This window comes from Pituophis catenifer, unplaced genomic scaffold (assembly GCF_029215685.1).
Source record: "Pituophis catenifer annectens isolate HBS135680 unplaced genomic scaffold, rPitCat1.0.hap2 SCAF_2, whole genome shotgun sequence".
Classification (NCBI taxonomy): Eukaryota; Metazoa; Chordata; class Lepidosauria; order Squamata; family Colubridae; genus Pituophis; species Pituophis catenifer.
In genome coordinates, this window is record NW_027256882.1 from 144,911,514 (window position 1) to 145,055,692 (window position 144,179).

The 144,179-nt window shown below is 38.2% G+C and overlaps 2 protein-coding genes across 4 annotated transcripts in view; both read right to left on the minus strand.

Annotated features, from left to right (window-relative positions):
* Positions 1-354: 354 nt before the first annotated feature.
* Positions 355-75,077, minus strand: LOC139312705 (ABC-type organic anion transporter ABCA8-like). 3 transcript variants are annotated; one of them, XM_070937717.1, is made up of 37 exons: positions 74,905-75,077; positions 73,822-73,998; positions 70,279-70,379; positions 69,556-69,782; positions 67,013-67,151; positions 65,537-65,722; positions 65,087-65,219; positions 62,596-62,767; positions 61,727-61,785; positions 61,154-61,264; positions 51,953-52,128; positions 50,791-50,910; positions 49,881-50,019; positions 49,013-49,103; positions 47,203-47,342; positions 45,842-45,961; positions 45,385-45,568; positions 38,019-38,182; positions 36,761-36,888; positions 35,378-35,515; positions 32,813-32,926; positions 30,826-31,002; positions 28,657-28,770; positions 27,878-28,003; positions 26,491-26,562; positions 19,270-19,361; positions 17,926-18,049; positions 16,205-16,337; positions 14,509-14,600; positions 13,431-13,597; positions 13,083-13,158; positions 9,221-9,315; positions 8,452-8,571; positions 7,310-7,450; positions 5,773-5,852; positions 5,330-5,385; positions 355-4,250 (listed from the first exon to the last, which is right to left on the minus strand). In XM_070937717.1, the coding sequence occupies exons 1-37, from the start codon at positions 75,071-75,073 to the stop codon at positions 4,173-4,175; spliced, it is 4,731 nt and encodes a 1,576-aa protein (XP_070793818.1). In that variant the 5' UTR covers positions 75,074-75,077; the 3' UTR covers positions 355-4,172. The 3 variants fall into 3 exon arrangements, with proteins under 3 accessions (XP_070793818.1, XP_070793819.1, XP_070793820.1); XM_070937718.1 differs by lacking the exons at positions 73,822-73,998; positions 74,905-75,077 and having other exon boundaries at positions 69,556-69,780; positions 70,279-70,315; XM_070937719.1 differs by lacking the exons at positions 355-4,250; positions 5,330-5,385; positions 5,773-5,852; positions 9,221-9,315 and having other exon boundaries at positions 7,364-7,450.
* A 12,857-nt stretch (positions 75,078-87,934) lies between these two features.
* LOC139310559 (ABC-type organic anion transporter ABCA8-like) overlaps positions 87,935-144,179 on the minus strand; it is a 62,213-nt gene continuing 5,968 nt past the window's right edge. The window contains exons 4-38 of the mRNA XM_070934738.1: positions 142,065-142,165; positions 139,739-139,965; positions 139,126-139,264; positions 138,745-138,930; positions 137,905-138,037; positions 136,243-136,414; positions 135,838-135,896; positions 134,518-134,628; positions 133,738-133,916; positions 133,307-133,426; positions 127,092-127,230; positions 124,137-124,227; positions 120,697-120,836; positions 120,086-120,202; positions 119,514-119,703; positions 118,568-118,731; positions 117,210-117,337; positions 115,998-116,135; positions 115,645-115,761; positions 114,648-114,824; positions 112,455-112,568; positions 110,227-110,340; positions 107,963-108,019; positions 103,232-103,323; positions 101,436-101,559; positions 99,953-100,076; positions 99,680-99,771; positions 99,019-99,185; positions 98,454-98,529; positions 97,195-97,289; positions 96,282-96,401; positions 92,823-92,963; positions 91,679-91,758; positions 89,012-89,067; positions 87,935-88,283 (exon numbers count right to left, since the gene is read on the minus strand). Coding sequence (XP_070790839.1) covers positions 88,185-88,283; positions 89,012-89,067; positions 91,679-91,758; positions 92,823-92,963; positions 96,282-96,401; positions 97,195-97,289; positions 98,454-98,529; positions 99,019-99,185; positions 99,680-99,771; positions 99,953-100,076; positions 101,436-101,559; positions 103,232-103,323; positions 107,963-108,019; positions 110,227-110,340; positions 112,455-112,568; positions 114,648-114,824; positions 115,645-115,761; positions 115,998-116,135; positions 117,210-117,337; positions 118,568-118,731; positions 119,514-119,703; positions 120,086-120,202; positions 120,697-120,836; positions 124,137-124,227; positions 127,092-127,230; positions 133,307-133,426; positions 133,738-133,916; positions 134,518-134,628; positions 135,838-135,896; positions 136,243-136,414; positions 137,905-138,037; positions 138,745-138,930; positions 139,126-139,264; positions 139,739-139,965; positions 142,065-142,165 — 4,379 coding nt within the window. The 3' untranslated portion in view covers positions 87,935-88,184. The remainder of the gene's footprint in view (positions 88,284-89,011; positions 89,068-91,678; positions 91,759-92,822; positions 92,964-96,281; positions 96,402-97,194; positions 97,290-98,453; positions 98,530-99,018; positions 99,186-99,679; positions 99,772-99,952; positions 100,077-101,435; positions 101,560-103,231; positions 103,324-107,962; positions 108,020-110,226; positions 110,341-112,454; positions 112,569-114,647; positions 114,825-115,644; positions 115,762-115,997; positions 116,136-117,209; positions 117,338-118,567; positions 118,732-119,513; positions 119,704-120,085; positions 120,203-120,696; positions 120,837-124,136; positions 124,228-127,091; positions 127,231-133,306; positions 133,427-133,737; positions 133,917-134,517; positions 134,629-135,837; positions 135,897-136,242; positions 136,415-137,904; positions 138,038-138,744; positions 138,931-139,125; positions 139,265-139,738; positions 139,966-142,064; positions 142,166-144,179) is intronic.

The following is a 144,179-nucleotide window of genomic DNA, read 5'->3' on the forward strand; positions in this document are numbered from 1 at the left end:
CACAGGTTAACTTCCATTGATATGATCATCTCTAGTCTGGGCTTCCAGAAAATGAGGCAAGATGACAATGATATCATCTATTTGCAAAATGAGGAAAAGAGACTATTAGAAAGCTTACTTGAGGCAAGTAAGTTGGGCTGGAATTTCAACAAAAGACTTAAAAGCAACTATTTCTATTTTTCTGTATCTTATTTCATCGATACAGCTTCCCAAAAGCCACAGGCTCTTCCAACCTTCCTGTTTTCCAGCATTTCCTTCTGAATCACCAAATTCAACCTATTTCTTTGTTCCGTATGTTTCATACAGCTGGATTGTTGGAAGAAACCACATGTCACAATTTGGCACTCAAACAATTTTTATTTCCTGAAGTATGATGGAGTAGCATAGGGCAACAACTTTAGAAATGAATTATTGACTACAGTATCTTCTTAGAAGCCGAAAAATAATATACATTGATTTTTTAAAACATAAACATTTTTAACCATGGAAGTAATTTTGCACAATTCTCCATACTTACATATAAACATGTACGTCATGACCAGTAATGCCCCCAAACTATAAGAAGTGTATTAATAAACAATTATATTGAAACATTCTAAAATACAATTGTTTTACAACATTTTACTTGTTATTTTGCCAGTATGTAAACTGCTTAAAAAACCATTCATACGGATCATTCCAATATTAATCAGTAAGCACCCAAGTATTTGTGTATTTTTGTGATGTTTCATCTGGCAAATTTCCTAAGAAAACTGCACAATTTTGGGCATTGGTCTACTGTCTGAATATTTTGTAATATTTTATTTTTCATATAGGTTTTCCTTGCCATGTCGAGTTTATGTTCATTCCATCAGGTCTTGATATCATTTCCACCTTCTTCCAGTGCTTATTTGTTCAGTCATGCAAACATACTTTCTCTCACTCCTGCACTCTTCTTCTATGTAGCAAGCACCTTGAAAATTCATGGTTGGACCTAAAATCCATGTACTCCAACACTCATCCACTTATACTGCTTTCTCCTACTCCATCCAGGGCTTCTGCTTACAGTCCATGGTCTGGTCTCCATTCAATTATTCTGCTAATTTTCTGACCTGGGATGGGCAACCTCTGGTCCCGAGGAATATTTTCCTATCATTCATGTCCTCCTTTTACTATGATGGTTGAAACTCAGTGCAAATATTCTTGCCACTTTGAACTCAAAAACAGACATTGTAATAAGCACTACAATTGGCATATCATAGTTACAACAATCTCTCTCAAATCTACCCTTACTCACATCTGTCAACATTAATCTGAGTAATTATCATCTAAGGTTCCTTGAATTCACTATCATGCATTTCTAATAGCCAGGAAATCTCAGGAACTCTTGAACTGCTGCTGGGAATTTGGCAGCCTGCATTTATCTAACCATCAAATTGCCTTCTTAAATACGTCTGAATATGGACTTTAATCTCTGGTGATGCATCCAACAACCTTTGGATTAGGAAACAAATTGGCATATAAATCAAATGCATGAAATGTTGTAATTAAATGGATAGGATAATATAAGATAGGATAGAACGGGATAGGAACTAGTGTAAAGTATCTATGAAGTTAAATCTTTTAATGACTATTTTTGACTAAATCTAAACTTTTTTATTTTTTAATTTGATTTATATGCCGCCCTTCTCCGGAGACTCAGGGCGGCTTACAATGCGTTAAGCAATAGCCTTCATACTTTTGTATATTTTATACAAAGTCAGCTTATTGCCCCCACAAACTGGGTCCTCATTTCACCTACCTTAGAAAGGATGGAAGGCTGAGTCAACCTTGAGCCTTGGAGAGATTCGAACCAGCAGAAATTGCAGGCAGCTGTGTTAATAACAGGGTGCGTATACCACTGTACCATCAAAGCTTTCTAAGACAATTCTTCTAATTCCAGGGCACCAAAATTAAAGTTCAGTTTGAAACAAATGGTACATAAATTGTGTTTAAAGAAACAATCCTGTAGTATTTCAATGACGTACAAGGTATTTATTGCTTAAATGAGTTATTTTCTATATAATGTTCAGTAATGATACATCATTAAGAGTTCAATATTATTATAAACTTTTTTCGTCATCCAATAAAACCTTTCATGATGATCTGTATTTAAGTCTTTCTGATTTAGTAGGGAACGTGTATTTGTTTGCAATCAAAGTGGTTTTTTTTTTTTTTTGATTGTATGGATCACAACAAATTGTGGCAAGTTCTCAAAGAGATGGGAGTACCAAACCATCTTATTTGTCTCTTGAGAAACCTATATGTGAGTCAAGAAGCAACAGTGAGAAATGGACACGGAACCACTGATTGGTTCAAAATTGGGAAAGGAGTCCGGCAAGGCTGTATACTGTTGCCCTGCCTATTTAACTTATATGCAGAGTGCATCATGAGAAAGGCGGGGCTAGATGAATCAAAAGTTGGAATTAAGATTGCCGGGAGAAATATCAACAACCTCAGATATGCAGATGATACCACTCTAATGGCAGAAAGTGAAAAGGAAGTAAAGAGCTTTTTGATGTGGGTGAAGATGGAGAGTGCAAAAGTTGGCTTGAAACTCAACATTAAGAAAACTAAGATCATGGAATACGGCCCTCTCAATTCCTGGCAAATAGATGGGGAAGAAATGGAGGTAGTAACAGATTTTATTTTCCTGGGCTCCAAAATCACCGTAGATGGGGACTGCAGCCAAGAAATTAAAAGACCCTTGCTCCTGGGGAGGAAAGCTATGGCAAATCTAGACAGCATATTAAAAAGCAGAGGTTGAGGTTAGAATATATGAACTGGATATGTAGAAAAGGTTTCTTTGTGCCCAGTAATAATGAAAACATTAGCAAATAAATTAAATCCTTTCAAAACTTTTTATTGCTTTCTCTTTGTTTTGGGTCTTTTCAGCTATCTCTATCCACATAAAAATTACAAATTATAACCACACTCATCAAAATTTGTATTTTAAAATTTGTTTCTTGAGTTACTGTGTTTTTATAAATGCACTCATTTTTTACAGGAATATTGTACCTATTTAGTTACCAATTTTGTGTGTGCTTAGTAGTTTGAAACCAGTACCTACCTTTGTCTTCTGTAATTTATCCACAGACTGTTCCTCTTACAAAAGAGATAAAACCCATAATATACTCTTTAGCCCAATTGGTGCTAATAAATATATCTATATGTGACAAAACCGCTTTTCACTGACCCACCACATTAAGTCAGTGGTGCTCTTTTTTGATAATTTAAAATATAAAAAATAGACAAAGTCTATGTAAATATACAGCCTTACCTAATCCCTTCCTGCCATAGGATGGAGAAGAAAATTGTCCCTGTTATTCTAATCTGAAGAGGAACATCTACTAGTTGACTAAACAACTGGAATCACCAATAATCTTTTGAGATCTTTTCAGATTTCTTCCAAGTCATATCACAGAGAATGGAATCAAAGGTTGGTTTTAAATCTACAGGGCTACATAAAATAGTCCCTTAGATAGAACAGTATATTTTTTTTCTGTCAAATTAATGGTTTAACAATGGCACATGGGGATTTCTCTTATTAAAAAGCTTGCTTATCTCTTGTTCTAGTAATTTCACAAGAAGCAGATAGGCAAACAATTTGTGATGATATACAGTAGTACAATAGTTAATTGGATCAGCTATATTACTATTTATTAAAATGGAAGATGAGGATGGCAACAATACATAGTTATTTAGAGAATAGGTGTTTATTTATCCACCCAATAAACAATGGGTATACATTGAATTGTTATCTGAATTAAAAATATTAACACATTCTGCGAAAAATATACCATCTATGCATGTTTGTGTGCTAGGCTATAAACAATATATATATTAAAAATATATATTTCCATTTCCAGTTTTTCTCATGAAAAACAAAATAGTGCAAAAACATTTGTTTTGCTGTTAGTTGTGAAATGTTAAAAATATTTTATCTCTAGACATGATAAATATGGAGGTTAATCTAACAGACAACTAGGCATACTTGTTAAACATAGAGAAAACTACAGAATATCTTTGTCCCATGGGACGTCCAGATGAAACATTCCTCAGAGTGCTCAACCTATTTGTCCTCCATTTTTGCTGGATGAAGAAACTGGGGTTTCTCTCGGTTGTTGATTAGACTTTCAGCTATCTTATTGGTGCTACAGTTCTCTCCATTCAGAAGTTGGAGCCAATTCAAAATAATCTCGCTCATGTTCTTTGCACAGTTCCAGGAATACCTGAACAATACAATAAATCAATAGCTACAAAGGAATTCCACACACAATACATTAGTTTTATAAACTGCTAGCATTGATTCTGACTTCTATCTAGGCACATCTGAGAATATAAAATAATTGCATAATGGATTATAGCAATTTAAGTCTGTGTTTTGCTTGAGGTGGAAACACAAAGGTAAATTTATCTATGCAAGGTTAAAGCATTAAAATGTTTTGCATCTGATGTTCTTTTTTATTATTATTATTTGATTTATATGCCGCCCTTCTCTGGAGACTCAGGGTGGCTTACAATGCATTAAGCAAAAGCCTTCATACTTTTGTATATTTTATACAAAGTCAGCTTATTGCCCCCACAAACCGGGTCCTCCTTTTACCTACCTTAGAAAGGATGGAAGGCTGAGTCAACCTTGAGCCTGGTGAGATTTGAACTTGCAGTAATTGCAGACAGCTGATGTTAATAACAGTGCTTTAGTCTGCTGCACTACCAGGGCTCTTTCTATAACTATAGAAAGTTTCTATAACTCCCTTTACCAGCGCTACGAAGATAGCATAGTTCTTAAGGCTGAAGAACGTTTTTTATCCATGGGCTGTCAGACTTCTGAATGGAAAATAACTTTACAACAAGGTAGTAAGATTCAATTGCAGCACTGGCACGATGTGCAATAAGTTCACATGGTGCAGTAGGATTGTGCGTAGTAGGATTCACTGGGTTAGGGATTTTTTTTTTTTTGGTCTTCACTGTGAGTTGTATTGGATTGGGGGGTGCATGAAGGGAAGCTCGGCCAATCTCATTGTACACATGTTGTACTCTGACAATAAAGGATTGAATTGAATTGAATTGAATTGAATTAAGATCCTCCCTTAGCCTAGAGAAGGTTGCTAGTTTAAAATGTTTTTTGAGTAGCTACTTTTTCCCCTGGCCTTTTTAAAATTTAAAATAAATCTTATAATTGTTCCAATCATCCTCTGCTCCCAAATAATCAAAATATCTTATAGACCAGCTTTTTTTATTCTGGCATGTAAGAGAGTACCTTGTCACTATAAGTACCACTATATTATTTGAATATCTAAGCCATTACCTGTTCCAAAGTGTTCAGAGAAAAGCTGTACTCTTCAAGACTGAAGTGTTGTTTAGCTGTGTAAATAAAATATTAAGTCAGTTATAGCTGGTTGATTTACATCTGACTTGGGTAGTAATTTGCTTCTTTCCTCTTTGCACAATTATTTTTTCTATCCAACATATCCAACATATATCTCTTTACTCCCTGATAGCATCTACAGAGATTTTTAAGAGTTAACTTAGTGCCTTATCTAAAGAATGCTTTTGACATGGAAGATACTCTTTTTGATTACCCTTTTTGAGAAACTCATACTCGAAGCTGGGGGCAGAGGTTCATAGTACTGCATGAACCTGTTCATTGTCGGTGGCTGAAATTGAGGTGGCCAACAAATTTGCCCCTGATCTAGCTGCCAGACAGTCTGCAGGCCTTTACAAATCACTGCAAAATTTATTCCAACCTACCATCTTCTAGCATGGCAAAGGCTCTAGAGAGAGGCAGGGCATCTTCCATTGGGATCTTATAGGCCAACAAAGTGGGTATCCTAAGAGGAAGGGAAACCAATCATTAGTTATTAAACTAACACAAAATGCTTACATAGAGTAACCAAGTTTACTTGTACAGAAAAAGAAAAGTTGGCAGGGAAGGGAATAATTCCTAAAGGGAATAAGGAATAAATCCATAGCAATATTTTTGGGGCACAGTTATGACTGTTTATTTGGGAAAGAATCTTCATGCAAGATGCCTTATCTGGCAAGGAAAATACACATGACATCCCTTTGTAACTGTCATGGCCCCATTGGAGCCAGGGCCCCAGCTGGAGGAGGAGTGGGAGCCTGGGCCGATGGAGAGAGTTGGAGTAGTCCCTATGGCCCATGAGGAATGACCTGGGGATGAGAATAAGGCAGTCCTGGGTCCCTCAGGCCTCAGAAGAGTAGGCAGGGAGGAAGAGAGGGTGCAGGCTGACCAAGGAAGTGGGGAGGAGATGGAAAGGGCAGGCAGCGGAGCAGGGGAGTGGCGGAGCTCCGGAGATGAGCAAATGCCTCCCCCGCTCAATCCCCGAGCATGGAGAATGGAGAGGAGGCAGAGTCAGCACAGGGCAAACCGACTATTCGGGCCTCTCCTCACAAAGTTCACCTGGAGAGTAGAATTTAAAGAGATGCTGTAAGGAGGGGCTTTTGCCAGGAACAAGTGTTTGTTTTTTGATTACACTCCCCTGGCTTTGACTCTGACCTTTGGCCTTGCTTCAAGGATTGTTTTTGCCTTGCTTTGAGAACTGTTCTTGTCTTGCCTGAGCCTTGAAGACTTTGCCTTTGGAACTGCTTTTGCATTGGACACCCTCTTGTTTTATGGCCTGCTGTTTGTCTTGCCCTAGCCCTCAAGACTTTGCCTTTGAAACTGCCTTTGTTTTATTCCTGGACTTTTGCCTTGTGGACTTGCCAGGTAATCTAGGGGCTGTTGCTTGGGGGATTGAGGGTGGAGCCTTGCTGGTCGGTGGAGGGCCATTTGTTTAACCACTCCCAAGAGAAATAGAGAACTCTCTGGAGGCCTGCCTAACTGTGACCATCTGGGTCATAACAGTACCCAGGTATGTAAGTTTTCCACAATATTAAAACTTCCTGTTTAATGTGAGGTTGACAGAAAGGAACATTTACACTTCCATTTACTTGAAACTCTTCAGCTATACTGTAGTTGATAGTAATTTCGGAAAACAGCTTCATGTGAGAGCCTTAGTTCAGCTTAGAAAATACATACTAAAGCCAAATAAATCAGGCTGTATTGGCTCCTTAATCAAAGGCAGAAGGCAATGAACAGAGGCAACAGATGAAAGCCATATTCAGCTGGTTATTTTTACACATCCCATAAGCAAAAAAAAAAAAAAAATTAAGAAATGCACAGAATAATATGGAATGTACTAATTAATACGGAATTAATATGAAAGAATAATATGGAATGTACTAATGAAACATTTTTTTAAAAAAAACTGTGCAAAGAAATTACCTTTCTTGACGTGCTGCTTGTGGGAAAATCTTTAGAATCTGAGTATTCACAAGATCTCCTTCTTCTACTCCCTTTACTTTTATTTGTAACAAGTAATTTTTCCCAAATTTGCTTTTCAAATACTGAATTGAACCAAGGCACCTGCAGAAAGAAAGGATTATCATATACCATTCAGTCATAGATAGTCCTCGCTTAACAACAGAAATTGGGACTGGAATTTCCATTGCTAAGAAATATGATTGTAAAGCATGATGTCATCTGACCTTATTGCTTAGTACAACAATTCCTGCACTCCCTGTTGCCATTGTTAAGTAACAATTGTGGGTTGTTCAGCAATTAGCTCTTTCCCACTTCCTGTTGACTTCCAATAGGCAAAGTAGTAGGGAAGCCCTCAGGGAAGTTGCAAGTCCCAGGCAGTTCACAGGTAGACCAGTGGGCAGGTAAATGGCTGCTGGCAGGGTGGGATGTGACACCGATGGTATCTGTGAATTCTATTTTGAAATATAGTTTATTTCCACTAGTATTTCATGCAGCTTCCCTTTCCCATGCATTCAGAGAATACCTATGTGAAGTCATCTGATGTTGTGTGTTATCTCAATTCTCATCAATTGTGAATTTTGCCCATATGGGAAGTGGCTTTACTTAGGTAATTATCCAAGGTGAATGCGCACTTTGGCCCAGTTTGGGCATTTGTTCATGTGGAAGGTCTTTTCCCATTAAAAAAAAAAACCCTTCAACTCAGAGCACCTGCTATCTGTATCAAACACACACAGGACATCTGTTACCATTACCCATATATGTTTTTGCTCTATGTGATGTGATATTTTTGTAATATCTATGATATCTTTTCTAGACTATTGTGGAATCATCTGAACTTCCATGTAACTCATTCAGCTTCAGCATTTGTCTTTGTGTCCTCACAATCCACTTAGAAATAGAAAATTGCTACTTAAGCAATTACTAGAAAACATTGATATCATCAACTGAAGAAAGCAAGCAGAACAAGCAGAACAATAGAAGCAGAACAAGAACTATCCTTTACCTCATTCACTTTGCTTCAAGCAATTCTCTATTTGGGTTTTATCTATACTTTCTCTATTTGGGTAGCCTGTTATATAGGTAAAATATTTAAAGAAACCCACCTGAGCTGTCCAGACACCATGATAGCTACTCGGTCACACAACACCTCTGCTTCCTCCATGTGGTGAGTTGTCAGAATGACTCCTTGATCCTTCTCCTGCAGCATAGTGTGAATTGCTCTCCTGTTGACAACAAATGACTGAGGAAGTTTAAGCAACCTTGAAGCAGCTCCAAAGGCCTATTTCAGCCATTGCCATTCTATTCTGATTCTGCATAACTGATGGGCACATCTTCCATGGCAGAAGAAAAAATACCCCTATCTAGTCCCAAATTAATTTGCATGAAGGAATTGTAAAGAGGGACAAGAAAACCTGCATCTTTTTCTCCTTACCTCTCTCACTCTCCCCTCATGGAAAATGACTAAAATCTCCTCAAGGGGGACTCAAGAGTTTTCTCTTTTAACTTTTGGGATCATGAGGAGAAGATGGATGAGAATCTGCCATTTAGGAGGAAACCAGTTTTCCTCGGCATGAGTCAAATTCTTTATCTGCACAGATAGGAACATAACCACATTTTCCAACAGTGACTGAGATATTCTAGAGGTATGAATTGGAAGTATTTCCACTTGCAATATTGTCAGATGCTTTCTCTGTATTCAGGTGTAAGAAGTAATGTTTAGTCAGTGGCTTTAGATATTATTTGTAAAACGGTTCCCCACCCTACACAGTAGAACTAAAGGAGAAAGGAAGGAAGGAAATGGGGAGCCTGGAATTTGTCATTTTTATAAGAATGCAACTCTTATTCTAAAGGGTGAATCCCTGAGTCACTTACCACACCTGGCGCTTGCCTTTTGGATCCAGGCCTGTGGTTGGTTCATCCAAAAGCATCACAGTGGGATTACCCAACATGCTCATAGCAAAGCACAGCTAAATTGTAGAGAATGAATCTTACCTTAGAAATCACAATATTTCATGGAAACACAGAACAGAAATATTAAGACATAATTTTAAAAGGTATTTGTAAAGTGCGCAGCAACTACATATTTTTAAAGGCCAAAATATTTGAGTTTCATCTTCAGGATCTGATCTTCTAAAGAGCAGTCAGGGTTGATCTCTTTTAGGACCGATTGGTTTGATTGCCTTGCAGTCCAAGGGACTCTCAAGAGTCTTCTCCAGCACCATAGTTCAAAGGCCTCAATTCTTTGGCACTCAGTTTTTCTTATGGTCCAACTTTCAAAGCCATACATTGCAATTGGGAAAACCATAGCCTTGATTATACACACTTTTGTTGGCAGGGTGATGTATCTGCTTTTTAATATGCTGTCTAGATTTGCCATAGCTTTCCTCCCCAGGAGCAAGCGTCTTTTAATTTCTTGGCTTCAGTCCCCATCTACAGTGATCTTGGAGCCCAGGAAAATAAAATCTGTCACTACCTCCATTTCTTCCCCATCTATTTGCCAGGAATTGAGAGAGCCGTATGCCATGATCTTAGTTTTTTTAATGTTGAGTTTCAAGCCAACTTGGGCACTTTCTTTCTTCACCCGCATCAAGAAGCTCTTTACTTCCTTTTTGCTTTCTGCCATTAGAGTGTATCATCTGCATATCTGAGGTTGTTGATATTTCTCCCAGCAATCTTAATTCCAACTTTTGATTCATCTAGCCTCGCTTTTCTCATGATGTGTTCTGCATATAAGTTAAATAGGTAGGGCTACAGTATACAGCCTTGCTGCACTCCTTTCCCAATTTTGAACCAATCAGTAGTTCCATGCCCAGTTCTCACTGTTGGTTCTTGACCCGCATGTAGGTTTCTCAAGAGACAAATAAGATGGTCTAGTACTCCCATCTCTTTAAGAACCTGCCACAACTTATTGTGATCCACACAATCAAAGGCTTTGGCATAGTCAATGAAGCAGAAGTAGATGTTTTTCTGGAACTCCCTAGCTTTCTCCATGATCCAGCGTATGTTGGCAATTTGATCTCTAGTTCCTCTGCCTCTTCGAAATCATGCCTGTACTTCTGGTAGTTCTCAATCCACATACTACTGGAGCCTAGATTGTAGGATTTTAAGCATAACCTTACTAGCATGTGAAATGCTGCAATGGTGTGATAGTTTGAACATTCTTTGGCATTGCCTTTCTTTGGAATTGGAATGTAAACTGACCTTTTCCAATACCGTGGTCACTGTTGAGTTTTTCAAATTTGCTGGTAAATTGAGTGTAGCACTTTTATTGCATAGTCTTTTAAGATTTTGAATAGCTCAGCTGGAATACTGTCTCCTCCACTAGCTTTGTTGTTGTTCCGATTTCCTAAGGCCCATTTGACTTTACATTCTAGGATGTCTGGCTCGAGGTCAGTGACCACCCCATTGTGGTTGTCAGGGATGTTAAGCTTGTTCTTGTATAGTTCTTCTATGTAATTTTGCAACCTCTTCTTAATCTCTTCTGCTTCTGTTTGGTTCCTGCCATTTTGGTCCTTTATCATACCCATCTTTGCATGAAACATTCCCTTCATATCTTCAATTTTCTTGAAGAGATCTCTGGTCCTCCCTATTCTATTGTTTTCTTCTATTTCTTTGCACTGTTCATTTAAGAAAGCATTCTTATCTCTTCTAGCTATTCTCTGGAATTCTGCATTCAATTGGGTGTATCTTTCTCTTTCTTCCTTGCCTTTCGCTTCCCTTCTTCAGCTATTTGCAAAGCTTCCTCAGACAGCCATTTTGCTTTCTTGCCTTTCTTTTTCTTTGGGATGGTTTTAGTTGCTACCTCTTGTACAATGTTGCAAACCTCCATCCATAGTTCTTCAGGCACTCTATCAGATCTAATTCCTTAAATCTATTTGTCACCTCTACTGTATATTCATCAGGGATATGATTTAGTTCATACCTGAGTAGCAGTGGTGGGTTGCCCCCAGTTCGCACCGGTTCTATAGAACCGGTAGTAAAACCGGCAGGAGGCTCTGCCCACTGACCCTGATGTCATGAAAATGCTTCTGTGAAAATGCCTCTGTGCTTGCGCAGAAGAGTGCCCCTTTGCAAACCGGTAGTAAAGGTAAGTAAAACCCACCCCTGCTGAGTGGCCTAGTGCTTTTCCCTACTTTCTTCAATTTAAGTCTAAATTTTGCAACGAGCTCATGATCTGAGCCACAGTCAGTTCCTGGTCTTGTTTTTACTGACTGTATAGAGCTTCTCCATCTTTGGCTGCAGAGCACATAGTCAATCTGATTTCTGTGTTGACCGTCTGGGGATGTCCATGTGTCGAGTCGTCTCTTGGGTTGTTCGAAAAGAGTGTTTGCTATGACCATTGTATTCTCTTGACAAAATTCTATCAGCCTGTGCCCTGCTTCATTTTGTACTCCAAGGCCAAACTTGCCTGTTATTCTGGTTATCTTTTGGCTTCCTACTTTAGCATTCCAATCCCCCATGATGATAAGGACATCATTTTCTGGTGTTAATTCTATAAGGTGCTGTAGGGCTTCATAGAACTGGTCAATTTCATCCTCTTCAGCACCAGTGATTGGGGCATAGACTTGGATTACTGTGATATTGAATGGTTTGCCTTGGATTCGAACTGAGATCATTCTGTCATTTTGGGGATTGTATCCCAGTTTGCTTTTCCTACTCTTTTATTGATTATGAAGGCTACTCCATTTCTTCTGAAGGATTCTTGCCCACAGTAGTATACCTGATGGTCATCTGAATTAAATTCACCCTTTCCTTTCACCTCCAGATGCATCCACAGCTGAGTGTCTTTCAGCTTTGGCCCAGTTGCTTCACTCTTTCTGGTGCTACTAGTACTAGCCCTCTGCTCTTTCCCAGTAGCATATTGGACACCTTTCGACCTGAGAGGCTCATCTTCCGGTGTCATATCTTTTTTCCTTTTGGTACTGTCCATGGGGTTTTCATGGAAAAGATACTGGAGTGGGTTGCCATTTCCTTCTCCAATGGATCATGTTTTGTCAGAACTCACTGCTATGACTTGTCTGTCTTGGGTGGCCCTGCACTGCATAGCTCCTAGCTTCATTGAGCTACACAAGGCAGTAATCCATGAAGGGGATGTATTATTTAGGATCACACTAATACTTCTATGATGCTCTTATAGAAATATACCAGAGTTTGGAATATTTTACAGCATGCCTGAATCAAGTTAAACCTTAATACATGAGAATGAATTTTTGAACTTACTAGAGGGTAATTTCCCAATCCATAATTTTTAATTGCATGCTACGCAGAACAGAACATGTGTTACGCAAAGTAAATGTTTAATATGTCAGTATTGTTTGACTGGATGCTCTGTGGTTCAGCAGCTCATCTCATTATTCCCACTGTCCAACAGATTTAAAAAATGTAATATTTCCAAGCAAAACATAAGCCAATCATATGCTATGTAAGGGTTGGTGCTTAACAAAGACTGAATCCAGGTTTCCAGGGCTCCAAGTATTGCTGTCCATGCCATTAGAGCTGCCATACTGTATTAGGCATTCTCTTCTTGCCATCATCTTATGGAAATTTGCTTTCAAACAGCACCAACATGGCCTGGACTTTCACATACACAAAAAGAGATCACATAAGGCAAAAGATAAAGCTGTAGAATGGCTGAGAGAAATAAGGGGAAAATAACAAAGAGCAGCAACCCAATTGTTCTTGATGCTGCTAATAAATGTTTACTAAACCTTTAATAACAAAGTATTGAACTTACTTTTCTGGTTAATCCAGCTGCTAAAGTCTTTATTGTTTTTTTTAAATGCCCTCGGAGTTCTAGAGCTTGAGATATTCTAAAAACAAAGCAGAATTTATAATGTCTGATCTATTCTGCAATTGCAAATGTATTAAGAAAATAAAAGACATTCCATTGTAATATTGGATGATATGTAGAAATTTCAATTCTGATGTTCAATAGCCAAAAAAGAAAAATCAAAACTGAAAATAACTACTTAATAACTTATAACAACTAATATGTTTCAGTTTTGAATGCAGAAACTGACTTCTATTAATAACAAATCTTGTGGCAGGGATCTAATTATTAAAAAGGATTCTTTGTCCATACCGATTAATGGCTATTGTAGCATCATCTTTCCTGATCCCTTTTATGGCTGCAAAAATCTCCAAATGTTCTTTCATGGTCAAGTTGGACCAGAGCGCATTCTCCTGAGGACAGTAGCCAAGAGCAGCATTTTCCTCTGTCACAGCTCCATCAGCTCCTTTAATCTGTACCTGTTCCAAATAGACAGCTTAAGAATCTCATTTGTTTTCATCCAATATAAGAATATATTTTGAAATATCAGTAAGGTGACAAGGAATGTTATATGAAATGCAAGTATTCCATACCAAAATAGTGCGTTCAGAACCAAGTCCAGGAAAGATGAAGAGAGATAGCATAGAGCTACACCTAATATCTAACTGAAGCTATTAACTAGAGCACAGATTTGATGGACAACAACATATGCAACTTCACAAGTTTTGTGTCTCCAGTCACTACTTCCATTGATGCTACTTTGAATGCTGCCATCTGCTTCTTCTTAACCACATACTTCATCCTTCCTCCTGATCATATGACCCAGACAGAAATATATCAATGTATAAGAATTCATGAGCTGGAATAGCCATAGCAACAAGTCAGCCAATGGGGATTGTTTGGTGACTGAGGCACAAGATTTGTTGTCTGAGCCATGCCAGATGGCTTGAAGCCTGGGCATGGCTTAACTGTTAGGTATATAAGAGAGCATGTGGGTGTTTGTATTTGCTAATACTTCTTCCACGTTGCAAGAGCTGCATGGGTATCGTATACATGCATCATGTTTTATATCATTGTATATAAAGAAGTTTCTTCTATATAATAAATCTTGCTGAATTATTTGTTTGTGTGCTGGTTGGATCGCTACAAACTCTATCAAAATATATGAAGCCTACCCACTCCTCTCCCCTATATAGGCACATTCACATACAAAGATACCACATCAAGGGAAATGAAAAAATTAGAAGACAGACAAAATGCATTACTTTGTTATACAGAAAAAAAAATCCAGATGCTCCCTGCAGCATCAGCTGGGAAAAGGGCTGGGAAGAATTCTAGAAGCTATGCTTTGCAAGTTCTTTCTTGTTAAAATGGCTAAAGTTACATTTACCTGTCCTGCACTTGGCTCTGTGTCTCCTATTATCAAGTTAAGTGTTGTACTTTTACCAGCTCCATTGGGTCCCAGAAGGCCTAAAACTTCTCCTGCAAAGTAAAATATTTCCATTAAAATAGAGCCAAGTGAACTGATAAGAAATGAATTAATAAGAACTCAGTAGAAACTCATAAGAATACAAACTAGTTTATTACATTATCAATTTAATGAGTACCGGAGTACCTTGGTCTAACACTTTGAGTTGTATTCAAAATATCAATCAATAAAATCTTAAGGCAAAGAGATACAGTACACATGTCACTGGAAAAGAACTGTTCAAGAATGAATTTGTTCTCTTCTGAGAGTTGTAGCCTCCCATGTCCCACCACATCCCCAATTTATACAATTCATTCAACTTCCTGTTGTAAAGATTGAGGAAAACATCCAGGAGGAGGAAGGAAAAAGAAAATTCCATTGCTTCCATGGGGTTTCACTTACATACCACATCGATGTACACCTTTAACAAAACAAGTCTTGCTTCCAACTACGTGCACACTACTATATTATAAGAGAGAAAATGAAAGATAGTCTATTTTGCCCTGGTTAATTCTTTTTATTTTAAGTTATTATCTTTAATATATCAGTTAGATATGATAAATCAATTAGGATTATTGAGAAGGTAATAGCAAAAAAATCAGAATCTCACCATCCCAGCTCCGTTCTAAAATAGATAAAAATATGTATATGGTGGGAATCTAGATTGAAGGCTTAGAAATGAGAAATTGGTGTGTGTTATCAAAGCGTGCTACTCTAATTGCTATAAAGTGCATCCTTTTCTTGTTTTCCTTTTTGGAGTACTTATTACAGGTGTCCTCGACTTACAACCATTCATTTATTACGGTTTAAAGTTATAATGGCACTGGAAAAAAAAGTGACTTATGGCTGTTTTTCACACTTTTCACACACACACTGTTGCAGCATTCCCACGGTCATGTGATCAAAATTTGAATGCTTGGCAATTGTATCATATTTATGATGATTATTGTTCCCCAGGGTCATGTGATCACCTTTTGCAACAAGCAAATCAAAGGGGTTTCACTTTACAACCATGATACTAACTTAACAACTGCAGTGATTCAATTACCAACTATGGCAGGAAATGGTCATAAATTGGGACAAAACTTATTTAACTGTCTCGTTTAGCAACAGAAATTTTGGGCAGAATTGTGGTCATAAGTCAAAGATTAACTGTATTCTTTTTGTTAAGTTTGCATTAAAAAATAAGTAAACTTCTTTCTTCTTTCCAATGAATTTTATGTATTCTTGGTAAGGATGGGCATTAACTATCTTCATACACTGAAGCAAAAGAAAACCAAAGTTCAGCCTTATTGTCTGCTGTGTGCTATATTCACAGAATATACCCTGGACGTCAATCATCACTCCAAAGTGGGGACTGAGAAAAGATGTATTGTTTGACCTTGATCTGATAACAGTTTAATTGAATTCTGTGATTCAATAATAGAATCTGATGGGAAATATATCACATTTAATTTACTGATCATTTACTTGGTGAAATTCTGAGCATTGCTATCCCTAATTTGACATTAGCGTTTGAAACCCCACAATGCTTCTTTTACTTAATTTTTGCTGATCAATGACTATAATAGATTTATAATAGAGACTGAGTTAAGAATATTGTACATTCCAATCAAACCTTTTTTAACACAAAAGGAGACGTTTCTGGTAGCCACTTTTTTTTCTTCCTTCTTCTTCTTGAAACAAAAAGAGGAACAAGTCTTTCCATGTTTGTATTCCTTGCGCAAGTCATGGACAATGATAATTGGTTTCTAAGCAGAGAGAAGATATTGCTTACACTATATACACATGGCCATTTTGTACTCTTAGTTGATCTAGATATGAGACAATCTCTTTTGGTAAATCACAGAAACAAGTAGAAGTGGCTACTTCTTACCAAGAGTATGCCATTGTAGCTCAACTTATCTCTACCTGGAAGCAGATTTCCACTGTGTTCAGATAGATCTTTCCCGTTGTCTGCTTGCCACATTATCTAACTATGTGAACTGTTATCTAAACAATAATTCCTTAAACTGGTTTGGACAACAGAACAACAATGACTGTGTCAGTGCCTCAGCCATGATGGTTTACAATAGAAAAGACAATACCTAGATCCCACTTGTTTTAAACCTTCCATCAATGTCTTAATTTTTATTAAATGGTTTTGGACATTATGGCATGACATCTACTTCGCTATCTCTTTCAAATGTTCTCCCTGCATGTTGTTCCTCTTATGGCATTTGGTTTCGTTAAATAGCTGTTTGTTCTTTCTTGATGCTGGTTTCCTGGAAGATTGTGCTATACATTAATTATGTAAAAAGATTTTTGGCCTCTGCCAACACCTCTCCATTTTAAGAATTGGAATCTTTCATTATTAAACACCAACGCAAGTTAAAAACATCATCAAAACCATATCTTATGGGGAGATTCAGTTTATGCCCATACCCTTCTCAGTACCTAATCCTTCCTGCTCCTAATACTTTGTCTGCTCTGTACACAAAGCTTTACCTATCCAGATGACCCAAAACCAGGGGTGGGTTCTAAAATTTTTTACTACCGGTTCTGTGGGTGTGGCTTATTTTATGGGCGTGGCTTGATGGTCATGTGACAACTATTTAGGATTTAGCACTGGTCTACCAGGCTTTTAACTGCTTGCAGAGCTGTACCGATCTATCCATTTATTTTTGCAGGCACTGGTCTACCCATTTATTTTTGCAGGCACTGATCTATTCATGTATTTTTGCAGGCACTGGTCTACTCATGTATTTTTGCAGGCACTGGTCTACTCACGTATTTTTGCAGGCACCGGTCTACCCATTTATTTTTGCAGGCACGGGTCTACTCATTTGTTTTCTTTTAACACTGATTAACTGTAGGGCGGCCCTTTGAAGTCCCACTGCAAGAATTTAAACAGTTTTTTTCCCTCTAGCCATCAGCTGGGACTCAGGAGGCAGCAACAGATTGGAGATGGGGCCAAATAAAAGGTAAGAATAATGCGGGGGGTGGGTGGGGGGAGCGGGGGGGCAGAACTGGTTTGGTGACATCATATTGTCACCGCTACCGGCTCGGCGGAACCGGGTGGAACCAGGAGGAACCCACCACTGCCCAAAACATATGACATAGTAATTTCTTTCCAAATACTGTCTGGGTATTTTTGAACTGTGGTGTTTTCTTACTTCAATAGTGCCTCAATATCCTTGAGTCATTCAAAGTAAATATATATTTGCAGTGTAAAGGTGTTAGGTAGGATGCTATGCAGGATTGTGCATTTAGCTATATTTCATAAGGAAATTAAATATATTCTTGGAACATGTTATACATCTTTTTCAAAATAAGAAAAGCCCAATAGTTATGCTATACCTCTCCTTCATTGACAGAAGCCAGTGCACTCTGAGCTCTGGTCCTTTCATCTAGGACATCTTTGTCATCTGCTTGGCTGAGCTCTTCAGGATTCTGATGGGTTCTTTTTCTTTGTGGAGAAATCCTAGGGACCAAAGATATAACAAGTGATTTGATATCAAAGTATAAATGGTAATTTCAGTTAGGAAGGTTTTGGTATGGTCAACTGACTAATCAATGAAATATACTATTACTATCACAATTAGGAAGGTAGCAGAAGGTTCAGAGCTTGTGAACCATGTTGAGATTAAATAAGAAATGATTGGAAAAATCCCTCAACAAAATGACTATGGGGAAGACCTTAGAAAGGAAAGAAACCTTACACATTAAGTGATTTCTGGTGTAGAAAGTCTGTGTCTGCAAGAAGTAGGGGACTTTTTGTCACCTGCTTCATCCCATATTGTAACTGGCCTTCCACCCACCTCTCCCCACGGTCAGAATCACATTTTGTAGACCTTTTTGCTTTCTCCCTCATTGAGCTACCATAAATGGGTAGCCTACATCCAAATGACCACTTGATAGTGGCAACAAGTTGGCATTTATTGCCATAAAAGGTGATCCACCAACCAGGATGGACCTACTACAGGTAGTCTTCAACATACAAGCACAATTGAGCCCAAACTTTATGTTGCTAAGTGAGAAATTTGTTAAGTGAGTTTTGCCCCAGTTTATGACTTTTCTTGCCACATTTGTTAAGTGAATCACTGCAGTTGTTAAATTAGTAACATGGTTGTTAAGTGAATCTGGTTTCCCCATTGACTTTGCTTGTCAGAAGGTTGCAAAAGGTAATCACATAATCCTGGGACACTGCAACTGTCAAAAATGTGACCCAGTTGTCAATCATCCAAATGTAAATCACATGACCATGGTGATGCTGTAACAATTATAAGTGTGAAAAATGGTCAAAAGTCACTTTTTTCAGTGTTGTTGTAACTTTGAATGGTCACTAAGTGAACTGTTGTAAGTCAAAGACTACCTATAGTAAATTGTATCTTTTCATTTTGTTTGCATGTTTTTCTTTATGAGGCACACGACACTTGGGAGAGATAGTTGTTATAAGGAAATAGAAGTAACCAGTAGCAAGATGGATGGACTCAATGATAGTAGAGATGGCTACAGCATTAGAAAGCATGAAGGACAAGGTTAGGAAAGACTGTCATGGAGAAAATTTATGTGGTCACTAAGAGTTGACTCCAGCTTGATGGCATGCAATCAATCAATCAATTTTATTATTAATATAATTGCTTTTATCCAAGGAAGATACATATCCAAAACACACTTATGCACATTACAATATATACAAACCTAAAAATGGGATCTCTTTTCATAACTGTCTGGTCATATTTCATCACGAGATAACGCAGTAAAAATATGAGGATTATACCCTGCAAGTAGGGCTAAATACAAGCAAAAATAGAAAATTAGAATCATATATCCAGCACTATAGTTATATAGATTATACCGAACACTGTTCTGATTGGTTCAGCAGGAATCAGAATAATCTTCAATTCACATTATGCTTTTGTTCAATCCAAACTGTGATTCTCTCCACCAGAGTCATAAATTACAACTGGTTTCATTAAAATGACTTGGACACAATCACATATAGTTTTTGAAATCAAGATATTAACATGCAAAATTTTTAATTTATCTCTTAGCACAATTGTAGCATCAAGCTTATTTATTTATTTCATTGAGAAGTGAAATAGATATAAATCAATGTAGCCTCACAAATTCGGCTGTGGGTTTGATTTTATATCCAATTTGCTGTATTCAATCAGAATTAAAAAATTTTGGAACACTGAAAGTATGTCGTAGGAAATCAAGTCCATTTCACTTCTCCATTGCTGTCCATTTCTACAAACTGATCCTCTGTTTGATCTGCTGATACTCTGTAGAAAATGACTTAGAAGTAATCACACTGATTAGCATGAAGTTTATTGTATGATCATGGTCTGATTGCTAAGTAAAAAGGCTGAGTTTTGGAAAATCTGTCTGGAAAATGTTCTCCTTCTCTGTTGGCCATGGCCATGGATAGGGAAATGAAAGCAGTAACATTAGCTTGTTCCATCCTTCTCCAAGCTCTGCTCTCCAGACTCCTCACAAGAAGTTCATTCATTCTTTCAGATAGGCAATATTCAGGCATATCACATTCTCAGGAACTCTATACTCATCACAATAATTATTCCCTGCAAACCGTAGAAAGCAGTAGGCAGTGTACTGTATAATATTAATGACTGTCTTTGTTTTTGCAATGGCCGTATACTGAGGTCTATGTCAGATATTGCCTGCATATGATGCACCAGAGACTAGAAGGGGTTAAGTCTTTACAGACATCACATGTGATTATATCAGCCAATGAACTCTCTTATTGGACTCTTACCTAGAAACCACTTGGATATCTTCCCTTTTTTTCTCTCTCTCTCTCATCTATCTCTCAGTGAGACAACACGTGAACTTCTCTCTCCTCTCAATATCTGAGTCATACAGTTAGGGTAAAAAAATGTAACAGGACACCCTATTCATTATCGTATGCATGTATATATTTGTAAATAATAAAAACAACCTTTTGAACCTGAAGCTGTATTGACCAAATAACTTCCTCATAGAACCAAATGAGCACGACCATTATATATCTGATAAATGGTAGCAGACAATGAAAAATTATTGCTCAGGTCTATGAATTTTTTGTAAATTTTAAAATCATAGAACGATTTTTCCTAACATGGAATCCTTGAACCTGAATGAACTATCTTTACAAGAGATTGATACATTAACCGTATCCTTAACAAAACAGCACCAATCATTATCCAAAAGACTAAAAAAACTTTCTATTGAAGCTACGCAGCAAGTACAAACTTCTTTCCAAAAGGACCCAATTTTTTTTCTCCTCTTCACCTGAACACCGAAAGAACAGAACCACACTTACAACAACCTTGCTTCGATCTCAATTCTACTCCACCTCATGACTATCATCAAGAACTTCAACCTTCTGAATCCCTTGTATGTTCCAACCCTATAACTTCAGACCAACTTTTATTTTCTCAAGCTTCTCCAAAACAGCATTTATATCAAGCTTTATATGCGACAGGCCTACTAAATGCAGGCTGGACTCCTTAAAGAACTCTTGAACTGTTAAACACCCTTTTATCCTCACCAGACCTGTCTTTGCAGCCGCCGCCTCGCTCCCCCCCCCTTATCACCGAAGATGCTGCCGCTGCCACCTCCAACACTACAAATGCCCCGTCCAAACAACAAATTCACACAATTTTTGCAGCCTTTGCATCAAAAGCCAACCTACCTTCTACAACAGCCCACGCCGTCGCAGCAGCTCTTCCAAATCAAACTACAACCACCACCTCCATTATTCCTCCTATCATTGAATCACCTACAACATCTTCTCTCACACCAAACGACTCCAATCAACAATCCGACGTTCAATTACCTATCTCTGCTGACAGTAACTCATTTCAGCCTTCTATTACTGTAAACTGTAATGATTTAAATATTGAAACTAATCATTCTTTGTCTTTATCTACTAATGTAAATTTATCTTTAGAAATTGAAACTGTTTTGCAACATTTTAAACAACATGGCCCATTACCTTTATCACCAAGCTTCAAAAAATTACAAACCTCAGGTAATAATTTCCCTACTTGGGAACAAGAAACTCATTTACATCTTTTAAGAGAAGGCACATTTCTTATAATTGAATCTCCCCCTAATAAGCCTTGGTCATCTGACTTAACTTTTCTTCACAATAGTGTTTATGCCACTCTTATGTCAACTTTAGAAAGTGATATTGTTTATTCTATACCTACAGGTTTTACTGCACAAGAAGTATGGGAATACTTACAAAAACATTACAACAAACCCTCACCTGCAACTATCGCTACGCTTGCCAGTAACTTTTATAGCACCATATATAAACCTGGCACATCTATGGCCAAACATCTTTTCCATCTCGAATCCATGCGAAAACAACTGATTCAAAGAAATCATCCTGTACCTGAAACTGCCATGATTGGTATCATTTTCAATTCTATTAAACACATCCCTGGTTGGTCAGGATTCATTAATAGTCTCCACTCCTTACCCCCCCCCACATGTTCACTGTCGTTGAAATCAAATCCAAATTAATAGATGAAGATAGAAGACTCTATCATACTGATAGATACCCTACTTCTTTTGACCACCCTTTTTACCCAAAACATGATTCCCATCCTTCACATTCTTCACACAAACCCTTCTACCAAAACTGGCAGAAACACCCCTCTCAATATCAAAATAATTTTAATTATTGTAACTATAGAGGACATTATCATACCTACAACTCCCATCCCCCACACAGTGACAACACCACCCACACTCATGATACAAGGGGATACATCCCTACAGACAAGACTAACAAAAGAAATCATACTATCAAAGAACATACTGAACCTAAAAGATCCATGCCCACTGAATTTTACATTAGAAAGGGTCCCACACACAAAGATTATAAAGACAGAAGGGGACAACATACTGAACAATCTATATATTCTAACTCTGAATCCCAAACATTTGGCATCTTTCCCAACACCCACCAATACCTGCATGACACCATGCACCTATGGGTCATTGATTCTGGAAGCATACACCATACCACCAATAACAAATCCATATTATATGATATTCACCCAACCAATATTTCTATTACAGCAGCAAATGGTACTTCCAATATAATTGAATATGAAGGATCTATCTTTATACCCGGTATAGGGGACATTAGTCAAGTGCTCTATACTCCTACCTTTGGCCACAATATTTTGAGTACTTCAAAATTAGGTAAAATTGGTTTTAAAGTATCTCTTGATGATCAACATGGTTTTATAAAATCCAAACATGATAACACTATTGTTGCTAATATTTCTGTCATTAATGATTTACCTTTTCTTATTCCAGATTCCTTTACATCATCCTCACCTATGACTCAACTACCTCAATCCTCATCGAGACCTGACCCTGACAATCATCCCGACCGTACCCGACACCCACCACGAAGGTACCACACCTCACCATACCAATACACATGACACTTCCGACTCACATAATGACCAACACACCACACCACACCTCTCTACAACTTCACCCACATCACAAAACCAACGAACCTCGAAAACAAAAATTCAAACTCATATAGGTGAACCTTTACACGATAATTGTGCCCATTTATTACACAGACGTTTAGTAAATGCCAATACTGTTGCTGTAGACAATACTCAAAATTCCTCCCAAGGCATATGCACTAAGGATTGCCCTATCCAACTTGACTGTGAGATTTGTAAAGCTGCAAAATCAAAAGCAGCCCCAATTCCCCACACCAGCACCAGACGATCAAAACACATATATGAATTGGTACACATTGACATTGTAGGCCCTTTTCCACTTTCTTTGGGCAAATGCAAATATTTTTTGAACTTAGTCGATGATTTCAGTGATTTCGGACATATCTATACCCTTACTGAAAAATCTCAAGCCTTTCAAAAAATAAAAAAAAATTACACTCTCATACAAAACCAACACAACATCAAATTAAAGAAAATTCAAACAGATTGTGGAGCCGAATTCACATCTGTACAATTTCAAAACTGGATTGACTCCAAAGGCATTATATACTACAAAACATCTCCTTTTACCCCCCAGCAGAATGGGATTTGTGAAAGAAAAAATGGAATATTACAGACCATGATGTGCAGCGTCATGTTAGATGCTGATGTACCCCCTAGCTATTGGGCAGAAGCCCTTGCATATGTCAATTACACTGTTAACCACACATGGAATAAGGTTATTAACCAAACGCCCTATTTTCTTGTATATGGCACTCAACCACACCTCACACATCTTCACGTTTTTGGCTGCTATGCATACGTCAATATCCCCAAACCACTCAGACGGAAGGGGAATGAGGTGTCCAAAAAATTATGTTTCGTAGGATATGCACCAGGTTCGAAAGCATATCGATTCATAAAAAACAACAACACAGTAATAACTTCCCGTTCAGCCACATTCATAGAAAACCACAACTGGACCAAAATACACTCAAATAACTCATACATATTAACCCAAGAAACAAATACATCAGATACACCACAGAGAATTCAACATGTACAAACAATAACACCAAAAGTTACACCACGAACAGATAACACAGATACACTACCAATCAGAAAATCCAAACGAATTACACAAGGCATCCCACCTAAAAGATTTGACATGAACAATGTAACACAGACAAACCAAATACCCATCACTCCAAAAAATTTCAAACACATGCTCCAATTACTGGAATCAGAACAATTAAAATGGTGGGACGCTATGTCCAAAGAAATGGACTGTTTAATAAATTTAAAAGTATTCACAAAAACAACACCTCCACAACACAAACATCCAATTGGCACTTGATGGATTTACAAAATTAAAACACTCCCTGACAACACATATCTATACAAAGCCGGTCTCGTAGCCCAAGGTTTTGCCCAACACTTTCCCGAAGATTACGATGAAACTTACTCCCCTACAGTAAAACCAGAAAGTGTAAAAACGGCACTGACTTCAGCCATTGTCTCAAATCAAGAAGTCTACCAATTTGATGTCCAAACCGCATACCTCCATGCACCATTAGAGGAGGAAATTTATGTCAATGGGGAACGAGGATTCCAAGTTGAATTTGGCAAAACGTGGAGGCTACACAAAGGGTTATATGGCTTAAAACAATTGGGCAAACTCTGGTTTGACTGTCTTACCAAAACTTTAAAATCAATGGGGTATAATCAAATTCGATCTGACCAGTGCGTAATGACAAAACCTTATGAAGGGGGGAAAGAAATTATTTTAATCTATGTTGTTGATTTGATTTATATCGGGCCCAACATACAATCCAGCGAACAATTTGCAAACAAATTAAGAGTACATGTTAATTTAAAGACCTTAGGTCATATAGACCAATATCTGGGCGTACAAATTTTTAAAACTGATAGAGATTTTTGCTTCTCACAAAAGGATAAGATTGAAGACCTGTTACAAAGATGTGGCATGGAAGACTGCAACCCCACAGATACACCCATGTGCACTGACTATAATAAAATTGCTTATCTAGACGGTAACAAGCATCACGATAAAACTCAATAGCAATCCATCATAGGATCACTCCTTTATATCAGCAGATGGAGTAGACCGATATATCATTAAGTACAAATCTCTTATCTAGACAAGTAGATGAGCCTAAAGAACAACATTGGGTTGCTATGAAAAGGTTATTCAGATATTTGCATAATACAAAAGATATGATCTTATTATTAGAACCTGATGAAGGGGTCACCCCAGAACTTATCTGTTATTCAGATGCCAATTGGGCAGGGGATGAAAAATCAAGAAAAAGCACATCAGGCTTTATATACTTCCTAAATGGTTGTCCCAGAGACTGGCGTGTTTGTCGCCAAAACTTCATTGCTAATTTCACGGCAGAAGCTAAATATGCCAGTGCTTCTGACGCTTCCACACTTCTCACATGGATATACAAATTAGTTTCAGATATTTGGACACAACCTTCACTACCTATCACTCTCCACAAGGACAAGGAGTCTGTCATAGCCTCTTCGGTCAGGGATGATGTCAGCTTCAGATCTCGCCATATTGATATACGTTATAAAAATGGAGAGATCTAGTTAAAAAGGGTTTTGTTGAATTTGTTCATTGCGATACCAAGGACCAAATTGCCGATTTCTTAACTAAACCTGTATCTTGTGAAATACATTGGAACCACTGCAAATCAGTTGGACTGTACTTATAATTTATTTTTTCTTATACTTGTGTTTATTATTATTATTGAACACTGTTCCATCACACTTGGCAATAGAAGGGATCTGTCAGATATTGCCTGCATATGATGCACCAGAGACTAGAAGGGGTTAAGTCTTTACAAATATCACATGTGACTATATCAGCCAATGAACTCTCTTATTGGACTCTTACCTAGAAACCACTTGGATATCTTCCCTTTTTTTCTCTCTCTCTCTCATCTATCTCTCAGCGAGACAACACATGAACTTCTCTCTCCTCTCAACATCTGAGTCATACAGTTAGGGTAAAAAAATGTAACAGGACACCCTGTTCATTATCGTATGCATGTATATATTTGTAAATAATAAAAACAACCTTTTGAACCTGAAGCTGTATTGACCAAATAACTTCCTCATAGAACCAAATGAGCACGACCATCAATATATATCTGATAGTCTAGGCCAAAAGGTTCCGCCTTCATCTCGCATCACAAGTGGGTGGGTGTCTTTTGAGGGAATTCACAGGTGGAATTTCGTGGTTTGTGGCAAGCCCTTCACCTTGCTCTCATAGTGAATATTATTATTTTCCTAATACCTCAGGAGGGCTAAAGAAATAATGCAAAATCTATTCCCAATAACAAAAACCACATACATACATACACGAACATGGCCCCTGGTACTATAAATAAATACATGCAGTTCTCACCATGAAAGTAGATATAAAGAGCTGTGTCTGAGTTGAAATATTATATTCATAAGTATGAAAGCCTTCCAGCAGCTATTTAAAAAGCAGAAGGAATAAAAAAAGGACAGTTATTTTCCGCATTTCTATTTCATCCAAGAAAGGGCGGACTGCCAGAGCAAATTCTAAATTCTAAATCCCTGTGCTTCTCCCCCTCCTACTTCTGGCCTGGCCAGAGGGAAAATATTTTGTTTCCCTCAGACTGAGCCAAGATTTGGAAGAGGATAAGAGTCAAGAAGCCCAGCTGGGAATAAATAAGAAGAAAAAGCGTGAAAAAAGACATTTTGTCTGAACAGAAATAAAAAACAACTTTAAAAAAAAAAGAGAGAGAAAAACATAGGTTGAATTCTTGAGAAAAAATGTATAGCTTCATAGAAAGGGACCACAGGGATATACAAAAGGTGAAAGGATATAGGTGAAAACAGCTTAAAAGAAAATGACTACAATATAAAGGTGAAAACAAAAAGAAATAGAGAGGTCAGAATAAACAAATATATTGGAGATACAGAATGGAATGATAGGAACCTATGGTAAAATTGGACTTCAAAGAATATAGTATAGTTTTAAAATAATAGTTAAAATAGAGCATAGTTTGGGAACTATAGAATCAGTTTCTAAAATAGATGAAGCTGTTAAAAATTTAGGATTCTTTTGTGGGGGAGGTGAAGGGGTAGCTTTCCTTGTTTTGTAAAGCCAGTTTCCTCCAGCTATTGAACAGAGATCCAAAAATCCAACCAACTTTCCAGCATTATGTGTCTATGGAGTCTGGGTCAATCTGATGATTATTAGTTCAAACAAGAACCAGTGGGAGATTGATACTTTGGGGATTGGTAAAACCTTAGAAAAACTCAACTAATTCTGGGACTTGAGATGTTTGGTCAGATAGGGCCCAAATCTCCCATCTCTGTTATACTAATGTTGCCCCATTCTTCTGGGCTTTCTAACCCATGCTCTACATAGACTTAAGCAAATGGGATTGTGACTGAAGTTGACAATCATTTAAACTTGAAGTAGGCTTACCACATTGCTTTGTCTAACTGTCCATTGGCGTGCAGCTAGGGAGGCAAAATAAACCAATTGACACAGAGCTCCCAGAAAAAAAAGGGAAAGGTTTTTGCTAGAGTTCACTTTGAAGGAAAAATTAATTTTAGTGAAATTTTAGTTTTGGAAAGAGGCAGTCCTGCCCTTGAGAGATTGTTGGAGAGGATCTGCTTCCTGGGAAACATTCAGAGAACTTTTTTTATCCATTAACTGTATTCCCTATACAAACTGGGTGGATGAAAAACTGTTTATGTTCAGATCCAGTTTTCATAAGAAGAGGCTAAGAGATAATAGATAATATTGCACTTACAATTGTAAAAGAAAATATAAAAGTTGTAACTGGAAACATAGGAACAAAGAAACTTAACAGGTGTCTTATGTAGTCCTGTGAAATTAAATTTGTCACGATACTTATTATGAACCAAAGCAGCATGACCTAAAATGAAAGGAAAATATTTTAATATTTTTTAACAAATGAAGTCACTTTACACAATTTTCTGTTCTATAACATCTGTCTTGACTTTACAAAGGTCTTGATTTCAATTAAACCACCCTAACTTTTGCATTTGATCATTGCTATCCATAAAGCAGAGACTACTTTTCTTCTTATGTTTCCCTTCTTTTTGCTTCTAATTAAACCTGCTGTGGAAAATGAGATTTACTCATCTTATTTTTTTCACCATTGAATAATACAATTTATATTTTGATTGAATCACTCTTTTGTTTGGGATTCTCAAACAAATTATGTAGATGAAACATGGCAATGAACACTTACTCAGTCATCAAGTCATTTCCTGCTTAATTCCAACCCCACCACAATTTACTTGCTGGTGTCAGCTCAGGGATGCCAAGAACTAGAGGGAAGGTGCTGGGAAATCTTAAATCTCAAGAGCGCTACTATCTTGCTAATTTCTGAGATTTACGGTATCTCCTTGAATGCCTCAGGTCTTTGCTGTCAAAGTTCCAATGACATTAAGATGCATGTATATCTAATAAATATAGTGCTAAGAGGAAAGCAAAATCTTTCCCCAATATAGCCCTTGCTAAGAAGCAGATCCTAGCATATGGATACATTGGGCATATACTTACTAAAATAGAGATGATTGACCAAAAACCAGCAGTATGCTTTTTTTGGCGAAATATGAAGGCAATTATGTATAGGAATAAAACAATCGATATACTGTAGCCAATGAAAAATGCCACCTGCGCAAAAGAAAGCTCTGTATTAACAATTGGCTAATGCCTTACCAAAAAAGCAAAAATGTCTCCTTCATTTTAATAGTTCTTAATAATGTTTTTATTCTGTTCAATCATATCTGATTCTTAGAAATTGCCTGGACAAGCCCCTACAGTTTTCTTGGCAAGGTTTTTCAGAAGTGTTTTACCATTGCCTCCTTCTTAGGACTGAGAGAAAGTTACTGACACAAGGTCAACCAGTTGGTTTTTGCCTAAAGCAGAACTAGAACTCAGAGTCTCCCAGTTTCCAGCCTGATATCTTAAACACTATACCAAACTGGCTCTTTTACAATAATTTCATACAATGCTTTAAGTACAAGGAACTTATTTAGCAAATTGACATAGCAAATGATTTGGTTGAGTGAATTTGAGTGAAATTAATTCATTGTAAAACAGTTTGTGACAATTTATGCAGATGTGTATATTGGTTATCAACCTTGAAACATTCCAGCCAGAGAAAATCCAGGCCCTTGAAAGAAAGAATGTCAAAATCTTTGCACTGTGAAGGACAAAAAGAGTAGCAAAATAAAAACTGATTTTAGGAAATGCTACTGTAATTTGAAGGTCCATTAATGTATACTATTTTTAATCAATGTATTTCCTTTTATTTCTGTAAAAGCTATGCCTAATGCCTGGCAATATTTTTGCAATGTTTTATATTTCTTACTATTTTTTCCTTATTATATGAGATGAATTGGTAGGAAAGATGTATTATATCGACCAATTCAATTTATGTTTGCTTTCTTTACAGGCAGTCCTCAACATATGACCATCCATTTAACAATGGCCTCAGAAAAAGTGATACGATCCATCCTCAAAGTTACAACCCTCACCCCACCCCATCAGTTGTATGATTGCAGTTTGGATGCTTGACAATCAACTCAAATTTACAATGATTGCATCTTCCTGCATGATTTGGAACCTTCTCAGCCAGCTTCTGACAAGCAAAATCAATTGGGAAAACCAGATTCATGTAATGACCATGTGATTCATTTAACAACCATGGTAAAATGATTGTAAAATTGGGTCCTGTCCTGTCATGTCTCTCTTAACGACTGCATTGCTTAGCGGCCAAAATTCCAATCCTGATTGTGATTGTAAATTGAGGATACTTATATTTATTATTATCTTTCTTGCTCGTGGTAGGGAGTTTGAGAGAGGCTATGGCAATGTGTCTAAATGAATGCTTCTGTGGTGGTGGATGGTCCAGGGAAACCCCCTTCCCTAAATCCTCTGATTGTTTTAGTCAGTTTGTATGTTAGTGGAAACCAGTTCTTTCTTAATTAACTTTATTTCCAAGATATTTCCAAATCTCAGTTTGTATTTAGCTTCACTTATGCTCACACCCTACAAATCCCACTGGCCATTAACCACCACTGTCTTCTAAAGGTGATGAATTGGGACAAAGTTCCTGTCTCAGTTTAGTGCCAGTTTATTGCTAGTTCATGGTTGGGGAGTGGCTTTTTCAGACTGTTGATGATTAAAGACATATTCCTGCTATTCAAAATCTATAGAATGAACTACAAATAGTTCTAAACTTATACCCGCAATTGAGCCTCAAATTTCTGTTCCTGAGTGAGAAATTTCTAAAGTGAGTTTTGGCCCATTTTACGACCTTTTTTGCCACAGTTTTTAGATGAATCACTGCAGTTATTAAGTTAGTGACACAGTTGTTAAATGAATCTGAGTTCCCCATTGATTTTGCTTGTCAAAAGGTTGCAAAAGGTGATCACATGACCCCAGGATACTGCAACCATAAATATGAATTAGTTGCCAAGCATTCAAATTTTGATCACATGACCATGGGGATGCTGCAACGGTTCTTAGGTGTGAAAAATGGTCATAAGTTTTTTTTTTCAGCACCACTGTAACTTTGAATGGTCAATAAATGCACTTTTGTTAGTTGAGGACTACCTGTATTCTGATTATTATAAAAAATAAACATGAATGCTTGTCATTAAAAATTGCAAATGTAAAAGCTGACTGAAAATCACATGTTAAAAATGAATGAAATTCAATTACCAAGCAAAAAATCAAGCTGGGTATAAACTGAGGATTTGCACCTCCTATTTTTAAAAACCATGGCCAGAGAACTAAAACAAGTAGAATGAAATGCAGGGGCATATCCACCAGAGCGTGTCCACACCAGTAGGCAGAAGGAAAAAGTCCTGCAATCCGCAGCTGGGAACGAGTTCTTATCTAACAAAAAAGGGAATAAAATTACCAAATAATGACTAAACTATTTAATTAAAGGTTTGCATAAATTCAATTCATGAAGGTGACATAGATAAATACAATACTACTTTTCCTTCCCTTCCACAACTTTCATCAGTATGTTGATATATCACAACAAAGCCTAACAGCCTTTCAAGGCCAACCAGCCTAGAAAATGAAAGTTATGTAGACCACTACTACTTAAAGTTATAGTAACAGTGTCTTACAAGTCTGAATGTCCCTCCTCCTTCTCATTCCTTCCTATTTACAAATATTGTCATACCAAGACACTTACTTATATCCAGTGGTGAAATCCAATTTTTTTTTTGTTACCGGTTCTGTGAGCGTGGCTTGGTAGGTGAGGTGTGGCTTGGTGGGTGTGGCTTGGTGGGCATGACAGGGGAAGGATACTGCAAAATCTCCATTTCAACCCCATTCTGGGGCCAGCCAGAGGTGGTATTTGCCGGTTCTCTGAACTACTCAAAATTTCTGCTACCAGTTCTCCAGAATCTGTCAGAACCTGCTGGATGTCACCCCTGCTTACATCCATTGTTTAAGTTAAAGTTAAAGTTTATCCTAAGTCTAGTAAAGGTCACTCTTGCTTAGGACAAAACCCAAAAAAGTCTTACATGACTCTTATAGGTAATTTTTTTCTAGATATAATCACAGCCTGTGTGGAATGCCTTGGCTCTTTCATTAAACATCATCATCATCAGCAAAGCTCTTAAGAGAAAGACTCGTTGCACTATGTAGATTACTTTCAGACCTTTACTTTGGATCTGATCATAGGTCGATGTTTTTCCAAACAAATATAATTTGCACTTAGAGGAAGAGGAGGATGGAAGACAAAAACTCTACACGCAGATAGATTCTGACATTATTACTGGTTTTACCAGTGAAATTACCTTTCTGGATAAACTTGTTCCTTTAATACAGTTTTAGTTATACCGGTAAGCTCCTTTTTATAATCTGAAGTCTTCTAAAATCTTGTTACAACAATTATATCTTTTCTTTTTTACATTGTACATTGTTTCTCAATATAAGATCTAAGTTCTTTCAGTGTTGCATCACTCTTTAATGTAATAGTCATGGTATAAGAAGAGAGCTGTATGCAACAAAATTTCATTTATGAAATTTATGCCTATTAGTGTACATTCAAAGTGTCAATAAAGTTATTATTCTATTCTAAAGAACTTAGACAGCAAAACTTACACACTTGCCTCAAATATCAAGTTGTATTGGCATGATGATGTCAATGTTTACATATCATCAATTTGCCATCATCATATGAAATTCTGGAAGAGCATCCTCTCAGAAATACATGGCTTCTATGTTCTGGAAGTCTTTTAGGACCAGACTCTCTTTCCATGCCTGGCTTTAACATATTTTGGCACCCCTCATGATTTTCCTCAGCCATTATTTATGTAGTTTTAAACTTTTGAAATGTATGTGTTATTTTAAATATTGTAAGCTGCCCAAAGGGTTGTTTTTGTTTTGTTTTGTTTTTTGGAGTTCAGGCAATCTTGAAATCCAATCAATTTTTTTAAAAAAGAATACATTTGTATTTATATTAGATAACATCAGCACAAAGTCAAGAGAATTGCTATGATTGTTAAGAAGCCATAGCTATAATGATCAATGAGAGAGAAAATCTGAATACAGATACTGTCCACCTGTGGCAATTGACAGAACCTTTTACTGACTCCTGCTGTCATTTGCAGATGCCACATGGAAGTACAATATAGGCATATCTTCAAAAAACTTTGAAAAAATCAAAGAAATATAATTATTTTACCATGTAATCTTGATTGCTTCGCATTGCAAATTGTGCTGGAAAAGCAGGTAATACAACTGAGGCCACATCCATGTAAACTTCCATCAAAATCCAGAAGTCAGAATTTAAATTATCCTGAGGAATAAATTAAAGCATGTTTTAATTCCATTGTGATAAAATGTCATAATAGAATATCTATTATTAATCCATTTAGTAAGTAAGCTTAGAAACAACAAAGAACATTTGTTATGTACTTATTTTCTTTAAAATAAGAACAACCACAGCTGGAGGATCTTGACTTCCTGGCTCTGACCTTTGGCCTCCTTGCTGCTTAGTTGCATGTTGTACGTTTTGATTACTGATTATGTAGTACTTTCTTGCACTCATTTTCCGGAGGAAGGAAATGTCCTGACTAGGCTTCTACTACTTAAGCCTTCTGAGAGAAATGGAGATTTCATACTCTGAAATCATTCATAAAGTGGGAATAATAATAATAATAATAATAATAATAATAATAATAATAATAACCAAAGTGAAGAACCAATGATTAAGGAAGTAAATAAAGGAGGCCTTTTAAAGACAACTAAAACAAAAGCAGAATATAAGAAAGAAGTAATTGAGCAGCGAGCTGAAAATTGGAAACACAAAGCTCTGCATGGCCAATACTTGAAAAGTATTGAAGGCAAAGCTGACCAGAAACTAACTTGGAACTGGTTAAGATCAGGAGTACTGAAAAAAGAAACAGAAAGCTTTATTTTGGCAGCTCAAGAACAAGCCCTAGCCACAAACTGCATGAAGGCAAAAATTCAACATGTTACCACCAACAGCAAATGCCGCCTCTGCAATGAGAAAGATGAGACAGTCAACCACCTGATCAGTGGGTGCAGCAAAATTTCACAAACTGACTACCTACAATGCCATGACCGTGTTGCTAAGATCATTCACTGGAAATTGTGCCAGAAGTTTGGATTTGAGTACAGCAAAAACCACTGGGAACATCAGGTTGAGAAAGTTTTAGAGAATGAAAAACTCAAGATCTTGTGGGACTTTAGGATTCAGACTGACAGGCACTTGGTCCACAACACACCTGACATAACAATAGTTGAAAAGAAAAAAGTATGGTTCATTGACATTGCAATACCTGGTGATGCATGGATTGAAGATAAGCAGCAAGAAAAAATCACAAAGTACCGGGATTTGCAAATGGAAGTTGAGCGACTGTGGAAAAAGAAATCGTGTGTTGTCCCAATTGTAATTGGAGCCCTTGGAGCAATACCCGAAGGGCTACCCCGCTATTTAGAAATTCTAAATTTGCCAGACTTGAACATTTTTACTCTACCAAAAACCACCTTATTCGGAACAGCTTACATCCTCCGATGATACCTTAACATTTCCTAGGTCCTTGGTTAGGACTCGAGCTGCTGAGCTATTAACCAGCCTCAAAGGCTGTGAATCTCACTAAAGATTAACTAATAATGATAATGATAATGATAATGATAATGATAATTAAAGAGTTTTCATCATGTCTTCTGCTAGTTGGTGCTCATGGATGCATTCTGTCAGTCTTCTGCCTGTTTGTCATACTTAGTGGCTGTCTTTACATTATATGCTATAGATGACTCCTTTTTTTCTTCTTCTGGGACTGCTGAGCCTTTTGATTTATGATGAAACTCTTAAATTTCACAACATATGGACAGACTTAATCATAGTTTCAACTGGGAAACTGTGACCATCCTAGGCCAAGCCAAATCTAAAAAAGTTAGAGAATTCTTGGAAGCCTGGCACTCTGACACTCATCAATAAACACATAGACATAAACAATATCTATATATTGTGCAAAAAAGAAACCTCTGCAAGAAAACAACCAAACTCAGAGAACACCAGAGACCCCTCATTTCAACCCTGAGCTGAAAATATTCTCTTTTATTGGTAAAAGGATATTTTCTGTTTGGGGCTCAAATGATTTTAATGATGCTTCTTGACTTTTTTTTCATTGTGGTAATTGCACAAGAACTGAGTGGGAACCATGTTTATGATGGTTGAAGAAGTTGTGCTTGCCAAATTTAATCTAACTTTCAAAACTGAGAACTCAGATGTAGTATTCTGCAAAGCCCACAATATAGCAATAGGATTTAACAGACTGAGAGCAAACAATTACTGATGAATATGTTAACTGGAAAATGCATGATATTATAAAATCAATTTTATCTTTGTAAGAGAGATGCTATACTCTCATGGTTCAGGAGTAACTTTGTGGAACTATCAGCCTTAACATAAATACTAGTCTAGCCCTGTCACATAACTATTTACCTTTTTTAACCACATACTATTGTGTCATTAAAACAACATTCATCTAGAATACAATCTCGTTGATTACATAAATTCAACTTCCCCTTGAATGACTAGGGATGGGACAACATTGCAGGAGATATTCCTTGAACATTATAAGCACTCCCACTACTGATGCTTCCTAGCAATCGCCTTTTAATATCCTGAAAACTAGGAATAGATTATATTGGAAAGTAAACAGGAATATTTCCCCTTTTGCTTCCTGAACACAAAAAAACCTTCATCTGGAACACTTACTTGGACAAATACATGATTCCAGGTTCGAATATGGGCAGTAGAATTAAACATGTGCAAAAATGCATTGCTGATGATGTTGACAAGCACAGGAAAACAGTTAGTTATCTCCATGTGGCACATAAGTGTGAACCTGTATTTCTGAACCAAGGCAAAAAGTCAGAACACAAGGGACCCAAGTGAAAAACAACAGTTGTAAAGAATATAATTTACATAATTGCAAACTTAACTTCTTATAAAAGCCATTTGATTTTTTCTAATTTGAAAAAGGGCAAAAATATGAATGTACCTTTTTCAAGCTAAGGTCTAATTTGGCCTTTGAACTGAGATCTTAATTTCCTCCCAAAGTATGTGAGATCATAACAAAGAAGTAGGCAGGATCAGGACAAATTGATAACAGTATGATTATTCCAGACATATTTTATACTTTTCTCCTTATGGCATATTAAAAATTTCAATTTAGCAGCTATTCTGGCCATTCACTGTGGACCATATATTGTGGACCTCTGACATATGTATGCTATGTCTTAGGTCATCCCACAGAAGTGTCATTAGAAATTTAATAGAGTTTTAAATTCTTTTTTTAGAATGCAAACCAAATGTCTTGATCATTTAAAAAAAACATATACTTAACATAGTAAAATAAAAATTCATCATGTTAGAAAACTATAATGTTCCACATAACATCCTTCTTTGCATTTATACAATGTTGTTTACACCTCTAGTAGAAATACTATATATTTCTATTACTCTTGTTACTGTTACTGTTTCTTTAGTATCTTTCTAGGATTTGGGATCCATTTTTGACTATAGACGAAGTAGTAGTCTTCTTTTTCTTTTCTGTTATTATGACTCCACTAAAGTACCACAGTGTTTTCTTGAAGAGAAATTATCATCTTTTCAGGCAGTCATATTAGATTCCTTGGTCCATTCTCAGAAAGGAGGAAAAGAACTTATAATTACTGTCAAGATTCCAAGTAATGACCCCATTTCAAAGCAGAACTCTGAGGCAGATTCTTAAAGAACAGTTTTTATTTAGGAGAAATCATCTTGATGGAAAGCCAACTCTTAATTTTCCCAGGCTTTCCATCTCAATAAAACTGAAAGTTTCACTTTCCCCCAAAACAATAAATCACATTGTCCAATCCAGGCACTGGCTGGTTACCTGGCAACTCCTTCCTCTACCTCCAGCCAGTCGGCAGTTGGAATGTCCTTGACCCAGGAATGAACCAGTTTGGTTTAGTTACACACACACACACACCCCTCGGCTCCATGCTTTGTCAAGCCCAAAGCCACGTGAAAGAATCCCTAATAGAAAACTACAGAAAAGGAAAAAGGATCCCCCCCCCCCATCTCAGCCAGAACAGCTTCAGGGTTGACAGTTACCTTGTTTTCAAGGTCTACTTTTATGGCCCCATTGTGAACCAGCTGGTCACTGACTAAGTTACCATAGAAGATGTCCATCTGGATGTTTTGACTCTTCAGTGCCTGGATAAAATTATCAATTTGTCCCCCTGGGGGGGAAAAAAAGATAAAATGAATTTGCAGGATAAACAAAGAAGAAAGCATCGAAGCAATGAGCAGTACAGAACTTAAATTAAATTATATCTGTACCCGCCATTAAAATGGGAAACCATGGCCTCCAAACATTGCTGAGTGAAATTTCTCAGCCAGCGTAATCCCCCTTAATGAAGCTTATATAAAGGTATGATTCTGACTTTACGATAATATAATTCAGCAGATATTGTCTCTAGGAACTTAAATGTGCTGAGGGTGCCAATCATTATAAGAAGATCTACCACTTTAGAAGGAACAATTTTAGAGAGTTTTTCTAGTTGCTATTCAATTGGCCATATTGATTAATATAATATTTTATGAATGATATGCTGGTTTCCAAATGCCTTTAAGAATAAGAGATTGCATAATTTGCTGATTGAACCAACCCGTCACTGCACTATACCCATTTTCTGCTTCTCTTTTTTAAAATTTCTGTTTTGCAAGCTAGCACTAAGGGGAGAGATTTCCAATTTGAAACTCATAAACCATGGTACTTATTCATTGTAGATATTTTAAGCCAACAAACTGCTGAATTCTAAATTGCTAAAACATGGTTGAAACTGTTTTGGATCAAAATGTGTCCTAGCTGAGAAAAGGAATGGGTGGGAATGGGAGGGAATCTCTTTTTAGATTTATTGTGCTGTACCTGAGTTAACATTGTTTCAGTATCTTCTTGAAGAATTCAACTTTTTTTTTCACCTAAATCCCTTCTCTGTCTTTTTTTCCTTTTGTCTCTTTGGCTGGTAGAAAGGAGTAGGATTTCCAAGCATAACCCACTTGTCTTTAATCCTGATTTTTTCCAATCAGATCATTTTAAAATAAGACTGTGCCCAAAGTTCTTAAAACTGGTATTATTTAGCAATGCATTGAACAGAGATGGTTCAGCTTAGAATTCTGATAGGTCTTTCTCCTGCATTCTGAAGCTAGCTATAAAGAATCAGTAAGGCACCAACTGTCTCACAAAGCTCTGAATTTATTCTTCAGCTCGTGTTCAGGAGAAAGTTCTCAAGGCAATTTAGGAGCCAACTGAATTATCCCTCATTAGGAATATCATGTCAATGTCTCAAATTCTGTTTTGCCTTCTTACCTGTATTGTTAAGAACCAGAAGTCCTGATGTCCCTTTGAAAAACTGTTTCCCTGGCTCAAAATAAAGCCCAGGATGAATCTCTTCATATTGAAGATTCAACCAAAGAGAGTAGGTTATAAATTGGATAATAAGAGGTGCTAACAAAACTCCAGTAAGTAGTAGCCTAGAAGAATGAAATATTGATTAAACATAGGGAGAAAAGTGGTGTTTGATCAATTCCATTCTATTGCATTTATAAAATTAGGAAATATAGAGCAGAAACGTTTGATAATTAATGAAGTGTGTTATCAGAATTCTTGAAGGACTGGAGAGCAACAAAATACAAACTCCTATTTATATCAAAGTTTTAAAATGTTTTCTCAGAGTGCACACAGTGTGACTATTTTGAGACAACCCAGGAGCAAAATATAGTAAACAGAGGTTTGTCTTTCAAATAGTGGTTTATCTTCAAGGAATATATACATACACGTACTAGGCAAAGTCAGGCAATCTGCCGCTACAGCACAGAAGCACACACGGAGAGAGGTATGCCCGAACAGGGCCTCTCTTATAATACAGGCTCTTAAAGTGGTAACAGTCAAACAACCCTGTTGACTAATTCCTACCATTGCATCATCATTACAGCATTACAGCATCATGGCAGCTTGGCAGCTTTTAAAGTATTTCCGTGAAACTCCTCCCCTTTAAAGGTGAACAGCTAAATGCTTTAACATATTCATGATGCTTTCTATTTCTGTTATGTCCTTGCCTCCTGCTTTGGTTTCTACTCTCACTGCTACAAACTCTACTAGTACCATTACTACTGCTACTGCTGGAACTGCTCCTAATTTCATTTTTTAATGACTCTGTACACTCATTATTTGTCATTACATCCTGTTCACCATCTCTTGGCTGAATAGCTTCACTTTCTCTTTTCACTAGCTCGGTTTCCTCAGTTTGGTTTATCTGTCTGCCTGACATTCTCTTTAACTTCGGTTTCCTCCATTCTTGTTTTTTCTTAGGCAATGACCGTGACTATACCTCTTGGTACTTACGGTGTTCATTATGAATACTACCTACTCTAACCTCACTTGCAGTGAACCACTCAGGAGGTATACCTTTATTATGCCTTTCAGGTCTCTTAGGTATAACTCAGTTTGTTTGCCTTGAACTTTTCTTACTTACAGGATACACCCTGGACTTTGACTCCTTACAAACAGCACAATCTAAATACACGTTGCATTTCTTTTTCCTAAGTCCCTTAGCTAGGTCTGGCATCTTCTGCAGTACTCTAAAACTTGCATGCCCCAATCTCCTCTGCAATAAATATACACAATTGTCATGTGTGGGCGTGTTTGTAAGTGTTCTTGCACAACCATTCTCCTGCCTCCCTAGAATGTACAGACCATCCTTCTTAACCTCTCGTACATGAATTCTTCCACCTTTCCTGATGGAGTACTGTCCTCCTGCAAACAGTATTTCATACCCTTGACTGTCTAACCTGGAAACACTGAACAGATTATGATCTAGTTCAGGTACATATAAGACATTGTCTAATGTTTCTTCCATCTCAGGCACATAGATTTTACCTTCCCCTTTAACAGCAGATCGTTGACCATTGGCCAAACAAACAACTGTTTGCTTAGCTGGTCTCAAGCCAGAAAACGTTTGTGGATTATTAGCAATATGCTGACTAGCCCCACTGTCCAATAACCAGGTGTTTCTAGTGTTTTCAGATGATGTTGCTGCCAGGGAAAAGATGACGATGAAGAATCACTCCTCATGTGTTGAGTAGCCCTATGCCCTAGTCTCTCTGCTTCTCTGTTTCTCCCCTCAGGGCAACGTCTCTGGAGATGCTCTGTAGAACCAGACGTATAGCACCATTTCACTGTGTAAACAGTCTCAGCTGCTCTGCCGGCATCCTGGGATGTTGCAGATGTTGGCCTGTCCTGAGCACTGTCTCGTCCCTTTCCTGGTTGCCTCTCCAGCTGTTTCTGTTCTTCCTTCAGCAATCGGCCAGTCAAATATGTCATGGTTAAATCCCTCTCTTGCATGGACTCTAAACTTGTCACATGAACATCCCACGAAGTGTCCAACAAACTAAGCATCACATATATCTTGTGTGACTCAGTAAACCTCATTCCTCTTTCCTCTAACTCCAGGAATGTCTTTCTCATAGCCTGCAAATATGTGAACATGCTCTCCCCGGCTTCAGTTGTGCTTTATACACTTTCCTTGTCAGCAACACTTTACTGCCCGTAGTTTCTCTAACATACACACTCTGCAATGCTTCCCAACACTCTTTCACAGAGCTGAGACCCCTCACATGTATCAGCTGACTGTCCTCTAAAGCCAGAATTATGCTGGCTAATGCCTTTCCATTTCTTCTCTGGTCCCCATCATCCAGGACTGCTGGTGGATTAGTAATTATCATCCACAACTCCTCTCTTTGCAGGTACATCTCCATCCTTACACTCCAGGAGAGGTAGTTTGTCTCATTCAGCCGAGATACTGTGAAACCTCCTCCCATTATGCTGACAGAAACAATGTTGCTTGTTTTTGTTACAAGCACTAACCACTAACAAATCACGATGCACAGCCCCTCTGGCTCTGGTGCAAGATCTCACTGGGTTTCTCTTCTCTCTGGTTTCTCTAGTCACTCTGGCCTTCTCTCTGGACTAGGCGCATAACCTGTCGGAGTGTGACTATTTTAAGACAACCCAGGAGCAAAGTACAGTAAACAGAGGTTTGTCTTTCAAATAGTGGTTTATCTACAAGGAATATATACATACACATACCAGGCAAAGTCAGGCAATCAAACGGCAGCTGAGCCCACACAAAAGCACACATGGAGAGAGAGAGACGCCCCAACAGGGCCTCTCTTATAATACAGTCTCTTAAAGTGGTAACAGTCAAATAACCCTGCTGACTCCTTACTACTATTGCATCATCATTACAGCATTACAGTATTACAGCAGCTGGTCAGCTATTAAATCATCATTACCCTTACATGTTTATAAGAAGCAAAGTAGGTTTGTGAAAGTAGAAACAAAAGTAGATGTTTCCTACTTGTTGAGATCTCCATTATGTGCTCTGCATATAGAAGGAAACAGTACACTAATCCTAAAAATTACTTTGGTCAGATCTATATACACAACAGTAATCTCCTGGGGAACTTCATTGAATGAATATTCAATTCATAATTAAGTACAGGTAGTCCTCGACTTATGGCCACAATTGAGCCCAAAACATATTTTATTAAGCGAGACATTTGTTAAGTGAGTTTTGCCCCATTTTACAACCTTTCTTCCTACAGTTGTTAAGTGAATCATGGCAGTTGTTAAGATGGATATACAAATGTTAAGTGCATTTGATTAGTCATTGACTTTGTGTTAGAGTTTGCAGCAATCCAACCAGTACACAAGTAAAGAATTCAGCAGGATTCATTTATAAAAGAAACTTCTTTATATACAGTAATATAAAGCATGGTGCATGTATACCCATACACCAGAACCAAAAATCATAGAAGCACAGAATCAATATAATAATCCATATATATATATATATGTATATGTATATCTTTTTTCCTTTTTCGAAGGCTTTTATGTGCATATTCTTTCTAGCCAGGTTTTACCTACGTAAACTTAGTTGTTCTACAGCCCTAGGTTCTGTGAAATCTCATTCACAAGTTTCTGGGCCTTTTTTCTGCTGACAAACTGCAACTCTGTGTTGCTCTCTGGGAGACTCAGATAGCTATTTCTGCCTCTTAAGGCGTCTTCAGTGAGCCACACCCACTTCTCAGATATCCTCCCTGTAAAGGTACAATGTGTCTTTTTCTTTTTCGTAGGCTTTTATGTGCATATTCTTTCTAGCCAGGTTTTACCTACGTAAACTTAGTTGTTCTACAGCCCTAGGTTCTAAAATATATATATGGTTAGAGTTAGAGCATGCTAGCTGTTAGAAAGGAAAAAAGCCCAGAACCGAGCAGTTCCCATTGGCTGACTTGTTGTTATGGCTAGCCCAGCTCATAATTACATTGACACTTTGCTTGTCAGAAGGTTATAAAAGATGATCACATGATCCTAGGACATTGCAACCCTCATAAATTGAGTCAGTTGTCAACTGTCTGAATTTGATCATGTGACCATGGGGGATGCTGCAATCGTTGTAAGTGTGAAAAATGGTCCTAAGTCTCTTTTTTCAGTGATGTTGTCACTTTGAATGGTCACTAAATGAACTGTTGTAAGTCAAGGACTACCTGCATCTATATCAGTGATGGTGACCCTTTTAGAGACTGAGTGCCCAAACTACAACCCAAAACCCACTTATTTATTGCAAAGTGCTAACACGGCAATTTAACCTGAATACTGAGGTTTTAGTTTAGAAAAAACAACTCATACATTAACATATTTTGTCTTAAAAGAATAACACAATAACAGAGCTTTCAATGATGCAAACAACTTTTGATATTTACAGTTTCGGGCCCACCTCAACCATAATTTTATTTAATTATTGTTTTACATTTCTGAACTGTCCATCTCCCCCAAAGAGGGAATCTTGCTGATTGCAGCTCTGTCCTCAAATACAGTAGGGCAACTTTAATAGAGGATTTGAACCCCAAAATCAAACACAGCTTTTCCTTTCATCTTACACAGAGTCATTGATGATAACTGAAGTAACCCATTCATCCTCTTCCTTTTTTCCCCGAGTAAATTATGATTCTAATATACTGTGTTGATATTCTGTCTTGGCAATGACCAAAATGCTTAGTTTGTACAACATGCTGGGCACATAGAAGACCCTATTAGGCAGGTTGTGTTAACAGCAGGGTGGATAAAAATCGATGATTATTTTTTTAAAAAAATAGGATTTTAAAAAATTTAAATAACATTTTTTTGATTTTTATCAAATATATTTTAATAAAATGCTTTTGGAGTAAAAATCTAACTAAAGATAGTTTTCTATTTAAGATACATTAATAATTTAGTTTATTCAGCATGAAATGGAACTTAGTTATGTAGCATGAGACTGTATATTCTGCAATATTGGGACTGTCGGTGAGTCAACAGCAGGTCAGAGGAGTTGCTGTGGGACAGAGATGGCAATTGCTCTTTAAAAATTATGATTTAAATCGAGTTGATTTAAATCAAGCCTTATCATGATTTAAATCATGATTTAAATCAAGTTGATTTAAATCAAACCCACCCTGGTTAACAGCTTCATCAAGCCTGTCTGAAGAAACACAACCTACCACAAATCCTATTGTGCCTTAATATGAAGTATGACCCCAATCTAGAACTTGCATCAATGAATATAATGTCATGTTCATGTAACATATCATAGTTTGCATAACTAATTTGCTCAAAATAGTCAGATTTGTTGACTTGGCCAAGCCAAAAAAATCCCTTTATGACTTAGAGCGCTATATGGATGAGGCTTGTAGTTGTACGTATTTACAAATTAAATCAAGATTCAGGGGATGACTTTACCACAGTAGCCAAATTAAGACAGTAGAGAGAGCCTCAGAAAAACCACATCAAATCTTAACACAGCACACCATTAATTGAAAAAAAAACTTCCATTAATTTTTTGATATCCCAAATTAATACATGATTTAGTTTAACTGACAAAATATTCCATTTAATTAAGCATTTTACAGCAATGTTCCGAGGGAGTTTTGCATATCTAGTTTTCCAGTTTCTGAAAAAAAAATATTCCAGCCCCAAACAGCTACCAAATCTCACAAATTCTGAAACCATTTTGATCCCAGATGTTGATGTATTATTGTTGTCTCTGACCCCTCACTTTTTTTGTGTGTGTTTTCTTTGCAAGATTATTCTGTATAGTTTGTGCATCTGAATGGTGTTTGAATCTCTAATTAGGGTTGGGAGTGAATTTTGTTTTAAAGATTTATTTGACAGGCCTAATTAAGCTTTAGGGTGAATATCCTGCATTCTTTTCTCCCACTCCAAAAGAACTGAGCAGAGATTTAATTCTAATAACTCCCCACTTCCTAATATTATAATAATATTTACAGATGGGAAGCAAATTGGAAATTGGCTTTCAAAAGCTGCAACTTTTCGTCAGCTGCGGAGAAAGGCTCCGGTTCTTTCTAACCAAGCACTTCATGTTAGTCTTTCCTTGCTTCTTTTCCTCCAGGGGTGGAGGGTTGAGAAGGGGATTGGGGCAGCCTGGGTGGGATCAGGCATCTTGCAGGGTAACCTAGGGGGCAGGGTCCTCACCCTGGCAGAAAGTGAAGTGGGGAGAGAAGAGCCTGATGGAACTGGAGCTGCAGAAGCAGAGACCGATGTTTACAGCGGGCTGAGGTAACCTTCCCCTTGGCAAACTCTGGGCTGGGATGATGGCACATGTGCCCACGGAGAGGGCTCTGAATGCCACCTCTGGCATGCATGCCATAGGTCTGCCACCGGGGATCTATATAATAAAAACTATATTTTCAAAATCTCAAAATAGTATTATCTACCCAAGTGTTACTATGGTACTTTGGAGGTTTTGAAATTATTTTATACTAACACAAAATATACTTTTCTAAATTGAAAAAAAAATGAGAAACAACCAACATAAGGCATGGACAGGAACTGATCTGTGTCATGGAAAGATTGAATGCTGAAACTATTGAAATTTCTGATTTTGGCAGAACTGAATGATCTTGTCTCACTCCTAGCTGCTGGATTTGCTTTAAATGATTTCCTTCCCTGACGAGCAAGAAGAAGCAATATAAATATGCCAGCTCTAGGCTTGGGTAGAATAAGTACTGGGGTAGTTTGGAAGCATAGCAAGGGATATGATGTAGCTGGAATTATTGAATTAGTGTCTCCTATCTGAGATCATTGTTCTCTTTCCAAACTTGGAGGGAGAAATGTGAAATATCATTATCTTCTCTTGAGCTTTCTTCCTAACCACTGAAGGTTTGCAACTTTGAAGTGTTACTAAAAGCAGAGGTGGGTTTCAGCAGGTTCCGACCAGTTCTGGAGAACTGGTAGCAGAAATTTTGAGTATTTCGGAGAACTGGTAAATACTACCTCTTAGCCCCACTCTATTCTCTGCCTCCTGAGTCCCAGCTGATCGGGAAGAAATGGGGATTTTGCAGTAAACTTCCCCTGGATTGGGGAGGGAATGGAGATTTTACAGTATCCTTCCCCTGCCACACCCACCATGCCACGCCCACCAAGCCATGCCACACCCACCAAGCCACACCCACAGAACCCACCACTGTCTAAAACTTGTTTTTTCTTTATCTTATTCAAGGTTAATGGAGGCAAAAACACAAAACTCTATGATCACAGCCTATGATCTAGTATTCTACACTAGTCTTCTTGCATTACATATAAAATTGATAAATCGTTTTTTAAAAAGGGCACTTACCATGTTCCCCAGATTTTGCGCTCTCTCTTGAGGTTTAGAAAGTGCATTCTTGCAATGGCATAAACTTGTTGTCTCCAGAGCTCTGTGCCTTTCACGGTCACCTTTCCCGTGTCTGAGAGCAACAGCTGATCCTGTTCCGTTTCATCCTTTCCTGCCGCTTCCCCTACATGGAGAATTCCATAATCTAAAACCATTTTAAAAGTAACAACAATATTTTTATTTCAGCTGAGGGAAATTCTTCTTGTTTATCCATGCTTACTCTTTCCTCTTCTCATGTCCTATTCTTCCTGTTGGCTACATCCCCTGTTACCAAAAGATCAGTCTAGCACCTTCCTTTGGGTCTTCAGAAATGATAGAAGAAAACAATGAAAATCCCACTCCATAGTTATCACTCCAAATACACAGTTTTCTCAGAAGGAAGCCTGAAAATAATACAATATTAAAAACAATACTTTACCTTCTTCCTTTATACTTTCATTTCCTTCTAGTCTCAAGAAGACATCTTCCAGAGTCGTCATGGTAACTCCATAATTAATGAGCCCTAGGTTTGTCTGATGATCCATATCATTGAACAAATCTATGTGTTGGGCAAGGGAAAACACATACCAAATTGATATATCCTGTCAACTTAAAGAAAAGGGGCAAATACCTATTGGAATTTTGTGTAATTTCATTTAATTGAAAGAAAGTGAAAATTTAGGTGAACTGTTCTTAAGATTTGTTTTTAATTTTTTACCTCCTGAGCCTATAAAAAACCAGCTATAATCTGTTTGAGAAAGTTAAATCAATATATTCAAAGTAACACCATTTTAGAAACGACAAGAGCAAGAGTGACAATTTTGCCCAGGACAGAAAAAGAGATAAAAATATAAAGAAAGTTTTTATTTACTAATTAATGGACAATAGTATTATGTGATTATGTAAAAAGTAGCCTAAATTAATAAGAAGTATGCTGGTTAATTTAGCACAGAAACTTCATTAAAGGATTGTGAAATGTACATTAGGTAATATGCTGGAATTTAAAAAAGAAAATCCAGTGAAATATTGTATTATTTAATATATCCATTCCTTCCAAAGCAAATTTATATTAGTAGATCACCAAAAACAGGACAGTATTTGGAAAATACATATTAATTTAAACTGAGCCTAGGGTGGAATACATTTTATTCCCATTGAAAATTCAATTCAAGTCAATTCACTCTATTTATCTATTGCTTCCTTAGATTGTTAGGGAATCTGTCAAGGGTCTTATTTTCGGGGAAACACAGTATATATGTATGCTGTAATGTTAATTCTCTAATAGTGAAATAAAACATTGTTCTCTATAACCATAGTATATAAATTGATAAAAGAGAAAAATAAACTCTGACAGAAAAAATATGTTGCATTCACCACATATTATAAATTAAACTTTGGTTACTTACAGCAAATTTACATTGCAATATGGGTGAGGGGCCTTTTATTTTCATAGGTCTTATTAATCAATGAGAATTGTGATCATAATGGCTTTTGTCTGTGAAAGATGTGTCTTATATTTTCTTTATTATAGAGCAGTTGATTAAATTATTTGGTTTTCATGTGGTTAATCATATGAAATGTTAATTATGAATTTGATTTAAAATGGTTTTTATTATGTTTTAATTTGTATGTTGCTCAAAGGATCGAACATAAGTTAATACAAAATTTCATCTAGTTTGGTAGGAAAATAAACAACCTGCCTCTGTTGTCCAGGAAAGCATGTTTCATATGATCTCAACTGTTAAGGTTTTTTAAGAAACAGCAGTTAAATTCATTTTATTTATACAGTTTGAAAATTACCTGAAAACGTATTCACATTTTGTAAGGGCAGGGTATAGCTCAGCTCATTTTCACGTTGTCCTGATTTCTTTGCAGCAGGGATGTGGTGTTTGACCAGTGATGTTATTCTCTCAAAGTCACAAAATTCATTTGTATGCATCCTATTCATATCAAATAACAATTTAGGTCAAGAGCAATGTCCAATTAATTTATTCAGAATATTCAATGAATCCTTCTAATTAAAAACCAGATTTCAGCTTATCTCATGCATCCTAAACTTCCATAAAGCAACAGTGCTGATACTAGAGCTGACTTGATACAATTAAAACAATTTTTAAATAAAATAGGCTATAATCTAGTTTACAAATGCCTCACTAATGCACCTTCTTTCCTCCTTAGAGTACAGTACTGCAGACTACTTCTGCTGCCTGCCGGCTGCCTGCAATTTAGCAGTTCAAATCTCACCAGGCTCAAAGTTGACTGCCATCCTTCTGAAATGGGAAAATGAGGACCCAAATTGTTGGGGGCAATAGGCTGACTCTGTAAACCACTTAGAGAGGACTGTAAAGTACTGCGAAGCGGTATATAAATCTAAATGCTACTGCTATTGCTAAACCAGATTTGATTGGGGCATATATAATAAGAACTTCCTCAAAACGTTTGGGAAATATGAAAGTAGACATTAAACATTTTTAATAATTTCACCTTGAAGGAAGAGTATGTTAAAGTATATTTATATTGGAATTCAAAAATACTGGATTTTTAAAAGAATTTTAAATAATGACTCATCTTCTTACATTAATTTTATAAAATGGATAATCCTGCTGGATCAAGACATCCATAGTCCAATATTGTTTCCCATAATAGCTGATCAGGGGCTTCTGGGAGTTTTGCAAGTAGTAGGTGGACATTGTTCTATTCCCAATGATATTTGGGGGCAAGAATGAATGTTTAGAATTAATAGCTCTTAGAAGATCTTTCCTCCATGAATTCATCTATTCCTTTTGTAAAGCCATCCAAATTAAGGGCCATCACCATATGTCATAAGAATTAATGCCACAGGTTAATGATGCACTATGTGTTCTAAAATCTCTTCCACTCACTTTCAGTCCTAGTGTTAATCAATGGATCAAACTTTTCCGGTCCATGTCTTCCGTGCCATTCATAATATTATATCCCTGAGTTGCCTTTTTTCCAATATAGAGTACTTTACATTCTAGCCAAATCTTAAAATGAAGCTCAACACACAGAAACACACATTTCTAGTTGTCCTCTTCTGCACTTTCCCCAACTTTATTATATAGTTTTCAAAATGTGGCTATAAATAAAGCTATGAAATAAATAGCAGGACAGTTTTGTCCCCCAATCAAATTGAGGAGCTCTGTTTTGAATTGTTCCCTTTGTCAGGCCTTTTTGCACATTTCTGCACACATTCAATTTATATGGCTAGCAGGAACGCCAAACTCATTCTTCAAGTGTGCTTCTCAGTGTCTTTCTTGCTTGCTATTCAAGCACACAGTGAAGATTTCAAACTAACTTTAGCTATATTTATTATTTCACTATTTTTATTCTTTATATGATTCTATAAAATTGTCTATTTGTTGTTTTTTAAATGTTACTTTTAAATGTTCTCCATTATTGAGATTTGTTTTTGCATTTGGCTAAATTGCCTCAATTGTTTGTATTTCAAAATGGAAAAGCAAGGTGTAAACCTGAAAAGAACAAATGAGGGACTGAAAGAATGGTTTAAATATTCCAGCATAGCATTAATATTAAGCTTTTAAACTACAATAAAAATGTATCCATAACACTAACATATTATTAGTAGTACCTTAAATGATAGCCAATGCCCCATTTTTTCTTCAAGAACAGGGATGAACCAACACATTGCAGCCTCCCATGTGAGATAATAGCTTTCCGGTCTACGTAAAGAGCAAACAGCATTTTTTAGTTGATCTCATTTGATAATAAGTTCTATATGCCAAATTCAAACTATATATAGTTATTGGAGATTTAGTGGAGTTGATGCAGAAAATAAAGCACTGGTTTGGTATAAAATATTCATACTGACTGGCATATGAATTCGACCTAATTCTTACTGACATAAGAAAGGAACAAACTAAAAGTAGACAAGCTAGCATGAACCTTTAAGTTAGGATGAGCCAACAGTGGCTAGAATGGTAACTTTTACGTATCCACATCCAAATGTTTTTATTTGAGATTTCATGGAAATGGGAATGGGAATAGAATCACAGGGGTGGAAGGGACTTTGAAGGTCTTCTAGTACTTTTTGAGTTGAATCTATCTGAAGGGGATGGACAGTAAGAAGTCCATAAATATATAAATTTCCCTCTATCTGCAGATAGAACAATAAATATACAATGAACAACAAAGGAAGTAACATTGACAGATCTAAAAAGTTGCTGAAAGTAAAAGGTGAGTAAGAGGTTCAGTGGTCTTAGTAGGGGAGAAAGGAACAGCTGCAATCCATGAAAATCCTGAAATTGACAAGAGAAGCAGACTGATGCGTAGTGCTATATATGACTGGATTTAAGAAGTTACATGGATCAGCTGACATAATCGATAAGAACAGAAGGAGAAAGAATGGTCTTTGAAGAAATAAAATTACAATAAGTACTATTTCTATAGTTCATCTCTGTTCCCACATTCTAATCTGCTTCAGTATGAGGTCTGCTCACCAGAAAGGATATCAGCTTCATCCATGAATTGGGTGGTGAATAAAATGACCCGATCTGCTTTGCGTTCATTCAGGAGAGACCACACTTGGTGTCTAGAATATGGATCCAATCCAGAAGTAGGCTCATCTAATAATAATACCTACAGTAGGCATTTGATTGCATATCTTAATTCAACACATTAAAACATTAGCACATAGCATTCATTGTTGATGTACAGTTTCTCATTATGAAGACACAAGAATATTGCAAAATTGTATGGCTTTTGGTTTAGGTTTATTTGATTTGTATACCGCCCTACTCCTGAAGGACTCAGGGCGATGAACAGCCAACAATAAAATACATAAATACAAAAAATTTAAAAACCAGATAAAATCAAATTAAATCATTTTGGCTCAGACAGATTAAAACACCCCAATAATTTAAAAACAGATTAAAATTTACATATTTAAAAAGGGAAGAAATTAGGCCAAGCCCGCCTGATGGAATAAAAAGGTCTTCACAGCACGGCAGAAGGAGCGCAGATCCGGGATCCTCCGTATCTCCGGGGGGAGCTCATTCCAGATGGTAGGTGCCCCCACAGAGAAGGCTCTCCCCCTAGGGGCCGCCAGTCGACACTGTTTGGCTGACGTGACGTATTTTGAAATAACATTTAGAAGATTTTATTTTTATAATAAAAAATAATTCTATTAAAATTATTGCAAATTTCATTTAACTTGCAAAAGTCAAGAAAATATTAGGAAGGGGGTTGAGAAGCTAAAGCTGAAAGAAAGGGAAACCATATCAGAATTAGGAATTTCCATGATTACTATCTATGCAAGTCATCAGTAAGGATGAAAGCTCTGCATTCGTCAAATAAAGCATACTTAATGGTATATGTACAATGGGACTTTTTGCCTAATAGTGGGTTTACCTTTGGTTCTCCTAAAAGTGTAATCCCAAGAGACAATTTTCGTTTTTGTCCACCACTTAAATGATTAGCTTGGGTGTTTTGAATGGCCTTGATGTCCAAGAGTGTCAACAATTTTTCAACCTATAAAATATATAAATTTCAATTATTTTACACTCCTTACCTAGAAATTCAGTTTCTTAACTGAATGAAAGAAATGGACAGGTAGACCATATATTTTATATACTTAGTTTTTAATGTATGTTTGGATCTTATTTATGTTGCTGCTCATCTCTGAAACATTTTAAAATTTTGTTGACTATTTAGCTTGGATTTTTCAGTTGCATTGATCTCCCAACAGGTAAATAATATTTCATTTTAAATCAATATCAAGCACTGAAAATTGATTTTTTTTGTACTTTTTTAGGCAGATAATATATCTGGAATTCACATGGCCATAGGTTGTATATCCTTTTCCTGAAGAAGCCAAACTATATTCTACCAAATTTTTGCACTTCAGAGTTCTCTTGGCTTCTTTCCCAAGGTTTAAAAATAAGCTTTGGCTTATTCATCTTATTTTCATTGCTGTGGAAGTTTACCTATAAACTGGCTAACAAACCATGATCCAATTGGCAAAGAAATGGTCTATTACAGGGTTTTTTCAAATAGCACTTTGTAGAATTAGGGATTGTAAATAAAATTAATTAATTTTAAATATTCATCAAGCAATTAAGTGTGGGAGATGATGAGGCTGAGCCCGAGAAAGGGGTCAAACGTGTCATAAGTCACAAGTCCCCTTGTACCCGCAAGAGAGCTAAGTCCAGCCTACCTTGAATGCCTCTCTTATCTCCCATTCATTTCCCTTGATTGTTAGTTGGTCAGATTCTTGTAGAGAGCTTAAAATTGCAATAAATCTTTATACTCATTTGTACTGTCTGAATCTCCTAACTTCCCCAGCGCTTGATATTAAATTGGTTATCTACACATTTGTCCTACTGATTCCAAAACGTACATGATGTTTTCTAGATTGGACTGGCTAAATACAATCAGAGGAGAATAATGTTATCAAATCTAAAGCAGCAATGTCCTACAATGGAAGAAGGAAAAAGGGAAAAATGTAAAACATAACCACTTGTGCAACATAAATCTGTGCAGGACAACAGAATATAACTGAATCCATTATTACCTCTTTTTCTACAGCATTGGATGGTATCCCTTTTATTTTAGCAAATGTCGTTAAGTTTTCTTTCACTGTTAAAAATTCAAATTGAATATTCCATTGTGGACAGATAGCACTTATTTCCCAAATCTTTTCCATTTGCTCCTTTTCACATACATTGTACTTGAATATGGATGCAAAACCTGTAAGCAATAGCAAAAAGATTACATAGAGAATTTTCCAATTAAACAGATTGCTATTAGTTTAGAATAGGATGAATTAAAAGGCTGCTTTTCAAATGGGCTTTTCTGTTGTTTATCTTATTTTTTATTTATTAATTTATTATTAAATTTATATTGCCACCTATTCGCCCCCGGTGACTCAAGGCAGTTTACAGAATATAAAAACTACATTTAAAAAAAATAAAACTAATTAAAAATCAAATAAATAATATAGTAATAAAATCACTCCCCACCCCCCACCCCCACATCCCGGTGACAGCAGATCACACGAGCCATTTAATGGGTTTCATCCCACCCTGGGTTCCCCAGGCTCGTTGGCAGAACCAGGTCTTCAGTGCCTTCCAGAAGAGTATTTGAGTGGGGGCCGTTCTAATCTCTGGGGAATGATGTTCCAGAGAGAGGGAGCCACCACGGAGAAGGCCCTTCTTCTGGGTCCCACCAGGTGTATCTCCCTCAGGGATGGGACCCGCAGCATTCCCTGCCTCCCCGCTCTGATGGGTTGGGTAGATGTGACCAGCAAGAGACGGTCCCTCAGATAACCTGGTCCCAAGCAATGAACGGCTTTAAGGGTGACAACCAGCAGCTTGAATTGCAGCCAGAAGCAAATTGGCAGCCAATGCAGCTCCTGCAGGAAAAGTGGTACATTGCACACCGGGGTCTGCACAAAACCATGCAGGCTGATGCATTTTGCACCAACTGGAGCTTCCAGATGCTCTTCAAGGGCAGCCCCATATAGAGTGTGTTGCAATAATCAAGTGACTAGGGCATGAGTGACTGTGAGTTGGGATTGTTGGTCCAGGAAAGGGAATAACTGGCGCACAACCCACAGTTGTGCAAAGGCCTTCTTGGCCACAACCACCATCTCCTCTTTGAGCAGGAGTCATAAATCCAGCAGAGCCCCCAGATTACGCACAGGGTCTGTTTGGGGTAGTGCCACCCCATCCAAGACCAAAGATGGCAATTCTCCCTGAGCCAATGAATCCCAAATCCAGAGTTACTTGCCAGGGTTTAGTTTCAACCCGTTTGTTGTGGTCCGCCAGCAGCCTGCAGAGCTGGCAGCAGAGTCAAACAACGATGAGGCTGAGGAAGAACATGGGTCAGTCCTGGAGGCTGGGGAAGGACCAGATGAGGGCTCTGCATCGGAGGCAGAAATGGGGCCAGGGCCATTGGGAGTGATGTGCAGACTTTGGAGCCTCCAGAGACTGACAGTGGGGAGGCAGAGGAACAGGAGGAGGAGGAACAGGAGCCTGTTCCTAGTGCACGTATGAGAAGAGCTGCCAGAAGGCAGGAGCAGCTAAAGCAGAGAGGACGACTCAGGAGTAGGGCTAAGAGATGATTGGCTCCTCCCATAAGGCTTAAAAGACCAGCAACGGCTCTTGGCCTCTTTGCCAAAAAACAACCGTTGAGAGAATTGCTTCTTGTTTGGCTGTAGTTATTTCTTCTGTTCCTGAACTGTTGCCAAGAAAAGCCTTTGGCAGTTTGCCTAATTATCCCAAGATCAGAGATAAAATAAAGACTGGTGTTTTAAGGACTTTGTTTTCATTTCATTTAGAATATGTTGAGAATGAATTAATTCTCAGCTGTTTTAATAAAATCTGTTTGTTTTTCGGAACAGTTTCGCATTTAATATCAACTACGTGGGCCTGGGTACAACACCGAAAAATTCTACTGCCAGCCCCACAGTGAAGTCCAGGAGCTGTCGAGCATCAAGAAGCACTCGACATCATGTCCATGCACCGGCAGAACATGGATACCCGGCTGGAAGGGGGGGGGTTGAGCCACATGGGTGATGGTGGTGGAATAGGCTTCCGAGTAGGCGTTTATGTGCACGGGTGCCTTATGGGGTCGCGTGGGGTTAGCTTACTACTCTGAGAACACTCTAGAAAAGTGACGGCATCCCAGTACGTCCGAAGGAAATGAGGAAGTACGAGACCTTCCAGCTGAATGTAATCTGGAAGGAACTATATAAGGACTCGCTTGCAAGGGCGTGACAGCTGCGTCTTTGTTTTGCTAGCTTTGCATTCCGGTTTCTGTAAGCGCTGATTGCCACGATTAAATGAAGATACACCAGCTTGGCTTTAAGCGTGTTCTTTGAGCGTGGACACGGTCCTAGGGGAGCCGAGAGGAAGACGCAGCTCTCCCTTTTCACAAGCCGTTTTGGAGCCGCCCCCCCCCCCGTGAAGGAAGGAACGGGATGGCAGAGGGCATAGCGGCCGACGTGCTGCCGGAGGATACAGCGGAGACCGTGGGTGAAGCGGAGGAGGAGGTTGACGCCGGGATGGATGGGGCGGCCAGCCCGCCGGTGGTGCGGCCGAAACAGCATGAGCCCGGGGTCGACGGCGCCCCTAGTGAACGAAAGGAACGCGAACGCAACGCCCGGGGGACGCCCGGCCCAGAGACAGGTGGGATGCGTCTTCAAACGCCGCCCTATGCCGGTTCCCAGTTCCAGGATTGGAGGGAACGGCGATGGCTGGAAGACGAGGAAGGGGACTGGAGCCACTCCACTGGCCTGGGGCCTTCCACCCTAGAGATCCTACGCGACCGTTTTGGCGAGGCGAGCTTTCGCGACGCGCCCTCCTGGCAGCCATGGGCGCCCAGTATGGAGGGAGCCACCTCCTGGTCGGGAGGCGGTACGGCGGGTGGGAGTTCTGACAGCAAATTCCGCCTTGCCAGCCCGAAGCTGAAGTTGGAGGGGCGTGAACAACGCTGGGTGAGTGGAGAGCGGAGACAGGCTGTACATTCATACGGTGGGGGCGAGGGCAGCCACGCAACTTCCGGTGCCGCTACACAGCCCGGGAGAGAGAGGAGAGTAGATCCCGTGAGAGACGCCCCTCGACAGCTACCCGGCACAGGAGATAGGCCACCACAACAGCGTTACAGAGACCCGCTACCGGCATGGGGCCACGGTCCCTGGGCACCCCCCCTCCAGCAACATCCCTGGGGATTACCGCCTGTGCAGGCTGCATTTGATGGAACTGCAGGAAAGGTGGCACTGTTCCTGAGTCAGGTAATAAGCCATATGGACCTTTATGGCAGATTATATCCTTCGCAGTGGTCCATGGTCGTGGCGGTCACAGCAGTGCTCACGGGGGAGGCAGCTGAATGGGTTGCCGATTTACATAGTGAACACGCCCGCGAGTTAACAGATCTGGGCCTGTTCCTTGAAGCATTACGCAATAGGTTCGAGGATGAAACTCGGACCCAGGTCATCGAAGGTGAATTGGTCAACCTACGACAGCGTGGTCGCCCTGCCAAGGATTATGTCAAGGAGTTCCGTAATCTGGCAGGAAAACTCCATTCGTGGCCAGAGCGATTACTTATCCACCAATTCCAGGCAGGGCTAGATAGAGAAATAAAACAGGCCTGTGTATACCGGGGTCTAGGCCCACGATTGTCCGAATGGTACAAGGCAGCGGTGAGCCTAGACGTTGGTCTACGAGAATTCAGGCCTCGGAACACACCACCATTCCAGTCCCGTCGTGGTCCAAGTGGCAGATCCAGTGACCGCGGGGCATTTAGAGGAACCCCGGCATTCGGGCCGACCGCTACCGAGGCGAACAGACGCCCGTTCCGGTGCTTTCGATGCAACCAAGAGGGTCATAGAGCTGCGGACTGCCCCGTCGCAGCCCCGCGACTGTCAACTTCCCGGCCATCCGTTCCGACTACCACGCCACGTGACCGACCCCTACGAACACCAGAACGCTCTAGGGCGGCCACGCAGACGCCCTCGTTAGAACCGACAACCCGGTCCAGTAATACCATGCCAGGGATGGCTCGTGTCCCCGACGCATCCGAAGAAAGCGACAACGGAGATGAGTTGCAGGATCCTATGGTAAGTGACCCTGTACACCCCTTCCTGATACCAGTGACCCTTAGACATCCTGTCACTAAGAAGGAGTGTGAACAAAAAGCCTTAATTGATACAGGCTGTACTCGATGCCTTATGCGGCAGTCGGTAGCTGAGGGCTTGGGCCTTCGGATCCTGACTCTTCGTACCCCCATTAAATTCGAGCAGATGGATGGGTCCATCCTGGGAGGCACACCTACTGCCAGTGTTACAGAACCCGTATTCCTGCAAATAGGAGCCCATCAGGAAATGATCCGGTTCATTGTAGTAACCCAGATGATCGAACCCATCATTCTTGGGCTCGCGTGGTTGGACAGGTGGGAACCACACATATGGTGGGAGGGGGGTTATCGTAGGCTCAGACTGCCATGTACAAAAGAGAGGGTGGCTCTCCAGCAAGAAACAACAAGACAAGGTACATACCCCCAAGCATATAATGACCTCGCCCGAGTATTTAGCGAGGAAGAATGTGACATCCTGCCCCCCCATCGGGATACGGATTGTGGTATCGAAATACTTCCCGGAGCCCGGTTGCCAAAACCCCGTATGTACTCGATGACACCACAGGAACTGAAGGAATTGCGAACGTATATAGATAAAAACCTGGCCCGGGGATTTATTCGTCCCAGTCGTTCGCATTTAGCGGCACCCGTCCTCTTTCGAGGTAAGAAGGATGGCGGCTTACGTTTATGTGTTGACTACCGGGGATTGAATGCTGTCTGCGTAGAACCGTTGTACCCCCTGCCGCTGATAACTGATTTGTTGGCTACCCTGGCGTCAGGGAAAATCTTCACGAAATTGGACCTCCGCGAAGCCTATTATCGGGTACGGATACGTCAGGGAGACGAGTGGAAAACCACATTTAACACTCCCCTCGGCAGCTACCAGTTCCTGGTGATGCCTTTCGGTCTACAAGGGGCACCAGCGGTGTTTATGCAGCTTATAAACGGTATTTTACATGAACACCTATATCGGGGCGTCTTAGTCTATCTGGACGACATTTTGATCTACTCTGACACAATGGAAGAACACGTCCAGCTGGTTAGACAGGTCCTGACCAAGTTGCTGGACGCACATCTTTTTGTAAAACTCTCAAAATGTGAGTTCCACCGGGAGGAGATCGATTATCTAGGTTTTCGAATTAGTCATACTGGTATCCAGATGGACCCGAAGAAAGTAGCTGCGGTCTTAGAGTGGAAAGCTCCGCAAACCCGTAAACAACTGCAAAGTTTTTTAGGTTTTGCAAACTTTTATCGACATTTCATTCCGTCCTTTGCAACAACAGCATTACCATTAACGGAGCTATTGCGAACAAAAGGTGTGGTGGCCCCTGGGAAAAAGCCTAGGCCGGGATACAAACTACAATGGTCATCTGAATGCCAACAAGCCTTTGAAAATCTTAAACGGGCTTTTGCCACTGAACCCGTATTAATACACCCTAACACGTCACAACCGTTCGTAATACAAGCGGATGCTAGTGACGTGGCAGTAGGAGCTATTCTAATGCAGAAAGATGCGAACGGTATGTTAAGGCCTTGTGCATACACCTCCCGAAAATTTACAACCGCAGAAAGGAACTGGGCAGTGTGGGAGAAAGAGGCCTATGCCGTAAAATGGGCGTTACAGACATGGCGGCACCTACTGGAGGGTAATCCCATACCGTTCGAGGTCTGGACAGATCACAAGAATCTACAGGCCCTTCAAACACCTCGGAAACTGTCCCCAAAACAGGTGAGATGGGCACAATATTTTCAGCGGTTCCGTTTTGCCCTCGTGTATAAGCCAGCTAGAGGAATGTTTTTAGCGGATGCGTTGTCACGGATGCCGCAATATCACAGTAAACGAGATGAGGGTTTACAAGCAGTAATCTCACCCCTAAAAGCGTATGTATTGACAGCCCCGCAGACCGAGGATTGGCTCACGCTTTTACGGAAAGCCATTCGGACGGACGCATGGACACAAAACAATGCAGCATCCCTAACCCACCATGATGGCCTAGCGTGGTGGGGAGATAAACTCTATATTCCAGCAACATTGAGACAACGAGTGTTACTCCAGTGCCATGATAGGAAAACCGCCGGACACTTCGGGTTCCTTAAAACCCTACATCTGACGCGCAGACAATTCTGGTGGCCTAAAATGAGGAAAGACATTGACCAATACGTCCGGGGATGCCACACATGCGCGGTATCCAAGCCACAACCAGGGAAGCCACTGGGCTTATTACAAACCGTAGCCGAACCAAACAGACCATGGGAGGAAATAGCCATGGATTTCATTGTAGACCTTCCCAGTAGCAGAGGTTATACCGTTATTTGGACAGTAGTCGATCTTTTCTCAAAGCAAGCCCACTTTATTCCATGTAAAGGCTTACCCTCTGCCCGACGCCTGGTACGTTTATTCCTACAACATATTTACCGTTTGCATGGAGTGCCTAAGAGGATAATATCAGACAGAGGGGTACAATTCACCGCCCGATTCTGGAGAGGGTTTCTCCGTGATATAGGGTCAACCCAGGGCCTTAGTTCAGCCTATCACCCTAGTACGAACGGTGTTGCTGAACGCACGAATGCCATGATAGAACGATACTTACGCTCCTACGTTACCTACCAACAAAACGATTGGGTTGATTACCTTCTATTTGCTGAAACGGCATACAATAACGCAGTACATCGGAGTACCGGATTTACTCCGTTCCGGGTAGTCATGGGGAGGGACTTCCCTGCTATCCCGGAGTTAGACCTTTCCCTCCAAAACCCTATGACTCCCAACGACTGGGCTACTAACGTGAATGCTGTGTGGCCTCACGTAAAAACCGCTTTGACACGGGCAGCCGATGAATACAAGCTCCAGGCAGACAAAAGGAGGGCTACATGTCCATCTTTTCAGATCGGAGACCTGGTTTATTTGTCAACAAAATACTTAAAGCTACGATTACCAAGTAAAAAACTAGGACCCAAATATATAGGCCCATTTCCTATCATTAGAGTAATTAACCCCGTAACATTCATGCTAAAACTACCCCCCTTATTGGGAAAGACCCATCCGGTTTTCCACTCTAGCTTGTTAAAACCGGCCACTACACCCACTACAACACCAAAACCACCTCCTGGCCCGGTAACCGGTGCCCACTATGAAATACAAGACATCATCGATTCCAAACTACGTAGAGGCCAGTTATACTATTTAGTCCGCTGGACAGGGTATCCTGATAGTGAAGCATCCTGGGTACCTGTAAAAGACATAAACGCCCCCAGATTACTGAGAAAGTTCCACAAAGCAAACCCCCAGAAACCACATCCCTTACCTGACCCTTAATATCATCTCTTTTTGTCTCCTCCTCTTAGACGGACGCCTGGTAGGGGGAGCCGCCTGTCGAGCGTCAAGAAGCACTCGACATCATGTCCATGCACCGGCAGAACATGGATACCCGGCTGGAAGGGGGGGTTGAGCCACATGGGTGATGGTGGTGGAATAGGCTTCCGAGTAGGCGTTTATGTGCACGGGTGCCTTATGGGGTCGCGTGGGGTTAGCTTACTACTCTGAGAACACTCTAGAAAAGTGACGGCATCCCAGTACGTCCGAAGGAAATGAGGAAGTACGAGACCTTCCAGCTGAATGTAATCTGGAAGGAACTATATAAGGACTCGCTTGCAAGGGCGTGACAGCTGCGTCTTTGTTTTGCTAGCTTTGCATTCCGGTTTCTGTAAGCGCTGATTGCCACGATTAAATGAAGATACACCAGCTTGGCTTTAAGCGTGTTCTTTGAGCGTGGACACGGTCCTAGGGGAGCCGAGAGGAGCCCGGGTAGGGAAGCTGCCACGCAGCAGGGAGGCTGGTACAATCCCACCTGATCCCTTGAGACCAACCTAAGAAAAAGGGTCTCACAGCTGGACACTTGTGGAGCAGTGCCCCTGGAGGCTACTAAGGAATCTCTAATAATAACAGCCACACCCCCACCCCACCCCTGAGGTCTAGACTGGTGCCATGCTCGATACCCACTGGGCACATTTCTATGAGGAGAACACCTCCTTCTGGGCCCACCCAGGTCTTGGTTATATAAGCCAAATCAGCCTTCTCTTCGAGGATCAAATTGGCAATAAGGCTAGCCTTATTGCAGGCTGATCTGACATTTAAAAACAGCAGCCTAAGACCAGGGCTACCACAGATCTGCTGACCAGGTAAATGAGGTGAGTGCAAGGGGGCAGAACACGAGACCGGTACTAAACACTGAGGTTGCGTTCCCATAACTCCCATTACCCAACACCATTGAAATAGGTCATCCTCCTCTGCCTTTCCTAAGAACCATTCCATCCCCCGTCCCCAACACTCTTCCTTAGAAAGGAGAAAACCTCCTCCCACTGACAAACTGTCAAGAGCAAGGTGAGCCTTACAGGCACTGCTCCGTCTCTCCACTCCTTCCAACTCTTCCAGCTCTCAGCCTTTCTGTTTCTTCACCTCTCTGTTTATTCAACAAATTCCAGCCTCTCAATTAGTTTATCAAGCTTACCTCCCTCTTGCCTTTCTCTCTACACAATCCTCCACCATCTACAAACACATGTGGCTGCTGTTGCTATCTTAAAAAAAAAAATCCAAAAGATTATCCAATTTATTATAATATATACTATTAGGGAAAAAACTGTTCTTGTGTCTAGTTGTTCTGGTGTGCAGTGCTCTATAGCGTCATTTTGAGGGTAGGAGTTGAAACAGTTTATGTCAAGATCAAACTAGGACTATAACATCTAATCTGTGTTATAATTATAACACAGATTATAAACTGATGTAAAGAAATTAAAATAATTACTATATATGAAGTTTAACAAATCTAGGAAATCATAACAAAATTAAGATATGTTAAAGAAACTTTGAACTTTGAAAACTTGAAAATTGGGTTTTACAACTTCATGGAAAATAAAACTACCTATTAGTCATAACTTATAATTTATAGATGATACTTCACTAGAGAACAGCAGCAGAAAAGTGCTATTGTGGTTTTTCCCAAGACACCAGCTGATTATTGTAGAAAACAGAAAATGGGACTAGACTATACCATGATCAGATCCAACAGGGCTGCACTTTTCTAAACATACTTTGAGATTTGTTTGGCATTTGAATTCATTTTAAAGTTTTGATTCTTACCATCAGATGGTTTGGAAAGTCCACTCAGGATGTTTAGCAATGTAGTTTTTCCAGATGTGCTATGACCAAGTATTGCAGTGATCTGACCTTCATAAATATCCAAGGACAATCCTAATATATAAAGAAGTCATGTTTGCTATATATATTAAATGATACATTGAGGCATCTAACAAGAGAAAGCACTGAGTTCTTCACATTTTTTATCCTGAATTTTATAATTGCTACTGATTATAGTGCCAGTCATTTTTTCTTTTTGCTGCCACTCATACAACCAGTTTCCCTCAGGACTTCCTATCAAGATATGGGAGGAAATTAAAAATCAATTTGCCTTTCCTTTTTCAACCAGTGCCCAGGAAGCTGATGGAGAATGTAGAGATGAAGGTGTAAAAGCCCTGGAGATTGGTCAGAAAGATGACCTTTGAAAGTTAGGTAAATGTAATTCTTAAATTTAAAGCATCTCACAAAGTTTTCCTTACAAGGAGAGCAGAAATGTCTATGTTTTATGCTATTTCTGTCCTATTTCATAGAATCAAGGCAATAATATATATATATTCTAAAATGCAGGTATCTTACCTTTCAAAGCTTCTGTTTCTGTGCTTTTCATTTTATAAATTTTTTTAATGTCATTTAGTCTAAAAATAGTGAAATAGTTATTTGTCAGTACATTGTGGGATTCTTCTTACAAATTTGAGAATCACTCAAAATATCACGTTGAAATAGGAGAATATTAATTTAGCATTCAATATGTTATAGTAAATATTAGACATGGGATGCATTTTCCTCTGGTATATGTCCAATACACATAATAAAATAAATATAAAAATATAATAAAAGACAATGCAGGCAGTCCTCAGGCTAGGATAGCACATCGCTAAGCAATGTGGTTGCAAAGTTTAATACCAGGGCCGTATGGGTCATTAAGTGAGGACTTCATGTAACATGATGTGGAAGAGGGAATTTCAAGCAAGCAGACCCGGTGGAAACTGAGGATTGGCACTACAGAGCGCAAGCAGATGGGGGGGAAAAGCGGTGGGAATGCAAGCAATATGTAACCTCCAAAAAGCTTCCTGTTGACTTTGCTTGTAAGAAGCCATTGGGGAGGGCGGAAATGGCAATCATGTGACCTTGAGATGCTGCAACCATCATAATGGTTGCCAAGTGGCTAAATTGTGATCATGTGACTTCAGAGATGTTATAACAGCCACAAGTGCAAGGACAAGTCATAAGTCCCCCTCATTCAGCACTGTCACAACTTTGAATGGTTGCTGAACAGATGGTCATAAGCCAAAGACTACCTGTTACAGCAGAAATGTATTTTTATAGCATATTATTTTCTCCTTATGAATGCATCTCCCCCAATGTCCTCTGAGAGCAGAACCTATAAGTAAAATAAATTTACAACATGCTCATACTATTGAATGTCCAGATTCAATGTCTCTTACCTTATGGCTTCCTTCCCATTGAATTCAGGAGGCATAGGTTCAGCATTGTCACTGAAGATACTCCCATGACTCCATTCACTTGTAGGAGCATCACCAGTATAGGGGCTTTTTGATTTAGACCAATAAGTCTTCTTCAAGAAAAACAACGGAGGATAAGGCACCCCATATTTGTCTAAAAAGTATTTTACAAACAGCGAGTTGTCATAAATCCAAGCTAACTGTAAATTCTTAATGTTCACATTGAACATACAATAAAGTACAAAGCTAGTCTTCATTGTTCTTTTGCAGTATTTTCGTAACTGTGAACCTGACAATAAACTGAGTTGATGCAATCAGTTCAGTTCCCTATAAATCATAACCTACATCAAAACTAAAAAAAGAGGAAAATAGACCAAAACAACAAACAGAAATATATAATTCATTTGAGAATTCTTGCTAATCTTAATACCTATATCATTAGCAGACAAATCTGCATGTAGCACTGGTATAACTAAGGCTACTAACCTACATTTTGTTTGTCTGTGAATGCTTTTGAGTCAATAGTACAGTCATCTCCATTATAACTGAGTCTATCACTTTTTTGTTGTTTGTTCTCTTTTCTTTGACCTTTTCCAGAATTAGAATCATTCCCAGAAACGTAGGTCTTTGTGGAATGTGTCCAAAGTAGGGCAATATGAGCCTGATCTTTAGGCCTCAAGTGAGTATTCTGGATTTATTTGTTTGTTGAATCATCTGTTTGTTTGTTTCCTTGCCTGTCCATGGTATTTTTCAGGTCCCTTCTCTTAACACCAAAGTTCAAAAATGTTAGTACTCTTCCTATCCTGCTTCTTAAAAGTCCAAATTTCACTTCCATAGAACTTATTTATTTATTTTTACTTTATTTATTTATTTATTTATTATGTCAAGCATGTATAACAGATATAAGTATAAACATGATTATGAATACATGAAATGGATACGAATAAAAAGGGACATTCAGACAGGGACGGTAGGCACGCTGGAGCTCTTATGCACGCCCCTTACAGACCTCTTAGGAATGGGGTGAGGTCAACAGTAGACTGTTTAAGGTTAAAGTTTTGGGGGTTTGGGGAAGAAACCTCAGAGTCAGGTAGTGCATTCCAGGCATTGACCACTCTTTTGCTGAAGTCGTATTTTCTGTAATCGAGTTTAGAGCAGTTTAATTTAAGTTTGTATCTATTGTGTGCTCGTGTATTGTTGTGGTTGAAGCTGAAGTAGTCATTGACAAGTAGGACATTGTAGCAGATTATTTTATGTACTACGCTTAGGTCATAAAATAACTTGTGTATTTGTGAATCTTGGTAGAATATTTACTAAAAATAGGAACATGAATGGAAATATTTTAAGATGTGCAAATGCTGGTAGAAAAGTATTGGGTGGAATAATTCTGTTGTTAATATGTTTGTCAAAAGAAGCAGAAATTGCTAAGTATAAAAGCAGGTTTCTGCCAATTTTGTAGATGTAAGTGGGAGTCGGATATGTCAAGAGAAACATAAATACAGTGCAAATGTGATACTTAAGAACTGTGAATGGTGAAACAAGAGACTAAAAGACCAGAATCAATGGATGCTGATTATTTGTGAATTGAATGCAAAGTGACTGATTTGTATGAAAGCAATGCATTGGAATTGTTGGTCATGTAGGGAAAATAAATGGGAATGGAATTGCAACACAAAAATGAGAAGCCAATGGAACTGATGAGCTTCACAAAATGACTGAGGTTTAGAAAACAAAAGGAAAGTTTTCCTTCTCTCTTGTCATCCATCTTTAATTTCATTTGCTTACTCTGCTTTACATCATTTCTGTGCTTTGCATAGCACAGGTTTCTTTAAAATGGTCTACAGCTCATACATGTATACCAGGAGTGGGTTCTAAAATTTTTACTACCTGTTCTGTGGGCGTGGCTTATTTTGTGGGTGTGGCTTGGTGGCATTTTTTTCCCCTACAACCTCTTCAGCCATAGAAAAAATGCTTTTAAAAGCCTCTGACAATTCCAGCTGAGCCGCATGATCATCAGAGGCTTTTTTTTTTACTTTTAAAAGCATTTTTTTCGCTGAAGAGGTTGTAGAAAAAATGCTTTTAAAAGTAAAAAAAAAGCCTCTGAAGAGGTGGGTGGGGTAAGTGAGCGGCAACCAGGCCCAGGACCGGTTTGGGGGCGTGGCCAGCCAATGTTATTACCGGTTCTCAGAACTACTACAAATTTTTACTACTGGTTCTTGCGAACCGGGAGCCACCCACCCCTGATGTATACATGATATGTGAACAAGACTGTTGTATTTAGCAGCTTCAGATGAATATTAGTCAACTTAAACTAAAGAAAGATATAATACTTGCTCAACTTTGTTATTTTCCCCCATTTTTCAGGCCAGTTCCAGTTTATTCCTAATTCAAAAATGATGCTTCCGAGATAATGAAAAGCAACTTGCAGAAATCTGGTCTTCAAACTATAATATATTCACAGTAATATTCTTACCAGGCACAACCTTATCAAAATAGAAAGCCAGCAGCAAGTATAAGAGGCTGTCAATAAGTAAGCAATAACCATACGGCTCGAACATTAAGTCAGTAAAATCAAAGGTCCTTCCATATTTTTGAAAATAGAGAGCCTGCATGAAAAGAACAAAAAAAAATTGTAAATCAAATTCTCATAGGAAAGAACAAAGAATTGAAATGAAACTAACTGTTTAGTAAGTTAAACTACTGATCTGATTCTAACCTTCTTGGAATGGAAGCATAGGTCTCATCAGTATGAAGGAAGGATTAGAATGGAATGCCATTTTGTGTCCATGTTCAGTTTGCTATCAAAATATCTTTGGAAGAGAAATACCTATGCCACCAGAGTGAGTGTCAGATGTGTTTCTTGTTAGTTGCATCATGATTAGGACGATAGAATTATGAAGTAAAATATAGTGTGTCACTTTACCTTTGAAATCCCAGCGCCAAAAGCAAACGGACAGAAGATGCTCAAAATCAATTCCAAACTTGGAGGTATCAACCTGACTGTTGTAGTAATGTTGAGGGCTCCCAAACAAGGAATCAAGATGAAAATAGCAAAGCTAGTGATTCTGGGTTTCTTTAGGAGAGAGCTCAACGTGAAACAGAGACATATCTGTGGAAGAAGAAATTGCCAGTCAGTACAGTCTCTACAAATATGAAAGATATAATGAGTGAATTATTGTTCTGTATTTGTATGTAGTTGCTGCAGCCTACGTTAAAAAGATAAGCTGTTGCAGTAGATACTTGCTGGGCAGGATTCAAACTGAACTGAATTAATAGGAAGACAGTGCATAATGCCTTCCTGTAGCCACGTTTCCCAAAAGGTTATTATTTATCTAAAGAAGAGGAGATGGAATCCAATCAAACTGTAAATGCTCAAGAAAAAGAGAGTTAGAAAATCAGCAGCAGAGTGAATTGAGTCCATTTAGCAGTAGAGTCCATTTGAGTCCATATTGTCTGGGTGCTGAGACATTCAGACAACATGAAAAGACTGTGGCACCACAGATGGAATGTGGCACCTATTTCTGCTTCCTACTCTTGCACAGACTCCTAATGTCACCATGCGCAATAATTTTGAATAAGTATCTATTCAATTTCATTGCTCTGCTACTCAATACTGATGATTGAACTTTTTAACCTAGAACCATGGCTACTGGTTCCATTTCCCCACCCTTGCCCCTGGCTATCACAAGTTGAGAAAACACCAGTCTTCTTATCCGATGTGGGGATGTTCCTCAAGAAACTATTCCAATAAAACTTGCAAGACAGTCTTCAGAGAGCATCACAGACCTGCATATTCCATTTGTGCTAATTATAATGATAAGGGCAACAGCAAACTAATCTTCAGTCAAGTGATACTCAGGGTATCTTTTCCAAAAAATAAGGAAATAATAGGTTCTCTTTAACCAGCCTAAGCCAGTTAGCAGACTGCAACATTTGAACTGAAAATGCTGAATAATTGTCTATAAAACATTTAATAGTTATCTAATCTCAAATTTATCAAGAAACAAATGACGTAACCATATTTTCAATATTCTCTGGAAAGGTGCAGTCGGCTTATCAAATAAATGTCAATGAATACATTTAGAGGTATTCATAGAAAAAGCATAGAGAGGTATGCTTTTTCCTATCTTTCAGCTAACCAAACAAAAGAACTTTTTACTAAAGGGAATAATCTGTCCAGGTGTGCTTTCATTGAACTGGTATCTCCAGGATCCCTCAAGCTATTCCCATGTTTGGGTGCTTCATTAAAAAGAGAGAACACTTGAGAAACAAATGTTTTAATTTAATATTTAAAAAGTTTCTTCTTAACCTGGTCCAGAAACTGTCCTCCAGCAGAACAGAAATATTTATTGCATCAAACATATCACCTTAACTGAGAAAAGGAAAGCCCAACACTTACAGATGAAATGCCATAAAGGAAAAGCAGGACAAATAAGGTAGAACTGCTGCATAGGTAAAAATATGTAGCTTTCAGACAAAACGTCAGCACTATGGTTGGAATTGAGATGTATATGGTGTAGAGCAAACCCCAGGAGAGCCTACGAAGAAAAAGACATTGTTAACCTTCTTGATAACATTTGTTTCTCCCTCTTCCCTAAATTATTTCTCCAGTTTAGCTCAATATTATGATCCAAGCCTACAGGAGAAAAACATTGGTCGTAGGAAAGGCTTCTCTTGTTCAGTAAAACTTATCATTAAATGGCATTTGACAGTCATGTCTTGTTAGGAACAGGTGCCCAATATGAAGAAGAGTGGAGGCAGAAAAATAAAATTATTATTATTTTCTTTAAATGTGTTGGCTGTCCAACACCAAGGAGCCAAGGATAACTCTTCTAAATAAAGATAAAGCAGATGTCTCCCTCAACTCTTCCCAGATTGCTGAGTCTTTGGTAAAACAATGGCAGATGTAATCAAAGAATATCCACATAAGGTAATACGCTTTGTGGGTCTTTTCCTTTTGAAGACCTTTTAGCTCAAATGTTGTTTTATTTTTATATTCTCTCCATTTTTCTCCATAGCTAATTCTCATTTAAGAGAGCAGAGCTGTGGAGTAAAATTCATCTAGAATGCTATTGGGCTTGAGTTCTAGTCCTGCCAAAATTGATTCAAGTGACCTAGAACAAGGTCATTCCTAGGTGGGTAGAAGCAGTTTTCTAAAATGAGCAGAGAGTCCAGTTTTGGAGTAGACCCTAGTGACATTATGCCCCTTCCAGCCCTACCCCTAAAAACATAGTTGTAAAGGTTGTTAAATACACCCGAAAGACATTTGATCCAAGTTATCCATGGAAAGAAAGATACTTTAAGGTGCATCTGCACACATTAGCATTGTTTGAGTTTTTAGAAGCATAAGGAAATGTGCAACAGTATAAAGAAATGTTTGAAGAGATTTTTTAAAAAGCATCTGTTCTACTTGAGGGTCAACTTAGTGCCATGATGGCGAACCGATGGCACACGTGCCACAGGTGGCATGTGGAGCCATCTCTACGGGCATGCAAGCCGATGCCCAAGTCAGCTCCACCACGCATGTCCGTGCGCCTCCCACCAGCCAGCTGATTTTTGGATCTCTGTCGGGAGACATGCACACATGTGTGGGGGTGAGGGGGGGTCGCATGCACATGCGCAGGGGGGTGGAGGGTCAAGTGCATAATGCATGGGGGAGGTGCAGTGCCCCCCACCCCTGTTTTCTGTCCCAGGAGGCTTCAGGGAGGCCTGCTAGCACAAAAACGGGGCATGGGGATGTGGCGTGCCCCCCCACCCCCCAGTTTTGGTCCCAAGAGGCTTCAGGAGGCCTGCTAGCACCAAAACAGGGGTTGTGTGCGCATGCGTGGGGGGCAGGGGAAGCATTGGGGGGTCGCGCACACATGTGCAGGGGGTGGGGCCTGTGGGGGGGATCCAATTTTGGGGGTCAGCACACACACACATGTTGTCGCACCCATGTACTTTTAGCACCCAAGGGAAAAAAGGTTTGCCATCACTGACTTAGTGGATGCAAAAAAGTGGTAGAAGCAGAATTAGAAGCAACAGGGAATGTTAGCAGACTCTTGAGTAGAGTTAGTTGCATAAAATACAGAAAAGAATGGGTGAGTCAAAAGGGAGAATTTTGAACAAAAATGCTCACCTAGAAGAGGATGTGAGCCAACTATAATCTTCATTACATTCAATGAGCCACAGCTATGGGAGGACCCAATAAGTTGGTTATCCTCTCAAATGCCTGCAATACCTTCTCCTCTGACCAATATTGGAGATGCTTACCCTATATAAGGTAAAAGTCCTAACAATGATCTTTCCCAGTGGCTGCCCCATTTGGGGGAATATCTTTCTTGAGGTAATGATGTCCCCAACGTATTGATCTTCAAGAAGACTCTACTGTTTTTCCCCTTAAATATATGAGCGCTAACAGTGGTAGATTTGACTTATACATAGGTTTTATTATTTATGATGGTTTATGTTTAAAGACTTGAAACTTTTTCTTTTGTCGAAAAGTAGGCAACCTTGAGGCTTAAAATAGGTAGAATATAGTTATTTCTATAAATAAATAAATAACACTGTTTAGCATAAAAACCAGAAACAGACACAGTATGTTGTACGTGTGATTGCAGTGCCCTTCAAAGTTGGGTAATTTACCAAAATATTTTGTAAATTTGCAAATGGGAATATTTAGTTATATTTAACTAAGTTGCAGAATGGCCAGCCAGAACAGCCATTTATATAAAGAGGAAACAAGGACCTGAGTGGTGACACCATCAGTCACATAAGTATTTAGAGGTCCAAAGGAAATAGAACTTAACATGGAGCTACTATTTACAGCACCAGCTCCATGATCAGAGCTTCGTTAAATTCTCTGCTGAGCTTTCCAGCTGGCATGGATTCATTCATTTCTTTCTCATAAAACCTGCTGGATCCATCTGAGAAAAAGAGACTACAGACAATTTCGTAGCTCACCAGAATGCTGCATCTCGTAGTCCCATTGTCTTCATCACCTCCTTTAATTTCCGTTTCTCTCTTGAAAGAGTTAGTGCCAAGAAATACATAAATGGAGCAAAACACAGTGATAAGGTCCAGACGAACACACCATTTCCTAATTCAGATTCTATTGTAATAGAAGGTGATTTCATACGGACGCCATTGATAGAAGTCATTTCTTCCCAAACAGAGTGATTGGTGATCCTCTAGAAGAAAAGACATTGAAATTACTGATAACTTATTCCAGAGGTGATTTACCATGCCACCTGGACAATTACATTATAAAGGAAAAAACGATTGAATTACTTAAAAGTGTGTACTCACACACTCACATACACATACACACTGACCTGATACAGGAACCTAACAATGATGTTAATATTGGAATCAAAAAGAGGACGTACAGTACTTAGGAAAAGGAAAGCACTTGAATACACTCTGAGTAGATTAGAATGAGCTCTATTCTACAGCCCAGGGAGATCCAGAGGCAGTGAGTAGGATAAACATCAGCCGGTTAATAATAATAACTTTATTGTCATTGTATGGGTATACATAGTATACCCATACAACAAAATTCACTTAACACCCAAAAATCAAAATATATAAAACTGCAAACAAAATGAAAGAAAAAGAGTCGTTCAAACCAAACTGAGAAAATGTCACTGCCACTGCTGTAGATAAAAGTAAGGCATATCCACTTACTTCAATAAGTGCACTGTCGATGCTAGATTGCAGTGAGACAAAGCCTTGAGTCCAATACCTCGGATTTTCACAATAAATTGAGGAAAAGTTGAAACATATATCTATAAAAATGGGGAGAAGAGAAGCAGACTTTTACAATATTATATGTACAATCCAGTGGTGGGTTTCAAAAATCTTTACTACCAGTTCTGTGGGTGTGGCCTGGTAGGCATGGCATGGCTTAGTGGGTGTGGCATGGGAAGGATACTGTAAAATCTCCATTCACTCCCCAATCCAGGGGAAGGTTACTGCAAAATACCCATTTCCTCCCGATCAGCTGGGACTCAGGAGGCAGAGAATAGATGTGGGCGGTGCCAGTCAGAATTTTTACTACTGGTTCTCCAAACTACTCAAAATTTCCGCTACCGGTTCTCAGAACCTGCTGAAACCCACCTCTGGTACAATCTTATAAATTAACAGTCCCTATTAACTGGGGAAATGTTGGGATTTGATTGAACTGGATGATCTCCAGGAAAATGATTCACTGCATTGAGGCCTTGAAGAAAACAGCCCATCAGAAAGGCTTGAGAAGCATCAAGTTTCCCTCTCTTCTAAGAGCAAAGAGACAGAAGAACTTTGCTTTGCTTTATACCAATGTCATTGACTTCTTCAGGCATTTGAAGTACTGGAGCCAATGAAAATTATCTTAGACAAAAGTAAGACAATATAACTCACTGACATCTTAAACAATACTCAGCGTAATACATCATCCTATCTAAAGTCAAGAAGAAAATGGGAGCTGTTTCTCATTCTTATTTCAGTTCAAACTATTCCTTGATTTGAAAACTCTAATTTAAGTGCTGTCATTATTGAACTGGGTCAGACATATTTACATGACCATTTTTTTCTTCTTATAACTGAGCTTTACAAAGAGCAAAACCAAGAAAATAAATAATTAAACCAAATTAACCTAAAGAACAGATTTCTGAAACAAAGGACCATCCTTTATAATAAAGGCTATATGGTCACTGTAAATATATTACATATGTGCTTAACTTATTGGTACCATATTCAATTTACTTTTTATGTTTTTCTTGACATATACAACTCCCATTAGTAGAGCTTTATTAACAGATCCTCTCAATTTGTTTTTCCTTCTTTAGCAAACATTCTACCAAAGCACACAAATTCATTTACTTGCTTTATTTTTTTGCCATTTGCTCTGGTGGCTCAGCAGACTAAAGCACTGTTATTAACATCCACTTACATCTGCTGCCTGCAATTACTGCAAGTTCAAATCTCACCAGGCTCAAGGTGGACTCAGCCTTCCATCCTTTCTAAGGTAGGTAAAATGAGGACCCAGATTATGGAGGCAATAAGATGACTTTGTATAAATATACAAAAGTATGAAGGCTATTGCTTAACACATTGTTAGCCGCCCTGAGTCTCCGGAGAAGGGTGGCATATAAATCAAATTTTTTTAAAAAATATTTACAACTTGTCAATTTCATTTCCTTTTCCATATGAAACCTAATTATCTTGAGGTTTAATACATTAATTTCAGATCCATGCTCTTTATTGCTATTATGCAGTCCGTCTAACATTCAGTGAAAATAATTCAAGTTCTCAGTCAATAATGTAGCCTCTCCTTCATACATTCACATCTGCATCCAATATGCTTCTAACACCACAGCAAGCATTCCTTGCAGCCTAAGTCTAATCATTCCATAGGATACTCTATTGTCTCTTCTTAACTTCCAAAATACTTTTTTTTGGTCAAATTGTTCTCCATTTTCTCTGCCTATTATAATCATAACTATTTCCTCTTTTCTTCATCTATATTCTTTGCAATATTTGTTTCTTCTCTTTACAGATTACACAGTATCTTTCCCTCATCCTCATTTTTGTAGCATTCTCTTACCACTTCGTTTTTGAGGAAATTTGTTGTCTGCTTTCCCGCAGAGGAAATCTAAGTAAGCCTGTCTCTTGTATTTTTTTTTTTAATTCACAGGTTCCTTCACAGTGTCATTCCACTAAATACTCTTTCAAGTTAGCATAATACTCTCCCAGTTAGCATAATTCCAAACATATCTCTAGTACTTTGTGATATAATTCTCCTTAATGTGTTCCAAGTAGCTACTAACTGCCTTGATTTATCTCTTTTTGCACCATTTCCTCTTCATTCTGTTGAATGATCATTCCTAACCCTAACCCTAAAACTTAATCAAACAGGACTTATAGTTTCTCTCAAGCAGTCATTCTCCTTTTGCTTTTTTTTTCTTCCTTTAGTGTTTCTTTTCACCCCCAAAATCCATGGTGACTACATAGATACATTCAAACCCATTTTCACACCTATATGCCCCAAAACCATGCAGCCCTTTCAAACAAACAAAATCCCATAGATTTGTTTAGGGCAGTGATGGCTAATCTTTTTCTCGTTGTGTGCTGAAAGCACACGCACCAGTGGTGGGTTTCAAATTTTTTTACTACCAGTTCTGTGGGCATGGCAAGGGAAGGATACTGTAAAATTTCAATTCCCACCCCACTCGAGGGGAAGGATACTGTAAAATCTCCATTTCCTCCCCAATCCAGGGGAAGGTTACTGCAAAATCCCCATTTCCTCCTGATCAGCTGGGACTTGGGAGGCAGAGAATAGATGGGAGCAGGGCCAGTCAGAGGTGGTATTTACCAGTACTCCAAACAACTCCAAATTTCCACTACTGGTTGTCCAGAACTGGTCAGAACCTGCTGAAACCCACCTCTGATGCACACGTGCAGGCACCCATAATGCAAAGCACCCCCCTCTCTGCATGCATGCATGACCCCCCCATGCTCCCCCTACGCATGCACACATGACTCCCAAACACTCCCCCTGCCCCTGTGCGTGCGCATATGCATGCAACACCCCTGCCTCCCATGTTGAGACTAGCAGGCCTCCATGCACCTGCTGCACCCAAAAACGGGCTGTGGGGTGGGTGGGTGGGCTGCACTCCCCTGCCCCCCATATTGGGCCTAGCATCAGTGGTGAAATTCAAATTTTTTTACTACCAGTTCTGTGGGCGTGGCTTGGTGGGCATGGTGTGGCTTAGTGAGCGTGGTTTGGTAGGTGTTGCATGGGAAGGATACTGCAAAATCTGCATTCCCATCCCACTCCAGGGGGAAGGATATTGCAAAATCTCCATTCCCAACCCACTCTGGGGCCAGCCAGAGGTGGCATTTGCTGGTTCTCTGAACTACTCAAAATTTCCACTACCGGTTCTCCGAACTACTCAAAATTTCTGCTACTGGTTCTCCAGAACCTGTCAGAACCTGCTGGATTTCACCCCTGCCTAGCATGCCTTCCTGCCGCCTCCTAGGCCCAAAAATAACTTCCATGTAAACCTGTGTTTTTCAATTTGGACAACTTTAAGATGTGTGGAGTTCAACTCCCAGAATTCCTCAGCCACTTATGCTGAGCAGAATCCTGGGAGTTGAAGTCCTCACATCATAAACTTGCCAAGGATAAAAAATACTTCAATAGACATATGAAAATGTAGACTGAAACACACAGCCATCTTGAATTACCTATAACAGCAAGTTCTTTGTGTGGTGTAATTGTTCTGTAGTTAGGAAATCGGAGTCGATAGGACATTTCGTCTTGAAATACAACTCCAATAACATCTAACTCAAAGTCCTGCGCCGATACCCTGGCCTTCTCATCTTTCATGGTCTTCTCATCTTCCATCACTTTTGTCTCGATACCTTTAGCATAGAAATCATGTCAGTAAGTGAAATCCTACATAGGACAGGGAAAGAGAAATGTCTTTGCATGCTCATGTTTTATTAGCTGTATCAGTTAACCATTTCAAGGGTTATTATCAAAAATTTGGCCAAAAGAATATTTTAAAAAGTAGGCTGATATTTAATCTTGTTAATACCTAAGTTAAATAAAAGGAGATAAGCAAGCAGAAATGCATGATTGAAGGGTCAAAGCCTTTTCATTCATCTATTTGATAGATATCTTGATCTCAAAAGCATCTCCATGCATAACATATTGGCTGGATTGATCCATCATATTAATCTTCAAAAAACCCACCAAATTGTTTAATTTTTGCTTCTCATATAAGAAGAACAGGGCTATAGCCATCTGAAAGCAGGTTTTATTGTCAGATTATACGAAATCAGTTGATCACAATATATTAAAGAACATTACAGACAAACCACAGGTAGCATGATAAATGAACTCAGTCATAATTCATATACCAGTGGTATTTATTTATTTTTATTCTGCCTTTATTATTTTTATAAGTTACTCAAGGCAGCAAACGTATCTCGTAGTCCTTCCTCCTCCTATTTTCCTCCACAACACTAACCTGTGAGTTGTGTTGGATTGAGAGAAAGAGTGGCTGGCCCAGAGTCACCCAGATCCTTTCATGCCTAAAGCACGACTAAAACTCAGAGTCACCTCGTTTTTAGCCTGGAGCCTTAACCATTAGACCTAACTGGCTCTCTTTCTCACTTTGTCTAAATAACATGCTCTTTTAATAGCATTGGAGAATACCTGCAATCATTTTTCTATAGTTACCAAACTCAATCAAAATGAGCTCAGTTGAAATTACGGTAACATCTATTGAAGTCTTTGAAAACATTTAAACAGATACTTTATACCTTTTAGAGGAGAGAGTGTTTCTATTTTCTTCATTATTTCTCTTGACATCTTAGTATTTGGAGCATACAAAAGTTTAACTCCGGTAATATTAAATGAAGGATTTCCGAGGAGAGCATGAGGTATTTCACCAGCCTCCTGATATAAAACCCAAAATGCTGATAACAGCATTATACTGAAGAGAACCAGGGAACAAAACCATTCCTGGAAATATGAAATAAGTCCAAGTTATTACAGTATTTTGGAATGATTGCAGCAAGGCAATTCTATTTTGAACCATAGGCATAACATTTGGGATCTACACTAATGAAAATATAGCAAAAGAGAATCTAGGAGGGTGGACCTTGAAATATTGCATACATGCGCACTCTCACCTCATGCATGTATGCACCTATATGTGTGCCTATTGGCATCACGCCCTACAGAAGCACATATAAAATATGCGTGGGGAGAAGTTGCAATGCCAGTGAGGAAGCTCTGTTTAGCCACACATTTAACCCCAAAAGGCATCTTGAATTTTATTTATTTATTTATTTATTTATTTATTTATTTATTTATTTATTTATTTATTTATTTGTCAAGAACATATTAGGTAATTTATATAATTATAAGCGTGAACTGAATACATAAAATAGATACAAGTAGAGGAAACATTAGGACAGGGATGGTAGGCACACTGGTGCTCTTATGCACGCCCTTTACAGACCTCTTAGCAAACTGGTGCATGGCAGATGGGTGGAAGCTTTAAAAATGTTTTTAGAACCACCCTTATTCCTAAAGTGTTACAATTTTAATTTTGAGACTGAAAAGATTACTCTCCAAAAAAACCTCAATTTTCCCTATATTGCACAGGAAAGAAAGCACTTAAATGGATGGTGTGTGCTCTCTTTTTGGTTATAACAAGAAATGTTAGCAACTCAAGAAAGTTGCTAAAATTCCTTTAGCAAAAAGTTAAAGATCTTTTAACTTGTCCTTTCTTAAACTTATTTATTGGACTTTGTGGGCTTCACATGTACAAACTGATTTTTTCTTCTTCTGTCTTTGTACCCTGGAAGTCCTCCAAATGTGAGACCATCTCTGCTATGTCAGTGTGCAGTCAAGTATTGTTGTCTGTCTCTAAACTGAAGCTGAACCCATTCCATCTTATTCTGTACCCTTGTCTCACATGAAATGTTCTTGAGACGTCATAGACCATTAGCAAAGTCAGTTGCTGATAGAGAACCAAAAAAACAGAAGCACATGAGTACCTTCCCCTTTTTCCAAAACCTGTTATATTCATCAAGTTGTACAATAAACACAACACAAATAGTCTTTAGTCTAATTTTTGACATTAGATTCACAACTTTAGTCCAATTTTTGACATTAGATTCACAACTTTAGTCCAATTTTTGACATTAGATTCACAACTTTCATAATTTAGAAATAGAGAAAGGAAACCAGAAGAAAAGAAATCTCAATGGGGAATAGGGGTTGGGAAGAGGGGTTGCACTGAAATGAAAGTTGCTGCTTGGCACTTGCCTGAAAACTCTGCATTCTCATCCTCCATTTCAGAATTATATTTTTCCACAAGAGTGCAGCAGTCTGTTGACACAGGCTTCTTTTTCGCATGTACTCTGTCTGCATGGTAAGGCTTGTTTGAAATAAAAAAGAAATCCACTAAGAAATCTTAACATCAAGCAAGCTGTAGTGGGAGGCACAGGTTAAACATTACAATCCCCCTCCTTTCCTTGCTTATGGGGTCATGTTCCGTGCATCTATTTATTTCCTAAACAGATCAATAAAGGTTAAAGCCATGCAGGGTTTTGACTTAGAATTATTTGACCAAGAGTATTTGAGCATGCCACTTTTTCCTTAGCTAAATACAATAGAATAGAGTGACAAAAAACATAAAACAATCAAATCTCTGTATAGAATTCCCATCTATTCCACTGCACTTAGTAGCATTTCCAGGTGTCCAAGTAGAAGTCCATATTAACATCCAACGATGCAGAAAGCAATTTATCCATAATCTTTAGACTGCCAATGAAAAAAAAATGTTCTAAGAAACTTCAGTAAATATTTTTCTTTTAACATAATTTAATCTGACACAGCTTTACTCAGAAGCAGGATCCACTTCAACAAGATAAATCCAGGCAAAGCATATGCAGATTGAGTCAAACTGAATTTATAGTAGCTTTCAATGAGTTAAATTGCGTAATGCTTGAAATCTAAATAATATTATGCATAACTGGATTATTGTTTTAATACAGCCAGTAGAAAGTAACACAGAAACCCTTACCTTAAACGTTTTGAACAAGAAATGGAGAAAAGGAATTAAAGATAGCTACAAAATCAAACCAGTGTCCATCTGTAATGCAATTTGTTTGGGGGGAAAAGGCTACAACAGCTCACTGTTTTGTTTTGTTTTGTTTTGTTTTGTTTTTCATGACTTCATTCCTTCAATTTATTAACCCAGCAAAAAAGCCACAGTCTTTCACAATACTTTGGTGTTCTTAATTTCCCTCCTCTGACCTCCCCTCTCCCAATCAGCTGAACAGATTTTTTTTGTTTTGAAGGTTTCATAAGTGTTCATACAGCTGTATCTCTGAAAAAGAACTTGTTATATTTCAGAGTTTGAAAGAGACAAAGAACTTATTAACATTTACATTTTTTTTCTGCACCTAGCTGAAAAATATGCATTTTTAAAGACACAAATCTGGAAATGAGATTAAGATGTGTAGGTTTCGTTGTCTGTGGAGTTTTAGCCCTAGCATTAGGTAGATCAGTGTTTCTCAAACTTGGCAACTTTAAGATGTGTGGACTTTCTCCTAGAGCTGAAGCCCTACTATTAGGTAGAGCAATGATTCTCAAACTTGGCAACTGGGAATTCTGGGAGTTGAAGTCCACGCACTTTAAAATTGCCAAGTTTGAGAAAACGTGAAGTAGAGTGAACAACCTGCATAACTTAGCAGATGCTGAACAGAGATTGAGGTAGGTATCATATGGGTTTTTCTTGAGACATTCGGTTTTCAGTGTGATAAGGATTCTTACATGGCATTAATGTGGTCCAACTGATTGGCTCAGCTATTTATGTTCTTTCAATGTTTCACATTGGATAGAACAATCAATCGGGAAGAGACGAGACATCTTGTGCTAGATTTGTGTCTCAGTTTGCAGTTGCTTAAACAAACAATAGGGTGGATTTGGGCACAGAAATCAGAGAATGGAAGCTCTGTGTGTGCTATGCAATTTATAATAGTCCACCAAAGATAGCTTTTTCATCAGATCTGTGTTATTGGCCAGGGTAGAAGGAGAAAAAAATCAACTGCTCAGTTTTGTATAAGAAATATCACAATGTGTTTTGCTGTATAGTAGTTTGAGCCGGCTTTGCTGGTGCACTGTGTTGATTTCAACAACTTTGCAATATTGATGAAAAATACAACTTTCAATTAACAAGAACCTCAAGATTGGTAAAGTAGCTTGACACTTTCTCATACTTTCATGGGGAATAAAATTTTGTTAATGAAAAATTGATCTCTGCACATTAGGGATTTGTTTTGTAGCCAGAAATCTAATTGGACCCCAATCCATATACAAACTCCAATGGATTTCTCATTATTCTAAAGAGTTCCTCTTATTAGACTGTTTTTGCAGTCAGGACCATATTCACTCTCAATAAGTTCCAGGTTTACATTTCTAACAGAATGAATAGTTTTGTGTTTGCCAGTATATTATTAAAATTACAATGGTAGATGAATGTCGTACTGGGCTGAAGCCTCCACAGGGGGCTTCAAATGATGAAAGCAGCATTATACCCTTTCATTGTTCCATCGTTTTTGTTGTCACAACAAGATGTCACACTTCTGCACGAATGGGTCAGAGCTTGAATTGCAAAGCTACTTTTGTTGCTTTGACGAAAGCATCAAATCCTGCACAGATCCTGATGCTAGCAGACTTCCAAGGCCAATGTAATAAGCATCTCAGTTCTAATTGAGGATCCAAAGGACTGAGTAAAATGGCTTAGCTTTGTCCTGGTGAGATGCTTTGTATGACAAGGGTAATGGAGGTCACTTCAAGAAAGTATGTCAGAAAACCTTGAAGAAGCTATCTAAGAGGATGGCCCATCCTTGAGATCCTCACAGGTCCAGCAATGTGTCTTGCAAAATTGATGGTTTTTTTTGGTAATGTATGCTGAGTTGTAATACTTTCAATATTCCTTTTCAATTATGCAGTCATTATGCTTTGAATTTTAAAGAAAAGTTTAAATGGTCCAAAGTATAACAAGTGTTTGTTTTTACTGTCTGTTGCTCGCCATAATTCCTGCCCATTCAGCTTTTTTTTAAGATCTGTTAGGATTTGCCAAATGGTTTGGTCTAACAAAGCAATAGATTTGGGTCAGATTTACAGCAGAGCAATGGTGGGGAGGAGGGAGGAAGTAGAGGGATTTTATTAAATGAAACACAACTGTAAACATATACAGAGTAAAGGTTACCTTGCGCCCTTTCTGCCTTTCAGAAACCTTGAAAAATAACTAAAGTTATGCCAACTCATTGCAAATAGAGAAGTTGAGATAGCGGTTGATTTTATCTTTCAAGGGTGGCTCAATCATTCACAGGGACAATGATTGTAGCTCTGAAATGAAACTTAGGAGAAAGGCTAAGACAAATCTGGAGAAAACACAAAAGGGTGGAAACATCACATTGTTATACAACCATGCAAACCCATCCACCAAAAGGTGAATGAAGGAAAATTATTGATAATAATTGGACCACAAGAAAAACTATTCAATACCAGATGAAATAAGACCAGGTTGCTCACTGGGAGCACTAATATGAAGCTACTTAGTTTGGAGACATCGTGTGACGGCAAGAGTCACTGGAGGAAACCTTGATATTTGGAAAAATCAAATGCAATTGAAGGTAATGTTAAGAGTGACTGGCCAGCTGACTTTCATGGCTAAGGTGTCACTAGTATCTTGGTTTCTAGGCCAGCTCTTTAACCACTTCCAAAGATCATGTTTTCAACACGCTAATCTTACCTTGCTACCTTACTTTATTGCTACATCCCTGTCAAGCATTCATTGTTACGGTTAGGAAATTTATACTGACAAACAGACAGTAGAAAGGCGAAGGGAGAGCGGGCGGCATGCAGGCAGAAGGATAGCGAGAACCAGGCCTGAAAGACGGCTGAGCCTCACCGTGTCCACCCCGAGGCAGCCCTTTGGCCAAGCTCCTTACCTTCACGGGCAGCTGCGGTGAGCACAGTGGGCAAGGCGCGGAGATCAGCTGGGCCACATGGTCTGGGCGAGCAAGCGAAGAAGGCAGAGAGTAGCTGGGCACAGGCAACTCTAGTCACCAGCCAAGGTGGGCAAGGTGAGATAAGGTGGGGAGGGGCAGGAGGGACAGGGCCAGCCAGTGGTGTGATTAGCTGGTTCTCTGAAATGCACAAAATCTTAACAACTGGCTCGCCTGAACCGGTCCGAACCAAGTAGCTGGAGTTCAAGTAGATGCAAAATACAACTAAATGACTCAAGTTGTTTTAGCAAGACTCCATCAATTGAAGAACTCTTAAATACCTCAGCCCTTTGTAATTCTTCACCCAAAGATTCTCATACTCTGGTGGGCATTCTCACCAGGCTAAAGGTTGACTCAGCCTTCCATCCTTCTGAGGTTGGTAAAATAGGGACCCAGATTGTTGGGCACAATATGTAAGCCACTTAGAGAGGGCTGTAAAGCACTGTGAAGCGGTATATAAGTCTAAGTGCTGCTGCTATTGCTATTCTCTTCTTGCCACCTCTCATAGAAATTTACTTTCAAGCAACACCAATTTGGCTTGGACTTTTACAGAAAAAAAAGGGAAGAGATCAAATGCAAGAATGAAAGGAATCAAATGGCTCAGACAGCCCAATTGTCCTTAATGGTGCTATCAAATGTGTACCAACTTTTAACATCTGTCCATCTGTATCTGACTAGGAAAACACTGAACTTTTCTGGTCAACCCACCTGCTAAGGTCTTTATTATTTTTTTAAATGACCTTTGAGTTCTACAGCACAAGCTATTCTAAAAACAAAGTAGAAATGACAATGCTTGATCTATTTCTTATACTCCAACTGTAAACAAACCCATTAAGAAAATAAATACTGTAATAGCTGTAATCAGGAAGCAATAAAATATCTTGTGGTAGGGATTTCATAATTAAAAGGATATTTTTGCCCATACCAATTTATGGCCATAAGAGCAGCATCCAGTATTATCCCTTTAATATCTGCATAAATTTCCAGCTGTTTTTTTTTTCCATGATCAGGTTGACCATAGGGCTTTCTCCCGAGGATAGTAGCCAAGCAGCAACATTTTCTTCTTTACATCTGTATTCGCCCTCATAATCTGCCCCGTTTCAAGTATGTGTGGTATAAGAAACTTATTTAATTTTGTCCATTTTAAGAATATTTTTTGAAGTGTCAGAGATGTGACAAAGAATGTCTGTCTTTTCATACCAAATCAGTAAATGAGAACTCAGCCTGAGAAAGAAAAGGAGACCTAGCATAACACAGAAGACACAGGCTGTATCCACTATCAGACTGCAACTTTTACCTAGAGAAAAGATTTCATGGAAGATGATGTGTTACACAGAGTGTTTTTCTGTTTCCAGTCATTATTTCTATCAGTAAATTAACATCCAGAAGTTTAGGAAATTTTATAATGCAATAATAAATGGCAGGAAGTGCAACTAAAGGCCATGAGATACCCAAACCTACAAAAATTAGTGTGGTGTAATGATTACCGCTTTGGAATAAAATTTAAGGACCATGTTTTATTCAACCCACAGATACAAGAGTTCATTGGAAGTTTATTGGTTGACTTTTGGCTCCAGTGTGGAGAATTAAACAATGCAATTAAGACTCACAATGTCTCCCCAGGGCAGACAGCACAGTATAGCACAGGGAAAGAGTTGATGAATTAAGGCTTGACTGTCATTGATTAGGAAACATGCCATTTACATTTCAAGGGTAACAAGAGAAAAGAAGGAATCACTCAAAAAAAATGTAGGAACTGGAAAAGCATAAAACAAAACCAACTCATTTATAAAGAATAGGAGACTATGAGATAGTGGTGGAGGGTGGAGAGGACCCTAAACCTCCCCATGATGATATAGCCTTCCTAGTTATAGCTAAACCTAGAAAAACAGACTGCTTCCTCTCTGAATCAAGATGGTGACTGTCTGGGTTTCTGAGTGTTTAAATGCCAGCAAAATAAACCAAAACACTATACACAGTTTAACCATCATTTTCGATTTTGAAATCAGGAGGGGAACCAAAACATCTAGAGGCTTGAATTCTAACAATATCAGAGTGATTAGTCCAGTGGTGAAATCTAATTTTTTTTACTACCAGTTCTGTGGTGTGGCTTGGTGGGCGTGGTGTGGCTTGATGGGCGTGGCTTGGTGGTCATGGCAGGGGAAGGATACTGCAAAATTTCCATTCCCACCCCACTCCTGGGGAAGGATACTGTTAAAACCCCCATTCCCTCCCCACTCCTGGGGGAAGGATATTGCAAAATCTCCATTCCCACCCCACTCTGGGACCAGCCAGAGGTGTTATTTGCCGGTTCTCCGAATTACTCAAAATTTCTGCTACTGGTTCTCTGAACTGCTCAAAATTTCCGCTACCGGTTTTCCAGAACCTGTCAGAACCTGTTGGATTTCACCCCATTAGTCCCAGACTAGTGAGAACTCATTGAGAGGAGCATTATGTCTATGCTAACCATCAATACTGTGTTTTCCCGAAAATAAAACCTTGTCTTATATTTTTTTGAACCCTGAAATAAGTGCTTGGCCTTATTGCCATGTGCTCAAAAGCCTAATTAGGCTTATTATCAGGGGATGTCTTATTTTGGGGAAAACAGGATTTATGTGTGATGACTACAGTGGAAGGTACAAAACTCAGAATAAGGCTGATTTGCCAGTGTCCCTTTCCTCTACAATGTCAGAAACTACTACACAAAGAATTAGTAACAGCTGTAATAGTGACTGGTGGTCAACCTATCAACAAATAGAAATTTCAGGCAGAAAATTGGTAGGCAGCAATACAGGATCAGCTTGATATTTTCATGATAAATAAGGAGGAGGAGATGTAAATAGATTATTTACTGGCTCTTGGCTCCTTGTGTCACTGCTATTCTGGAACTATACCCTATTCATCTGCTATTCTTTAATCATCTTACATTTGCAGTATTGAGATTCAAGAAATCGATCCCGTTGTGAACTGGTAGTAAAGGTAAGTAGAACCCCCCGACCCAAGATGAAGGGCGAGCGGGCACCATGCATTGCTTACCTTTGGTGAGCTGAGCTGAGCTGGTGTTTGTGAGGTGACTGGCATGGCGAAGGCAACACGGGGGGGGGGGGGTGAGTGGCCGGAAGGGGCAAGCAGCCAGAAGGAGTGAGCAGTGAGCAGCCGGAAGGAGGGAGCAGTGAGCAGGCAACTGGGCGGGCATAGATGGGGCCAGCCAGAGGTGGTATTTATTGGTTTGGTGAACTAGGTAAAATTTCCACTACCGGTTCACCTGAACCTGTCCGAACCGGTTGAATACCACCTCTGTCGAACTTCATATTACTTGTAGTCCACACATAGGAGGTGTTTGTGCCTCTTCCAAATCTTTCAAATCGGTCTGTCTATTGGGGACTTAAGATCAGTGGTGGGTTTATTTATTTATTGGTTCAATTTATATGCCGCCCTTCTCCGGAGACTCAGGGCAGCTTACAATGCGTTAAGCAATAGCCTTCATACTTTTGTATATACCTGCTTAGTAGGGCTTCCGCCCCCCCCCAAGCAGTGTTCTTTTTTATACAAAGTCAGCTTATTGCCCCCACAATCCGGGTCCTCATTTTACCTACCTCAAAAGGATGGAAGGCTGAGTCAATCTTGAGCCTGGTGAGATTTGAATTTGCAGTAATTGCAGGCAGCTGATGTTACTTAACAGTATTTTAGTCTGTTGCACTACCAAGGCTCACTAGGGTTGCCCCTGGTTCGGACCAGTTCTATAGAACTGGTAGTAAAACCAGCAGGAGGCTCCGCCCACTGATCCTGACATCATCAGAAGCGATCTGCGCATGTGCAGAAGCAAGGCACATGCACAAGCAAAGCGAGCGCATGCGCGTAATCCCATTACGAACCGGTAGTAAAGGTAAGTAGAACCCACCCCTGCTTAAAATATGTTTTAGCCCTCATCACACTGGCAACTGATTTTGCATATCTGTGTCAAGATCATTTTCTTTATTCTCTGCAGATGTTGGAAAGATGTCACATACTAAATCTAAATCTAAATGATGAGATATATAAAAACATATGAAGATTCATTGTCAGCTCCCATACCAGAAGGTACCTGTCAACTAAAAAGGTATATACAAAAGTATGAAGGCTATTGCTTAACACATTGTAAGCCGCCTTGAGTGTCCGGAGAAGAGTGGCATATAAATCGAACCAATAAATAAATAAATAAACTCTGAATCGAACCTGGCTGAAGCCATTTTTTTCTTTTTCCTTTGCCACTTCATAGTTGCCAAACATTCTGGGGGAGAGAATAAATGTGACATTTCATAAACATAACAAAGAGTTCTCCCATGGGAACCAAGGTCATCCTCACAGGTGTCATCCAAATGAGGAGCCCGCCAACTACTTTAATTGGACAATGTGAACTGACATCTGGGGAGGGAAACATTTACTTTTTTAATTATGCTATAACCATGGGAAACTTTTAGAGTTGGCTTTCACCAAGCCATGCTGATATGATGCATTCAATAAACATGTTCTTTGAGGACCCTTCCTGCCTTGAAGTTCTGATTTCTTTGGATGTGTTACTCAGAACCTTGACAGTACCATTATGAAATCAAGACACACATAGATTTAAATAAGGAGTTTTAATGCATGCATTGGGTAGAATATAGAATCTTGGAAACCATGATAAGAACCTCCAATCCTTTTCTATAAGTTATAGTTGCATATGTGAAGTTAAGTTGAAGAATTGTATTGAATGGATTGTTGATTATGTGAGGTTAAGACTTTATGTTTCAATATGCATCACTCTATACTTATATTATCATCAATTTATAATACAGAGTTCCCCTAGTTTAAATATACTGGAAACATGAATTAATTTTCAACACTTTCAGTTTTCATTTTAATTATAGTTATTGACCAGAATGTGTGGTTACCTCATAGAGCTCCTCTTTGGCTCAGCCTCAAAGAAATTGTTTGATTCAACTTAATTCCTGGTAGGTATTCAAATTGGTTATTGGTTAAAGTTATCCTTAATGTTTAATTCATTAAAAATTAACATTATTAGCTAACCATACCCTAAAAATACCCAGTAAGTTCCATGATGGCTATTTCCAGTGACAGCCAACACAAAACTACCCAATTAATATTTCCATATTTCAATTTAGGGAAGAGACAGCAAAGAATTAATAACCATGGCAGACTTCTGTTGATCTGTTATTTCTCCAAACTAGAAAATGCTGGAGGTAACTATTTTCATATAAACTTTGCATGTGACAAATCCTGAGTCTTGTATTATAATTCAAGATAAAAATATTTAGATCCCTGATCTAGTAGATCAGGGAAGAGGCTAATCAAGCAAATGAAATAGGGTGACTTCAAAAGTCCAATAAACCATGAAGCTAAATAAGCAAAAATCAAACAACTAAACCATTTAGTTGATGCCAGAGATATTATCACAATACAAGACAATACTCACTTAAATCTTTAGGGTTTAAACAACTATTTTCCAGGAACTGACATGCTACTGAGGATTTAAAAACCTATTCCACAGTAAATTGCTAATTCCAAGGGAGTAAATTAAGAAATAATACATCATATAACTCAGTAAATTAACATATGAAATAGAAAACATTCTTTCAGTCTATAATTTTCCATTCTCGGAAATCCACGGCAATTAAAAAAAGAACACAAGCAATTAATCATTCAGAAACTGGTTCTGAGTAAAGATGTAGTTAATCCCAATAGTATTTTAAAGTTATTTAATCTTTACATAACAGCTGTTTTTCATGTGATGTTTGAAAATTATTATTATTATTTATTGGATTTATATGCCGCCCTCTCTCCAAAGGACTCAGGGCGGCTCACATCAAACGAAACAATCCCAATAAATACAGATTAAAACAGGCTAAAACAGACTAAAACAGTCTAAAACCAATTTAAAACAGTAGACCCCATCAGTCCTGGCTAGGGCGGTCAAAATACATTACAAAAAAGTTCACTATCACAACTTCTTCAGACTTAATTCTGGAAGCAGACCCAGTAGAAGGATGAAGAGTTTTGTGACTGTGCAGAGATGGGTTTTTTGGGGGGTGGGGGTGGGTGGGTGGGTAGCAATAGCACCTAGATTTATATACTGCTTCATAGTGGTTTACAGAGTCAGCCTATTGTCCCCAACAATCTGGGTTCTCATTTTACCCACCTCGGAAGGATGGCAGGCTGAATCAACCTTGAGCCGGTGAGATTTGAACTGCTGAACTGCAGCTAGCAGTCAGCTGAAGTAGCCTGCAGTACTGCACTCTAATCACTGCGCCATCTCTGATGTCCTTAGAGTATAGCAAATGGTTAATTGTTAAGTCTTTTTTTCCACCAAGGAGAAAAAAGATTGTTTGGGAAAATGTGTACTTCATAAAAGAAAATAATTTGATTGGCTTTGAGCTTTATTCATTTTCAGTAGGGTTTGAGAAATGTTATTTGCTTCTCTGGCTCAGGCTCTGACATTAATCCCGAAGTCACTTCTGATGAACAAAATAAACAAAGTTTTCTATGCTTTCTTCTGTTTCTCACTATTGCTAACAGCCGTGATGGCAAACCTATGGCACGCATGCTACAGGTGGCACATGGAGCCATATCGGTGGGCACGTGAGTGTTGCCCTAGCTCAGCGCCAGCCAGCTGATTTTCGGGTCTTCCGGGCCCACCGGAAGTTGGGAAACAGGCTATTTCCAGCCTCCGGAGGGCCTCCAGGGGGGAGGGTAAGGCCATTTTCAACCTCCCCAGGCTCCTAGAAAGGTTCTGGAGCCTGGGGAGGGCGAAAAAACGGGCCTACTGGGCCCATCATGCCATCGTGTGCTAAAAGCGGGAGGAGCACAGGGGTGTCGCGTGTGCATGTGTGGGGGGCAGGGCGCACTGAATTATGGGTGTGGGCACGCGTGGGATGACCCCTCTGCGCTCCTCCCCCACTTTTGGCACATGACGGCAAAAAGGTTAGCCATCACTGGCTAACAGTATGAAGAAGGGGCATTCCCTCACCTCAAAAAAATCATTTTTTTCTGTGCACTGTTGATATTTCTGTGTTCGGTTTTTCGCTGTTGCAATCCTATCCTACACTGCATGTAGGATAGGAGACAAAGATGCTTAGATATTTAGAATGCAGCAATTTATTTGTAATATAAAGCTTTGGGTATATTGTATATATCGTATTTATCAGAATTAAGGCATTTACATATTTTAATCTGAACAATATACCATCTTTACACATTTAAGAAAGCAGATGTAAAAATATATATTTGAAAGTATTAGGTAAAGGTAAAGGTTCCCCTTGCGCATATGTGCTAGTCATTCCCAACTCTAGGGGGCGGTGCTCATCTCCGTTTCAAAGTCGAAGAGCCAGTGCTGTCCAAAGAGGTCTCCGTGGTCATGTGGCCAGCATGACTAAATGCCAAAGGTGCACGGAACGCTGTTACCTTCCCACCAAAGATAGTTCCTATTTTTCTACTTGCATTTTTAATGTGCTTTTGTACTGCTAGGTTGGCAGAAGCTGGGACAAGTAACAGGAGCTCATCCCGTTATGCTGCATTAGGGATTTGAACCGCTGAACTGCCGACCTTTCGTTCAACAAGCTCAGTATCTTAGCCACTGAGCCACCGTGTCCCTTATTATGTATACTTTAATTATTATATTTAATTATTGTAATTTATATTATAAATATATTATATTATAATATATATAACTTGTATACTTGTATACTGTATATATGTATACTTTAATTTATACCCACAATAAAAGGTGAAATTTATGTTCCTGAAACATGAAACAATGCAGAAAAAGTCATGTTTCTTCTTGGTTGAAATTTTCTCAGTGTAAATTCTCTAGATATGGCTAATATAAGGGTTAGTCACAACACCTTTTCCTTAAAGACTTCCATTCTAAGCAGCAGATTATTAGCCCCATTATCTAGAGAATATTCTGTCTTCCGGATCCAGGAATTGGTGCTTGCGTCAGTACTGTTCAATTTTTTTAATGTGTTGATGACTTAGAGGTCACCCTCCTGAAGTTTCTTCCAATCAAAAGTTGTATTCGGAGTCGAATCAAAATAATCTCTCTCTTGCTCTTTGCAAAGTTCTAGGAAAACCTACATAAAGCAGACAATGTTTAATAGGTTAGTCAATGGTGGATGAATGGTATAAGAGATAACATTTGCCTAATATTGATCTTTCCTAGGAAAATATTAGTTTCAGTTCCCTTTGTAAAAGAAGGACCTTTTGGATGAAGAATCCTTGAGGGATTTCTGATTGAAATCATTTGGTCCTTGATTGTTCTCTGTCCAAATAGTGTCTTTGCTATATTGTACTCTTCCTGTTTATGGAAGCACTGCCATCCCTTCTTCGCTTTTTGTGGCAAAAGACCTCCTTGAGTCGCCATGAATGACGTGAAGACAGCAATATAATTTTAAATAAATAAATAAACCAAGGGGCCTGTCATCCAGCACTATATCATCAGTTATTTTATCTTGTCTATCCATATGGTTTTCTTGATAAAATACATGAGTGATTTCCCATTGCCTTCTTCCAAGGAGTAGGAAGCAGATAATTATCTGCTTCCAAATATCTTCCTAGTTCTCTATGGCCAGATACAGGTGCCTGCTTTGGAATGACCTTCATGCCTTGAGCGACTCTATGGAGAATATAGAGTCACTATGGAATGACCCTACACAGAACATATATTCCTCCTGTCCATTGCAAGTGTTCTTCACTTGAACTCCTTCCAGGAACACTGTTCTGCCATGATAAGGTTGCAAGATCTGGGGGGGGGGTATCCCCACAAATTCTATCATATAAGTGTATTATTTAAAGAGATTACCTGTTCCAAAGTGTTCAAAGAAAAGCTGTACTCCTCAAGATTGAACAGTTGTTTCGCTATGTAAGGGAAAAAAAGTAGGCTTGGTTGAATTAGGCTTTGCATGGAACCTTTTTTGCTTGTCTTCGGTGCATAGCATATTCATTCCCTACTCAACACCCATATAGCCATTTCCTTTAGAGTGATTGATATGTTTATTTTTGAGAATTCATTGGGTGCAGTGGGATATTCTGGGAACAAGAAGGGATGTTTATAATACATTACAGAAGAAAAGGAAGGGCATTCCATTCTTATCCCCTGAATGACTAGCTAGTTCCCATTCAATCAAGAGAGAGAGAGATCTGGAAAGAAGTTCAACAGCCTCAAAGAGCACCCACCACATGCTGACTGTGGAAGTAAACAAACTGACCAGTTTCCATGATTCTGTAATCTTGTGTTTTTTTCCTCATCTTAAAACATGGCAGATGACACTTTATGGGAGTCCAACTTTCTTAGTTACTGTTAGGGGCTAGACAATAAATTTATCTTGTCCATTGTGTATTTGGTTTAAAATAGAGAAGGTCATTCTCAGCTAAAAGCAAAACGTTCAAAGCATACCCAAAACTCTAACCATCCAATAATGAAATATTGATCTTTATTACTTTTACTGATTAAATTAGCAGCAATTGACTCAGTTCAGATGCCACAACATGTATAAAGACAAGACAAATTAAAGTGCCCTTCTGACAACTGGATCATTCCTGTAATAAAACTATCCATAACAGCTTACCTCAGGATAGTCATTAAAAATTCTGGTGAGAAAATTGTCTAATCCTGGTGCATTACCGTTCTGGAAAGGTCACTAATAGTGAAAATCAGGCTAAAGATTAGGGCTATGCATACTTTGAAATTAATCCAGAAGGTATGCTTTAGACCTCACACAACTATGAACACCCAACTCTGTGCTGTTCATTAAAACAGCCTGACTTCTTGAGTCTTGAGAAATGCTGTGTCTGATTAAGCATCACATTAATGAGTCAACTCTTTAAAATAGCATAAATAAAATAAAATAGCTATGCTGGCTGGAGACTTCTGGGAGTTGAAGTCCACAAGTCTTAAAGCTGCCAAGTTTGAAGACCTCTGTTTTAAAGCATTGCAGGGAGCTGCTATTCCTTGTAAGGCCCAGTTTTCAAAATATTTCCAAAATAGTGCTTTTAAATATGGTTAGACTCCTATAGCATTACTTTGCAATTACCAGTATTTTGTAATGTCTCTGTCTATTCATCTGTCTTAAACATAATCATAATATAAACATAATAAAAAAATCTAGTCATCCTGAAGGCAAGTTACCAAATAAAGTTGACCAAGTACAGTGAATTATAAGAGTGTATGATTTCTCTCAGAGTAAAGGGTATTCTCCATAATGAACCGCATAGTAGAGACTACATACTGTAGTAGGCAAAATAGCATAAGATGTCAATGATAAAACATCATGTCAATAAGGGGTGTTCCTGGGAGTTTATAGCTGGGTTTACCTTAGCAATATGGACAGAACGCCCATATAGAGAGATTCAGTTTCCTAAAAGTTCCAGGTTCAAATCTTTAAAAGGTGGCCCTTCTACCAATGGCGGTCTGCATACTGTTTATTCACCTTCCTGACTTGCTCCAATTGGTTTTTGAAAACTCGCTGAAGGGCCAAATTTCTGAAATAAGCTCTGCCATGCAGATCTATTGCTATCATTCTTCTGAGCTAAAACTAGACATTTGCAGATGTATTCCTCCTGACTAAAATTACCACGGGGGAGGTGGGGGAGGTGCTTTGGATTTATAATGGAAACTTGCACCTGCTTTGGGAAATCCTACAGAGACTCTAAGCTGCAAAAATTGAAAGGCGCTGCAGTAAACAAATTATTTCAGCTGACATCTCCTGAGTATTATCCACACACATTGTACTCAGTTTGCTGCTGTCCTCAAGAAAATCACACATAGTTCAACATTTGTACTTTTTCTGGCACATGGACTCTGAGTCATTTATTTCTCTCAGAGTTATCTTGCTAGTCTGAAGAGAGACAATTTCCCCACTGAGTAAATCTTACGAGAAGATGGGACATTTGGGGTGGAAAAAATATATGGGTTTTTTTTTTTAATATTATCAACTTTTGTTAATTTTCCATTTTTCATCACTTTGAACAAATACCACATTCCTGGGTGGTGGCTGAAACCAGAATTCATAGGTAAGGAAAAAAATAACTAGTTCCTGATCTTGATCATGAATGGTAAACTTAGATCTACAGTTCTGGGCTGCTTCTTAAGTACTTACAAGTAGTCCTCAAATTACAATTTAGTAAATTTACTAAATTTCATTTAGTAACCATTTGAAGTTACAATGGCATTGGGAGAAAAGGTGCCTTAGGAATGTTTTTCACATTTCTGACCATTGCAGTTTCACTGTGGTCACATGATGAAAATTCAGACACTTGACAACTGGCATGTATTTATGACAATTGTACATAAACAAATAAATTCAAATTTCACACTGTTGATGGATGTCCAGAGATGCTAAATATTTTTTTTAATATCTGGTAGATGAGAAAAATATTTTTCCTTCAGTGTTCATGCAAGAAAAATACCAGATAATGTCATCTAATTTGAAGTTTATGTTTTCACATTTTATAATACTTTGAGACATACCTTTTTCTAGCATGGAAAAAGCTTTAGAGAGAGGCAGTGCATCTTCCATTGGAATCTTGTAGACCAACAAAGTGGATATCCTAAAAATAGTTGAAACCATAAATATCTTAAGGGGAGGAGAAATAATAATACCACCTTCGGGACTGCTTGTTCCAACTTGATTCAGCCCATTCAAACTCATCTTCCTTGGGAAAATTATTGGTGGTTCCCCACTTTCTGGAAGTAAGTGGAGTTGAGGCTATTAAAAAGTGTGATGACCTCAATATTATGGAATAGCCTGCTCCTGGAAACCAGTATAGTTTTTTCAGTGATAACAGGGAAGTAGTACACTGAAGGGGGTTGATTAATTAAGACCCAATCCCACCTTTCCTTTCATCTCAATCTTATAACTATGATTTTACTTTGATTGGACTTTCATTTTATCCCTAATGTTTTGATGCTGTAAGATGCCAAGAGTGGCTTCAAAACAAGATGTTGGCAAAAATTAAACTTTCTAGAAGGCAATTAAAACCAAGATACTATACAATAATAAACAATAATCTGTACCACTGATAATTCTGACCCACAAGACTATTGGGCAGAGCAACCCAATTTGTATATATAGAAACTTTAAAAATAAAGGTGCAGTTTGTCCAGGGAGGAATAACAAAGATTGTATTTATTTATATTTATATCTCACCTTTATTATTTTAACAAATAACTCAAGGTGGTGAACATATCCAACACACCTTCCTCCTCCTATTTTCCCCACAACAACCACCCAGTATGGTGGGTTGGCCTGAGAATGAATGACTGGCCGAAAGTCACCCAGCTGGCTTTCATGGCTAAGGCAGGACTAGAACTCACAGTCTTCCACTTTCTAGCCTGAAGACCAGACTGGCTCTCCACATTACAAACATCTCCATCTTGGCCACAGTATGGCAATTAATTTTGAGAAGCAACTGCATCCAATAGGCAAAACATACGGCATAACCATCTGGATTAAAGGTATGACTTTGTCCTCAGAAGCAGAATCTTCCTAATAGGAGATTAAATTTAAAAAAAGGAATTCTCTTCTTCACTTAAGCCATCCCAAAAGCACAAGGATTTCCATTTCAAACAATTTTAAGCATTCAGTCAAGTTGTAGATAAAAGTTGCTGTTACCTTTCTTGACGAGCTGCTTGTGGGAACATTTTTAGAATCTGAGTATTCACAAGATCACCTTGTTCTACCCCCTTTACTTTAATTTGCAGCAAATAATTTTTTCCAAATTTGCTTTTCAGATACTGAATTGAACCCAGGCACCTGCAAAATATATACATATATATCAGTGTACAATGTATGGCATCAAATTGTTATTGGGTAGCACTAGTCTGATCCATGCCCCCACATGCTGATTTTAAAAGATACCAGTCCATTGAGCCTCCAATGGCATTGCCAAGTTCATGTAGAGAAAAGAAAGGATTAAGCGCATAGGAGTACAAATAGCATGGGACCTTGTGCTCTTCTGTAAGTACTGATGATGTTACCTAGTTTGGTAGTGAAATATCTGCAAGAAAACAAAGCTCATAGAGCATCAAAACCCTACAGTTCAAACCTGAACTACAAATATTCTCTTCTATCAGATCTTCTATAATTTGAACTGTCAGGCAACAATTGCAACTGGAGAGAGGCTGGGAGAGATGCCTTTAGAGAGATACCCTATTTTCCATTGCATTCTCACATGCCTCAATCCATGTTATATCTGATATTTGGAATTCTGCTGTATTTTGATTATGTTTTTCCCTTACCCTTTCAATCCAATTCACATCTAAGAACTCTGTTTGGACTGACATGGACTGAATAAGTCTGACAGCTTGCCTTGCAAATTTACAGGAAGCTCCTAGCTAACTGATGGTTTACTGAAAACTGACAGGCTGGGGTTCACTCATAATACTAAAACTAGTAAGGCCATTCTGAAACCCCCATTATTATGTGGCAGTGAGAAATAAGAATGTCAAGAGAGATATTCCAGTAAGTTGAATGTATTGTAGTTTAAGAAGTGTAAATTTAAAAAAAATGAAGATAATAAACAGGCTGAATATATATTTTACTACTAATCCCATATCACAAAAGGACATAAACCAACATTACAAACACATTTTTCTGCAGTTATAAGTCTGCAGAATGACAACAGAATGCTCCTGTGTTAAGCAATGGCAGCTGCAAGAAATTTTGCAAGAAGTTAAGATGTTAAGATTTCATTACAATGACATAAAACAAATAAAAACCTGATTGGGACATGTGCAACATAACCCGCATAAATAGCCCCATAGCGAGATAGCTGGCAAATAAATTTTAACAAATAAATAAATAAATAAAATGTCCAGGGGTTATAAGGGTGAGGTCCTCATCAGAGGTGGGCTTCAAAAATTTTAGCAAGGGGTTCTCTGCCCGGTTGCTGGGTGGGCATGGCCATGGTGGGTGTGGCCTAGTCGGCCTCCTGTACCACTGGGGGGGGGCATTTTTGCCCTCCCCAGGCTCCGGAGGCCCTCTGGAGGCTGGAAATGAGCCCATTTCCAGCCTTCCCAAACTTCCAATAGGTCCGTTTTTCGCCCTCCCCAAGCCTCCGCACGTGCCCTGCACTTACCTGCATCCAAAATGGGCCATGTGGGGACTCCTGGGAGGGGTGGGATAGGGCAAGACCAGCCAGGAGTAGGATTTGGGAGTTAACAGATTAACAGAGTTGGAAGGGATTTTGCAGGTCATCTAGTCCAACCCCCTGCCCAAGCAGGAGACCCTACCTCTGCCTCTAACTAGGATCGAACTCACAACCTCCTGATTGTGAGACAAGAGCTCTTCTCTGAACTGCACAGAATCTTAGCTAGAGGTTCTTCCGAACCTTGCAAATCCCCAGCCGCCCACCCCTGATCCTCATTGTATAAATAAGACATGGAAGGGACATGTGGAGGAGAGGCTCTAGTTCCTCCAGATCACAGCAACATATTCGCTCTGCAAAAACAGAGCAAAACACTTCTCTACAATATCACCGGGGACAAGTCATGAAAGCAGGCCAAAGAAAGAGACTCTATTGTGTGTAGGATAGATAGCACAAAATAGGTAATTTGATGGAGAGGAGGGTTTCCTGTTTATATTCCTCCAGTATTAATTATCTAAATCACTTTGATCTATTGGGAAAGTTATACTGAACATAGGATGCTGGAGTATGACTCTAACTCTTAATAGTTTCATACCCAACAGAGCTTGACACTAGAAGTTGCATTGGCATAGATCATTATGGATTCTAGTTTTCCTAGAAGAGGAAAATGTGTCAAAAAGATTTATGATGGATAGAGAATCACTGGAAAGATGAAGCTTAAGCGAGATATAGGGCTGATTTTTGCATTCCAGCAGGATCATCCCAGTTTCAAAGTAGATTGTTAAGGCTGAAATGCAACACAGAACACAAAACAGCACCCTTAGGAATCTGGACTGGCTTTAGCATTATTATTAGCCTCATTAGAAGTAGATTAAATTTGTTCACACCAGACAACAAAAAGTTGAAATACTATGCCAAGATATTTGAAGGATGATATTTGGACTATAATATTATTGTTTAACTGCCAGTAAAGTTTGTATTGTTCAAGTTCTTTTCCGTAACAACAAATCCCATTATTTTGGTTTTGGTGTACTTGTGTGTATCTTGACTTCCTACAACGTATCGCTAGGGCTTAAAGACCTCTTCTAAGACCAATGTGAGTCAAAGAAAGAATAGTCACATCATCAGCATAAAGAAGCACAGCTAAATTGTCCATCATAGAGTTAAGGAAGGTAGAATTCTTTTTAGTTATGGTATACACAATTGAGCTACCTAAATATTAAGGGGGAAAGGGGCTAGAATACTGCCTTCTTTCTTTCTTTCCCCCCCCCCGAATGGGGATATCAGCAGACAGTACCATATTTAACACTACCAAATTTAACTTGCGTAACTCATTTCTGGGCAACATTCCAATTAAGCAAACTAACATCTGTTCGTCAGTAGAACATTTGGAGTTTGTTTTTGATTAATCAGAAAATAGGAAAAGAGTATCCATCAGACCACACAGCAGGAGATCATCTGTGTACACCAGCAGTTTGCACTACCTGCAACAACTTCCAAGTAATCTTCAAAGCTAATGTCAGAGGATGCAGAGGATGTTTGTATCCTTTTTTTCATGCAGAAATTCTTTTTTTTTTTAATTTAATTTATATGTCGCCCTTCTCCAGAGACTCAGGGCGGCTTACAATGCGTTAAGCAATAGCCTTCATACTTTTGTATATACCTGCTTAGTAGGGTTTTCACCCCCTCCCCTCCAAAGTGGTGTTCTTTTTTATACAAAGTCAGCTTATTGCCCCCACAATCCGGGTCCTCATTTTACCTACCTTGAAAGGATGGAAGGCTGAGTCAACCTTGAGCCTGGTGAGATTCGAACTTGCAGTAATTGCAGGCAGCTGGTGTCACTTTAGCACCACTTAAGCTGCTGCTTAAGCTGCTGCACCACCAAGGCTCTTATTAAAAAAAAAATCTGTAATAACCAAAAAGAGAAAAAGTCTACAAGAAAGTCCTATCTGCTCCACAAAGAAAGTATGCACTAGAAAACCTACCTGAGCTGTCCAGACACCATGATAGCTACTCGGTCGCACACTGCCTCTGCTTCCTCCATATGATGAGTTGTCAAAATGGCACCTTTATCCTTGTTCTGCAACATGGTGTGAATTGCTCTCCTAAAGAAACCATTTAACTGATGAAAATGAAGGAAACCTGAATTCTGCTATGATTCAGCTTTAACTGATGAGTGGAACATACAAGCCAGAATACTTAGTATGCCTTAATCTAATAAATAAATGAACTAAAATTAGCATCAGCTCTGTGCTATTCCTGGAGACTCTCTAGATTCAAGTATATTTTGTTTTCAAAAGGAATGGTGAAGACAAAAATAGCTAATTCTCTTATCTCCTTCCATTTCACTGGCATGATGTCAATGGGCATTTCATAAATCCTAAAATTGGCTGGCTGTATTCTGTTCTGTTCTGTTCTGTTCTGTTCTGTTCTATTCTATTCTATTCTATTCTATTCTATTCTATTCTATTCTATTCTATTCTATTCTATTCTATTCTATTCTATTCTATTCTTATTTTTTGTGACTTGTCAGTTTCAATGAGAAATAGCCTGATGCATTTCCATTGGAAGAGGAGAACACTGAAAACCTTGCAAAAATCTATTTTAATCCCTAGAATCATGAATAAAGCCAAGACAGCTGGGTGTCTCTAGAAAGCCTGAGATTCATCACATACACAGATACAAAAATAACATTTTCTAACAGCACACTAAGAAGCTACAAGAGGTAAGAGTGGAAATCAAATCCCCATGGTCAATTTTGTCAAAAACTTCTCAATAATTCAAACAATACATACTTGATTGTTGAGATATAAAAGATAAGAGATTGGAGATGAATTTTTATTACAACTGTTAAGTGTGCAAATCTACTCCTAAATGTTCAATGTACAGAACACTTACCACACTTGGTGTTTTCCTTTGGGATCCAGGCCAGTGGTTGGTTCATCTAGAAACCACACGGTGGGATTACTCAACATGCTCAGAGCAAAGCACAACTGAAATGCAGGAAATTATATTAAACCCTCTTAAATATTTTACACATACAAAAGATGGAAATGTGAAGAATATACATTTCAGTATGTTCTTCAAGCACACATTTTCTTAATGATAACTGCACAAATGGAAAAGCAACGTATCAGTGAGGACAAACTAATGTTAGTGTTCTGAGATTCTAACCAATAAACTGAATTATTAAAAGGCATTTTAATTTTTACATGATATCTTCTTGAAGGACGGGAATGGGAAAAGATATTCTTTCACTCTGGTCCACTACAACCTCATCAGGCTTGAGAACAGTCTTGGTGGCTTAACACAAAATACATTTGGAGACGTAACAAATTCTTAGTAATTACCAATTTAGATTTTTAAGACAATTATCAGGAGAGTTATTCAATTACAGCAAAGTCTACGAATCTCTTGGGATAAATTTGTGCATGCTTAATTCATTTATAATTCCATAGAGCTTCCAGGTACTGCAGCCCACCAACAATACATGACAAACTGAACTGCATAATGTAAATCAGGACATTAAAAATCACTATCCAATTATTCTTAACCATGTACAGTTTTGTTCTATATGGTTGTCTATGTCCTCAGATTTTTAAGGTGCCTTGAAAATCTATAATTAATTAATTAATTAATTAATTAATTAATTAATTAATGGGCTAATTACCTCTGACAGATTCCTACAACAATATAACAGAATTTCATAAAACAATTGAGGAATGCAAAATATCACAATATTATGTAAAGAAGTAAGTCAGTTTAGAAGTTTTTGTGCTTGAGTACTCAGGAACATGCTATTGTGTCATTCTTTAGCATGGTCTCCTTTCCTTTAGTCAGGTGAAAGACTGACATATTTTTTAAGCAAGGAGCACATCATACTAATTTTAGTTATGCATGGTGGCTTGCCAGCATAAAATGCAGATATCCATGATGTCCTAGCATGGCTCCTCAATGCCAAAAGGCCTCCTCCCTTATCTTCAGTCCTGTCTCTTCTTTTCTCAACTTCATTTCTTTATTTTATGGAAATACTTTCAGAGAGCAGACAAGCTGGACAAAAATTGCATTTAAGAAGTTTAAAAGGAGAAATGTCAAAGCACAGCTGGATATGGTATCAGAAGACTTGTAGCTAAAATACAATGAATCAGAGAGCTTACTTTTCTACGTAACCCTGCTGATAATGTCTTAGTTGTCTTTTTTAAATGCTCTTCAAGGTCTAGAACTCGAGTTATTCTGAAAAAAGCAGAAATTTTGCTGTTTTAATCTCTACGTGAGGCTCTTTGTATGACAACTGCAAAACACAGCATGCTGCAATAAAATAATAGAAATGGATATGTGTGTTATCCATTACTTAAATACACAAGAATCAGTGGTGGGTTGCCCTGGTTCGGACTGGTTCACAAGAACCGGTACTAAAACCGGTGGGAGGCCCCGCCCACTGCCCCAGATGTCATCATCAGTGATCTGCGCATGCGCAGAAGCTTCTGCATGTGCGAGCGAAGCAAGCGCGTGCGTGTGATCCCATTGCGAACCGGTGGTAAAGGTAAGTAGAACCCATCCCTGACAAGAATGCCTGTTTTTTGCTAACTACTCAGAAAGCAATTTCATATTTCCCAGAGTATTGGTTATTTCAAACATACAGCCTGAGAAATTCAATTCCTAAGAATGAACAATCTTGGGAAATAAATTTTGTAATATAAACAATATCTTGGGCTTCACTACCTATTAATGGCCATTGTGGCATCATCCTTCCTGATCCCTTTTACAGCTGCAAAAATCTCCAAATGTTCTTTCATGGTCAGGTTGGGCCAGAGCAGATTCTCCTGAGGGCAGTAGCCAAAAGTAGCATTTTCCTCTGTCACAGCTCCATCCACTCCTTTAATCTGCACCTGTTCCAAATAGGTAGCATGAGGACCTCATCTGCTTTTGTCCAATGTGAGAATATACTTCGAAATATCAAAGATGTGACAGGATGCATTTCTCATCAATAACTGTCATTTATATTAAATCAGGAAGTTTATTAAAGATCTTAATGTTATCTAAGAAGGAAGAGGAGATCTAACACAATATACGAATAATGCAGAAGCAGACAATATGGCAGAGCATAAGGACTGTGGATAACTAAATTGCAATGAAAGTGACAAAGGAAACTCCACAGAAAGTTTTCCCTCCAATCATTATGCCTTTGATAAATTAATAAATAGGCCTTTTCAATGGGTCTCTGTCTTTTCTTCATCTATTCTCTGATTTATTATAGTAATATTATTTAAAATGGTTATATTGCTATTACCTTCCTAAACTGGATACCCAGCATTACCATGCAATAATAAATAACAGAAAGACCATAATATACTTTTCTTTCTAAAATAAAAGTTACACATACCTGCCCAGCAGTTGGAGCCACAGCTCCCATTATCATGCTAATTGTTGTACTTTTACCAGCACCATTTGGTCCCAGAAGCCCTAATATTTCTCCTGCAAAGAAATTATTGCTATTAAAATATAGCTTTAAAATGTATTGTATATGCGGCTTTAAGGAATCTCAGAGGGTTTTTTTATTTTCCTAAGAAGTAGGGTTCAAAGCACAGAGGCACGATCTTCTCTCATCAAATGGCTGCTGTTGTATTTGATTAAATGCATTTGAGGGACATATTACCTTTTTTAACACAAAAAGAAACATTTCTGGTAGCCAATTTTCTCCTCTGCTTTCTGTTGCAAAATGGAATAGAACAAGCCTTCCCGTACTCTTTGCGCAAGTTGTGGACAATGATAACTGGTTTCTAAATAAAGAGGAGAGACAGAGAGATGTTTGTGTGTGTGTGTGAGAGAGATATATATCTATATCTATAAATTTATATATTTATATATATAAATTTATATAGATAAAATTTATATTTTGCCGATAAATAAAAGAGACTAGTATAGATCTAATTCAAGCTTTTTAGCTTTTATCAGCTAGCCATTACCCTTATTCAGATTCGAACTTGGGCTTCCTGCATGTTAGGCAGTTGAATTAACCTTCTGAGCCACAAGCTCTCCTCCCTTCATCAGCTTGAGCCAGGGGAAACACATATATACATACATATACCATGTTTCCCTGAAAATAAGCCCTCCCCAAAAATATTTAAATACATGTGCAGCCGGTCCCCGCCATTTTTTCTGGTTAGGGAGCCAGAGCTGGAAATCAGGTAAGATGGCAAGAGGAGCCCCATCTTGCTCCACGTGCCCCAAAATAATAAGACCTCCTCTAAAATAAGGCCAAGCGCTTATTTCAGGGTTCAAAAAAATATAAGACAGGGTCTTATTTTCGGGGAAACACGGTACATACACAAACACATATGTATATGTATGCGTGTATATGTATATGCACATACAAACACACATACACAGTGTATATATAAACACAGATATATTTCTATCATTTATTTATTCAGAAAAAGCCAAATAGGCATTATCTTTCACCTGGGACAGAAACACTGATAGTTCCCTTATTTCCAGACAGATCTGTTTATTTTGGGAGAAGTTTCCTTGTTTTCAGAAGTTAAATCTGCTTGGATCCAGAATAGCCAGATTAGATTAATCTGACTCATATCCCTGATGCTTCCATAACTCATTTTGTCGAGGTTATGCTTCTGCTCATAGTTTTCTCAGTACCAAGCAAAGCCTCCTAAAATTCCTATCTGTACTGTACATAGAACTAATAAGTATATTTTGCAAAAGGAATAGTTACTAATACCAGCATGGTTACGAAGGAGTAAATTTATAAGGCGATTTACTCCAAAAGAGTGTAAATAATGTAGAAAACAAGGTAACAATAATGATAATAGTGCAATATAAATACAAGGTAAAATTGCAATACAACAATATCTGGATGACCTGGTACATAGGGGACCTAGGTCTTTTGAAAATGCCACCTTAGCAACTCTAGACTCTGGTATTTTCTTTCTTCAACTGTATTTTAGTATCCCTGAAAGCAATCCTGATAATTATGTCCTTGCACCATGTAATTAAGCCATAGAAAGTGATAGGTAGGATTGTGCATTTAACCATGCTTCATAAGCAAATCACAAATATAAATGGAGCAATTCATACTGTATGTATTTTTTCAAAATTTGAAAAGCCCACTAGTTACGTTTTACCTCTTCTTCATTGTCAGAAGTCAGTGCATTCTGAGCTCTTGTCCTTTCATCTAGGACATCTCTATCATTCTCTTCGCTGAGCTCCTCAGGATTCTGATGGGTTCTTCTTCTTTGTGGAGAAATCCTAGGGATCAAAGATACAACAAGTCTGAAGTGACTGAGTACTAAAGGATAAATGTTGATTTCAACTAGAAAGCAATCAGGAGTCCAACCGTGAGGTGGAGATTTCATGTGGTAATTTACTCAATGCTTGTGCAGTTCTATTATTTATATTACTGCTTTTCTTTGCTCCCATTTTCTCCATCATCGTGGCATGATTAGAGTGCTTGATGGTCCTCCTTTCCCTTGTTATCAATGTTTCTTCACTATTTTGAATTAAACGAACTCTTGTCCATTCCTAAGCCACTTTAACAAACCAGGTAACCAATCTATCAATGGTTCACAATATTCAGCAACTTGACTCAAACTGGATAATGCCTGTCACCTCAATTGGACTTACCTATCCAGAATCTAACTTCAAATAGATATGAAGAACTTTATCCTGCAGATAACATGCAAATTACTTAAAACAGCCTATTGAAGGAAATCCTATAACTAATGAGTATATTTTACAAAAGGAATGGTTACTAACACCAACTTGGTTTCAAAGAAGTAAATTTATAAGTCAATTTACTCCAAAAGAGTGTAAATAATGTACAAAACAAGGTCACAATAATGAGAATAATGCAATATAAATACAAGGTAAAATTGCAATACAACAAAAGCCGCAACAATCTGAAAATGTTCTTTCAACCTTCCTCCAGCCATTTCAATCATTCAATAATTTTAATTGTAAAATTAAAAATTATTTTAAAAAGAGAACAAAGGTACTTGTATTGACATACAAGGCTATATGTTTTGCAAACTGGATAATTTACAGGACATCTTCCTCCATATGTTTGTTTGTTTGTTTGTTTTATTTAACACTCACCAAGTGTCAAATAAAGCTTGCCTTTTTGAAATTGTTAAACTGAACATTTCTGAATGTGATTAGAAATGAGTTCAGCTGGCTTAGTATCCTTTGTAAAGGCTCTGCTGCTCCTGAGAGCAAAGATGTTGTTTCCCTCAGTTCGTGGCGTCAAACACATGGAGGCCCATTGCTTTATGGATGACTCACAAGGAGTTGCCATTCAGAGCACTCACGGGTGATCTTCCATTCTCTCTTTGTCTGGATAAATTCAAGGGATCAGCCTCTTCAGTGGTCTTTCATTCTTCACCATGGTCATTTCTACTCTTTTGCAAAAATATCTTCAGTCAGCCATGAGCCAGGAAATTCTTTCAGAATAGATCCCATCATCACAACATTCAATAATCACAAATATTATTTTTTTAAAAAAACATATTTATTCCTCTTTGGATTATCATTTTTTTAAAAAAACTACATTACAATTGCATTGGTGTTACTATTAATATTATATTTTACAGAATTGCTGTGAGCCGAAGATGGGCAGTTTCTAAATGTGATATATAAATAAAGACCTAGGTCTCAGGAGAAAATTCTAATGCTGGGAAAAATGGAAGGAAAAAGAAGAGGATGACCAGTAGCAAAGTGGATGACTCAGTTACAGGAGCAATCAATGGGAGATCAAAAATCACAAGTTAGGGATAAATCATCATGGAGAAAATCTATGTATGTGGTCACATGGAGTCAAAAATAACTTAATGACTCATAATCAATCAACCAACCAACCAACCAACCGATGCATGCATGTAGTCACACACTTTCTCTCCTTGAGCCTACTAACATATATACCAACCTAAATACAGGATCTCTTCTCATAACTGGTCCGTCATATTTCAATCCCAGGTAGCGAAGTAAAAAAATGAAAATTATGCTGTGTATGTAAGGCTACATAAAAACACAAAGAGAAAATTATATTGAACATATGTACACCCATAGACAGATCTTAATTTAATACATTTAATTCTGTATTTGGTTAAATATATCTAGATTTAGGGAACATATATATACAATTATTTTATGTCAGACTTAATAATTAGAGAAGGAAGACTTTACTCAATCTTTTATATTAGTATAGTAGAAAAGTATTTATACTGATGTCCTTTCAAGTAGTGCCAGTATCAGCTACCTCACAATCCATACTGAATTAGAAGGCTTAGGCAGATGTGAAAAGGATGCCACTATATTTCTGAAGCCAGCATACCAATAAGCCACCACTTATTGATGTACAGCAGGGGTGTCAAACTGGCGGCCTGCGGGCCGATACGTCATGTGGAGGCCACGCTCACTCCAGCTCTGCGAAGGGGAAAAACATCGTGATATGTCATTGATGGCAACGTGACATGGCGAGTTTGACACCCATGATGTACAGCATAATTTCCTCCCTCAAGAAGATGATCATCCATATTCCTACAAGTTTCTTGGATATATCTGAGTCAGAAAAAAAACACTTTCTTCACTATTTAACCACATAGGGATTTTTAGTTATTTATCTGTATCCCGCCTTTATTATTTTTACAAATAAGGCAGAAAATATATCCAGCACACCTTCCTCCTCCTATTTTCCTCATAACAACTCTGATTTAGGTTAAGAGAATATGACTGGCCCAAAGGCACCCATCTGGTCTTCATACCTAAAGTGGGATTAGAATTTATGGTCTCCCACTTTCTAGCCTGGTGTCTTAACCACTAGAACAAACTGGCTCTCCATTTTAGTTTATTATTTTAACATATTAGAATTAGATGGGATTAGTGCACAACTGAGTTGCAGGTATGCTGCAGTTCTAACAGGAATCTCTAAATTCTTGCCGCGGGGCTTCAAAGGGCCGCCCTATAGCTGATCAGTGTTAAAAGAAAACAAATGAGTAGACCGGTGCCAGCAAAAATAGAAAAAAAACAGCCCCTTTCATCTTAAGCATAGGTTAATTACCATAAGTTGATTTGATCAGCATCCCGACTCTCAGCTGATTTGCTCTCAGCTGTTTTGCAGAGGGCTCTGTTGCTAGCTAGCTGCAAAGAGGTAAATTCCTGGAGCAGATTTTTTTTCCCCTAGCTATGCTGAAAAAGTGAAACTGAAAGTAAAGCAGGGTCTTTGCTGCAACGTGACAAAATGAGACAGAGAGAGATTTCTTTTTCTTTTTCCTCACCAAAAAAGGTAGGTGCAAAACTGCAAACAATTGGAAATTTAAGGCAAAAGAGGAGGTTCAAGATTTTAAAACACAAAAGAAAAAAAAGCTCTATTTAACTAAGGAATTGTAATAATTGAGATACTATTAATTGTATATTTAGGGTTGCCAGGTCTGCTTCCAAAAAATAGCTGATGAGCCGGGGGGGGGGGGGGTGTTAAGTAGTAAAAAAATAAAAAAAATTACAATTAAATTATATATTTTCTTACAAACATTTTAACACATATTAAAATAATCACTTCAAAACTTTACTTAAAATTCAAAACATCAAATATATTATAATAATATGTAAAATATTAAATTACATTTTACTTTGCTGTTGTGTGTATTTTTTATTTGACTGCGCAGCTTTGATCAATTCTTTGTGTTTAAGGAATAATTCTTTAATTTCAGTACAACGTTGAGAAATATTAAAAAATATACAAAGTTCACTTCGAACTGATACAAGCAGTCGGTTACGTTTGTCAGTCCACAAATTTCCCATGACGCTGAAAATTCGTTCAATGTTTGCATTTGATACCGGAATTGATGCACAATACTGAAACAGTTTCAGTAAACTCGGAGCTGGCTCTTTCTTGAAAAAGTACATCCACTTATCAAGGGATGAATCGTCCTGCAGATGAACATAAACTTCTTCTAAGGCAGAAATTTCATCAAAGAGAGTGTTGGGTGGAAGTTCTTCTCGCCATGGTGATAATAACCAGATGTTCGTCATTTCTTCTAAAGTTGGAGGATTATTGCGATCAATTAGATCAATTAGATTGAAACAACTTAGCGTCTCATATACTGAATTGGTGAAATTATACCACTTTTCTAGGTACGCAATGGCTCTTTGATACACGTTGATGGCTTCTTTCTTGAACTTTTGCACGGCATTCTCAAGCAAATGTTTTTTACGTAAGGCAAATAAAACTTTCATTCCAAAAAACTGCTCATCATATTTTCTTTGCAAAGAATCACGCAGCTTACACATGATAATGTGAAGATCACATGCAAGAATTTTCTTGCTTTCCAGCTTCAGTAGGGTGTCTTGCATTATTGACATGAAGAAGTGCGTGAAATATAAATACAATTCTGAAATTGTTGGTTCATCGTCCTTTGCGAGTTCATTTTCCTGATCCGAAATAAGGTTCCAGATAACCTTATGGCACTCATCAGATCCAAGAGAAATAAAATACGATTTTAGAGGTATCCAGTTTAAAAGAAGTCTTTCGACTGCTTTAAACAAACTTAACCAACGTGTTGGAACTTCATGGAATTCTGACTCGCAAAACTCAAAAAATGATTTCAACTCGAAAATTCGGCAAAAACCTTCAGCACTACATTTTCGATATCAAAAGATAACTGCTTTAATGCATTTTTTGCACTGTTGTGTAAAATGTGATTATTGCAATGAGCATTTGATCTTTGTCTCATTCTAATTTATGAAAAAAAAGACAAAACGCGATTCTCCTATCCTTATTCTCTTAGACTGTACAGCTTTAGATTACATACCATTTCATCATAAAGCTTTTGAATAAAAAAAATGTCCACTATTTTGTGAAAAAAAATAGTGAACATAATGTGAAAAAAGTGGACTGTCCGCTCAAATAGTGGACACCTGGCAATCCTATAATTGTGTTGAAAGCAGAAATGGTTAAGTTGTGGTTTGGAGGAATATATGGGGGAAATTATTTGGTTTATTATTATTGATAAATATAATTAATTGATTTGTAAGAAATTGGATTGCATGGAAATAATTGGAATATTCATGTTCATATTGATTAATATACAAAAAAGATAGTTATATAACTAATTGATTTATATTAAAATGTTGAATTTGTATTAAACAACTGTATTTCATAATTAACCAATGTGGGGATGGATATAAAAATAGATGACAATGCAAAGGGGTACAATATAGAATAGAAGGGAAAAATTGAATTTGATTAAGATTAGAGATGAGGATGAAGGGTAATATTGTTTTTTTAAAAAAAAATAGATGAGGAATAAATATGGCAAAAAGGAAATATAGAAATTGTAAATTTAATTGAAATGACTAAACACTGTTTAAATTTGTGAACCGGCCAAATACTCTGTTCAAAGAAAATACATTGTATGTTTGTATGTGTGTTTCTAATTATTGCTATTTATTCATATTTGTTCTGTTTTATTCTTTAAAGTTTAACAATTCATTCTTTATCTTAATATCTTTATATTTGTTTGGGTTGGTTTTCTTCCCTTTCATCTTTTTTATTGTACAGCAATCTTTCTCCTCAAACCTACCACCTCTCTTTTTTCTTTCATTCTTACTTTCTCTTCCCCCCCTCTTCTTCCCCTCCCTACTTCCTCTTCCTTTCTCCTTCTCCTCCTCTCTTCCTCCCTCTCTTACCCTCACTCCTACTCTAATTTCCCTTCCCTTCCTTCATCCCTCTCTATTGCTGTATCCTTTTATGCATATGGACTATTCAGAGGGCTGAAAAAGTTTTTTGTGACTGGTCCTCGCACTTTTGACCAGTCCTCGAACTTACGACTGTCCTCACATTTTACATTTTTGCCCTATCTTGTCACCATGGTGAAGAGAAGCAGTTGTGAAATGAGTGACATGGTTGTTAAGAATGCTACAATGGGCATAAATGATGACCAGTCATAAGTGCGAAGACTGGTCAAAAGTGTGAGGACCTGTCAGAAATCACTTTTTTCAGCCCTCTGGGTAGTCCTTTTGCGCACATTGACTACTCAGAGGGCTGAAAAAGTTATTTTTGACTGATCCTCACACTTTTGACCAGACCTCGAATTTACGACTATCCTTACATTTTACGTTTTTTGCCCTATCTTATCACCATGGTGAAGAAAAGCAGTTGTGAAATGAGTGACATGGTTGTTAAGAATGCTGCACGGGCATAAATGTGAGGATGGTCATAAGTGTGAGGACCAGTCAAAAGTGCGAGGACCTGTCAGAAATGACTTTTTTCAGCCCTCTGAGTAGTCCCTATACACATAGCCATGGCCACCCGGTCACATGACCAGCTAGCCACACCCACCCAGTCACATGACTTCCAAGCCATGCCCACAAAATAAGCCACGCCCACAGAACCGGTAGTAAAAAAAATTAGAACCCATCCCTGGTTGGGGGTCACCACAACATGAGGAACTGTATTAAAGGGTCGCGGCATTAGGAAGGTTGAGAACCACTGCTCTAGAATCTGGCATTGGCTGTATTTATGTACATTTATGTGAAGATATACATAGATGTAGATATTAACTTCTTGGATAATAAGATAATCTGACTATATTAATGCTTTTCTAAAAAAATATTTTTTAAATCTCCTTGCTATAAGAACAATATGTTTGTTCCTCACCATGAAGGCAGATATCCAGATATATAAAATATAATCATCATAAGGAAAATTCACCATCTATATAAAAATGTAGATAAAAAAAGCAGTCAATAAAGTTCCTAAGTACAGTTTATACAATTCACTCTGAAAGTAAAACAAAACTTTTAAAAGAAAGTTACTGGTTTCTCCAGAAGCAAAGGATGACCTACCTACATATCATTTTTTTCAACTACAAACAAAAGGTTTCATAAAATTGTCCTTCAAGACAATATAAACAGTGATACAACTGTGTAAGTGTTGTGCTTTTTTTACAATGTTTTATTGGTATACATCTTCATTGGTGGCATAATTTGGGAACAATGAAGCATTTACCACAGATTAACTGAACAAATAAGAGTAAGAATAAAGCACAGAGCAACAGTATTAGATCCACAATTTAAAAAGTTTATTCTTATTCTTAGATTACTTGTTATGCCTAGTCCAGTTCCTCAGTTCCAGGACCTGGAAGTTTCTTTGTCCTCAATAGATAAAATTTTTGGGTTCATGTTCTTTAGAAGGTGATTGTATGAGGCTTGGTAGTGTTTTGAAATTTTTGTTTTTATTTGCCAATTGTGCTGCAGATTGGTGGTGACAGAAAACCTACTGGGCTAGCTAACATGCAAATGGGAGATCATCAGGAAATGCCAGACTGTAAACTAAACAGGGAATTTTAAAAAATCTTCCCACCAAAAAGCAATGGCAATCCCCTTTTGTACTCTTACAAAGAAAACTACATAGTGTAGCGTCCTTGGTGCCCTCTGAGCTTAGTTGTTTTCTTGCAGTTACATTACTCAGCTAGGTAGCATTATAATTTCCCAACTAAGTATCCTGTTTTCCTCACACATCCCCTGATAATAAGCCCAATTGGGTTTTTGAGTGCATGGCAATAAGGCCAAGCACTTATTTCAGGGTTCAAAAAAATATAAGACAGGGTCTTATTTTCGGGGAAACACGGTAACATCACTAGTGCACTGATGTTGTTATCTAGTTGGGTAATGAAACATCTACAAGAAAACAACCAAGCTCAGAGAGCACCAAGAACCTCACAGCTCAATCCTGAGCTATAAATATTCTCTTCTATTGAAAACTTCATAGACAGCAGGAAAAAAAACTTGACTCAAGGGAGTCTTCCATTTTCTTATGCAGACATAGTTTCCTAAGGAACTTCTGATGAGCTTGATGATGGCTGCACCAGATTTCTAGAAAGGCAAAGGAGCATCCCAAGATACAATTTAGGTCCCTTTACCTTTCTTAAATAAGACGTTCCTTTCTACCATTTCACACATCAAAATGTGTGAATAAGAATGGAACTGGAGTGTATGTCTAATCATCAAATTTATGTAGCCCAAGGGTTTGCAGCAAAGTTGGGAAAAAGAATGATGCTAATGTAAACTGGTAGATGTTTGCCATAAAATGCTATTGTTGTGTAAAGTTATTTTTTTCTACTTTTTACTGTAGAAATCTGTTTGCAAATCTGTAGGTTCCAGGTAAGGACTACCCTGTTTCCCCCAAAATAAGACATTCCCTGATAATAAGACCAATCGGGCTTTTGAGCGCATCGCAATAAGGCCAAACGCTTATTTCAGGGTTCAAAAAAATATAAGACAGGGTCTAATTTTCAGGGAAACACGGTATATAGAGTTGTCTGAACACTCATTTCTGAACTGAAATAAGAAAGAAAAGTTCATGGCCAGAAGTGGTCACAGAGCAGCATATCTGATCTTATTAGATCTGTGAAGTGCAGGGAAGAATTGCTCCGTAGACTACCCTGGTAGTTAGGGAATTGGCAGAAAGGCTAATATATTGAAATAGAATGAAAAAAGATGGGGACTTCAGGATTGGAACTTGAGGCCAGTACTACAATTTAGTAGTTGTCCATCCAATGGCTTTATCCATAAATATGATGGAGAAATTTGTAAGGCCCTAAACCTGCCCCAATTTTCACAGGAACCGGCTTACAGGCAGGGGAATAGGACAACTTTCCGCAGCCAACTCATCATGGCCAATTCACCACAATGTAACAATTCTACTTAATTGTTTAAAATAAATTAAAAAATATTTTAATTTTTGCCATTCACATTTCTGTCCCTCCTTTTGCATCCTTTCTTTAAGGATTCTATTCCACCATTTCTTTGATATTAGTGTAAGTCTTATCCTGTGGTGAGGTGGCTGTGGCAAGTTAGTCACGGCGAGTGGCCGTGGTGAATTGTCATAGACCCGAAAGATAGTACTGCATTTTATCTTACCGTTGAAAAGAAAAATAGAAAACTCATACTTGGACATGTAGGAATGAAAACATTAAGTAGATATAGCTGATATGAATCAGATGTTATAAATATTGCAAATGAAATCACAGACACCTAAAATGAAATAAGAAAGTATATTAATGCTTTTAACTTGCTAAACCTCTTCACCCAGGTATCCCTTTCCATAAAGTCTGTTGTGCCTTTACTCCTTAAATTTACACCCCAGCTAAAGTTGCATTCTAAGAAATGTCTCTGAACCTGTTTATATTTGCCTGTACTGACAAATACTCTCAATTTTCATTCCTTTCAGCTTCTGCAGTTAAACCTGCTGCAGAAAACTAGGTTTGAATTCTTCACTTTGCTAATTTCATTGCCTCAGTTGTGAAAATTTGTCAATGGTTGTTGGGATAAAGCTACTGCTCAAAAGATGGCAGTTAGAGAGAGTCCAAATTATTGCTCTATCATCTTCCAAAGTTTGCAAATTACATTGAGTCATTGGTCTCTTGCTCCTGAAGAGGCCAAGAGATAGAACTACTAGGTTATATAGGTTTTACATAAAACGTTGATCAAAATCAGTTGAGCATGCATATAGATTCCCAGTGGAGAGAACTGTGTTACAACTGAAAAGAAAAGGATAAAAAAAGACAGGGAGTAAAACATTAGAATCCTGGAAGGCAATATAGTGTACAGTAGTAGCTTTGCTATACAACTTATTCAGAGGTTCTGACTGCTATTTTAACAGTTACTCTGCTTTACTGTAAAGAGAGATAATGGGAATACAAGATTGCCTCATCTCAAGACATGCCAATTAGACACTAATAGGTCCAACTGGATCAGTAAAGACAATTGCAGTCTTCAAGATGCGATGTGAAAGATAAACCAAAGAACACCTAAAGAAACATACACAACTCTCATATACATTCTGGAATAGCAGGTAAAGCAGAGGTGAAATGTAAAATTTGTTACTACAGGTTCTGTGGGCATGGCTTGGTGGGGGGGGGGTAATGTGACGAGTGGGCATGGCCAACTTTCTTTTTTTTAACTTTTCAAAGTTAAAAACTTTTTTTGCAAATGCAAAAAAAATGCTTTGAAAAGCCTCTGCCGACCAGGAACACAGCTGGGATCATCAGAGCCTTTTCAAAGCATTTTTTTAACCACCTCTTCCGCTGAAGAGGTTGCAGAAAAAAATGCTTTAAAAGTCTCTCTGATGATCCCAGCTGAGTTGCCTGATCGTCAGAGCCTTTTCAAAGCATTTTTTAACCACTTCTTCCCCAGAAAAAATGCTTTGAAAAGCCTCTGAGATCCCAACTGAGCCGCGCGATCATCAGAGGCTTTTTTTTTAACTTTTAAAAGAATTTTTTCCGTGGAAGAAGTTGTAGAGAAAATGCTTTTAAAAGTAAAAAAAAAAGGCCTCTGATGATCGGGCAGCTCAGCTGAGCATGGGGGGGGCACAGGGATTTTTGCTACCGGTTCTCCGAACCACCCACCACCATCGCTACCAGATCGGACGATCCGGTCTGAACCGGGAGCATTTCACCCCTGAGGTAAAGCATACATAAATCTATAAAATAAGTCACAAGGTGACAGAAATAAATCAGAACAGTCTCTTTGCAACCATAAAAACTAGGAGAGAGTGAAATTGAGATTTCACTTAAAGCATTCGCATTAAGGGGGAGCATCATTGCACAAGCGCACAAGCGCACACGAGCACAGGCCCGGCCGACCCCATCCCATTGTGCGCATGGGTGGCCCTGGCCGAAGCAATGTGGGCCGTCCCCCTGCCACTTCCAGGATGGTGGCGCAAGCCGGATCCAACCACATGGTGGCCCAGATCTGGCCCACAGGCCTTGGGTTTGATATCCCTGGCCTATAATGAGTGCATAGCAACATTATCTTAGACAATTATCTTTTTATTTATTCATTCATTTATTAAATCTGTTTGCCACCCATCTCATTGCAAGGCAACTTTTTGTTACATCTGTCATTGTTTCCACCAGCCAGTAGACATGTAGTCTACTCTGGGCACTACAACCAACACAAACATATGCCAGTTGCCAAGCATCCAAATTCTGATCAACAGTCATAAGTGTGAAAAAACAGTCATAGGTCACTTTTTTCAGTGCTATTGTAACTTTGAACAACCACTAAATGAATGGTTGCAACTCAAGGACACCCATGCCGGGGGGGGGGGGGGCGAGGAGAAGTGAATGATTCAGTCGCATACTTACTAATATCAAGATGAAAGACCAAAAACTGGCAGTATGCCTAATTTTACGAAATATGAAGGCAATTACATATAGGAATAGGACCATAGAGGTACTATAACCAAGCAGAAATATCACCTGTTTAAAAATAAGGCCTTAAATTAATGGTATGCTACTTTTTTGGAAAAATAGAAATAAATTATTCATATTAATATATGCAATATTTTAAATATTTAAATATAAGTAACATTTAAATAGTAACACAAAAGCATATTATATTAAACATTTGATTTAAGGACCTCAGTTTAGCAGACTTCAGATGCAATCCACAAAATCTATTCATAAGCTTTATATTTCACATGTATAAAAATCCCATTTGGATTTCATGGACAGTTCCCTTTATTGGACAACCCTTCCCTCCAAAAATGTGGATTTACTATATTATAAATATGTGCTATATATATTCGTTCTGTCAGAATGCATAGCATTTGTGCCAAGGGTTATTAAGAACTATTTCACATATGCGATCAACGCTATAATGTTGTTGTGGCCTGTCAGTGGCCTGTGCAGTTAGTAGCTGATTCTGACAGCGAGGATACTGGTGTGGTGCTGGCCAGCAGCCTGTGCAGTTGGCACTCGAGTCGGACAATGAGGAGGCTGGAGAAGATGTGGTGCCAGAGGCGGGGATTCAGCCAGGGCCTTCAGAATCTCCAGAAGCTCCCATAAGTGAAGAGGAAGAAGAGGAGGAGCCTCTTCTCGATGCCCGGGCGTGCAGAGCTGCAAAAAGGCAGGAGTGGCTCCTCAGGAGGAGGTCTCCTCGAGAGTAAGGCTTGGGGCTAATTGGCCACTACCATAACCTATTTAAGGAAGGACAACGACTGATGCAATTTGCAGGAAACAACTTCGTTCAAATTCCTTCTTGATTACAGAAAACGTTTGATTCGGCTCTTGTTTCTCTCTTATCAGTTTTCCTGCAAATTGCTTCTAGGCATTCTGCCAACCACAGTAAGATTATGGTTATCTGAAATACTGTGCCTCAGAACTGAGTTATTATTCTTTGAATTCTTGTCAGCTGTTAATGAAGTTAAATTAACAGCCCTTGTTCAGAAAAGACTGATTTATTGTACTTGTGTTCGAACAACTACTAAGAAAGCTCATTAGTAGTCTTTAATTAGTAAATTAAGGTTTGTATGGACTTTGTATATGCTGCATTCTTTGGGGTCCGTAGCTGGGGCAGAACAAATGTAGAAAAAGGATGCTGAAGCATGTTGTTTTGCATTGCTTGATTCTAGAGATAGCTCCAACAGTAAATGAGTATAAATTTAGAAGTTTATATAAAATTCAGCACATCACATATTTCTTTAACCTACTTTGAGGTTTCTAAAATTTTAATTTAATGGGTTAAGTATGTGCAGGTTGACTATTTTATTTCTTTTTGCCTGGTGGGATGCGATCCAGGTCTGCTTTTGTTGTGTGACAAATGTTCTACCATCCTCTTGTTTTGTCCTGTCAGTCTTTAAACTAATTTGTATGCCAGAAGAAACAATGCACACTTGTATTTTTAAAAATTACATAATAAAATAGCAAAATGAAAGAATGCTAGAAAAAAAAGATATAGGTTTCTCCAGCCATATCCAAATCTAGGGGATGGTGCTCATCTCCGATTCACAGCCAAATATCCAGCATTGTCCGGAGACATTTTCCATGATCATGTGGCCGGCATGACTACATGCTGAAGGGAGACGGGGAGCACTGTTAGCTTCCCATCAAAGTGGTACCTATTTAACTACTTGCATTTGCATGCTTTCGAATGTCTAGTTTGGCAGAACCCGGGGCAAGAACAGGAGCCACCCAGTCACGCGGTACTTGAATCTCAAACTGCTAATCTTATAGTTGACATGTCCCGTGTCTTAACCTTGAGTCTGCATCACACCCCAGCAAGACCACTGGTTATATCAGCTAAAACTGTCTTATAACGATGTTACCTGAATAAATATGGAGATATTCAGCTGATTATAGAGCCTTTATCCCAATTTCAAGCAGCCTCTCTTTGTTATTCTTCAATCATTTATTGAAATACTTATAATTAAAGATAGAAGCCTATCATCCAAAGCCTGAAACTGGAACTCTTGCTACATATTATTAAGTTATTGATGCCCATAATGGGAAAGTGTAAACTTTAAATGTTTTAAATGTTATTTAAATAATTAAACTTACCAAAAGTAAATCGAAAATGTTCAGTTTCATACCGGATACAACAATTAATTTTAGAAGCCATTGCCATAGCACTAAAACAAGTAGGGCAAAGTGGAGAGGAACATCTATCAGAGCTTGTCCACACCAATATACAGAAGGCAAAAGCCCTGAGATTCGGAGTTGAGAGTGAGCTTTTATCTAGCAAAACAAACAAACAAACAAACAAATAAATATTTGGAGGGGAGGGAGAGAGCAGAGTGGAGGGAGAAGTTAGATTAGGTTTTGAGGTCAAATTGTAAAATCAATAATGACCTTTTTAGGTCATTACTACTATCATTTACAGATTATAATTTCTAAACTCTTACATGTAGAGAGAAAAAGCTACACAAAATATAGATTTATTTTTTAATGGTTTTAAAATCTACCCAGATGACTTTTATGATTAAACAGATTTAAGACAAAAGAAGGGAAAACTAATTAAACAGAACATAAGGTAAAGGTAAAGATTCTCCTTGCACATATGTGCTTGTCGTTTCCAGGTACTAGGGGCGGTGCTCATCTCCGTTTCTAAGCTGAAGAGCCAGCGCTGTCCGAAGACATCTCCATGGTCATGTGGCCAGCATGACTAAACAGCAAAGGTGCACAGAGTGCTGTTACCTTCCCACCAAAGTGGTCCCTATTTTTCTACTTGCATTTTTTACGTGCTTTCAAACTGCTAGGTTGGCAGAACCTGGGACAAGTAACAGGAGCTCATCCCATTATGCGGAGCTTGGCATTGAAACCACTGAACTGCCGACTTTTTGATCGACAAGCTCAGCATCTTAGCCACTGAGCCACCGTATCCCTCCAAAACATACAAAACAGAAATATACCAGAGTTAATATAGGCAATTGGACTGTAATATAAAACATAAACTGTGCCACATATGTATCCTCACAGTGATCTGATGTTTCCTTTTTAATTATTACAACTTTGTTAATGCAGTGGAATATTTTAACATAAATTTAATTAGTTTTACCTTGTAGTCTTGCATGCTCATCATTGCAAACTGAGGTGGAAGAGCAGGCATGAAAAAGAAAGCTTCAAACATTTGTATCTCCAAAAAATAAAACGCAAAATTTTCCTGACGAATTTCCTGGAAAATTGATTTTTTTAAAAGAAAACACTTTATATGTGATAATATGTTATAATGAAACAGTTGTTCTAAATATGTTTACATGGCAAGCTTAGATACGACTGATAATGAAATTTAAAATAGTATAACCAATTGATTCTTCCACATTTTAATGATTTCTTAAAATTTACATTGATTCTTTTAATGTACCCATTGGTTCTCTGCCTCCATATTTATGATCTTCTTGGAATACTTACTCCTAAAAATATTTGACTCCAAATTCGAAGATGGGCAGTGGAATTAAGCATGTGCAAAAATGCATTGCTGATGATGTTGACAAGCACGGGATAGCAGTTAGTTATTTCTGTGTGGCACATAAGTGTGAACCTGTATTTCTGAATCAAGGCATCAAGTTAGAATATAGATGAATCAAGAGAAGAAAGTGATAAAAAACAATTATAGTCTAAGGGTTTCATCTGGTTTTTGAGTGAGAACTAGGATAAAAATTACTTAAATTTAATACAATTATGTTAAACGTATTTAATACTTTATCCCTTTTGGTTTCAAATCAGTTTATGCCCCACTAGTGTCCTTTGTGCTCATTTTAGATTACAGATAGTCTTTGACTTACAACCGGTCATTTAGCAACTGGTCAAAATTACGACAGACTCCTCAGAGCTACTTGTAACATGTTTTTGGAGTTATGACATTTGCATATCCTCCTGTGGTAACACAATGGTGGGTTGCCCCCAGTTCGGATCGGTTCACAAAAACTGGTAGTAAAGCTGGCAGGAGGCCCCACCCACCGGCCCGGATGTCGTCATCAGTGATCTGCGCCTGTGCAAAAGCAAGGCATGTGAGCAAAGAAAGCGTGTGCGTGCGATCCCATTGCGAACCTGTGGTAAAGGTAAGTAGAGCCCACCCCTGTAGTAACATGATCACATTTAGTGAGCTCAGCAACTGGATCACTGTTATAGACATTTGCAGCAATTTGAGGGGGGGGGTTGCCAGTTTTTAGCATTTATTTCCAGTTTCTGGCAAAAAAAAAAACAACTCTTAGGGAAAATGGATTTGCTTAACAATTATCATAATCACTTAGCAATTGCTGTGGTTGATTAACAACTGTCATTAAGAAAGGTTGTAATGTTGAATTTTGTCACATGATTCCTCAACTTATGACTCTAACTACTTATGTCTATAATTCCAGGCTCATTTATAGTCATAAGTCAAGGACTACCTGTAAAAACAAGGAACAATCATTTTTTCCTTTTCTTTTAAATTGGATATCCTACAAACATGGTTGGCCCTAAATATAATTAAATTATATTAATTAAATAATTAAATATATATTAATTATATTTAATATATAATTAAAAATATACTTCCAAAAGGCAGTTATAACCTCTTCAGTCAATTCCATTAAATCCATTGTTTCATTTTCCAAAAAGAGGGAAAGAATTCAATGTTACCTTGTCTTCAATGTCTACTTGTATGGCCCCATTGTGAATCAGCTGGTCACTGATATTGTTACCTGAGATTACATCCATCAGAATGTTCTGATTCTTTACTCCCTGGACAAAATCATCAATTTTTTCACCTGGAAAATAAAACAAAGAAGGACATGATAAATTTATGGGGTATTTACTTTCCAAAGAAAGATAAGAGAACCAAATAATCAACAATACAATATTTAAATATAATTGTACATCTAATATTCAATTTACTTTTAATTGTAGATTAGGATGGAGAACTCTGATCCTCTACCCTTTATCAAATTCTAAATCAGTCTATTATCTATCTGTCTATCCACTATCTATCTATCTATCTATCTATCTATCTATCTATCTATCTATCTATCTTTTGGAAGTAATTAGAAAGAATCCTTGCCACAGGAAAATGTTTTTGTTTTAAATTCTTTTTTAAAAAGTCTTTTAAAATTGGGCACTAGAACTAGAAGGAACTAAAGATTACAAGCAATGTAGGAGACTTCTCACACCTAATTTATAAATACAGAGTAAATCAAACTATTTTAATATTGGACATATTGAATGATACTTTTGAACACTGGACACAGAAATCAGTTTATTAAGAATGTCTATCTCTATAGATAGACTGTGGTTTAAAAGATATTATGGAAGAGGAACAAATTTTACCTGGCAAACTGACACTGATTTGAATGTTTATTTAAAAACAATCGGATACAAAAATGATAAGAAAAATATGTCATACTGGACATAATAAAGAAACTGGCAAGTATCTTAATAAATAAAAGCACTGTATAAATAAAGCGAAAGAGTGACTTGAATAATTATCATATATTGGATTTACAAAAGAGGCTTGTTAAAGCTTTGAAAAATTTTGTGAGAAGGGACAAAGAAAAAATTAAAAGAAATGAAGGTCTAGGACCTTACTTGAAGGGACTAAAAAGATGGTTAGAAGTGAAAGGAAGAAATATAAAGCTGGTTTATTTGATCACGGTTAAAATATGTTATTACCTCTGATAACCTTTAATATTTATGGGGCTGAAACAAGGTTTTAAGGATTTGTTTATAGATAAGATATGGGATATATCAAAATCTAAGGAACTGGTTTAGACAAAATTTAGTAACAGGATTGCCAACATGATCATCAACATCTGATGACGGATATGGCACAGGAAGAAGAATGGGACATAGGAAGAAAAGAACATTTGTTGTATTTCAATAGATAGTGAATTTTTTTTCCCTATTGTTTCTTTTCTTTTGTTTATTTCTTATTAGTTTTTATCATTGTGTTTGTAATTTGTAATATAAATACTATGAAAAAAGAACATATTTCTCACCCTTACCTGTGTTGTTAAGGATCAGAAGTCCAGAGTTTTCCTTGAAATTCCATTTTCCTGGCTGAAAGTATAACCCAGGATGAAGCTCTGCATAATGCATGGTCAATGAGACACCAGAGGAAGAAATTTTAACTATATAAGGTACTATAATGATTCCAAAAATTAGTAAACTGTAACAAAAGAGAAATAAAGATTAAACATAGTAGAGATGTAACATCCAACCATTGCCATCCTACTTAATTTATTAAGGTAGGCATAATGAGAGCAACATTATTTAGAGGAAAAGTGATCTTCATTAAGTCCTTTAAGTTTAGAATCACTGAGGGGGGGGGAAATCGCAGCTCTATCTATTTAAATATCTTAATTAAACAAAATAATTTACTGTATATGAAGCCAATGGAATCCTGGTAATACAAAACAAAGCAAGTTTTCCCCAACCCATAATTTTGTATATTTTATAGTTTTAGAGTATCTTTATATGAAGAAAAGTAGCTATAGTTTATAATAACATTTATAATTAGTCAACAAGTAACATGGACAGGATCAAAAACTCCATTGACAAAATGTGATATCTTCAGAGTGAAATAGGAGTATAGCAAAATCTGTCTTAGGTGTTTACGTATTTGTTTGCACAAATAACAGAGGATCATCCATGCCCTCTCTCTGAGATCATAATTTGTCTCCATCCTTGGAAAATAAATATTTTATATCCTTGGACCCTTTAATGATCATTAAGAGACAGGGCAGGAGAGGGGGAGAGGGAGAATGAGGGAGGGAGGGAGAAGAAGAGAGGAGAGGAAGAAAGGGAGAGAAAAGAAGAGAGGAGGGGAGGGAGAGAGACCTTTATGTTGTTCACAATTCATGAAGGCAAATTTTAACGTCTTTCAAAGCATTTATTTTTGGCCTTATTCCATCAGAAGATTGCTTCAAATATAATTAATAAATCACTCACAGGCCTCCCCAGATTTTGCATTCCCTCTTGAGGTTTAAAAAGTGCATTCTTGCAATGGCACAAACTTGTTGTCTCCAGAGTTCTAAGCCCTTCACAGTCACTTTTCCCATCTCTGACAGTAACAGCAGATCCTGTTCCATTTCGTCCTTTCCTGGTTCTTCTTCTTCCCCTTCATGCCGGACTCCATAATCTAAAATAATTTTCAAAGTGGAATTAGTATGCTTATTTCAGTTGAAGAAAGTCTTCATTTTCTAACCTTCATCCCTCCCTACTCCCTTCTAGATTCTCACACCCAAATCTCTTCATTGCACTCTTTGCTATATCTCTTCAATTATTACCCTAAAGCAGTGGTTCTCAACCTGTGGATCAGGACCCCTTTGGAGGTCGAACGACCCTTTCACAGGGGTTGCCTAAGACCATTGGAAAACACATATTTTCAATGGTTTTAGGAATAATTTTATGGTTGGGGGTCACCACAACATGAGGAACTGTATTAAAGGATCACGGCATTAGGAAGGTTGAGACCCACTGCCGTAAAGTACCTCCAGCAGAAGATATTCCAAATACTTTACCATCACAATTTTTTTCATTTCCTTCTAATTTCAAGAAGACATCTTCCAGAGTTGTCATAGTAACTCCATAGTCAATTACTCCTAGATCTGTCTGTTGATCGATTTCATTGAACAAATCTGATTAGACAAAAACAAATCACATGCTTGACTTTGATTTGTCCTTCTAATTTAAAATAAGGTTTTAAATTAAGGTCTAAGGGGCTGCCGCAAAGAAGAGGGAGTCAAGCTATTCGCCAAAGCACCTGAAGGCAGGGCAAGAAGCAATAAATGGAAACTTATGAAGGAGAAATCCAACCTTGAAATAAAAAGAAATTGGTGAGAATGTGTAGAATGGCTTGCCTTCAGAAATTGTGGGTGTTCCATAACTGGAGGTTTTTAAGAGAGATTGGACAGCCTGAAATGATATAGGGTTTCCTGCTTGAGCAGATGGTTGGATTAGAAAAACTCTAAGATCCTTTCCAATTCTTTTATTCTATTGTAAGAGTCCATCATAAATTTACATAGGGCCCCTGGCATATAATAGAAAGCAAGTTAAATTAATGTGACTTCAACTATATGGGCTTTTTTCCAAAAAGAGTAACTAAATTCATTTTTATTTACTCGATAATTACCTGGAAATTTATTCACGTGTTCTGAAGGCAGGATGTATCTCAGCTCATTTTCACGTTGTCCTGATAATTTCACAGAAGGAATGTAGTGCTTAACCAGTGACGTCGTTCTTTCAGAATCACAAGTTTCGTTTATATGCATCCTGTTCATATTAAACAAACATTCAGGTAGGCAGCAAAAATTGTATTTTTTTCCAATAAATCCTTGAATGCATGGACTTCATTTTTATTTTCATTTATTATTTTCTGTTTTTGTTATAACCTTATGTAACCCATCCAGAATCACAAACTGCAAGTCGGACAATTATATAAATTATTTAAATACATATATATACATATATAAAATGTATGCTTATAATATGCTAAATTATATAAAATATCAATGCATAAAAATATTCTGATTTAATGGACATTCAGCTTTAACATGTATCACATTTCCCACAAAATTGCCTAAACTGAGAGGTTCTTATATTTGGGAAAATCAATTAATTAAGTATCTGTTAATTTCTGACCAAGTTATTTAAAGTTGGCTAAATTTAAATCTAGTATTTAATTTCTTTTAACATTTATCCTATAACTATGAAACACATAATGTGATATTATCTTTTTGATAGTTTATCTAAATCCCTCTCCCTCCTCATTCATAGAAATATGATTATTGCATCATATCACATTTCATTAAATACACTTTTGTATAGATGTGTCCTAACTATATAGCTAAATGTCATCTCCCAGCACCTCTCATTACTAATCAGGAAGGTTAAGATTGCTTGGAAATTTGGTTTAGCAACTTCTGTAAAATCCCATATTAAAAATTGCTAAATTTATAGCAGATTTATTAGCCTTTCAGTTCCTCCTCCAAACTAAAAATGTCTTTGCAGAACTACTGAATTTGTCCACTTGTTTATTTTTAGATTTATATATTCCTCAATTACCATTTTGTCTTCAAACTTTAATAGGAATTTATAGATTCTAAGAATATCAGTATTCTCAGTGAGGGCGACTTGCACAGAGATCATGTTTAATTAAGGATTTCATGACCACCAAGACAGTAATTACTATTTAGATAAGGTGACCAGATTTTAACATTGGTAAAGAGGGACATTGTGGGCGTGGCTTATTTTGTGGGCGTGGCTAGCTGGTCATGTGACTGGGTGGGCGTGGCTAGCTGGTCATGTGACCGGGTGGCCATGGCTATGTCTATAGGGTAAGGTGAACAGATTTTAACATTGGTAAGAAGGACACCATTGTGGGCGTGGCTTATTGTGTGGGCGTGGCTTGGAGGCCATGTGACTGGGTGGGCGTGGCTACCTGGTCATGTGACCGGGTGGCCATGGCTATGTTTATAGGGACTACTCAGAGGGCTGAAAAAAGTCATTTCTGACAGGTCCTCGCACTTTTGACTGGTCCTCACACTTATGACCATCCTCACATTTATGCCCGTGCAGCATTCTTAACAACCATGTCACTCATTTCACAACTGCTTCTCTTCAACATGGTGACAATAGGGCAAAAATGTAAAATGTGAGGACAGTCGTAAGTTCGAGGACTGGTCAAAAGTGTGAGGACCAGTCAAAAATAACTTTTTCAGCCCTCTGAGTAGTCCATATGCACAAAAGGACTAACCAGAGAGCTGAAAAAAGTCATTTCTGACAGGTCCTCGCACTTTTGACTGGTCCTCACACTTATGACCATCCTCACATTTATGCCCATGCAGCATTCTTAACAACCATGTCACTCATTTCACAACTGCTTCTCTTCACCATGATGACAAGATAGGGCAAAAATGTAAAATGTGAGGACAGTCATAAGTTCGAGGACTGGTCAAAAGTGTGAGGACCAGTCAAAAATAACTTTTTCAGCCCTCTGAGTAGTCCATATGCATTAAAGGATTACAGCAATAGAGAGGGATGAAGGAATGGAAATTAGAGTAGGAGTGAGGGTAAGAGAGGGAGGAAGAGAGGAGGAGAAGAAGAAAGAAAGAGGAAGTAGGGAGGAGAAAAAGAGGGTGGGGGGAAGAGAAAGTAAGAAGGAAAGAAAAGAGAGAGGTGGTAGGTTTGAGGAGAAAGATTGCTGTACAATAAAAAAGATGAAAGGGAAGAAAGCCAACCCCAAGCAAATATAAAGATATTAAGATAAAGAATGAATTGTTAAACTTTAAAGAATAAAAGAGAACAAATATGAATAAATAGCAATAATTAGAAACACACATACAAACATACAATGTATTTTCTTTGAACAGAATATTTGGCTGGTTCACAAATTTAAACAGCGTTTAGTCATTTCAATTAAATTTACAATTTCTATATTTCCTTTTTGCCATATTTATTCCTCATCTATTTTTTAAAAAAACCAATATTACCCTTCAGCCTCATCTCTAATCTTAATCAAATTCAATTTTTCCCTTCTATTCTATATTATACCCCTTCCCATTGTCATCTATTTTTATATCCATCCTCACATTGGTTAATTATGTAATATTAGTTGTTTAATATAAATTCAACATTTTAATATAAATCAATTAGTTATAAAACTATCTTTTTTGTATATTAATCAATATGAACATGAATATTCCAATTATTTCCATGCAATCCAATTTCTTACAAATCAATTAATTATATTTACCAATAATAATAAACCAAATAATTTCTCCCATATATTCCTCCGAACCACAACTTAACCATTTCTGCTTTCAACACAATATACAATTAATAGTATCTCAATTATTACAATTCCCTAGTTAAATACAGCTTTTTTTCCTTTGTGTTTTAAAATCTTGAACTCTCCTCCTAAATTTCCCATTGTTTGCAGTTTTTCACCTACCTTTTTTGGGGAGGAAAAATAAAAATAAAAATAAATCTCTCTCTGCCTCATTTTGTCACGCTGCACCAAAGACCCTGGTTTCGGTTTCGTTTCTGAAGCTTAGCTAGGGGGAAAAAAAACTGCTTTACACTGATTGCCTGTAGGGCGGCCCTTTGAAGCCCCGGGCAAGAGTTTAAACAGTTTTTTTTTCTTCTAGCCATCAGCTGGGGCTCAAGAAAAATCGGGACTTTTTTGAAACGCCGCGGGACGCGGGACAAATTGCTCAAAAGCGGGACTGTCCCGCCAAAAGCGGGACGTCTGGTCACCTTATATTTAGATCCCAAATTCTGTCTGCCTCAATCATCAAGCTGGATACTTCCTGGATTTGTAGGTTTTTGTTATATAAGCTGAAACTGCTCTTCGTGTTGTTTTTATTTTTTATGGAACTTTTCTTTTATTAATTTAATTATTTTAATGATTAATCAATAAGTTCCTTGAGAATTCCATTTTGCAGATGGAAAAGGGTGAATGAATGATTGCAGGAACTAATGAAATTAAGTTAATCAAGACTGCATAGGATTGATAGGAAATAAACTACCATGCCAAGCAAATAAAACACAATGCTGCCATAGTTCTAGTACCTTAAATGATAGCCAATTCCCCATTTTTTCTTCAAGAACAGAGATGAGCCAACACAATTCAGGCTGCCGTGTGAGATAATAGCTTTGCGATCTAGAGAAACAGCAAGCAATAACATTTTTGTTGTTATCTGTTTAGCAGTACAAAGCCCTCTATACCAAATTCCAACTGCCAAATAAATGGGTGTTTTAGAAAAGTGAGTCAGCAAAGAAAACCAACAAATACTACTTTGACATCAATTATTCCTTGTGAAAAGCCTATGCATTGTAATTGGTTTTTATTACTATGTAACAGCAGATTTGTTCCCTTGCAATAGGATAAGCCTACATAATGCATGTGCAACCTGAATATCCCATATTCCAAATCTCTGCTTCAGTACAATGATCGCTGACTGGTCCCAGCTAAACTGCAATCAGTCCAACCTAATTCTTGAGGTTGAACTTGCTTCCCAATGTAAAATATTTTTTAGTAGGAAAGTCAAAATAAAATTATGAAAAAATATAGTAATTTTGTTATTAGACTCTGAAACTGTACCCTGTTGGATGAAAATCCTTGAGAGAAAACACCTCAATCATTGGGTTATAAATGAATGGAAAGAAGGAATTTCCTTTTTGGAATGCAAGGAAAAAAGAATGAAGGGGACAAATGACAGTGGGCCTTCAAACGTGTCGAAGATAGAAGATAGGAAGAACCCCAAAAGGCGTTCAACAACCTGAATTGGAGCTTTATGGTCAATCAAATTAATTTAATGGGATTTGGAGCAAATTTTAGAAAAATGATTGAGAATATTTATTTATCACAAACAGAGGGCGAGTATATTGATGAATGGAGACAAGACCCGAACATTCCAGATCCAAAAGGGAGTAAGGCAGGGATGCCCCCTATCACCTCTACTTTTCATTCTGGCGTTAGAAGTGTTGCTTAGGAAGATTAGATCTAATAAAGAAATTAAAGGGCTAGAGATTAGGAAAGAAATTTTTAAAACGCAAGCTTTTGCTGATGATGTGGCTCTAATATTAGAAGACCCTTTAGAATCTGGCCCTAAATTACTACAGGAAACACAGAAGTATGGAGAAGTTGCCGGCTTCAAACTTAATAAAACAAAAACCAAAATAATAGTGAAAAACGTAACAGAAGCATATAAGAAAGAGTTGGAAGATACCTTAGGCCTCCAGGTAGTGAAGAAAACAATATATTTAGGAATATGGATTACATCATTAAAAGAAGATAATTACACTCCACTATTGCAAAAAATATATCAGGACTTAGACAGATGGAAAAAGTTAAAATTGTCTTTCACGGGTAAAATAGCAGCTATCAAGATGAATATTCTCCCTAAAATTATTTTTCTATTTCAAAGCATACCGGTGAGTCTGGATAAAAAATTTTTCTTAGACGTTAACAAAAGAGTTAGGAATTTTTTATGGGAGGGGAAGAAGGCGAGGATTTCATATAACATATTGCAGGGGAAAAGAAATATGGGCGGTTTTGGACTCCCTGATTGGGAAGCTTACCAAAAGGCAGCGAAATTAGTCTGGATTAAGGAGTGAGTCACATTGCAAAATAGGAGAATTTTGACCCTAGAGGGTCATGATTTACAAGAAGGATGGCACGCCCATTTGTGGGACCCAAGAAATAAGAAAAAATCTTATTTTCACAAACATAAAGTAAGAGAGACCCTTATACAAACGTGGGAGGTAATTAGGCAGCAGTTCAACACCAAAGTACCAAACTGGCTCTCTGTTATGGAGGCTTTGTCCTCCCCAAATAGAAGAGATATTACAAAATTTGGCACATACAAGGATTTATTAGATGAAAACGGGATCCTCAAATCACTGGACATATTGAGAGACCAAGGATTTAACCTAGATTGGTGGAACTATTTGCAGATAAATTCGAGGTACCAGAAGGATAGGGATCAATTTGGCATAGAAGCAAAGTATGGAAATCTAGACAAAATTTTGTTGGGGGTGGAAAAGAAAATGTTAGCAAAAATATATAACCTTTTATTAGACAAAGATAGGGCTGAAGATATACCTAGAAACCAATTAATTATCTGGGGAAAAAACATTGGATATAACTTAAATTTTAATGATTGGGAAGAGGCCTGGAATAGAAACTACAAAATGACCAAAGCCGCAACATATAGGGAAAACCATTATAAGATGCTCCATAGGTGGCACCTAGCGCCAGCCAGACTTGAGAAGATGTTTCCTAACGCTTCAGCAATCTGTTGGAAGTGTGGTAAGGAGGTCGGCACCTTCTATCATATGTGGTGGACCTGCTCAATGACAAAAAGGTTCTGGTCTAGAATTCGAATCTGGTTACGGGAGATAATTGATGTGGAATTAGATATATCTCCCGAAATTTTTCTCCTGGGAATAATTAGTAATGGATTTACTAAGGAAAAAATTCAACTTATAATACACATTATGACAGTGGCCAGATTAGTCTATGTGAAATTTTGGAAAGAAAAAACCATACCACCAGAGGAAATTTTAATAAATAAAATTGTAGAGTGCGCAGAAATGTCAAAACTAACGAACGAGCTAAACAACGACAAGGAGTCTAAACACCAAGTAGTATGGGGAAAGTGGTATGAATGGTTAAATAATAGGATAAAATCATGATGTCAGGGTATGCTTATTATTATGCTTATTGCTTGCAATTTATGTGTGAAGTATATCTGATGTATATCTTGTAAATATGTACAAACACTGCACTTCTGATTTTAGTAGAGATTTGTTGTTGTTTTTTTAATTACAAAATCTAATAAAGATTATGAAGATGCTTAGGATGCTATATCAAGCATTGTCTATGCAGTTCGAAAGAATTTTCTTCTACTAAATAGAAACAGAAAGCAGCCTGACAATATATACAGAAGTAACATTATAATATACTTCTATGCCTCTTACTTTATGTTTGTATATTGCTTTATTATAGCAAGATCTACTCACCAGAAAGGATATCAGCTTCATCCATGAACTGGGTAGTTAACAGAATGACTCGACCTGCTTTTTGCTCATTTAGGAGACTCCATACTTGATGTCTAGAATAAGGATCCAATCCTGCAGTTGGCTCATCTAGCAATAAAACCTGCAGGTGAGAAGTACAAGAAATAAATAAAGAATAATAAATAAACTTTATTGTCATTGTATGTGTATACACAGTACACACATACAACGAAATTTACTTGACACCTAAAGACCAGGTCCCACACACATAATCCCCAAACACACTCCCACCCACCACAATTCCCCACCCCTAAACCACCCAAACATCCACACAACAGACCAAGTAATACTGTCCAACAGCTCACTGATGGTGGCCCTTTAGTTCATTGTTGAGTGCAATTATAGCTCTGGGATAAAAACTATTCAGAAAATGTGTGGTCCGAGTTTTAATTGTTCTGTATCTTCTTCCAGAAGGCAACAGTCCAAAAAGATTGTAAGCAGGATGGGAAGAGTCTCTGTTTGACTTCCTCAAACAGCGAGATTCGAAGATGTTGTCCAGGGCTAGTAGCTGGAGTCCGATAATATTCTGGGCAGTTTTAATGATTCTCTGTAGAGCTTTTTTGTCCACTACAGAGCTGCTCCCATACCATGCAAGAATGCCATATGTCAGGACACTCTCAATGGTGCTGCGATAGTAGGACAGAAGTAGATGCTGAGATAGATTTATCTTCCTGAGCATTCTCAGGAAGTATAGCCTCTTCTGTGCCTTCTTCACAAGCATGTTAGCATTCATAGTCCATGAGAGGTCCTCCGAGATATAAATGCCTAGAAATTTAAAACTACCCACCCTCTCCACCTCCTCACCATTTATGTACAGTGGTAGATGTACATCTCTCTTCCTCCTGAAGTCAATTATAAATTCTTTAGTTTTTGTGGTGTTAAGTGTGAGATTGTTTTCATTACACCACAATGTCAGCCCTTGTACTTCCTTCCTGTAAGCAGACTCATTGTTCTTATTAATGAGCCCCACCCTGTTGTGTCATCCGCAAATTTAATAATTGCGTTGGTGTTATACAGTGGGGTGCAGTCATGCGTGTACAAGGAATAAAGGAAAGGGCTTAGCACACAACCCTGGGGGGCTCCTGTGCTTCATATCAGAGTAGAGGAATGGTAAGATCCCATCCTTACTGACTGTGGCCTACCTGTCAGAAAATCCCTTATCCACAAGCAAATCCTCTGATTTATACCCAAATTGGACATTTTAAAAAACAACCTGTTGAGTAAAATGATGCTAAAGGCAGAGCTATAGTCCACAAATAACAGCCTTGCATATGTTCCCTGTTGTTCCAAGTGAGTCAAGACAGTATGGACAAGAGACATAGCATCATCAGTTGATCTACCCCTATATGCAAATTGGTATGGTTCCAAAGTAGATGGAAGACTAGCCTTAATATAGTTCAACACCAGCCTCTCAAAACATTTCATGACAATATAAAGCTACTGGTCTATAATCATTAAGGGATACCACTACTGTCTGCTTAGGGACTGGCACTATAACAGATGTCTTCAGGCAGGTAGGGACAGAGCACTGCAACAGGGATAGATTGAAAATATCCGTGTACACTTCAGCTAGCTCTGCAGCGCAGTCCCTAACAACTTGTCCCAGAATTCCATCAGGCCCAGTTGCCTTTCGGATATTAACATTCTGGAAAGCACGTCTCACATCAGAGATCTGCCATAGAAGTGGTTGTCTATCAATGGTAGATGTTAATGGTGCACTATCAGTGGTAAATGCTGGAATGATGGTCGTTCCTGTGTCCACCTCAAAACGGCTGAAGAATTTATTTAGCTGCTCAGCCAAAGAGTCACCACTGCTAGACAAACTATTTTTATTGCTTTGTTCTGTGATTTGTCACAGACCTTGCCATACACGACCAGAGTCTGAGTTCTCAAAAAGATGTTCAATCCTCCGTCTGTATGTAGCTTTAGCGTCCTTGATACCCCTTTTCAATTTAGCTCTTGCCTCACTATACTGTAGCACATCACCAGAATGGAAAGCAGCATTTCTTGCTCTTAATAAAAGACACACTTTTCTATTTATCCAGGGCTTATTGTTAGAGAACACCCGAACTTGTCTGGTGGTAGTGACAACATCAATGCAGCTTTTAATGTAAAACAGTACTATTGAAGTGTAAGTGTCAATATTGTCCTCCTCAACAGTGCCCAATCAGTGCTCCCAAAACAATCTTGAAGTTGCTCCGATGCACCCGCTGGCCACACTTGTATTTCTCTAATCGATGGTCTAATTCTGTTGACAAGAGGTCTATATGATGGGATCAAGAACACAGATATATGATCTGACTGTCCCAGGTGGGGTAAAGGCATAGTCCTGTATCCATGCATGATGTTACTATATACCTGATCCAAGGTATTTTTCCCTCTAGTGGGACAGTCTATGTACTGATAGAATTTAGGGAGGACAGACTTTAAGTTGTCTTGATTGAAATCAACCACGAGCACTCCATCCGGGTAGGCCTGTTGCTGTTTGCTAATAGCAGTTAACAGGTGACTCATGGCTGTGGTTGTGTTAGCATCACGAGGTATATATAGTGCAGTTGTTATCACAATGTTAAACTCACAAGGCAGATAAAAGGGGCGGCATTTCACTGCCAAGTATTCCAAATCAGGAGAACAGTGAGTGTCCATTATTTTAACATTTGTGCTCCAGTTGTTATTTATGTAAACACAAAGTCCCCCTCCTCTGCTCTTCCCAGAGACCATGGTTCTATCCGCTCGATAAACTGAGCGTCCTTGTAATTCAATAACCTCTCCTAGAATGGTAGGGTCAAGCCACGTCTCTGTAAAGACCATAACACAGCAGTCCTGAATGTTTTTCTGCAGAGAGATAGTAAGTTCCAGTTCCTCAATCTTATTAGGGAGAGATCTAACATTTGAAACAAAAAGACTTGGCAGTGCAGGCTTGTGAGGATTTTTTCCTAACCTTACACGCAGTCCGGCTCTACAGCTTCGTTTCTGCCTGCATTTCCTTCATCTCCTTCTAGACGCCTAGAGAGCATCTGGAGGACTAGCCAATCTGAATCTGACCGAACACTGGTGAGGTCTTATATCAAGATTTACCTAGTGGGGATAAAAGCGGTAAAATCTAATTATTTTCCCGCTCTTATCGCATCTGCAGAGAACCGCCCAGCTGCTCTGATTAGGGTGACCCGCTCCCTTCTTCAGGGGGGAGCACAGGAAGACCCCTTGCAGGGTCGAGCTGAGGATTTCGTGCAATTCCTGCATGATAAAGTCACTCAGATTCGGGAAGACTTGGACTCCAACTGGGTAGGTCCAGGTGGGGAGATGGGGATAGGTCTTGAGAATATTATCTGGGAAGAGTTCGACCCTGTGGCTCCCGAGGACGTAGACAGGGTTCTGGGTAGGCTTAGTGCTGCCACATGTTTATTGGATCCGTGTCCCTCCTGGTTGGTACTGGCCTCCCAGGAGGTTACACGAGGCTGGCTCCAGGAGTTATAAATGCTTCTTTGAGTGAGGGTGCTTTTCCCACTGCCTTGAAAGAGGTGGTGGTGAAGCTACTCCTCAAGAAGCCTTCCCTGAACCCGGCTGTTTTATCGAGCTACCGTCCGGTCTCCAACCTTCATTTTGTGGCGAAGGTTGTTGAGAGTATGGTGGCGCAACAGCTCCCCTGGTACCTGGATGAAGCCGTCTATCTAGATCCGTACCAGTCGGGCTTCAGGTGGGGATACAGCACGGAAACAGCATTGGTCGCATTGGTTGATGATCTCTGGAGGGCTCGGGACAGGGGTTGTTCCTTTGTCTTGGTCCTATTAGATCTTTCAGCGGCTTTTGATACCATCGACCATGGTATCATGCTGCAGTGGTTGGGGGGGTTAGGAACAGGGGGCACCGTGTTGCGGTGGTTCTCCTCCTTCCTCTCCGACCGTTCACAGTTTGTGTTGGCAGGGGACAGAGGTCAACCTCGAGGTGCCTTGTTTGTGGGGTGCTGCAAGGGTCGGTCCTCTCGCCCCTTCTGTTCAACATTTATGTGAAGCCGCTGGGTGAGATCATCTGTGGTTTTGGGATGAGGGTACATCAGTACGCTGATGACACTCAGCTGTACATCTCCACCCCAGACCACCCCAATGATGCCCTTGATGTGATGTCCCGCTGTCTGGAGGCCGTACAGGTCTGGATGGGGAGAAATAGGCTCAGACTCAACCCTTCCAAGACTGAGTGGCTGTGGCTCCCGGAGTCCCAGTATAGTCAGCTGGTGCCATTGCTGACTATTGGGGGTGAAACTTTGGCCCCCACAGAGAAGGCTCGCAATCTGGGTGTCCTCCTGGATGCTTGGCTGTCTTTAGAAGAGCATATGACGGCCGTGGCCAGGGGGGCTTTTTATCAGGTTCGCCTGATCCACCAGTTGCGTCCCTTTCTGGACCGGGATGCCCTGCGCACGGTCACTCATGCCCTTGTCACCTCCCGTCTGGACTACTGTAATGCTCTCTACATGGGGTTCCCCTTGAAGAGCACCTGGAGGCTCCAACTGGTCCAGAATGTGGCTGCGTGGGTGATTATGGGCGCAACTCATTGCGCCCATGTAACACCTCTCCTGCGCGAGCTGCACTGGCTCCCAGTGGTCTTCCGGGTGCGATTCAAGGTGTTGATCACCACCTTTAAAGCGCTCCATGGCATAGGACGTGGGTACCTGTGAGACCGCCTTCTGCCACCGATAGCCTCCCACCGGCCAGTTCGCTCCCACAGAGAGGGACTCCTCAGGGTGCCGTCAGCCAAATTATGTCGACTGGTGACACCCAGGGGGAAAGCCTTCTCTGTGAGAGCTCCTGCCCTTTGGAACGAACTGCCCCTGGAAATACGCAAGATCTCTGACCTCCGGGCTTTTCGTTGTGAATTTTAACGTGACCTGTGACACAAGGGGTGTGTGTGGCCAGTATCTATCAATTAATTATGCCAAAGTACGGGAATTATTCAGAGTTGGCTTTACATTTGAACGTGCCAATACGATGTACTCAATAAATAGGATCTTTGAGAAAGGAACAGAGTCTTGAACTGGTTGGGAGCATTATGTACACAGAACCATGACAATGGTTTACAAGGGCAGAGAAGCATGGAGAAATACAGCAAGTTGTGATCAAAATTAGTTTGAATTACATTTCGTTTCTTTTTCTTATGTTGTTCCTTGTTTTCTTTGGCTTTTTTCTTTTCTTCACTCTGTTTAATATTGTTTAGCCTAAGGAGGAAACAGCATGGGTAGTCTTTGACTTACAATTGTTCATTTAGTGACCATTCAAAGATACAATGGCACTGAAAAAAGTGGCATATGACTATTTTTCACACTTAATGACCATTGTAGCATTCCTGTGGTCACATGATCAATATTTGGGCACTTGGCAACTGACTCATATTTATGACCATTGCAGTGTCTCTGGGTCATGTGATCACCTTTTATAACCTCCTGACAAGCAAAGCTAATGGGGAAGCCAGATTCGCTTAACAACCGTGTTACTAACTTAACAACTGTAGTGATTCACTTAACAATTGTGGGAAGAATTCACTTAATAACTGCTTTGCTTAGCAATGGAAATTTGGATTCATTTGTGGTCATAAATTGAAGACTACCTGTATATTATATGTAAGTATACATATATAATATTGAGAAATATCATTGTATAGATTTCAATTATTCTTTATGATTAAATGAGAAGATTGGAAAATTCATTGACTTTAGAATAACCTTTATGAAATCTAATTTTTGGCAACTAAAATGAAATTAACCCAGATGAGAATATTTCCCTTTTCAGAAAAGATCAAGCAAGTGTTAAGAAACTTTTGAGAATAAAATTGTATTTTTCAAAGAAATTAAGCCAGAGAAAGGTATGCTAAATCCTTATCCTTCCAATAGTTATTTTCTATTAGAAGAAAGGAATCAACTTTTATATACAGAAAAGTCTGGAATTACACATCTAAATTAGGGATTTATATAATCCTATGCAGATCAAGGAAGGAAAAAAGAAATGGAGTGAAGGGAAGGGAAGAAAAGAGAAGGGGGGGGAGGGAGCGAGGGAGCAAGGAAGGAAGGAAGGAAGGAAGGAAGGAAGGAAGGAAGGAAGGAAGGAAGGAAGGAAGGAAGGAAGGAAGAATATGTACAATAGACATTTTCGCCCATGGGTGGTTTTTACCTGTGGTTGTCCTAAGAAAGTAATCGCCAGAGTCAATTTGCGTTTTTGTCCACCACTTAAATTCTTAGCTTGTGTATTCTGAATGGCACTGATATCCAAGAGAGTCTGTATTTTTTCTACCTATAAAGCATAACAATGTGTAAATTGATATTCAAATCTGTTAAATTTCCTAGCATGTTTTTCAGTCTTGGCTGATTGGAAACTAAAGTACGTTCTATCAATATACATACATTTTATACGGATTTGAATCTTAACATATTTGAAAAGCAGATGTTGCTGACTAGGTAGAACTGCTGTGGTTTGCTCCCCTAGGTGATCTCCAGAATCCTGATGACAGTGCTATAAAGCAGTTGCATTTCTGTACCTTTCTTGCCTATTCCGCTATCCTTTTCAACCTCAACTCGGTTATATTCTTCTGAATATATGCTTACCTCGTTTTCTATATCGCTGGATGGTATCCCTTTTATTTTAGCAAACGTCTTTAAATTTTCTTTCACTGTTAAATATTCAAACTGAATATTGAATTGTGGACACACACCACTAAATTGTCTAATTTGTTCCATCTCTTCCCTTTCAGCTATATTGTACTCCAAAATGCAGGTTGCAGAACCTGTAAACATTAACCAAAAAAAAAAAAAAAGTATATGGTGAGTTTTAACCCTGTGCAAGCTAGTAATATTTTAATAGAGAATGATGCATGGTCTATCATTGTATGAAAACAATACCAATGTTCAAAATGACTGTTTCCAGAGTATTATTCTACCTAGGAAAGTATCTTTAAGAACTGCCCTAATGAATCTGTTCCTCCCAGTACAAGGAGAAAGGGGGTGAAAGGAGGAGCATACATTGGGGAGCATACATTGGGGAGAGAGGGAATTTGCAGGGGAAGAGCAAAAGATCTCCTTCCCTGGTAAACCAGAGGAAAAACTGCACTGGATGAAAAAAAACTCCTGGGGACAGAACAAGCCCTTATTTCTCAGGGAAGCAAATCCCCAAGCAACCTATGAACCACTCTCCTAAATATAATGAAGGGAATTCTAAGCACGGTTGAAGAGTAAATTTTCACAAAGTACATGTAAGAATAAGAACTGGTAAGTTTGTTCTTGCTTGCATTGATTCTCAGTGGCTAGTCTGATCCAGATGAACTCTTTTTATGTAAACTAGGTTGGGATTAATCTTGATCTGACCTCTTCTTAAAGTCCAATTCTTACCATCAGTTGGCTTAGAAAGTCCACCGAGGATGTTTAGTAATGTCGTTTTTCCTGCTCCATTATGACCAAGAATTGCAGTGATCTGCCCTTCAAAGATATCCAAAGACAAGCCTAATGTAGAAGAATATGTGTTAGCTCTAAAAGTTCAGTGATATATGAAGTTTCAAGAGAAGAATGCAAGCTGCTTTCCAAACTGATTTTTGTTTTCAGTGAGCACTGCCCTGCCATTGTTCTCTTGAAAACATAGCCAAGCCAAAGATCTGAAGGACATTTACTAAGAATGAAAAGACACTATAGACTTAGAGATAAGCAAAGGAGCAAGTTCAGTATGTGCCTCAATTGATTCTTGTTTCTTGGCAGTCCATGAACTCAAAACGCTATCTGCAAATGGGCATTCTAAAACCTTGGCCAATCTTCCCAATCCTAGTAAAAGAAAAGTATTTTCTAGTTGTCTACAAATGAACCGTGTTTGCTTTCACAAATCAGGATAATCATCATATTTGCGTATCATTCAGGGATTTAATCTCAAAACCAGTATTTTTTGTCCCAAACCCAGTAATAAATTTCAGCTAATGATAATTTTTTCTTCTTGCCTGGGAATCTTTATATATATCTTCCCAACAATTTGTTGTGAACCTCTCTACAAGAGCTTAGTGATTTTCTCTCAGCATCTATTGCCAGTTAGGATGCTGATGGAAATTCTAGGAAAACAGATGCAGATGGACCTTGAAAAACTGCATGAAGTTTATGTACTACCCACTGAAAAGGACCTCAGGATTTTTTTTTCCAGAGGAAGTTACATGTTTGCCAGCAATCTTTTCAGGTGTCAGATTCTGTCATATCATGTCACCTAAAAGCTTGGGTCCGCTCAAGTTTTAAAATTTTAAAATGCTGGAATTTTGTGAAGTTAGTCAAATCTCATGAACCTTTGGTTCCTTCTGGATATCCAAAAAATATTCCTGAAATATTAGTGCTTATATTTAACATATTACAAGATTTCAGCATTTTCTCCAAAAAAAAATATGAAATATTATATAAAAATAGTATTTTTGTATAAGATTCTACTGCCTTTTTTAAACAATCTCCCAGCATTTTGGATATTTGTAATTTTGAAAATCCTTGGACAGAAAGTTGCAACAATGTCATTAAGTGCTATCATGGACGTTCAACTATGGACTATCTGCACAAAGCATTGTTCAGACTGATTCCCGGGTTAAATTTTGCACTAAAAGGCAGCATATCTATTCAAAACCAGTGCTATGTTGAATTTGAGGAAAGAAAATTAAGCGGAAAAAATTAAGACATGCAAATATATCTTACCTTTCAAAGCTTCTGTGCTTGTTTTTTCCACTTTATATGTTTTTTTAATGTTATTTAATCTTTAAAAAAAAGGGAAATATTGAACTTTTTAATTAACTCATATATTATTATCACAAATGTGATTTTACAATGCACAGGTGGGGGGGAAGCAATTTTATATCTTACGCTTAACTTTTGGCATTTCACTAGAAATATTACATGAATCCAGTTTGGATTTCAGGAGTGATATATTTCTTTTTTTAGTTTACTTTTTTGAAGGAGATCCTTAAGATGCACAGTTAGATTGTCTTGAATGGAGACATTCAAGTTGAGGAAAGATTTATGAATAAGAGAAAATTACAGTATGGTCCTGTTAGAATATCTTCGATCGCTCAAATATTGAATGCCATATTTCTAGTCTCTTACCGAATGGCTTCCTTCCCATTGAATTCAGGAGGCACAGGTTCAATATTTTCGCTGAATATATTTCCATGACTTTGTTCATTTGTAGGAACACCATTGGTGTAAGGCTTTCTTGATTTAAACCAATAGTTCTTCTTCAAGAAAAATAAGGGAGGATAAGGCAGCCCATATCTGTCTAAAAGATGTTTTTAAAGAACATCAAATTCTCATACATCTGAAATAACTGTAAATTCTTACAAAGACCAGAAAGAATGTTCTAGCCACCCATCATCAGTCAAACAAGATCCCAAGTTGCCTGTTTGAAAAACTAAAAATGTTAAAAGTTTCTTTTTAAAAGACAGAAGAATTGGAACTAGAGGGACTTGTGCCTACTCTAACTGAGCAGGACTCCATAGAGGTAATAAGAATGGGGAGAAAGCTATGTTATTGCTTCTCTTATCACTAGACTGTAAACCTTAATCCAGGGTAATATATGCATTCAATCACAGTTGCGCCTGGTCTTTCTACAACAGTGCTTTTGGTATCTCTTCTGCTACTTCATTTCATGGAGCAACTCAATAAATCAACTCAAACATACATACATCTAGGAGCAATGAACAGCATAGGCTACTCAGGAACAATCCTACCCAGGCTGTTGTCACTTGCTCATCACAAGTGGTAACTAAGGCTTCAAATTAAACTTCCCATCAGAATCTCAGGAAATTCCTTAAACACCCTTGAAAAATCAAGAAAATCCATCAAGCACTTGGGTGGACCAATCAAATAATCCCTGATTGCTCACTGAAGGAGAAGTACCAGAATAGTCCAACCCAATCAAAGAAAAGGTTTGATTATGGTAGAATACATTCTGAAATGTATTGGCAGGTGCAAATGACCAGGAGCATTCCTTGAGTTCAAAGCATAGAAGAGTTTATTATTACTATCTGTACATAAGAATCAACGGAATTCACAGAGGGCTGGACCTGGGTCTCTCGTGGCAATACAATAACTCCAAACTGATAACATGTTTTACTCCACTTTCCATCTCAGCCTGCTCTTCTCCTACATGTATCCTTCAATAGTAATGAATGGCAGTTTCACTTGTAGTACAGCTTGCAGCATTACAACAAACTTAAAAGCAAACAAATCCAAAGTGCTTTCAGACAGCACTTATAATTAGAAGTGGCTTTCTTGCCAAACAAATAATTCTTATTTTCCATAAATGATTATAAGAAATTATATGCAGGGAAGTGGAGAAGGATACTGCCAGTGCAAAAGTGTAAATCTACCTTGCAAAATGATCAAAAAGCTTTTTTTTTCAATGGCTAGCACTAATAAGGAGTGCATCTTTATACTATTCTAAATTTATCCTGAATGTTAGAATTAAGGCACTGTATCATTTTGGTTGAACTGAGTTTTTAAAGAAATTTTGGATGAAAATAGAATAGGGAACAAAGATCCAAAATGCAGACTATTTACATTTGAGGGAACAAATTGTATGTAGGAAATTAAAATGTACTATAAGCAAATAAATCTAAAGAAATAATGGACTTCCTTTTTCACAAAGATTTTTGCAGACAAACTGCAGTAATGATTTACATGATCAATTCCAGCGAAGTACACCCGAAATGCAACTTGTTGAAAGACAGTCTGCTAATTATCATACATGCATCACAATATGCTTACCAGGCACAATCTTGTCAAAATACAAAGTCAGCAGCATATATAAAACAATATCAAAAAGCAAAAATAAAATGAATGATTCAGACATTATGTCTGAGAAACTGAAGGCTCTTCCATATTTTTGGAAATGAAAAACCTGCATGAAAACACAAAGTCCACACTGTCATTAATAAACACTAGGCAAGGAGGAAGAACTATTTGGAATCTAATTAAACCTTTAACAAATCAAACTTTTGCCCCCTGGAAACTTAAGCAAACATGAACTCATTCTATGAAATAAAATAATGAAATGGAATGGAATCAAAAGCCATTTTGTATTTATCCAGAGTTATTTGCAGATTATGTATCAGAATAGAAATAGAAAGATAGAGTGTTGGCTAGAATCTCTGCATTACAGGTAGTCCTCAAGTTACGACCACAACGGATCCCAAAATTTATGTTGCTAAGTGAAACCTTTGTTAACCCCATTTTACAACTATTCTTGCCACAGTTGTTAAGTCAATCATTGCAGTTGTTAAGTTAATAACATGGTTGTTGAATGAATCTAGCTTCCCCCATTGACTTTGCTTGTCAGATGATTGTAAAAGGGGATCGCGTGTATCATAAGTATGAATCAGTTGGCAAGCATCTGAATTTTAATCACATGACCATGGAGATACTGCAATGCTCATAAGTGTGAAAAAGGTCATAAGTCCCTAAACCTAACCTTTTTTCAATGCCGTCGTATCTTTGAACATTCACTAAATGAACTGTTGTAAATTGAGGACTACCTGTATCATATATCAGGCATGTTCTACCCTACTTAAAAGAGTGGTGTTTTAATGAAACAGTGTAATACTCAACCTTTGAAAGCCCAATACCAAAAGCAAATGGGCAGAATATGTTCAAAATTAATTCCAAAGCTGAAGGCATTAACTTGTATGAGGCTGTGATGCTAAGGACTCCAGAACAAAGATTGAGGAGGATGACAACAAAGGCAGTGGTTTTGGCCTTCTTTAGGAGTGAACTCATCATGAAACAGAAGCATATCTGAAAGAGAGAAAACGGCCATTTTAATATGAAACGTTTTCTTTACTAATATCCCATTCAATCAATGAAGTAGTAATTCTACAGAAAAAAGAGAAATATATATTGAGAAAGTTCAATCAGACATTGAAGCAGTTTAACTAGTATGAATTTCAACAGTGCAGGAAAATATGCTGAAAACAAATATGGAGGACTTACACATGATATGCCATAAAGGAAGAACAGAACAAACAATGCAGAAATGTTGTTCAAGTGAAAATAGAAATGTTGCAAAAGAAATGCAAATGCACCGGACAAAATCAACATGTACACACCATACAGCAAACCCCAGGAAAGCCTAGGGAAAAAAAGAGAGAGAGAGAGAGAGAGATACTGTTAACCTTCTTGGAATGTCACTAATGTCCATATGTCAATGAAATAACTATAAAAAATAATAATAAGAGAACCCCAAAAGGATCCTCTACCTTGTGGTTTTTTTTTTAATTTTTTGTTTTTTGTTTTTTTGTTTTTTAATTTTTTGATTTTATTTTGTAAAATCACAAATGAAAGAATATTTAAGCGTATATAACTGCATCACTCCAAGGTACAGGGGAAGCAAGTTCTTGCACAACTTCGTAACAGCACTGTTCACTCAGGTAAATGTCTAAATTGGAGAGAAAACAACACAGAATCACTATTTTCAGCCACAGTTTCATGACAGCGCTTGGCTTGCTTAATTCTGTGCTAAGTGCCCTGGGTAGCAGTGGATTCCTGCTTTCTTTCTCACATGAAGTTGTTGGTTTCAGACACCACAGCCCACCTCACAGCTCACCAGAAAGCTGCATCCTGTAGTCCCATCGTCTTCATCACCTCCTTTAATTTCCTTTTCTCTCTTGAAAAAGTTTGTGCCAAGAAATACATAAAGGGTGAATAACATAGTGTTAAGAGCCATATGAGTAGACAATTATCCAGTTCGTTTCCTCGCATAATAGAAGATGATCTCATACGGATGCCATTCAAAGATTGCATTTCTTCCCAAACAGAATGATTGGTGATCCGCTAAAAATAAAAAAACAAAATGTTTCTGAAATCACTGGTAGCTTCCCTAGGAGATGGAAATAGGTGTCTGGGGAAGCATCAAACCCTTTTCTTTTATATTGCTGCAAAATATTATGATCAGTTCACTATCATAGATAAAGGAGCAAAGAATAAATAATATACAACATAATGCCAAGAGAAGGTTATTTAAAAATTCATAAATGAGATAATCTTTCATGCAGTAACCCTCCACAAATACTCACCTATGCAACACTGCACCAGTTATGTTATTATACCAGTTATGACTGCACCACTTATGGTCATCAAATTTCCATTTTGGATTAAGGGGAGATATTAAAATATGAAGAACTTCTAGGAAAAATGCAAAGCAACAGCAAAGGATTCCCTCCCCCTCATCCTGACATATACAGTAAGTTTGACAACAATCTTAATAAGGTATCTTCAAAAGTATTTTTAAACTGTCCCAAAGGCAAAAAAGTACCTTTGGGACAACTACGACCTGGATTATTGAGAATTCCCATAGGTATTTTTAAACCAATATATATATTTATTAGTACTGTTCATATTTTTCTATTAGTTGTTTTGAATCCTTTGCACATTTCCTTTTAACAGATAAATCTACCTTCACCACAGTTGGTAGCCAATTTTGTCTGGGCTAGGAACATAAGCAGAGGAAACCTCAGGGAATATTGGGGCTGTAAAGGGTGCTAAGAAATTATAAATGGTGTCCCAGAAGATAGCAATGATATTGTTTTGAAGGAAGCTATAAATGGGTATGTGACTAAAGGGACTAGGCCTCAAGCTCAACTTGAAGGAGGCTGAATTTTAATTCAGCCCAAATTTGTCCACTCAAAAATTACTTTTTGGTTCATTGCTTTCCTTTAGTTCCCTTGCCTCCCTTTTTCTTTTTCCTGTTACACATCAACAAAACACCACCTACATAAAGCTATGTAAAATGTTGTTTATGGTAACAAGATAATGTAAGACCTTTGGCAGCAAAAATATAACTAGTGATTAGCCCTTGTAGGAGACCGAGGAGTCTGCTGTCTAATGAAGGGTTTTTAAGTGAGTTGCAGAGGTGGGTTTCAGCAGGTTCTGACCAGTTCTGGAGAACCGGTAGCGGAAATTTTAGGTAGGTTGGAGAACCGGTAAATACCACCTCTGACTGGCCCCGCCCCCATCTATTCTCTGCCTCCCGAGTCCCAGCTGATCAAGAGGAAATGGGGATTTTGCAGTAATCTTCCCCTAGAGTGGGGAGGGAATGGAGATTTTACAGTATCCTTCCCTTGCCATGCCCACCAAGCCATGCCATGCCACGCCCACAGAACTGGTAGTAAAAAAATTTGAATCCCACCACTGGTGAGTTGCCTGCTGTTTCACTGGTAATTTCCAAATATCATGTGATTGCAACATCCGCTGTCTTATTCCAGTAAGGATGGGATTCAGGGGGAATTGTTTCACAAATAGACACAGCCACACAAAACCTAGCAGGCCAAGCAGACAAGATCTAGCAATGGCTAAGAGCAAGAAAGTTGAAGAATGAGACCGAGAGGCTAATTCTGACTTTTATCCAACTTCCAAAAAGACTGAAAGAAAGAACAGGTAGTCCTCATTTAGCAATTGCCTCATTAGTGACCATTCACAATAACAACGCTGAAAAAGCTCTGCAGCCAATCCTCGCAGTTATGACCTTGACCAAGTCTGTAAAAAGCAAAGGGAAGCTGAAGTAAAATTGTAAAATCATGATGTTTCTCTTAGCGACTTCCTCACTTGTTAACCAAGTTGCTGATCCTAATTGTAGTCACTAAATGAGGACTATCTATACCTGTAGTTGGCTCTTTCTTCCTTATTAAGGTTAGGTCTCTGCCCTTTGTCAAGAATATAAAATCTGTATTATAGCTTTGGGCAACTCAGACATCTGAAGATTGCACCTTCATGGGCTAATTGTTATGGGAACTAGTGCACAACAATAACGACAAAAAATAGTATATCAATTGATATAAAAATTCAATCAATGTACAATAATCTCTCTCAAAAAAATAATAGCATCCAGGTTATACAATTTACAAATATAAATACATTAAAGCTATCTCACTTACTTCAATAAGTGCGCTATCAATGCTAGATTGCAATGATACAAAACCTTGAAACCAATACCTTGGATTTAAACAATCAGATGATGTAAAGTTGTAACAGTAATCTACAAAAGAGAAATAAAGAGAGAATGCTAGTTTATTATGCATAAAATTTATTTAATACCATATTAATAAGGCTATACATTAATTCCCCTTCATGGATTACTACCTTATTTTGGCGAAGGGGCTTGTGTAGCTCAATGAAGCTATGAGCTATGCAGTGCAGGGCCACCTAAGACGGACAGGTCATAGCAGAGAGTTCTGACAAAATGTGATTCATTGGAGAAGGAAATGGCTACCCACCCCAGTATCTTTGCCATGAAAACCCCATGGACAGTACCAAAAGGAAAAAAGATATGACGCCGGAAGATGAGCCCCTGAGGTCGGAAGGTGTCCAATATGCTACTGGAGAAGAGCAGAGGGCTAGTACTAGTAGTGCCAGAAAGAGTGAAGCAACTGGGCCAAAGCCAAAAGGATGCTCATCTGTGGATGCATCTGGTGGTGAAAGGAAAGTCCGATGCTATAAAGATTTTTTTGTCTATTTGTCTGTTTTTGGAACCTGGAATATAAGATCCATAAATCAAAGCAAACTGGATGAGGTCAAACAAGAGATGATAAGATTGAACATCGACATCTTAGGAATCAGCAAACTAAAATGGACAGGAATGGGTGAATTTAATTCCAATGACCATCAGGTATACTACTGTGGGCAAGAATCCCTCAAAAGAAATAGAGTAGCTTTCATAATCAATAAAAGAGTAGGAAAAGCAATACTGGGATACGATCCCCAAAATGACAGAATGATCTCAGTTCGAATCCAAGGCAAACCATTCAATATCACAGTAATCCAAGTCTATGCCCCAACCACTGGTGCTGAAGAGGATGAAATTGACCGGTTCTATGAAGCCCTACAGCAGCTTATAGAATTAACACCCAAAAATGATGTCCTTATCATCATGGGGGATTGGAATGCTAAAGTAGGAAGCCAAACAATAACCGGAATAACAGACAAGTTTGGCCTTGGAGTACAAAATGAAGCAGGGCATAGAATTCTGTCAAGATAATACGACGGTCATAGCAAACACTCTTTTCCAACAACCCAAGAGATGAGTCTACATATGGACATCACCAGATGGTCAACACAGAAATCAGATCGACTATGTGCTCTGCAGCCAAAGATGGAGAAGCTCTATACAGCCAGTAAAAACAAGACTAGGAGCTGACTGTGGCTCAGATCATGAGCTTCTCTTTGCAAAATTTAGTCCTAAATTGAAGAAAGTAGGGAAAAGCACTAGGCCACTCAGGTATGAACTAAATAATATCCCTGATTAATATACAGTAGAGGTGACAAATAGATTTAAGGAACTAGATCTTATAGACAGAGTGCCTGAAGAACTATGGATGGAGGTTCACAACATTGTACAAGACCATCCCAAAGAAAAAGAAATGCAAGAAAGCAAAATGGCTGTCTGAGGAAGCTTTGCAAATAGCTGAGGAAATAAGGGAAGCAAAAGCCAAGGGTGAAAGAGAAGGATACACCCAATTGAATACAGAATTCCAGAGAATAGTAGAAGAGATAAGAATGCCTTCTTAAATGAACAGTGCAAAGAAATAGAAGAAAACAATAGAATAGGGAGGATCAGAGATCTCTTCAAGAAAATTGGAGATATGAAGAGAACATTTCATGCAAAGATGGGCATGATAAAGGACCAAAATGGCAGGTACCTAACCAAGGCAGAAGAGATTAAGAAGAGGTGGCAAAATTACACAGAAGAACTATACAAGAACGAACTTAACATCCCTGATAACCACGATGGGTGGTCACTGATCTCGAGCCAGACATCCTAGAATGTGAAGTCAAATGGGCCTTAGGAAATCGGAGCAACAACAAAGCTAGTGGAGGAGATAGTATTCCAGCTGAGCTATTCAAAATCTTAAAAGACGATGCAGTAAAAGTGCTACACTCAATTTGCCAGCAAATTTGGAAAACTCAACAGTGGCCACAGGATTGGAAAAGGTCAGTTTACATTTCAATTACAAAGAAAGGCAATGCCAAAGAATGTTCAAACTATCACACCA

Coding starts and splice junctions, on each gene's coding strand:
- LOC139312705 (XM_070937717.1), bottom strand. CDS start 75,073: ATGCTGTTATCAGCATTTTGGGTTTTATATCAGGAGGCTGGTGAAATA. Junction 45,962..47,202: donor AAATGTGAATACGTTTTCAG/GTAATTTTCAAA, acceptor CCCAACACATAG/ATTTGTTCAATGATATGGAT. Junction 13,598..14,508: donor CAGAGCCAAGTGCAGGACAG/GTAAATGTAACT, acceptor TATTTGGAACAG/GTACAGATTAAAGGAGCTGA.